Here is a 144,179-nt window from a genome sequence, read left to right as displayed (position 1 = left end):
GTTTTAATAATTGAATTTTTCGTAGCAGTTTTTGTAATAGACGTTCTATTAATTGTGGTTGTTGTTGTTCTTGGCTTATTGATTGAATATTTTGTAGCAGTCGTTGTAATTGTTGAAAATTTTCTTGTTGTTGTTGTTGTTGTTGACCCAATGCTATTATACTGCAATCCTATTAATATATATATATATATATATATATATAAATTAATAAATATTTAATAATAATAATTATTATTATAATTAGTATAATAATTATTCTTAAAATAAAAAATTTGAATAAAATAAAAAGTTTTTAATATATTTTTACATTTTTTAAAAAAAAACTAATTATAAATGATAAAATGATAACTAAATCAATAATTATAAAAATTATTGATTTATTAATAGTTTATTTGAGCATGGTAAATGTCTTCTAATAATAAAATAATAAGCTAAGTAGGTTTTTAACTCACTAAGATAAAATATGTGTATATATATAATGTATTAAAACTTAACAAGGCGTAGCTCACATATTACGTTCGCATTTTTAAGTGGAGGGGGGGGTGGTGGCCAAAGCAAACTTTTGTATGAACGAGGAAGAGGGGATGGAGGAGGGGTTGAACGTTCACATTTAGATAATTATTTTATCTTATAGTGGGGAGAGCGGGGGGGGAGGAGGGCGGCGGTAACTTTTAGGGACATCGTGTGCGAACAATTACAAACATAGGGGAGAAAGAGAGAGAGAGAGGGGGGTGGTGTCTAGATTTCTTTTTTTTATTATTAAAAAAAAAGTGCGAACGTATTATGTGTAAACAGCCATAGAAATTATTATACTTACTATTGATTCATCAATTGATAAATTTTCAATATCTTTTAAAAAAGTTTCATTTGACATTAATAATCTAAACTGTTTATTGTCATCAATAAATTGATCAAATTTTTTACTAATACACTCATTGGCTAATCCCGAGCACGTGGCAGTTATAATAGATATGACTTCCGGATGATTAACCGCATCAACATTGGTATAGGCAGTCAGGTCGACATCGGGTAAACCGTTTTTAGTACATTCGTATTCAAATTCATAATACTATTTGTTTTATTATTTGAAAAAAAAATAATTAATAATTAATAATTAATAAATATATAAATAACAAAATTATTAGAATTATAATAATAATAATAATAATAATAATAATAATAAATATATAGCCAAAAAATATATATTGAACACATTAGCAGTTATATGCATATAGTATATATATATAATTATATATATATAAAAATATATATATATAAATATATATATAAAAATATATATTAAATATACATGTTTAGAATATCTTAAATTTATCTAGTTGATTTTCATAATAAATTAATCCCTGTTTAAGTATTTTAATATTTCAATAATAACACTTTATATACTGTATATAAGGTAGACTTTACAACAACAAAAATTACTAAAAAAGTTTCAATTGATTTATTAAATTATTATAATTAATGGTAAAAAAATATATATAATAAATAGGTAAGCTAGTTTTTTTTTTGTTTCAATATATAAGTTTCAATAACTATTTAATAATAGTTTAATATGAAAAATAAGTATTTATATTAAAAAATATAGTTTTTTTGGGGGGAGAGAGAGAGGATGGGGGGGTAGAGGATAATAATTATATTAATATATACATACTTTTGTCAAATATTGATTTATTCTTTTTGAATTATTGTTTGAAATTATTTGAAATTTGCATTTATTATAATCTATTAGTTGATTATAAGTAACATTAGTAGTAATTAGACAATTATTATATTTTTCAGTCAATTTAGTTTTATCGTCCAAATTGTTGGTCACTTGTTGTTGTGGTTGTTGTTGGGATTGTTGTTTTAATAATTGAATATATTGTAGCAGTTGTTGTAATTGTTGTTCTGATACTTGTTGTAGTGGTTGTAGTGGTTGTAGTGGTTGTAGTGGTTGTAGTGGTTGTAGTGGTTGTAGTGGTTGTAGTGGTTGTTGTGGTTGTTGTGGTTGTAGTGGTTGTTGTGGTTGTTGTGGTTGTTGTGGTTGTTGTGGTTGTTGTGGTTGTTGTGGTTGTAGTGGTTGTTGTGGTTGTTGTGGTTGTTGTGGTTGTTGTGGTTGTTGTTGTGATTGTTGTTTTAATAATTGAATATATTGTAGCAGTTGTTGTAATTGTTGTTCTGATACTTGTTGTAGTGGTTGTAGTGGTTGTGGTTGTTGTGGTTGTTGTGGTTGTTGTGGTTGTTGTGGTTGTTGTGGTTGTTGTGGTTGTTGTGGTTGTAGTGGTTGTTGTGGTTGTTGTGGTTGTTGTTGTGATTTTTGTTTTAATAATTGAATATATTGTAGCAGTTGTTGTAATTGTTTTTCTGATACTTGTTGTAGTGGTTGTAGTGGTTGTGGTTGTTGTGGTTGTTGTGGTTGTTGTTGTTGTTGTTGTATATAACTAATTGCTTTTGCAATGCATTGCTATAAATATAAAAATTAAAAAAAATTAATAATAATAATTATTATTATTCTCAAACAAACAAAATATATTTGTTTTCTATCTTTTTTTACTAAAAAAAACTAATAATAATATTAATAATAATTATCTATAAAAAAAATAATTATTAAAATATATAAAATAAAAATTAATTATTAAAATATATAAAATAAAAATTAATAATTAAAAAAAATGTATTAACATTAACATGGGAAAAAACTAACATAACTAACTAATTATTATAAATATATCAAGATAAATTTTTTTTTTCAATATATATATATATAATATATATATATATATAGAATACAATAGAATATATATATATATACATACAGTTGTTTGATCAGGTGAAAAATTTTTAACTTCATTGATAACATTTTCATTTGTTAATTCTAAACCAAACTGTCTGTTGTCTGCAATGTGTTGTTTCAATTTTTTCAGAATACATGGTTTGGCTAATTCAGAGCACGTGGATGTTATAATCGATCGGACTTCCGGGTCAGTCGTATCAACATTAGTATAGGGGATCAGATAGACATCCGGTCTACCATTTTTAGTACATTCGTATTCAAAATTATAATACTATTATTGTATATAAATAGATAAAAAAAAATTAATTAATTAATTAATAACATAAAATTATAATAATAATAATAATAATAAATATATATATAACCAAACATGTTATACATTAGGCGTGGTTCACATATTACGTTCATACTTGATGGGAGGGGGAGGGGGTTAGCCAAAGCGATCTTTTACAGGTTAGGGGAGGGGGTTAGCCAAAGCGATCTTTTGCGGGGGGAGCCGAGGGGTGGAGACTTTTAGAACGTTCGCATTTAGATAATATTTTATTTTTTGTGGTGGGGTGAGTGGGGGGGGGGGGTAGCGGTTATGGACATTCGAAAATAATTTTTTTTAAATGACTACAATAAACTAACAATTGCGAACATACAGGGGAAGGTGGGGTCTATAAATTTTTTTTAAAGTGCAAACGTAATATGTGAACAACCCCTTAGCATATAACCTCTAGTATATAACCACATTAGCAGTTGTTACACACTATGTATACAGTATATGATATATATATATATATCTATATATATATATTATATGTATTATACTGTATTAAACTTAAATGTTAGAAAATCTATCTAAAAATAATTTATCTAGTTGATTTTCATGATTTTTTTTGAACCCCCTATTTAATTATTTAAAATATAATAATAATAATAATAGAGTAATACATACGTTTACTAAATATTGTTTTAAAATTTTTGACTTTATATTTTGAATCGTATTTAATTTGCATTGATATAAGCCTTTTAGTTGACTATAAGTAACATTAGTAGGTATTAGACAACTATTTTGTTGTTGTTTAGTAGTTTCAATCAATTGATTTTCATCGTCAAAATCGGTGTCTAATTGTGGTTGTAGTGGATGTCGTGGTTGTAGTGGTTGTTGTGGTAGTGGTTGTTGTGGTAGTGGTTGTTGTTGTTGTTGAATACCAAATGCTTTTTCAGCGCATGACTAAATAAATTAAATTAATTTTTAAAAAAATTAAATATATAAATAAATTATTATAAAAAAATTGTTTAAAATTTTCTATAAATTATATATAATAGAATTGACAACTATATTGTATATACAGTATATATATATATATATATTAAATTTATAAATTAGAAAATAAATTTATCTAGTAGATTTTCTAATAAAGTTTAAATGTTTAAATAATTAATATATCAATAACAACTTATACATAAATACATACATACATAGATATATTAATATATTAATGTTATCTAATTATTATTATTATTATTATATTATTATTATTATTATTATTATAGACTTTTATTTATATATATATATATATATTAAACAATTAGCAATTAGTTTATAAACATATATATATATATATAACTATTACTTACATCTATTTCATTAAATGGAATATTTTTAAATTCTTCCATAGCATTAGCAAATTCTAAACCAAATTGTCTATTGTCTGCAGTGTATTGTTTAAATTTTTTCTCAATACACGATTTGGCTAATTTACTGCACGTGGATGTTATAAGCGATTTGACTTCCGGATCAGTTAAATCAACATTTGTATAGGCAGTCAGGTCAACATCAGATAAACCGTTTTTAGTACATTGGTATTCAAATGCATAATACTATTAGTATGAATAATATATAAATGTATTTAAAATAAAATAATAACAAAATTATTAGCAGTTAGCATATGATATATACAGTGTATGTATATATTATATATGATATATTTAAATGTACATATTAGAAAATAAATTTATTTAGTAGATTTTCTAGTAAAAAATTTTTGAATATATAATATATCAATAAAAAACACTATACTTTATATATAAATATTATATGAGATTATAACCCTTAACTAACGAATAGATTTTAATTATAATTATAATTAATTACAATATAATTACAATATAATTATAATTAATTACAAAATAATTATAATTAATTACAAAATAATTATAATTAATTACAATTATATATCTCTAATACTATTCTCTAGGTTTTAATGTTATAATAAGTTATAATTAGTTAAGCTATAATATACATACCAATGATAAATATTTATTTATGATTGGTGAATTTTTGTTTGAAATAATTTTTAATTTGCATTGATAAATATGTTTTAGTTGATTATAAGTAACATTAGTAGGTAGTGGACAACTATTTTGTTGTTTAGTAGTTTTAATCAATAGATTTTCATCATCAAAATCATTGTCAAGTTGTTGTTTTGGTTTTGGTTGTAGTGGTTGTTGTTGAATACCTAATGCTTTTACTATACATAACTACAGTATAAATTAAAAAAAAATTATATAAAAAATTAAATATATAAATCAATTATTATATAATTTTATTTAGAAAATTAGTGTTAAAAAATTTTCTAAAAAAAATTTATATATTTTATAATTTTTGTTAAATAATTTTTTTTATTATTATTATTATTATAGACTTTTATTTTTATATTAATTAAAACAATTAGCAATTAGTTTATTAAACATATATATATAAATATAAACAATTTACTTACACTTGTTTCAACCAATGGAATATTTTTCAATTCGTCGATAGCATTAGCAAATTCTAAACCAAACTGTCTATTGTCTGCAATGTATTGTTTTAATTTAGTCTGAATACACGGTTTGCTTAATTTAGTGCACGTGGATGTTATAAGCGATTTGACTTCCGGATCAGTTAAATCAACATTTGTATAGGCAGTCAGGTCGACATCAGATAAACCGTTTTTAGTACATTGGTATTCAAATGCATAATACTATTTGTGATAATAATATATAAATGTATTTTTTTAAAAAAAACAATAAAATAATAAATAACCGAAAATTAATATTAATAATAAATATATCCAAAAAACCTTCAGTGAACATACATTATTAGTAGCAGTTAGCATATAATATATATACTTTATATACACTGTATATATATATATATATATATAAATATATGATATATTAAAATTACATATTAGAAAATAGTAGATTTTCTAAAAAAAATTTATGATCTTTTAATATATAATATTTCAATAAAAACACTATACTTATACATTATACCTATACATTATATTATATATATATGAGATTATAACACTCAACTATACTAACGAATATATAATAATAATAATAATATTTATAATAATAATAATAATAATAATAATAATAATATACATACTATTGAATAATATTGATTTATTATTTTTGAATTTTTGTTTGAAATCAATTTTAATTTGCATTGATAAAGCTGTTTTAGTTGATTATAAGTAACATTAGTAGGCATTAGACAACTATTTTGTTGTTGTTTAGTAGTTTCAATCAATTGATTTTTATCATCAATATTGGTGTCCAATTGTGGTTGTAGTGGTTGTTGATAACTTAATGCTTTTAGTAGGCATGACTACATTATAAATTGAAATAATTAATATATATATATATATGAATAGATATATATGAATAGATATATATGAATATATATGAATATATATATATATGAATATGTATATATATGAATATGTATATATATGAATATGTATATATATGAATATGAATATATATATATATATATATATATATATGAACATACTTATGAATATCTATATGAATATATATATGAATAGATATAATAATATATATATATATTAATATTATTGTTTAATTAATTGTTATTATTATACATATTTCTAAATTTTTAACTATTGCTAACATATATATATATATACATACATTTGTTTCATCAAATGAATAATTTTTAGTTTCGTTGATAAACTTTTCATTTGCTAATTCTAAACCAAACTGTCTATTGTCTGCAATATATTGTTGCAATTTTTGCTGAACACACGGTTTAAATAATTCAGAGCACGTGGATGTTATAACCGATCGGACTTCCGGATCCAGCAAATTAACATTTGTATAGGCAGTCAGGTCGACATCGGGTAAACCGTTTTTAGTACATTCGTATTCAAATTTATAAAACTATTATTGTAAATATATATATATAAAAATTAATTAATTAATTAATAATAATAATAATAATAAATATCCACAAAAAAACATATTTAATACGTTAGCTATGCTATATGCATACGTTACACAATATAAACTATTATATTCAAAAATTATCTAGTTGATTTTTATAATTTTAAAATTACCCCCTGTAAAAAAAATATTTTTTTTAAATATATCAATAACAACATTATCTCCTATTATACTATTCTCAATATATTTATACCAAAAACAAAATAACTATTATTAGATAAAATTTGATGACAAAAATTAGTAATAAAAAACAAACAAAAAACAAAAAAAAACATCCAATTATTTTATATGAGATACTAACAAAATCCTATAGATTTGTATTGAAATTTCTCTATATATATATTATTTATCTTATTATAATACTGTATATATACATACTATTAATAAATATTCATTTAATTTTCGTGAATTTTTGTTTGAAATCATTTTCAGTTTGCATTGATATAGTTGTTTAAGTTGATTATAGGTAACATTAGTAGGTATTGGACAACTATTTTCCGATTGATTTTTTCCGGTTTCATCCGAATCGTCCAAATTGTTGGCCACATGTTGTGGTTGTAGTGGTTGTTGATAACTTAATGCTTTTAGTAGGCATGACTACAGTATAAATTGAAATAATTAATATATATATATATATATATGTTAGCAATAGTTAAAAATTTAGAAATATGTATAATAACAACAATTAATTAAACAATAATATTAATATATATATATTATTATATCTATTCATATATATATTCATATATATATATATTCATATATATATATATTCATATATATATATATATTCATAAGTATGTTCATATATATATATATTCATATATATACATATTCATATATATACATATTCATATATATATATGAATATATATATATGAATATATATATATATGAATATGTATATATATGAATAGATATAATAATATATATATATATATTAATATTATTGTTTAATTAATTGTTATTATTATACATATTTCTAAATTTTTAACTATTGCTAACATATATATATATATACATACATTTGTTTCATCAAATGAATAATTTTTAGTTTCGTTGATAAACTTTTCATTTGATAATTCTAAACCAAACTGTCTATTGTCTGCAATATATTGTTGCAATTTTTGCTGAACACACGGTTTAAATAATTGAGAGCACGTGGATGTTATAACCGATCGGACTTCCGGATCCAGCAAATTAACATTTGTATAGGCAGTCAGGTCGACATCGGGTAAACCGTTTTTAGTACATTCGTATTCAAATTTATAAAACTATTATTGTAAATTTATATATATAAAAATTAATTAATTAATTAATAATAATAATAATAAATATCCACAAAAAAAACATATTTAATACGTTAGCTATGTTATATGCACACGTTACACAATATAAACTATTATATTCAAATCTAAAAAAAATTATCTAGTTGATTTTTATAATTTTAAAATTAACCCCTGTAAAAAAAATATTTTTTTTTTTTAATATATCAATAACAACATTATCTCCTATTATACTATTCTCAATATATATATACCAAAAACAAAATAACTATTATTAGATAAAATTTGATGACAAAAATTAGTAATAAAAAACAAACAAAAAACATCCAATTATTTTATATGAGATACTAACAAAATCCTATAGATTTGTATTGAAATTTCTCTATATATTATTTATCTTATTATATAATACTGTATATATACATACTATTAATAAATATTCATTTAATTTTTGTGAATTTTTGTTTGAAATCATTTTCAGTTTGCATTGATATAGTTGTTTAAGTTGATTATAGGTAACATTAGTAGGTATTGGACAACTATTTTCCGATTGATTTTTTCCGGTTTCATCCGAATCGTCCAAATTGTTGGCCACTTGTTGTTGTGGTTGTCGTTGTTGTTGTTGTATTAGTAGCTGTTGTTGTTGTAGTAGTAGCTGTTGGTGTAGTAGTAATAGTTGGTGTTGTTGTTGAAGTAGTAGTTGTTGTTGTTTTTGTCGTTGTTGTTGTTGTTGGCGTTGTTGTTGTTTAGTCCATACCTTTTCTCCGCATGCCTAAATAGATACATGGTAAATTTTATTTTATTTTTTTAAAAATAAATGTTTTTATTATATATATATATCAATAAATATATAAAACAAATTAATAATAGATTTAACACATACACACAACAATAATTTATTTTTGAAATTAATAAATTAACCTAATCTTGTTAAAAATTAAAAAATTGTTTTTTTTAATTCAATTAAAATCTAATAATTAATTAATTAATATATATATATATTATTAATATATAACTAGACTATATAAACACACTATTTGATGATATTTTTTATAATTATATACTAAATAAACTGTATGTACACACACACACACACACACACACACACACACACACACATACTCAGATACAAACACATATACACACAATTACACACACATACACACACATACACACACATACACACACACATACACACACATACACACACATACACACACATACACACACATACACACACATACACACACATACACACACATACACACACATACACACACATACACACACATACACACACATACACACACATACACACACATACACACACATACACACACATACACACACATACACACACATACACACACATACACACACATACACACACATACACACACATACACACACATACACACACATACACACACATACACACACATACACACACATACACACACATACACACACATACACACACATACACACACATACACACACATACACACACATACACACACATACACACACATACACACACATACACACACATACACACACATACACACACACACACACACACACACAATTACACAGACATACACACACACACACAATTACACAGACATACACACACACACACAATTACACAGACATACACACACACACACAATTACACAGACATACACACACACACACACAATTACACACACATATACACACATATACACACATTAATAGATACTGTATATACACTATAGTAGTATTACTTATATAAATGATTACTTACCAAATATTTACTGTAAGCTATACTATCATTAATACCGTTTTGAAATTTAATGGCAATCTTTCTGTTATTCAATGAAAATGTTTTAGTCATATCTTGGACACACTTTTCAAACGTTGGCGAACACAGGGGTACTAAAAACGATAGGGTATCCAGGCTAGTTATGTTCACAACATTTGAATACCGAGTCAATGTTGACTGTCCCATATCGCCAGCGCTCGATAGACTACATTCAGTTAATACTTGATTTAACTAAATAAAAAAAATTGATTTTTAATTTTTAATTAGTTAGTGTAAATTAATTTATAAATATAATAATATATATATATTAAAATTTATAAATATAATAATATATAATTTAAAATTTATAAATATAATGATATATAATTTAAAATTTATAAATATAATAATAATAATGTAATTCGAAGTTATCCGAAAAACATATTATTATTATTATTATAATAATTTGATAATTTACTAAAATTTTTTAATATATATATATTTATCATTTATTTAATTTAATTAGTCTAATAAAATATAAATTATATATATATATAGTATATTAATAGTAATCACAACAATCAACTAAATTGATTGATTGATTAAACAAATTTTATCAAGTATATAATGTTTAGTAAAATTTTTTATATATGCTTAATTAATTTAATTATTCAAAATTATTTTTTTTTTAATTTCTATATTATTATTATTTTCATCAAAAATATTGATTTAAAAAAACATATGATGTTATAATATACTTACAAATTTGAAAAATTTTTTAGTTGTTGGATTAGTTTCAAGTTTTAAAAATCGTTTACATTTAGTATATTTTTTGATTAGACTGTTATCAATATTTTCAGGTTTTGGACAATTATTTATAGATTTTATAGTTTTCTTTTCAATTTTAGTTTCAAGTGGTTGTTGTTGTTGTTGTTGTTGTTGTTGTTGTTGTTGTTGTTGGTGTTGTAATAAAACTTTTTGTTGACATTCCTATAGTATTTAAGATTATATTTGTTAATTGTATAGATATTTGTAGATATATAAAAAAAAATAATGTAATACAAACACACTGTAGTAATGATTAATTTAAAAATATAATGTACTGTAGTAGTAGTAGTAGTAATAATAATAATAATAATAGTTTTAGTAGTAGTAGTAGTAGTAGTAGTAGTAATAGTTTTAGTAGTAGTAGTAGTAGTAGTAGTAATAATAATAATAATAATAGTTTTAGTAGTAATAGTAGTAGTAGTAGTAATAGTTTTAGTAGTAGTAGTAGTAGTAGTAGTAGTAATAGTTTTAGTAGTAGTAGTAGTAGTAGTAGTAGTAATAGTAGTAATAGTAGTAGTAGTAGTAGTAGTAGTAATAGTTTTAGTGGTAGTAGTAGTAGTAGTAATAGTAGTAGTAGTAGTAGTAATGATAATAGTTTTAGTAGTAGTAGTAATACTTACATTAATTTCATTTAATGGATATTGTTTGCCAATACCGTCGGGATATTCACTTTCAATCGTTTCAACTAACGATTTGTTTGACGATAAATATGTTTGAATTTTTTGTGCTAAACAGGGCTGATATGTTTGCGAGCACTGGCCTACTATGACTGCCCTAACATCTAAATCATTTGTATCGACATTGGTATAGGTGCTCAAATCGACATCAGGTGCACCATTTTTTGTACATTCCATAATAGATTGAAGTACCTATAATGATTTTTTTTAAAAAAATAAAATAAAATTAATTAAATAATAATTATAATAATATATTTATATATATATATATAAAAAAAATTATATTAACAAAAGTTTGTTGATAATTATTAAATTATTAATTAAATAATTATTTTTAAGCAAAAAATTATTATAAATTAAATAATAAATTATTATATAAGTAAATTAAATTAAATTAAATTAAATTAAATTAAATTAAATTAAATTAAATTAAATTAAATTAAATTAAATTAAATTAAATTAAATTAAATTAAATTAAATTAAATTAAATTAAATTAAATTAAATTAAATTAAATTAAATTAAATTAAATTAAATTAAATTAAATTAAATTAAATTAAATTAAATTAAATTAAATTAAATTAAATTAAATTAAATTAAATTAAATTAAATTAAATTAAATTAAATTAAATTAAATTAAATTAAATTAATTAATTAATTAATTTTATATTCTGTATATAATATCTAGTCTCTACTGTATGATTAAAACTTATCATTTTTTTTTTGGTGTATAAAAACACAAACAAATTCTAATAATGTTATTGAGAAAAAACAAAAATTATTTTATATATATAATCTGTTATTTTAAACTCAATCAAACTTAAAACTTATAATTTAATTATTAAAATTTATATATATATATATATATATAATATTAAATACATATACATACTAATAGATAATATTGATTTAACGATGGTGAATTATCTTGTTTAAATACTTTCAATGTACATGAAGTAAATTGGCTAATAAGTTTAGTATTAACATTAGGATTTAGTGGACAATTATTATTATTATTTTTTTGTATTATATTTTCATTGTCTAAATTGTTATCCTCTTGTTGTTGTTGTTGTTGTTGTTGTTGTCGCTGTCGTTGTTGTTGTTGTTTAGTTAATATTTTTTTCCCGCAAGCCTAAAATTGAGACATGGTAAATTTTTAAAATAAATAAATAAATAATTGTTTTTATCATGTATATACATATATAAATCATATATAAATAGATTTAGCACATTCAATCAACAACAATAATTTATTTATTTTTTTAAATTAATAAGTATTTTATTTAATTAATTATTTAATTAACTAAATCTTGTTAAAAATTATAATTAAAATTTTAAAAAAACTAATAAACTAAAAAATTTTATAATCTATCAATTAATTAATAAAGAAATATATAATTAAATATATTATATAACTATACTAAACAATTTGACGATATTTTATAATTATATGTTAAATAAACTTTATATACTTTATTGTATATATCATACACATACACATACACATACACATACACATACACATACACATACACATACACATACACATACACATACACATACACATACACATACACATACACATACACATACACATACACATACACATACACATACACATACACATACACATACACATACACATACACATACACATACACATACACATACACATACACATACACATACACATACACATACACATACACATACACATACACATACACATACACATACACATACACATACACATACACATACACATACACATACACATACACATACACATACACATACAATAATACTATAACTACTATATCATATTTAAATGATTACTAACCATAAATTTACTGAACGCTAAATTCTTATAAATTCCACCAGGATTTTCATTACGAAAATCAATTGTAAGCTGTCTGTTAGTCAATAATAATGTATTAATCGTATTTTTCAGACACTTTTCAAACGTTGGCGAACAATGGCTAACTATAATCGATAGGGCATCCAGGTTAGTTATGTCCATTACGTTTGAATAGGCCAGCAATGATGGTTGTCCCATATCGCCAGCACTCGATAGACTACAATCACTTAAAGCTTTAAGCATCTAAAAATATTTTTTTAGCATTTAAATAATTAGTTAGTTATATAAATTTATAAATATAAATATATATATAACTAAAGTTAATTATTTAATAAAATAATAATAATTATTATTATTATTATTATTATTATATATATAATTTTAAATTTTAATTGGTCACTAACTAAATTGATTCATTCAATAAATTTTATATTTAATTATGTTTAGTAAAAAACAATCTACTAAATGCTTATTAATTTAATTATTCAAATAGTTTTATTTTTAAATTTTGTATATTATTATTATTATTATCAAAAATAATGTTATTTTTTTTAAAAAAAAACATATGATTTTATAAAATACTTACTAATTTAAAAATTTGTTTATTTAGTGGATCAGTTTCTTGTTGTAAAATTCGTTTACATTTACTAAACTGTTTGATTGCACTGTTATCAATATATTCAGGTTTTGGACAATTATTTTTAGATTTTTTAGTTTTCTTTTTAATTTTAGTTTTAAGTGATGGTTGTTGTTGTTGTTGTTGTTGTTGTTGTTGTTGTTGTAGTAGTTGTGTTAAAACTTGTTGATTGCATTCCTATAATATTAATAAATATATCGTATAATATAAAAGTATATATATATATATTTAATTTGTGTTTAATATTATATACATATTATATCAGTAAATATTGGACACAAATATGTCTTGTTTGGTTATAATATAGTTATGTCTACTAATATGTAGATATATAGTGGTAGTAGTAGTAGTAGTAGTAGTAGTAGTAGTAGTAGTAGTAGTAGTAGTATTAGTATTAGTATTAGTATTAGTATTAGTATTAGTATTAGTATTAGTATTAGTATTAGTATTAGTATTAGTATTAGTATTAGTATTAGTATTAGTATTAGTATTAGTATTAGTATTAGTATTAGTATTAGTATTAGTATTAGTATTAGTATTAGTATTAGTATTAGTATTAGTATTAGTATTAGTATTAGTATTAGTATTAGTATTAGTATTAGTATTAGTATTAGTATTAGTATTAGTATTAGTATTAGTATTAGTATTAGTATTAGTATTAGTATTAGTATTAGTATTAGTATTAGTATTAGTATTAATAATAGTAATAGTATTAGTAATAGTATTAGTAGTATTAGTATTAGTAGTAGTAGTAGTAGTAGTAGTAGTAGTAGTAGTAGTAGTAGTAATAATAATAATACTTACATTAATTTTATTTATTGGATATTCTTTGTCAATACCGTTGGGATATTCAATTGAAATCGTTTTGATTAACGATTTGTTTGACGATATAAATGATTGAAGTTTTTCAGCTAAACAGGGTTTAAATGTTTGCGAGCACTGGCCTACTATGATTGCCCTAACTTCCAAATCATTTGTATCGACATTGGTATAGGTGCTCAAATCGACATCAGGTGCACCATTTTTTGTACATTCAATCATCGATTGAAGTAACTATAATGTGTTTTTTTTATAAAAAAAAAATTAATTAAATAAATAAATAATAATTATTAATTACTTAATTATATTAACAAAAATAATATATAATTATTATTATAAAGTTTAAAGTATATTAATAAATATTTTAAACAAAATTATTATTTTTTAAATTGTTTGTTTTTTTTGTTGACTAAAATATATTATAATATTATCATATATATAACATTAAATATATATATATATATATATAAGGAGTCAGTCAATTAATGTTGCGTCGCGTAAAACTTGAATAACTTTTGAACGGTTAGAGATAATTTATTCTGTAAAATACATTTAAGAATATCATATCGGCCACACTTAATATACACGCAATCACAAAACTAGGATGACCAGATATACAAAATATCGATACCAACGCAAGACACTATGCTCCAGGCAAAACTACAACTGACAAATTTATTTTGACAATGAAATTTTGTAGTCAAGAAATAATAGTTTAATATAAATAAAGAATAATTAAAATCGGATTGGTAGTTTAATTTTTATAGTTTGTTAAGTTTGTCATAAATCTTATTATATAAAATAATCTAAAATAAAAATGACGTAATTTATGACTTGTATATATTTATTAAAATATATTTTTTAATTATATTACTAATTCTGAAAACAAAATTTCAATATGTCGATTAGTTTTTGAAATAATCGAATTACAATATAAATCACACTATTGTAATTTGATATTATAATTTTTATTGAAATTCAATTATTTCGAAAACAAATCGACAAATTTTTAGAATTAGTAATATATTTGAAATGTTTATCTAATAATCATATACAAGTCATAATTAACGTCATTTTTATATTAGACTATTTTATATAATATGATTTATGACAAACTTAATAAACCATAAAAGTAAAACTATCAATCCGATTTTGAAGATTCTTTTTTATATTAAAGTATTATTTCTTGACTACAAAATTTCATTGTCAAAATAAATTTGTCAGTTGTAGTTTTGCTTGGAGCAAAGTGTCCTGCGTTGGTCACGATATTTTGTATATCTGGTCATCCTAGTTTTGTGATTGCGTGTATATTAAGTGTGGTCGATATGATATTCTTAAATGTAATTTACAGAATTAAATTATCTCTAACCGTTCAAAAGTTATACAAGTTTTACGCGACGCAAGATTAATTGACTGCCTATTTATATATATATATATATATACATACCACTAGATAATATTGATTTAACGTTGGTGAATTATCTGGGCTTAACAGTTTCAATGAACATGAAGCTAATTGTTTAATAACATTAGTATCAATATTAGGATTTAGTTGACAATTATTATTATTATTTTCTTGTATTATATTTTCATTGTGTGGTTGTTGTGGTTGTTGTGGTTGTTGTGGTTGTTGTGGTTGTTGTGGTTGTTGTGGTTGTTGTGTAATACCCAATGCCTTATACATACACGCCTATAAATAAATTTAAATATTTATATAATTGTAAATTACTGTTATTAATAATAATTTAACTAGTTAAATAAGTTTTTAAAAAATGTTTAATTAAGTTTTTTTTGTGTAAAGTAAAATAAATATAAAATTATTATTAAACTTAACATCATTGTATATATATATATACTATTGATATAAAAATTATAGTAATTTTTGAATATACTGTATTATATTATTTTTTATGAATATTTTATAATCTATTGATATTGAAAATTTATAGCTTACTATAAATCATTTAAATATATATATATACATACACATACATACACACACATACATACATACACATACATACATACACACACATACACACACATACACACACATACACACACATACACACACATACACACACATACACACACATACACACACATACACACACATACACACACATACACACACATACACACACATACACACACATACACACACATACACACACATACACACACATACACACACATACACACACATACACACACATACACACACATACACACACATACACACACATACACACACATACACACACATACACACACATACACACACATACACACACATACACACACATACACACACATACACACACATACACACACATACACACACACATACACACACACATACACACACATACACACACATACACACACATACACACACATACACACACATACACACACATACACACACATACACACACATACACACACATACACACACATACACACACATACACACACATACACACACATACACACACATACACACACATACACACACATACACACACATACACACACATACACACACATACACACACATACACACACATACACACACATACACACACATACACACACATACACACACATACACACACACATACACACACACATACACACACACACACACAAAAATAAATATATTATTAAAAAATACTTACATTAATTTCATCCTCTGGATAATTGGGAATTTTTCCGCTGGGATATTGTTTATAAACATCAATTGCAAACTGTTTGTTATCAGCTAAATATGATTTTAGTTTATTTAGTACACAGGACTCGTAGGTCGGGGAACAGCTACCAATTATAACCGATTTAACATCCGAATCGCTAACATTGGCATTAGTATATAAGTCCAACTGTACATCATCGGCACCATTAACTGTACATTCGTGATCAAAATGTTGCATCTATTATAATCACATATAGATAATAAATATATTATTAATAAAAATAAATTAAAAATAACAAATAAAAAATTATTTTAGTTAATTATTGTATAATTCTATTATAACTATATATATATATATATTTATTTTGTTGTAACAGTTTATTAACACATTTTTTTTACTAAAAATATAATTTAATTCTATTGTTATTAGAAATTATTATTATTATTATTATTATAAAAAAACTATTTAAATCTAAAACTAGAAATAAAAAAAATCTATAGTTTATTAAAATTAAACTCAGTTATTATAATTTTCATTAAATGTGTTTCAAAAAAAAAAATTAAATTAATAAATTTGTTTGTTTAGTTGTATATATAATGCTAGTACAGTACTAATAATATTTAATGGTATAATAATAATAATTATAATAATAATAAATATTAATACATACTTTTACATAAAATTGGTTTAAAATTAATGTATTTGATTTTGAAAACACTTTATATCTGCATTTACTATAATCTTTTAATACTTTAGTATTAAAATTACTAGGATTTTGACATAATAAATGTTGTTGTTGTTGTTGTTGTTGTTGTATATTAATGCCCAATGCCTTTAAACTACATTCCTGTAAATATATATATAAATAAATAATTATAAAATAAAATATATTGTATTTAAAAAATTATTTACCAAAAAAAAATAATTGATTAAAAAACCCTTATATTATATATATATACAGTATATAAGTATATTATAAATTTTAATACAATTTTAATCACACTTTCATACATACATACATACATGCATATATATATATATATATATGTATTAAAATTTAAACATGGTTAAATTTGAAAGTTTCTAGGAAAATTTCTCATTGAATAAATTTCTATTTGTTATACTATTAGGATATATTAATAATATAATAAATGCGATTGTATGAAAAAAAATAACATGGGATAGAATTTTTTTTTTAATAAAGAAACTTTCTAGAAACTTTCCCATTATTGCCAACACACTAATTATATAATAATTATAATAAAAATTATTTTAATTATTATTATTAAAAAAAAATATTTACATTAATTTCATTTCTTGGAAAATCGGGAACTTTTCCTCCGGGATATTGTCTATAAAATTCTTGAGTAAACTCGTTGTCATTACTAATAAATGATTTTAGTTTATTTAGTACACAGGATGGGTAGGTCGGCGAACAGGTACTAATTATAACCGATTTAACATCCGAATCGTTAACATTGGCATTAGTATATAAGTCCAACTGTACATCATCGGCACCATTAACTGTACATTCATGATCAAATTGTTGCATCTATTATAATCACATATAGATAATAATAAATATATTATTAATAAAAAAAAACTTAAAAATAACAAATAAAAATTAATTAATAAAAATTATTTATTTTTTTGGTTAATTATTGTATAATTCTATTATAACTATATATTTATTTTTATTAACACTCACTATATATCTGATTATATATATATATAGATCTATTTATTACTAAAAATATAATTTAATTCAATTAAATAATAGATATAAAAAATATAATTAATAATTAAAAAAAAATATTTTTGTTTGTTAATTATTGTATAATTCTATAATATTTATTGATTTGTTTATTTTGTTTTAATTGTTTTAGCAATTATATGATATGTTTTTTTAAATAAAATTAAATTAAAACTATATTTCTAATTCATAATTAGTAACAGTTATAATAAATAAATTTCTAATTATTAAATGTTATTTTATTATATTATTTGTTTTTTTAAATTATTGCTAAATTTTTATAAAAGTATTGCTTATTATATAATATAAGTTTTTAAAAAAATATATATTAAACTATTGTATATTTCTTATAAACAAAAATCTATTTCTATATTTACTTAAAAAAAATAATTAATTCAATTAATATTAATAGATATTAATATTATATATTATTATTAGAATAGAAATTATTTAAATCAAAAAAAAATTATTACTATTTAACTTAAATAAACTATTAATTATTATATACTGTATATATATAAATAATTTCAAGTAAATAATTTTGTTTTTGATTAGTTTTTTTTATAAAAAAATTCTAGTACTTCTAGTAAATAAATAAATTAATTAATAATTATTAAAAATAATACATACTTTTACATAATATTGTGTTAAAATTTCTGAATTTGATTTTGAAAATATAATAAATTTGCATTTATTATACTCTTTAAGTGCATTGGTATCAAAATTACTAGGATTTTGACAAATAGGATGTTGTTGTTGTTGTTGTTGATTGTTAACATTGCTAACCAATTGTTGTTGTATTTTAATACCCAGTACCTTTTTTTCGCATGTCTATATTAATAATAAAAAATTTAAAAATTAAAACAAAATAATTGTTATTAATATTATTAGTAGCAACAAAAAGCAATCAATATTTAATACCAATTATTAATAATTATTATATTATACTTAACATCATAACTGTGTGTTTATTATGTGTGTATAATATTTAAATAAATAAAAAAAATTAATTAAATTAATTGTATTAATTGTTGCTATCACTTATTTTTTAAAAAATTAATTAAAAAAATAAGAATATTAAACTAAAATTGTTTCTATATATTACATATTCTATACTATATTTTAAGTTTTTTTTATTAATATAAAAAATTTTGGCTTAAATAACACACACACATACACAATAAACACACATTTTTCAATAAAAATTCAAATTAATATTTGCATAAAAAAATAAAATATTAAAATTTATGAAAAATATTAGTAGTAGTAGTAGTATTAGAGTAGTAGTAATAATAGTAGTAATATTAGTGGTAGTAATAGTAGTAGTAGTAATAGTATTAGTAGTAGTAGTAGTAGTAAAGTATTAGTAATAATAGTAGTAATATTAGTGGTAGTAGTAGTAGTAGTAGTAGTAGTAGTAGTAGTAGTAATAGTATTAGTATTAGTAGTAGTAGTATTATTAGTGGTAGTAGTAGTAGTAGTAGTAGTAGTAGTAGTAGTAGTAGTAATAGTATTAGTATTAGTAGTAGTAGTATTATTAGTGGTAGTAGTAGTAGTAGTAGTAGTAGTAGTAGTAGTAGTAATAGTATTAGTATTAGTAGTAGTAGTATTATTAGTGGTAGTAGTAGTATAGCACAGTTACCTGTAGTTCATCCCATGGTAACGATTTAAATTCATCTTGCTCATTAGCGCTATAAAATTTGATAGCTAAATCCAAATCGTTATCAATAACTTGTTTAAACTGTTTGGTTTGACATTGTTTATAGGATTCCGAGCACAGGCTTATTATCGACTCCCGGATATCCCGATTATCCAGATCTACCCGATCGGCATTGTATAGGCCTAGTATGCTATCGGCATCCGGAGCACTATCAGTACAATTATAGTTAAGTTGTCTCCACTAGTAGTACAACAATATAACCGGGATTTTGATGGGAATAATAGAGAGAGTGATAAAAAATAGATATTAAAAATTAATCAATTAATTAATTATGAAAAAAATATATATATATAAAAAATTTTAGTATCAAAATAAATATATAAAAAAAATTTAGTATCAAAATAAATGTATCAAAATTAGTATCAAAATTAATATATAAAAAAATTTTAGTATCAAAATAAATATATAAAAATTTATATAAAAATAAATGTATAAAAATTTATATAAAAATAAATGTATAAAAATTTATATCTAAATAAATATATATATGATTAAGATTAGTTTCTATTAATTCTAATAGAGATAATATTTATTTTTTTTGGGGAGGGGGGGAGTGGGGTGTGTGGGACAGGCAAATATTACCCATCCTATCACTCACCCCCTCCTCAAAAAAAAAACTATGTTCACCTATTTTGATACTCAACAAATTATTAATTATATATATATAAAAATATTTTTTAAAATTACTTTTTCTAAATATTGTTTAATAATTGTCGATTCAACTTGGTCATCGATTAGATTTTCACATTTTTTATATTTTAACAATATTTTAGTTGTAATTTTTTCCGGTTTTTCACATATTATTTGTTTTTTCAGTTCAATATGTTTATCAGCTAATTGTTCCTCCGGTGATTTTTCTTTAACAATACCCAGTACATTTTTTTCACAATCCTAGTTTTATATAAAAAAAATTAAAAATATTAAATACAAAATAAATAATTTTAAAATAATTTTATTGCTCTTTAAATTGTTTGTTTGTATTTCGATTTCAATTATTTTATTTTTTTTGATAAATTATTTAATCATTAATTAAATTAAAAAAAAAATTTTTTTTGATATTAGACTATATACTACTGTATATAATTTAGTATATATTTAAAAATATTTAAATTAACAATAAACTAAAAATAACTTAAGTAACAAAAATATTATTAATTATATATTAATTTTTTAATTTTTTTTATATATTAATTAACTAAACCTAATAAAACATATAAAAAACAAATAAAGCAAATTAATAAACTAATAAAACAAATAAAAAAAACTAATATAAAACAAATAAAATACTAAATAAAAATTTAAAAAAAACTAATAAATACTATATTTTTAAACTTTATAAACTTATTTTTATACATATATCTCCTAAAACACCCACACAAACACCTACACAAACACACACACACACTTTAACACATACACTCACACACACCCACCCACCTAAACAAACAAACACAAAAAACAAAAATATTAAATTTTTTAATAAAAATACTAAAAAAAACTAAAAAAATCAAAAAAAAACCACTTACTAGTATTTCATTTAATTCAAAGATATTAAATTTGCCCTGGGCAATTTCCTTGGAAAAATCAGTGGCAAATTGTTTGTTGTCCTCTAAATAGGTTTTGAAATTTTTCACAACACACTCGCCATAGAATCGGGAACATTGGCTGACAATAACCGACTTGACATCCCTGTCCTCCGGATTCAGTTTTGTATATAAGGTTAGATCGACATCAGGTGCACCCGATTCAGTACAATCGTAATCAAAATCACTCATCTATTTAATAGATATGATATTATATAATGATATTACAGTATATAATATAATGATATTATTATATTATATAATGATATTATTATATTATTATATTATTATAATATTATTAGAATATTATTAGAATATTATTAGAATATTATTAGAATATTATTAGAATATTATTAGAATATTATTAAAATATTATTATTTATTAGCTTATAATTAGTAATAATATATATTTTAAAAAAATCAATTTTAAATACCTTTTTAAAATAATTTCTAAAAACTTCTGATTTTTGTTTCAAACTAAATATTTCCACACATTTACGCAATTTTTGTACAACAGTTTGATTAAGTTTTCCCGGATTTTTACAAATGATTTGTGTTTTTTGTAAATTGTGTTCAATTTTAAATTGTTGATCCGATTTTTCTGCTTGCTCCAATTGTTGTTCAATTAGTTTAGTTTGTTGACCCAATTGTTTTGATTGTTCAACCAATTGATCATATTGTTGTTTTTCAACTTGTTTAGCGTCCAATACTTTATTTTCGCAACGCTATATATATATATTAATATATAAATTAATTAAAATTATTTTTTTAAATAAAAAAATGTCCTAGCTCTAAAATGTATCAGGTTATGTTAGTTTTGAATTATTATTAATTTTTTTATGTAAACTTATATTATAGGTTTTGAGTAGCTTTTTAACTTAGATTTAAGTTAATTTATCATAGATTTAGAAATTATATTAGATTTACATTTTAAGTTTAGGTTAGTTTTTTTTAGGTAAGTTTTTAAGTTAAGTTTATGAATTTTTTTTAGATATTTTTTTTGGGGTTTTATAAAATAGATTTAGATTAGATAAGTTTAGGTTAGGTTTAAACCTAATGTAATAGATTAAAAGTTATTGTTTAGTTATTAGTTTAAAGTTTATTAGCTTTTTAAAAATAACTCTATAGGTTGAGCTTAGGTTAGCTTTTTAGTAAGTTTATTAAAAAAAATAAAAATATTTGGTAAGTTTAGATTAAATAAGTTTAGGATAACTTAGGTTAGATTATATAAGGAATCTTAGGTTAACTTAGGTATAGATTAGAGGTTTAGGTTAGGTTAGGATGTGGGGTTATATAAATTTATGGGAGGGTTAGATAAGTTTATGGGGGGTTAGATAAGTTTATGGGGGGTTATGATAAGTTTATGGGGGGGGGGTTAGATAAGTAAGTTTATGGGGGGGTTAGATAAGTTTATGGGGGGTTAGATAAGTTTATGGGGGGGGGGTTAGATAAGTAAGTTTATGGGGGGTAAGATAAGTTTATAGGGGGTATGTTTAGCCTAGGTAATCTTAGGTTGCTTGTTTGTTTGCTTAGGGATTAAATAGATTATAAGCTTATATAATATATTAGTGTTTTAATTAAAAAATCATAAAAAAATAAATAAATAATTTTTAAACAAGCACACTTACTAGTACATCATACCAAATTTTAACCCTATTAGATTCATCCTGATTATCCCATTGTAATAAATCTGATTCTAATTTTTCATTTTCAGCCAATAGTTTTTCAACTTTCCGATTAACACAACGGGTAAATGTTGGGCAACAATAGTCCAAAATGGCTAACTTAACATCCGGGTCATCGGTGTCGACAATATTTGAATAGTTTGCCAATAGTTTAACACTTTTACTACTAATACTACATTCCGATTCAAATTGTATTTTCTAATTAAAAAAAATAATTATTAAAAAAAATATTAGATTCTTAATCAAAAACGTTATATATTTAGTTAAAAAAAATTTTTTTAAATTATATAAAAATTAAAATATACATTACCTTATCATTGTATAGTTTAAAATTTTCAATTGATTTATAGTTTGAATTAACTAATTGTTTGCATTGTCTTAACTGTTTAACCAATTCATTGTCAATGATTGTCTTATTTGATAAACAAATTGCTTGTTTGATACGCAAGTTATGCGAATCAAACAAATTGTTTTCCAATTGTTTTTGTTGGTTAGGGTTAGGTAGTTGTGGGTTAGGGTCAGGATTAGGTTGTAATTGATTACTACTATTAGTATTATTAGTATCATTACTATTACTAGTAGTAGTAGTAATACTATTACTAATAGCTAGTAGTAGTTGTAATAAAAATAATATATTACAACTAGGTAACATTATTAATTTATTATCTAGTTAATATTATTAGAAATTGGTACTATATCAATTTTATTTTAATAACAATTTACACTATATATATAAAAAATAATCACTAAATCTACTTTTAACATACAAGTAATTACTTTAATAAAAACTGATTTTTTTTATAATTAACACATCAACAAAAAATCCAGTAAAATGGTTACTAATTTAATTAAAATAAAAAAAATTATGATTCACTTATTAAAAAAAATATGTTATTTTTTAATAATTATTTTCCATTTTATTTTATTTTTTTCTGGTTTTTTTTAATTTAATTTTAATTTCTATTTTTAATAATTTCCGTATTTTATATTATATTACAGGAAATGTAAATGTAATGATCTGGTAATGCTATCTACTAGTCATTATTTGCAAAATAAAAAAAGAAAATACTAGATATAATAGAAATTTTACTTTTTTTAAAATTATTATTTTATTTTTGATTTTAATATTATTAGCGTTCGGACTAAACTTTCAAATAGAGAAAGAAAGAAATTTCCGAATAAATTCATTTCAAAATTTTCTGGAAATTTAGGAAAATATAATTAATTTTCATTCCTTTAATAGTTAAAAAAATAAAGTAAAATATACTTTATATTTATACAAATAAATATTACTCAAAATAAATAAATAAAAATATTTTGCATAAAATTTCATTAAAATACTTTAAAAAAACAATTTTAATCATCACTAAATTTAGTAATACTATTTAATAATAATAATAACAATAATAAAAGTCATTAATAATAAAGTTATAATAAATCTTATATATAATAAACTTTTTTTTAAAGTTTTTTTTTTGAATATATTCCCTGAAAATTTCCAGATTTTGGATAATAGGAAACATTTGGAAACAAAATGAGGGAATTTTGTTCGAACCCTAAATATAATACATATATAGTAAATGTATATGTATTTTATACTATATATATATATTTATATATGATTTACTAAATAATTTATAATTTTAATATTTTTACAATATTTAAAAAAATAAAATAAAATAATTGACACTTAAATATTATAATACAATTTTATCTATAAATTTTATTATTATAATTGATATTTTTTTGTTATTACAGTACTTGAAAAAATTAATAAATGTTATAATTTAATTAAAACAAAACAAAAAAATAGTTAACAATTTTTTGTTTAAAACAAATATAAAAATTTTTAATAATTATATATTTAGTTATTTAAATTGTTATTATTATAATAATATTATTGGTAATTGTTGTGTGTTTGGTGTGTGTGTGTGTGTGTGTGTGTGTGAGTGTGTGTAGGTCTAGTGTTGTTGTTGTCCGATACCCAATGCCTTTAACTCACATGCCTATGAAAATAAAAAATAATTAATTAGCATATAATAGTTTAAATAAAATATTATTATTATTGAAAAACATACATACATATATATACACACACACTCACACACACATATATAGACATACATACACACAAAGACACACACACATACCCACACACATACATACATATACACACATACATACATATACACACATACATACATATACACACATACATACATATATACACATATATATACACACATAGACACACATATACCCACATATACCCACATACACACACATACACACACACACACACACACACATACACACACACATACATAAATATACACACATAAATAAACACATATTCATACACATACATACATCATACCCATACACACATACATAAACACATACCCAAACACACATACATACATATATATAAAATTAAAAACATATTAATAGCCCTTACATAAAATTGATCCGATGATGTTAGATTAATTAAATTTTTTTTAACATTATCGCTACTAAATTCAGCTACTAGTTTGGGATTAGCTTGAAAATATTGTTTAACTTTTAATTGATTACACTGGGTAAACGTATCGGAACAAAAATTCAATATGGCCGCCTTGACATGGGTGTCATTGAGGTCAACACGATTGCCTATACTATAGGTATTTAATACGTGTTTGACAGTTGTATTTTGATTGACATCATTGTTATCATTAGCGCATTCATAGTTAAATTGTTTTACCTTTAAAAAAAAAGTTTTAAAAAATTTAAAAAAAATATATAAAAATAAAAGTTTTTAAAAAAATTGATTTTTTTTACTTTTTTAATAAAATCGGTAATTATCGGCAAATTTTCTTTATTATTTTCATCCAATATTTGCTTACATTTATTGAAATCATTGATTACAGTGGTATTGATTTTATTGTCAACTGTTGAACACAATACGTGTTTAACACGTAATCTATGTTCAATGTGTTGCCTATGTTTGCTATCATTGTTTGTTGTTGGTGGGTGTGTAGGTGTAGGAGTGGGTGTGGGTGTTGTTAGTGGGTCTATAGTTGGGTGTTTAGCTAGTTGATTAGCTGGATCAGCAGTTTGCGATATTATTAGATTAGCATGAACAATTATCGATGTAAAACTAGCTAGTATAAATACAATCACTAATCTACTAGTAATTGTACTAGATAACATTATTATTATTTATTATTAATTAATTAATTAATTATCTCTCTCTCTCTCACTTTCTATACTTAATTATAGTTTAAAATAAATATATAATTTGTTTTTTTTCTGTTAAATCTTTCAAAATTTTTTAATAATAAGATTTTTCTAAAATATGTTTTTTTTAATAAAAATATTTTCTAAAATTTCAAACGTCAATAGTATAGTTTACTACTACTATATACTGTATTATATATACTATTGATACTTAAAACCATTTTTAAAAAAATGTTTTGTGCGTCAATAAAAAAATTTTTTTTTTAATTAAATAAATTAATTCAACATAACATACAGTTTAATGTAATTTAATTAAATTGTTATGAAAAATAACTAACTGTTAGTTATTATTATTATATACACTAGTATTTAATAATAATATTTTTTAAAATCTATATAATATTAAAGATTTATAATAAATATATAATTATTATTTAATAAATTATTGTTATTTTATGTTTTAGTTATTTTTTTTAAACAAAAATATTAATTTAAATACAAATAAAATCTAAATTTTACTATAAATTTAATTAATTAAAAAATTAATACAATTAATTAACAAATTAATATATTTTTATTTTTGTAATTAAAATTTTCATAATATTACATGTTTTGTTGTTTTTGTAATTATTTTTAGCTTAATTTCAAATAACAATTGAATAAATTTAACTATATATATTTAAAGTTATAAATTATTTTAGTATAGTTTAATTTAGTTTAAAAAATTTTGAAAATTAAATAAAAACTACTATATATATATATATATGTTGATATATTTTAATTGTAAATTATTGATCATCAGGGACCATCTATTCAATTAATTTATACCAAGAACCTTTTTCTCGCATGTCTTTAACAAATAAATTTATAAAAAAAATTAAAAAAATTATTATAAATAATAATAATTAACAAATAAAAAATAATAGTAAATAAACTGATGATCTCAATGTGTATGTTAACATAACAACCCCCCCCCCCCACTTAATTTCACACCCACCCACTATAATATACACACATACACTCATACACCTACATATCTCGTTCACACACACACACACACACACACACACACACACACACACACACACACACACACACACAAACATACACATAACCCGTCCACACACATACATAATCCCCAACACATACATAACCCGTCCACACACACACACATACATACACAACCCGTCCACACACACACACACACACACACACAAACATACACATAACCCGTCCACACACATACATAATCCCCAACACATACATAACCGGTCCACACACACACACATACATACACAACCCGTCCACACACACACACACACACACACACACACACACACACACACACACACACATAATCCCCAACACATACATAACCCGTCCACACACACACACACATACATACCCCGTTTATACACAAACACACACACATAACCCCCAACACATACATACCCTGTTCACACACACACACACTTGTTAGTCTCTATATACAATTATTAAGTAAGTTTGTGAACAATTTTTAGTTAACACCCAGCCTAAGTCAACCTAACCCCCCCTACCCCAACTCAACCTAACCACCCCTCCCTTCCTCCCCCGCCCATATACTAACCACAATATCAGTCCATGAAACCGGTTTCTGAAACAAGTTGTAATAACTGGCGGCCTCTTTGTCCAATTCGATGAATGTTTGCTTATTTTCGATGATAAATGTTTCCCATTTTTTCTGTACACATACTAGAAAACTAGGCGAACATAAATCTAGCATGGTCAATTTGATTTGTCTATCTTTTAAATCTAGCTGGCTAAATGCTTCCAATGATTTTTCCTGGCCAATTGAACAATCATTGCGCAATTGTTCACGCTAGTTTAAAAAAATAAAATTAAAATTAAAAATTTAAAAAAATTATCAAATTTAGTTTAATAAAAAAAATATATATTTATTTATTTATGTTTTGAATATTTTCTATATAGTGTTGTAAATTTATTGTAAATTAAACAAGGTTTTTTTGGATCTTAGAGGGAGGGGAAGGGGAGGCTAGGGGAGGGGTAATATAGATTACAAAATATTTTCGCAGATTTCCAATAAATTTCAAATGTAAATCGGAAAGGAATTCCCAGTTAAATAGAAAAATATTATTCCCAATAAATTCCTTTTATATATATATTTTTTGGTAATTTTCTCTTAAAATTAATAAAAAAATCTAATTTTTAGATATTATTCTATATTTATATTAATTAATATATAAACTCTAATTTATATATATATATATATTACTTTTAATACTTTTACTTTTATTGATATTTTAGAGGGGGTGGTAAAATAATATAATTTTCATTTAAAGGGAGGGGGGGTTAAAAAGGCCATACCCTACTCTATCCCATAAATATATAGTAATACATATATATCAGGGTTGCTAAATGCGGGAGGTAGGGGGTAGGAGGGTGCTAAGATATATATTTATTGTAGTCAGCTGTGTATTACGGGTCAGTCTATTACATTATAAATACTATTACAATTTTATTATTTATTTATTATTTTTAACTTACTTATTATTAGTTATTATTATTATTATTATTATCTAGTAAATTAATTAGTAAAAAAGTAAATAAAGCTTGTAGATAATAATAATAATTATTCAATTCAATAATATAATTATTATTATTATTATTATTATTCCTGCAAGTATCTAGTTAATTAATTAACTAGTAAAAAAAGTAAAATAAAGCTTGTAGATAATAATTATTATTATTTCTACTACTATCTAGTTAATTAATTAATTGGTGAAAATTAAATAGCTACTAGATAATAAAAATAATTATTATTAATATTTAATTAATTTAGCTTGGGGTGCTTACTTACTTTTTCATCGTATTTTTTCATGTTGGCCGTCTTTCGTGAATCATCCAATACTGGCCGACATTTATTATATTGATTAACTAATTGAGTGGTAACCTTGCCAGGTGTGCACACTACTTTGAATACTTTATCGACATGCTCTTTCATTTGGACATGCCAGACTGCCGACCCCTGTTGCTGATCAATGCTAGCACCATGGACAGTTAGCATTATCATCATATTACTAGCCATGGCTAGCAAAACAATACCACCAACATAAATTGTACTAGCTAACATTGTTATTGGTTGATTGTATCTAGCTAATTTAGGGTGGTTAACAAATTAAATAGTATACCTAGATAATAGAAAATTAATTAAGCAACAACAATTATAATATCAAAAATTTTATTTTATTTTTTAATAATATTAAATTAATTAAAATTAATAGTTTATACCTATGACTGTACTTAACTAGTAGTGTATACTAAATATACTCGAATATATTGAATAGAAATTTTTAAAAAATGTTTGTTTTTTCATATAAAAAATGGTGTATTTTTTAATTAATTAACAAAACAAATATGTTTTTTATTCATAAAAATAATTATTTAATTTTTAAGTTTTCCATTTTTTTCATATATTCTAAAAAATAAATTTTATTATATATTTTTTATATATTAATATATTATTGTTGTATTTTGTATTATAACAAAAAAAATTAAAAAATTAATATAATTTAACTTTTTTAAAAAAAAACAAATTTTTGTATAAATATTTAGTAAATTATATTTAAAATATAAATACAAACATTTGTTACTTTTAAATTAATAATGTTATTTAAAAACTGTAATTATATAACTAATCTATTGATTAATAGTATTTAGTTTTATTTTAGTTAATAATAATATCATAAAAAATAGCTAGAGTTGTAATAAGCGCTAAATTTAGATTTTTTATTTATTTAATTCAAAAAATATTTTATTAATACTACAACAATAGTTAATTAAAATAAATATAAAAATTATTTCTATGTTTGTGTTGTATTATTACATGTATAGGTATTAATATTTTTATTAGAAAATTTATTAGTCTATGTTTTTGTAATTTTTAAAAACTTTATTTTTGAAATATCATATCATAAAAACTTGTACTCAATATTATTATTTTGTAATATTTAAATAAAATAATAATATTGAGTACAAAATATATAATTATTTCAAAAAAATTATAGTTTTATTGTATTAAATATTTGATTATTATTTCATAAACATTTTTTTGTGTAGTTTATGTCTATTGAGTTATATATATAATTATAATTACAAATTTTGTTTACATATCTATGATATATTTATAATAAAAAAATACATATATTATTATACAATTTATTATATATATATTATATTAATAAATTAATTTAAATAAAAATTATTATACAAATCAATAATAATTCAATTATATAATAGATTAAATTAAATATATAAAAAATTATTTCTATGTTTTAGTAGTTTTATTACATGTATGTTTTTTATTATTATTATGTTTTATTAATGTTTTTCTAATTATTAAAACTTTTTTTTTCTGAAATATCATATCATGAATATGTATTATTTTTTATTATTTTTTTTTATTTTGTAATATTAAATAAAATAATAATATTAGGTACAAAATAAAATTTATTGCAAAAAAAATAATTATACTTTTAATGTATTAAATATTTGAGTATTATTTCATATTTTTTTTGTACTCTATATGTCTATTGAGTTATATATAATTATATTTAAAATTTTGCTTACATTTTGTTTTATTATACTAAATAATATACATATATTAAATTATATACTGTATATAAATTCCCTCCTTTTTTCTGGAAAAATAGTATTATTTTTATGGTGTACTAAATGCTTATTTTATATATTTATAATAATTTTTTCAAATATTATTAATTTATGCACTTATAAAATAATAAAATAATTTGAAAATGATATTTTTTTTATACTGTATATATTATAATAACAATTATTGTTTTGATAATTAGTTTTTTTATATTATTATTATAATTAATTTGTAATATTTAATTATAATAATAAAAATTAAGTACAAAATAAAAAATTTATTGCAAAAAATATAATGTTTTTTTGATTATATTTATAATAAATTTAGTTTATTTTTTTTGTATATACAATATATAATTGTCATATCATTAGCTGATACAGCAGTTATTGTTTTACATCAAAAAATAATATTACAGTTAAACATAACTAATATATATATATAACAGTAATCATACTGTATATGTGTAACTATACCTTAACTATACATTGAAACCTAATTTTTTGATTTAATTAGTGGAAAGAGAGAGAGAGAGAGAGTTATAAGTATTTAAGTTATAAGTATTTAAAACTATAGAACATCTAAAAAAAATAACTTAAAATAAAATTTCATTAAAACAAATTTTTTTTTAAAACTTAGATTATATTAATAATAATGTCTGTATTGAGCCAATTATATTCATTGATTATATCAGATATATGGACAACAATTATTAGACTACTAATTGGTTATGTTGTCTACTATTTGGCTAAATTTTATTACAAACATTATAGTCTACCTCCCGGTCCATTTCCATTACCATTGATCGGCAATTATTTAAGTTTGTATACTAAATAATAATAATAATCAAACTATTTTTTACATAAATATTATTCATATTATTATTTTCAAAAAAAAATCAAAATTATTAATTATATATATATATATTTTTTGAAAAAACTTATAGCTTTTAGAACTAAACATCATTGGGATTACGCTATGAGACAAATGGCCAAAAAATATGGTCCAATATTTACCGTATATTTGGGAAACAGTCCGCAAATAGTGATCACCGATCCGGTCATAGCTAGAGATGTATTCAATAGATCAGAATTTGCGGGAAGAACTCAAACATATTTTGGTAATAATTTCTTTTAATTAAAGAAAAAAAATATATAATTTTATTTTATTTTTTTAAATTTCAAATAATTATTGGAAGCACTGGTAGGTTTTTTTATATATTTATTTATTTTAGAGGGTGGGTGGGGTGCAGGTAGACAACATAGGTAGGCTATCTAACAACAGGGTTGCTATATATTGAGTCATAGAGTGTTAAATTAGGTTTTTATTTTTTATTGTAGTTTTTTTTATTAGAATATGTACCCTTGTGAACCCCGTTTATATTTTTAGTTATATATATATTTTTATTTTATTTTTTTTAAATTAATTAATACCAGTGTTGGCAGAGAAAAACAAAAAGTTTGTATAATACAAAGCGTATTATACTTTATATAATATAATATACATATATTTTGACTTACATAAAAAAATCTAGAGCCTTATATAGAAAATATAGATTTAATATTTCATTAAAATTAATTTATTGTTTTTTACTTATAAATTATTTAATTAATTAATTAATAACAATAATAATGCATTTTCTAGCAATTATATTATTTAACAATAAATAGTTTTTTTAAAGTAATTTTCAAACATAATTTTTTATTTTTATAAAAGTATTTTACTGTATTATACAAAGTATAGTATTACTTCAACCCTAATTAATATTTTTATAATTTTTAAAATTTTACATATTTTAATTTTAGTAAAATTAATGGGTGATGGTGTCATAATGGCTGATTACGGACCCAATTGGGAAACACGTAGAAATGTGGCTCAAGCGGCAGTTAGGTATTGTGTTTTATTTATTAAAATTTTAAAAAGTTTTAAAAAATTTAAAAAAATTTAAAAATTTAAAAATTTTAATTTATTTTTAAATATTAACAACAAATAAATTTTCACAGAAAATATTCAAACAATGAACGATTGGTTAACGTAGTCGTCGATTGTGTGGACAAAACAGTGGAAACAATGTTGAAAACAATTGGTCCAAACAAACCCATTGAACAATCAAATTATATATATCTAACATTTTTAAATATTATGGCTAATAGTGCCTTCAATGAAAAGTATATACAAAAAAAAATTGTTGTCAAATATTTTTTTAAAAATTTTAATTATTTTTTTTTTAAATTTATAAATATAATAGTTATAATTTTGATGATCCAGAGTTTAAAAAATTTAAATATGTTTTAAACGATATAAATTATGAATGGGGAACACGTTTTCTATTATATGAATATTCAAAACTAATTCAATGGATTGATTATAAATGTTTTAATCAAATAACTAAAGTATATGAAGAAATACGTGAAATTATTGTTAAAAAAATTAGAAATCATTATAAAGATTACGATCCAAGTATTGAACGAGATTTTTGCGATACACTGATTGAAGCGAAAAATACGGCGCTCCGGGATGTGGGACAGGGAGATAGCAAACAATCCGTGGCTAACTATCTAACCGATGATAAGCTCGGTATGATTGTGTTGGATATATTTCAAGCCCGTATCGATACATCCTATAATACATTTCAATGGCTACTATTGTTTTTATCAAGCGATTTAGTGGTACAAAAAAAATTACGTAAAGAAATTTCCGATAAAATCGGTGACCGATTGCCAACACTTGACGATAGACAACAATGTCATTATGTAATGGCATTCATATCGGAAACATTAAGATTCAGAAATGTTGTTCCCGTAGCCGTTCCTCGCAAAGCAATGGTCGACAGTAAAATAGGTTTTAGTTTTATTGTTTTTTTACGTTAAATTTGTTTTTTTTAAATATATATATATATATATTTTTAGGTAATTATATGATACCGAAAAATATGTCAATAGCTGTCTTTCAGGGATTTATTTTGCGAAACGACAGCAACAAGTATTGGACAAATCCTAACGACTTTATACCCGAGCGCTTCCTCGACAGTGACAACCATTATATGATAACCCGTTTACAACAGACAGCTTACATACCCTTTGGTATCGGACGTCGTGTATGTTTAGGCGAAAAGTTGGCCACCGCTGACCTGTTCCTAGTTTTGACCCGATTTCTACAGTCGACACAAAACTATGACATTGTTTTGGACAGTCATCCGGGTTTTGATGCCGATCCTTATAATGTCGATTTAGTTAGTCCCTGTAGTTATTCAATTATATTTAAATCTAAATCATAATTACTGTATAATTACTATCCAATTAATAATATATATATTTATATATTATTTTAATAGATTGCTAATAAAAATATAAAAACCCTCCCTTTTTTGTTAACACTAATTTACATATATACTGTATATGTAATTTATAGATAAGAAAATAGAAAGTTTCTAATAAATTTCCTCTGAGAAAGTTTTCATAGAAAATTTCTCAGTAATTAATTTCTATACAGAAAATTAACATAAATTCTTATACTATTTCTATCCCCCATATCTATAGCTATTAGTATATATTAATAATGACATATAAAATACATTATTCATATATAACATTATAGTTTATAATTTAGTAACACTACTATACAAAATGGATACATATATATATATATATATATATATAAGAAAATATAGAAATTTGTTTTTTATATATTACTAGATTTATATATTTATTTAATACTTAAATATAAGGTTTTATACAATTTTTATTACTACAATTACTAACAAAATTAAATAAATAATTAAACATTAGATTATTGTTTTAAATTTTATTTTGTTATTATAACAATTGTAACTTTAATTAAATATAAAAATTGTTGATTTTTTTATTAATAAATTTATTTGTAGTAAACTTTTTTTTGAAATATCATATCATGGAAACTTTTATTATTATTATTTTGTAATATTCAATAAAATAATATTATTAAGTACAAAATAAAATTTATTTGCAAAAAAAAAATAGTTTTATTTCATTAAATATTTGAGTATTATATCATACTTTCATACTTTAGTTTATGTCTATTGATTTATAAAATTATATTTACAATATTGCTTATATCTATTTAGTTATACTAAAAATATTTATTAATATTAAATTATATACTGTATATAAATTCCCTCTTTTTTTTCCTGAAAAATAATGCAAACTTATAGTTTTTTTTTTATAAAGGTACTAAATGCTTATTTTATGTTTTAATTTACTATTAATCTTATAAAAGTTATAGATTAAAACTATTTATTATTTTTTTAATATTAATAATTCATGCATTTAAAAAAAATATTTATATAATGAATATTTTACTAAATTCTCCATTGATTTTATTTAATTGATTCTATATTAATATTAATATTATATTTAAATTATATTAATATTATATTTATGATATTATATAAATTTAATTGATTTTTTTTTAAATATAATGTTTTTGGATTATGTATTTATAATAAATTTAGTTTATTGTATAATTACAGTAAATAATTGTCATATCATTAGCTGATTAAGCAGTTTTTGTTTTCATAAAAAATGATATTACAGTTAAACATAACTAATATATAAAGTTATATACATATATATATATGTGTGTAACTATACCTTAAATACATTGAAAACAGGGGTGCATTAGTGGGGGAGTTATAAGTATTTAAGTAATAAGTATTTAATTAATAAGTATTTAAGTTATAAGTATTTAAGTTATAAGTATTTATGTTATAAATATTTAAGTTATAAGTATTTAAAATTACAGTACATCTAATAAAAAAAAACTTAAAATAAAATTTCATTAAAATTTTCATTTTTAAACTTATGTTAAAATAATATACACAATATGTCTGTATTGAGACAATTATATTCATTGATTATATCAGATATATGGACAACACTAATAAGTCTACTAATTGGTTATTTGGTCTACTATTTGGCAAAATTTTATAACCAATATTATAGTCTACCTCCCGGTCCATTTCCATTACCATTGATCGGCAATTATTTAAGTTTGTATACTAAATAATCAACTATTTTTACATAAATATTATTATTATTATTATTTTTCTGAAATCTAAATTATTAATTATATATATATATATATTGTTTGAAAAATCATTTAGCATTTAGATCTAAACATCATTGGGATTACAATATGAGAAAATTGGCCAAAAAATATGGTCCAATATTTACCGTATATTCGGGAAACAGTCCACAAATTATGATCACCGATCCGGTCATAGCTAGAGATGTATTCAATAAATCAGATTTTGCGGGAAGGGCTCAAAATAGTGTCGGTAATTGTAATATTTTTATTTTATTTCGGGGGGGGGGGTGTTAGATTGACTCATATAGATAGTGTTTGATTATATGTTTTTTTTAAAATTATTTTTTTTGTATATAGTTTTATTGTAATTCAAGTACCCTTAGTATACCAGTTAGTATAGTTATGATTTTTTTTTTTGAAAAATCTTTTTTATATTTTAATTAAAATTTATTAAATCCAGCAATGTTAGCAATTTTCAATCAATGTTTTTGTAATAAATATAGATTTAATATTTTAAAAAAAAAAATTAATTTGTTGTTTTTTTAACTTTAAACTATTTAATTATTGTATCTATGATAACAAAAACAAAAAAATAATAATTATAATTATAATGCATTTTATAGTAATTATTTTAATTTAATAAATATTTTTAAACTATTTTTTCCTAACATTCTATTAGCTTTAAAATTTTAATAACACATATATTTAAAAATATATTATACAAAATTGAATTATATTTTTTCTAAATATTTTTAAAGTAATTTTTTAACATAATATATATTCAGTATATAAAACATTATCAGTATTTTACAGTATTATAAAAAATAAAATAAAATAAAATTCAATACCTTGTATTTCTCTGTAACACTGATTAATACTAATAATAATTTTGATAAAATTTTGTAACAAAATAATTAAATAAAAATTAATTAAATGTTTTTAATTCAAGTAAAATTAATAGGTAATGGTATCATAATGGCTGATTACTGACCCAATTTGGAAACACGTAGAAGCATTGCGCACGCGGCAGTTAAGTACGTGTGTCTATTGATTTTATTTTTAAAATTTTTAAAAAATTTAAAATATTTATTTTTAAATAATAACAATAACAATAACAAAAATAAATTTATAGAAAATATGCAAAAAATGAACGATTGGTTAACGTAGTCGTCGATTGTGTCGATAAAACAGTGGAAACAATGTTGAAAACTATGGGTCCAAACAACAAACCCATTGAACCATCAGATTATATATATCTAACATTTTTAAACATTTTGGCTAATAGTTGTTTCAATGAAAAGTATATATATATATATATATAAAACTAAATTTTTGTTAATATATTTTTTTAATTTTTTTTTTAAAAAACTTTAAGTTATAATATCGATGATCCAGAGTTTAAAAAATTTAAATATGTTTTAAACGATTTAAATTACGAATGGGGATCGCGTTTTGCTTTATGGGATTATTCAATAATAATTCAATGGTTTGATTATAAATTTTATAACAAAATAATTAAATATTTTGATGATTGTCGTGAAATTATTGTTGAAAAACTAAAAAATCATTATTTGGATTACGATCCAAGTATTGAACGAGATTTTTGCGATACATTGATTGCGGCTAAAAATATGGCGCTCAGGGATGGAGTGGGACAGGGAGTAGGAAGTGGTAGCAAACAATCTCTGGCTAACTATCTAACGGATGATAAGCTCGGTTTGATTGTGTTTGACCTAATTTTTGCCGGAATCGATACATCCTATACAACATTTTTATGGCTACTATTGTTTTTATCCAGTGATCTAATGGTGCAAAAAAAATTACGAAATGAAATTTCCGATAAAATCGGTGACCGATTGCCAACACTTGACGATAGACATCGATGTCATTATGTAATGGCATTCATATCGGAAACATTAAGATTCAGAAATGTTGTTCCCGTAGCCGTACCTCATAATGCTATAGTCGACAGTAAAATAGGTTAAGTTTAGTTGTTTTTTTAAGTTTTACTTTATTGTTAAATATTTTTTTTAACAAAAATTATATATATATGTATATATTTAGGTGATTATAAGATACCGAAAAATATGTCAGTTTGTGTCTATCAGGGATTTATTATGAGAAACGACAGCAACAAGTATTGGACAAATCCTAACGACTTTAAACCCGAGCGCTTCCTCGACAGTGACAACCATTATATGAGACCAACCAGTCGTTCGCAACCGGCTTTCATACCCTTTGGTATCGGACGTCGTGTATGTATAGGCGAAAAGTTGGCCATCGCTGACCTGTTCCTAGTTTTGACCCGATTTCTACAGTCGACACAAAACTATGACATAGTTTTGGACAGTCATCAGGGTTTGGATGCCGATCCTAATAATACCGATTCAATTAGTCCCAGTAGTTATACAATTATGTTTAAATCTAAATCATTGTAAATTATTTTAAAATTATTATTATTATTGTTATTTTAAAATCAAAAAAAAACAATGATAACTTTTGAGATGTTTAATTTTTATGAATTAAGTAAATATATATATATATATATATATATATATATATATATATATATATATATATATATATATATATATAGATATTTTAATGAGTACTTTAATTTAATTTTATTTTTTAAAAAAAATTTAAACATATTTATATAACTTTTTTCTATATATATATTTGTTTGTAATTTTTAAATAAAATTTTTTTTTTTATTAATTAATAATTATAATAATATAGTTTGACAAATTTCTATTATATTAATTAATATAAAATGATATATAAAAATAAAAACAACTTATAAGTTAATATTTGTTTATCAATAATATTATTGTTTAATGATTTTAATTTACTTTATTTTTTTTCTTAAATAAAATGTTTAATATTATTAATTTTATCAATAATTGACTTTTTTTTGATATATAAAAAAACAACAATAACTACTCAAATACATAGTCAAACTAAACTAAAAAAAGTTGTTTTTTTGTGGACTAATGTTATATTTCAATAGCAATGGATATATATATATATACAGTATATATATATATATATATATGTTTATAACTGCCGCAAAAAAACCGGTTTATCTAAAAATATTTCTCCTCTCAAAAAAAATAGTATAGTTATTATAGTTTCATATTATTGTTTGTATAGTATATAACTTATAAGTTATATATTTTTTTTTGAAAGTAATGTTTAGATAAACCAGTTTTTTTGTTTTTAGTTTTTACCGGCAGTTATATACAGTACATACAGTATATCCATTGCTATTGAAAACATAACATTAGTTCACAAAAAAAAAACTATTTTAGTTTAGTTTGACTTTGTATTTGTGTAGTTATTGTTGTTTTTTTATGTTAAATAAAAATGGTGTCAATTATTGATAAAATTAATAATATTATAAACATTTTATTTAAATAAAAAAAAATTAAGTGAAACAATAGTATTAGTGATAAACAAACACAAAGTTTATCACTAAATATTAGTAGTGTTTTGTATGAACCGATTGATGGCTTGAATACAATGAATATTATATAATGTTGTTATAATTGCTGTATAAATATTATTATTATTATTATTATTAATATAAATATGGAGTTAATTAATAATAAAATCAATAATATTAAACATTTGTTAATTAAATTAAATGAATTAAAATCCATAAACAATAGTATTAGTGATAAACAAACAAAATGTTTATCAGAAAAAACTATTAGTGTTTTCAATGAACCGATTGATAACTTGAATACAATGAATAATTGCATTTCAATGAAAATTACTGATTATAATGACTGTTATAACATCAACAACAACAACAACAACAACAAAACACGTGTGGATTCAAACAATAACACGCGATTCACGTGCTATTGGCCTAAATGTCGATACAGTACTACAACTAAACTAAATCTAACTGATCATCAATTATTACATTTATCTGATAATCAATACAAATGTGATGTAAATAATTGTAATAAAACATACAAAAGTCGTTCAACATTATATAGGCATAAAAATATTAAACATTTTAATAGGCAATATGTTTGCGATTATAATGATTGTGGCAAATGTTTTACTAGAAATTCATATTTAATTCAACATCAATCAAAAGTTCATGATTATAATAATAATAATATTAGTAATAATAGTAGTAATAATAATAGTAATAGTAATAATAGTAGTAATAATAGTAGTAATAATAGTAATAATAATAGTAGTAATAATAGTAGTAATAATAGTAGTAATAATAGTAGTAATAATAGTAATAATAATAGTAGTAATAATAGTAGTAATAATAAAAGTAGTAATAATAATATTAATAATAATAGTAATAATAGTAGTAATAATAATAATAATAAAAAGTTTAAATGTGTTTATAAAAATTGTAATAAAACTACTCAAAAGTCAATCATTAATACACATATAACTAATAATAATAATAATAATAATCATATGAAACAAAAATCACAATTTAAATGTGATATCGATTATTGTGGAAAAATATTTACATCAAAATCATTGTATAATAAACATAATTCAAGACATTTTTCAAGTAAAAAACAATTCAATTGTTCAATAGATGATTGTTTGAAAACATTTACAACAAATCATTGTTTACTACAACACCAATCCCGGGATCATTCAATTGAACCCCAATTCAAATGTGATTATAATAGTTGTGGTAAAAAATTTTATAATTTACAAAATTTAAATGTTCATCAAAATTATGTACATTTTTCTACTAGTAATACATTATTCAAATGTACAGTCGATAACTGTAACAAACAATTTGTACGTCGATGTCATCTTAGACGACATCATAAACAAAAACATTTTTTTTGAGAAAAAAATAACAATTTAAATGTGATTTTTTTTAATTATATATATAAAATAATAATAATATATATTTATAAGTATTATAATAGTTTATATCACTTTGAATTTTTTAAAAAATAATACAATTATTACGATAATTATAATATTAATAAATTATAATATCGTTATTATAATATAATATTAAATTATAAATTATTATTAATTAAATTAAATAATAATATATTAATATAAATTATAATTATAATATACTGTAATATACAGTGTCAAAATCAATATAATAATTATTATTATTTGTTTATAAAATATTGTATTAAATTATCTAAATAATATTTCAATATTACTATAATGATTTTTATTTTATTTTTTTAAATAAACATAAATACAAAATATTTTTTTAAAAAATTGTAGTAAAATAATTATGTTATTGTTTTATAGTTATAATAATTATCATTATAAATATTAATCATAAAAAGAAAAACACTGATATATAAAACATATATAAAAGAAAAATAATTGTTAATTATTATTATTATTAAATAAAATCATTTTAATCAATAAATTTTTTTAATTAATACAGTTTTAAATAAATATTTTTTTAAATAGATATTTTCTAATTATTTTGAAATAACTAATTGATATAAATTTCAATGATAATAATAATATCTAATTTAGTTCAATAAAATTCTGTAATAATAATATTTAATAAAAAATCTATAATATGTATAATTACTTTTTTTAGCAATTTATTAACATAAATATATATTATAAATTGTATAGTAACTATACAGTAATTATGATTTAGATTTAAACATAATTGTATAACTATTGGGACTAATTGAATGTCTATTATTAGGATCGGCATCAAAACCCTGATGACTGTCCAAAACAATGTCATAGTTTTGTGTCGACTGTAGAAATCGGGTCAAAACTAGGAACAGGTCAGCGATGGCCAACTTTTCGCCTAAACATACACGACGTCCGATACCAAAGGGTATGAAAGCTGGTTGTTGTGAACGGGTTATCATATAATGGTTGTCACTGTCGATGAAGCGCTCGGGTATAAAGTCATTAGGATTTGTCCAATACTTGTTGCTGTCGTTTCTCAAAATAAATCCCTGATAGACATTCAATGTCATATTTTTCGGTATCATATAATTACCTAAAAAATATATATAAATGAAATTTTATTAATAAAATAATAATAATAATAATAAGTGTTTGTTTTTTTCAAAAAAAATAAAAAAAATAAAAACCTATTTTACTGTCGACTATTGCTTTATGATTGACTCCTACGGGAACAACATTTCTGAATCTTAACGTTTCCGATATGAATGCCATTACATAATGACATCGATGTCTATCGTCTAGTGTTGGCAATCGGTCACCGATTTTATCGGAAATATCTTTACGTAATTTTTTCTGTACCACTAAATCATTTGCTAAAAACAATAGCAGCCATTGAAATGTAGTATAGGATGTATCGTTTCCGGCAAAAAATACGTCCAACACAGTCATACCGAGCTTATCATCCGTTAGATACTTAGCCAGCGATTGTTTGCTACCTCCCTCTCCCTGTTCCACATCCCGGAGCGCATTATTTTTAGCCGCAATCAATGTATCGCAAAAATCTCGTTCAATACTCTGGTCGTAATCCAAATAATGATTTTTTAGTTTTTCAATAATTAGTTTAAGAATTTCATCGAAATGTTTAGTTATTTTTTTAATAAATTTATGTCCAATCAATTGAATTAATTTTGAATATTCCCAGAAAGCTAATTGTGATCCCGATTCGTAAATTAAATCAATAAAAGCATATTTAAATTTTTTAAACTCTAGATCATCGATATTATATCTAGTATTTAAAAAAAAATAATAATAAATAATTAAATAAAAATATTGTCAAAATATATATATATATACTTTTCATTGAAAGCACTATTAGCCAAAATATTCAAAAATGTTAGATATATATAATCTGATGGTTGTATGGGTTTGTTTGGACCCACAGTTTTCAACATTGTTTCCACTGTTTTATCGACACAATCGACGACTACGTTAACCAATCGTTCATTTTTTGAATATTTTCTGTGAAAATTGTGAAAGTTGAAAAAAATAAAATATTATAAAATTTTTTATTTTTAATGATTTTATTAAAAACAAAAAAAAATTAATAGACACACGTACTTAACTGCCGCGTGCGCAACAAGTCTACGCGTTTCCCAATTGGGTCCGTAATCAGCCATTATGACACCATCACCAATTAATTTGACTTTAATTTAAAATATTTATTGTTTTTATTGTTTTATTAAATTATCAAAAACTAGTATAATAAGTTAGTTAAATAAAATAGTTAAATATTATAATAAATTAATTAGTGTTGGAAAAATACAATGTATAGAATACAATAAAATGTATGTTATTATAAATTTTTTAAAAATATATATTGTTTTTTTTAAAAAAAATTACTATTTAAAATATTTAGTAAAAATTTAATTGCTAGAAAATGCATTGATTATTATTATTATAATCGTTGTTTTTTATAAGTTATAATAATCTAAATAATTTAAAATAAATAAATAATAATAATAATAATAAATCTATATTTATTTATATCAATGCTTTTTTAGCAATAGGTGACGCTAAATTTTTTTTTGATTTTTTTTCAAATTGGTCATGTATTATACTATACTGTTAAGTATTATACTTAACAATTTATTTTTCTGGATAAACACTGGTATTATTAAATGTAAAAAAATGTAAAATCATATAAAAAAACTAGTCATAACTGGTATATTATTTTTAATAAAAACTACAAATCATAAAATCTAATCCTAATAGTAACATATGTTGTTATACAGCCTCCCTATCGTCTATTTGGTACCAACCCCCCCCCAACCCCCAACCCCCCGTCCTCCCAAAAAATAAAATAAAATCAGAAACCTACCAGTGCTCATAATAATCATATAAAAAAACTTACCAATTAGAAATTACATTATTTATTTTTTAATAAAATATAATTATAATATATATATATTTTTAAAAAATTAAAAACAATAAAAACAATTACCAAGATAAGTTTCAGTCCTTCCCGCAAAATCTGATTTATTGAATACATCTCTAGCTATGACCGGATCGGTAACAATAATTTGTGGACTGTTTCCCAAATATACGGTAAATATTGGACCATATTTTTTGGCCAATTTTCTCATATTGTAATCCCAATGATGTTTACTTCTAAATGCTAAATGATTTTTCATAAAACAAACAAAAAAAATAGATAAATAAATATTTAATAATTTAGATTAAAACAAAATAATAATAATAATAATAATAATAATAATAATAATAATTATTATTATTATTATATAAAATATTAGTTGATTATTATTATAATTATACTAAAAACCTAATAAATTGCCGATCAATGGTAATGGGAATGGACCGGGAGGTAGACTATAATATTGGTAATAAAATTTTGCCAAATAGTAGACCAAATAACCAATTAGTAGACTTGTTATTGTTGTCCATATATCTGGTATAATCAATGTTAATAATTGTATCAATACAGACATTACTGTAAATAATAATAATTATTATTATTATTATTAATTTAAGTTTAAAAATTAAAAAAAAAATTTGATAAAATTATTAATTTTAGTTGTTATCAGTTAACTGTACTTTTTAATACTAAAACAAAAAATTACAAATATCATTTATAAGAATTTTCAAATTTAAAAAATATCAAATAGTCATCAATTTAAAAATAAATATTTAAAAAATTCAAATTATCAAAACAATAGTTGTTTTTAATAATATTTATATTGAAAAAAAACTTAATTTTTTAAAAAAGATTTTATAAATTTACAGGTATTATTAATATTTATTCAAAATAGTTTTAAACAATAACACTTTAATAGTTTTAATTAGTTAAGTATAATATATAAATATATATTTAATATATTATTAATGTTATTAATCGTATAAGTATTTTGAAGAATTTTTTTTTTAATAAAAACTATTTTATGTTTTCTAATATACTGTACTTTAAATATTTAATAAAAACTTTAGCTAGAAAGCATTATCAGAAAAACACTCGTTGTCGATAAAATAAAATCAACTTTGATCATGTAAGGTATCAAATAATTAAGTATTGCATAATAAAATCAACTTTGATCATGTGAGGTATCAAATGACTAAGTGACATCACAGATATTTTATTTATTTTTTTTAAATTATAAAAATTACTTTGTTGCCTGGAAAAAATCTTAAAAAAAATCTCTAAACATTTCATTTATTATATTCTATATGTTCATCTAATATAAACTTTATAAATCTTTTTTTTTTGTTTGTTGAGTTAGAAATAATTTTTTAAATTTTTTAATTCGTATATTTACCTTTTTTTACAATAATATACAGTAAGTTGTCATTATTATTATATTTTCTATTCTATATTATTAGATAGACATTGTAGGAAAGGTTGTTATTTGTGTATCTAAAACAGTTTTTTTAAAAAAGTTATGATTTTATGAATATTTCTCAGTAATTTTCCCAATGTTCCTGATGAGATTGATTATTTTTCCTGAAACATTTCAATACATTATTAGTAGTACTCTAAACGAATCTAAAGTCAGAATTTCAAACATAGCAAACATAAAATGCTTGACAGACAGACAGACAGACAGACAGACAGACAGACAGACAGACAGACAGACAGACAGACAGACAGACAGACAGACAGACAGACAGACAGACAGACAGACAGACAGACAGACAGACAGACAGACAGACAGACAGACAGACAGACAGACAGACAGACAGACAGACAGACAGACAGACAGACAGACAGACAGACAGACAGACAGACAGACAGACAGACAGACAGACAGACAGACAGACAGACAGACAGACAGACAGACAGACAGACAGACAGACAGACAGACCGACTCAAAAGGCTTGTATAGATTTCAGTAAACAAAACTTTTTTTAAAAGTTTTTATTTCGAAAGTTAGAAAAAATAAAAGCTATAAAAAACATAATAAAGTTTCAATTAAAAACATTAATACTTATACATGTAATACTACTACTACTACTAAAACATTGAAATAATTTTTATATTAAATTTACTTTATTATTGTTATAATGAAAATAAATAATTAAATCCAAAACTTAGTTTTAATAAAAATTTGTAAATTTATTATATATATAATAAAATATGTTTTTTATATTGATAGTAAATCTATTATTATTATTATTATTATTATTATTATTATTATTATTATTATTATTATTATTATTATTATTATTATTATTATTATTATTATTATTATTATTATTATTATTATTATTATTATTATTATTATTATTTTTTATATATAAAAATTAACTATATATTATATAAAAACATTAATTAATAAATTTTTTTTAAAAATAAAAATATAATAATTGTATTAATAGAGACATTATTGACTCAATATATAATTAGTAATAGTTTATATGTACATGATGATATTTTTTATAAGTTTTTATTATGTTTAATAAACTACGTCATCAATTTATTTAAAAATTAAGCTAGTAAGCTTTTCCTGCCAGTATCTATTATTGAGTATATTATTATTGTTATTAATCGTAAGTATTTAAAAAAAATTAATTAATTAGTTATGTAATGCAAATTTTTTTTGAAATTTATAATGAGTTCATAAAAATTATTTTATAAACTATTGTGTGTACATAAAGGGATAGTTATAAATGTTTTATTTTATTAATATTTTTTTTTAGTAATTTAAACTATGATATATTTTTTAAAATATATATTTTAGTTAAAAATAGTTTAAAAGTAGTAGTGTTTGTGTGTTTGAGATTGTAATTTACAGTAAATATTTGTATTTTAAATTTAATTTAAAATAATAACAATACTAGACATGTACTATATATTTATATTATATATATATATATATATATATTAATAAATTGTTAATAAAATATCATACAATTAAATAATAGTAAATTTAAAAATGATCATGGTGATTTGATAATATTTTAATGCTTATAGATTACAAACTGATTGTAAATAATTATTTTTTTATTAATAAATAAAAACTGTAAGCAAACAATTAATCTATAGTTTTATAGTATTAATAATAATTAATTTAATTTACTGTATTATTAGTTAATAAAAACAATTAAATTTTTTAATTATCTGATATATTTATAAAATTAAAACTTAATTAACTAAAACATTAGAATATATAGTATAGAATTTTAATTAAAATAACTGATACTAAGATTTTAGATATATTATTATATATTAAATTAGTATAACTATATTATTACTAATAACTTAATAATAATAACGTTTTTAAAATAATTTACAATGATTTAGATTTAAACATAATTGTATAACTACTGGGACTAATTGAATCGCTATTATTAGGATCGGCATCCAAACCCTGATGACTGTCCAAAACTATGTCATAGTTTTGTGTCGACTGTAGAAATCGGGTCAAAACTAGGAACAGGTCAGCGATGGCCATCTTTTCGCCTAAACATACACGACGTCCGATACCAAAGGGTATGAAAGCCGGTTGTTGTGAACGGGTTATCATATAATGGTTGTCACTGTCGATGAAGCGCTCGGGTATAAAGTCGTTAGGATTTGTCCAATACTTGTTGCTGTCGTTTCTCATAATAAATCCCTGATAGACATATGCTGTCATATTTTTCGGTATCCTATAATTACCTGATATATAAATATATATATAGATTTTTAAAAAATATTTTATATATTACATAAAAATTGTTATTTATTAAAAATTAAAAAAAATCAAAAAACCTATTTTACTGTCGACTATAACCTTATGGGCGACGCCTACGGGAACAACATTTCTGAATCTTAATGTTTCCGATATGAATGCCATTACATAATGACATCGTTGTCTATCGTCAAGTGTTGGCAATCGGTCACCGATTTTATCGGAAATTTCATTTCGTAATTTTTTTTGCACATTCAGATCATTGGATAAAAACAATAGTAGCCATTGAAATGTATTATAGGATGTATCGATTCCGGCAAAAAACAGGTCAAACACAGTCATACCGAGCTTATCATCCGTTAGATACTCAGCCACAGATTGTTTGCTACCTATCACTCCCTCCCGGAGCGCATAATTTTTAGCCGCAATCAGTGTATCGCAAAAATCACGTTCAATACCTGAATAGTAATCTTTATAATGATTTTTTAGTTTTTCAATAATAATTTCTCGACAATCATCAAAATGTTTTGCTATATTTTTAATTGATTTATAATCAATCCATTGAATTAGTTTTGAATATTCCCATAAAACAAATCTGATTCCCGATTCGTACATTAAATCATTTAAAACATATTTAAATTTTTTAAACTCTGGATCATCGATATTATATCTAATATTTTTTAAAAAATAAAAAATAAAATAAATATATTAACAAAAATTTAATTTTATATATATATATATGTATATATACTTTTCATTGAAAGCACTGTTAGCCAAAATGTTTAAAAATGTTAGATATATATAATCTGATGGTTCAATGGGTTTGTTTGGACCAATAGTTTTCAACATAGTTTCCACTGTTTTATCGACACAATCGACGACTACGTTAACCAATCGTTCATTTTTTGAATATTTTCTAAAATATATATTTTAATAAAAAAAATTTGTTTATATTTATTTTTTTAAAAATAAAATTTATTCAAATATAAATAAATAGTCGCATACTTAGCGGCCGCGTGCGCAACAAATCTACGCGTTTCCCAATTGGGTCCGTAATCAGCCAGTATTACACCATCACCTATTAATTTGACTTGAATTGAAAAATATTTAATATTAATTTTTTTTTTGAAAATTATTTGTATTAATCAGGGTTGGAAATCTACAAGTTATTGAATATTGACTTTAATATATATATATATATATATAATAATAATACAGTAAAAAATTAAAATTATTACCAAAATAAGTTTGAGTTCTTCCCGAAAAATCTGATTTATTAAATACATCTCTAGCTATGACCGGATCGGTGATCATAATTTGTGGACTGTTTCCCAAATATACGGTAAATATTGGACCATATTTTTTGGCCAATTTTCTCATAATATAATCCCAATGATGTTTAGTTCTAAATGCTAAATGATTTTTACATAAAACAAACAAACAAATAGATAAATAAATATTTAATAATTTTTGATTAAAACAAATTAATAATAATAATATTTAAATGAAATAAATAATTATTATTATACAAACTTAATAAATTGCCGATCAATGGTAATGGAAATGGACCGGGAGGTAGACTATAATATTGGTAATAAAATTTTGCCAAATAGTAGACAACATAACCAATTAGTAGACTAATAATTGTTGTCCATATATCTGGTATAATCAATGAATATAATTGTCTCAATACAGACATATTGTGTATATTTAATTTAACATAAGTTTAAAATAAAAAATTTTAATAAAATTTTATTTTAAGTTGTTTTTTAGATGTACTTTAGTTTTAAAAACTTATAACTCCCACCCCCACTAATTAAATCAAAATTAGATTTCAATGTATAGTTAAGGCATAGTTACACATATACAGTATGATTACTGTTATATATAATATATTAGTTATGTTTAACTGTAATATTATTTTTTGATGAAAAACAATAACTGCTGTATCAGCTAATGATATGACAATTATTATATACTGTATATACAATAAAAAAATAAACTAAATTTATTATAAATATAATCACAAAAAAAGCATTATATTTTTTGCAATAAATTTTATTTTGTACTTAATTTTTATTATGTTTATTAAATATTACAAATTAATAATAATATAAAAAGATAATTATCAAAACAATAATTGGTACTATAATATATACAGTATAAAAAACATCATTTAAAATTATTTTATTATATTATAAGTGCATAAATTAATAATATTTATAAAAAAAATTATTATAAAATATAAAATAAGGATTTATTAATATTTTTTTAAAAAAAATATTTACATATTGTGTATATTATTTTAACATAAGGTTTATAGAAAATTTTAATGAAACTGTAATATCATTTTTTTATGAAAACAAAAACTGCTGTATCATCTAATGATATGACAATTATTATACTGTAATTATACAATAAAAAACTAAATTTATTATAAATATAATCAAAAAAAAACATTATATTTAAAAAAAAATAAATTAAATTTATATAAGATCATATGATAAAATATTAATATAATATTAATATTAATATAAAATCAATTAAATAAAATCAAAGGAGAATTTAGCTAAATATTTTTTTATGTCTATATAATATATTGTTTAATTACTATTTAGCAATAATTTATATATATATATATTTATGAAGTTAAATAAATTGTTTATTATTTCTAATTAAATAATTGTTAATATTTAAAACAATTTTTAAATATTATTTATATTTATATAAAAAGATTTTATTATTTTATCAGAGCACGAATTATTAATAATTAAAAAAAATAATAATTTTAATCTTTAATTGTTAATTGTTAATTAAAACATAAAACAAGCATTTAGTACACTATAAAAACTATATATTAAAATTTGAAATAATACTCAAATATATAATGCAATAAAACTATTAATTTTTTTTGACAACTACTGACATATTTTTCGGTATCATATAATTACATAAAATATATATATATATATATATTTAAAAAAATATTTAACATTAAATAAAAATAAGTTTGAGAATTAAAAAAAATTGTTTTTAGTTTTTAGTAAACATAATTGTATAACTAGTTGGAGTAATTGAATCGCCATTATTAGGATCGGCATCAAAACCCTGATGACTGTCCAAAACAATATCATAGTTTTGTGTCGACTGTAGAAAACGGGTCAACACTAGGAACAGGTCAGCGATGGCCAACTTTTCGCCTAAACATACACGACGTCCGATACCAAAGGGTATGAAAGCCGGTTGTTGTGAACGGGTTATCATATAATGGTTGTCACTGTCGAGGAAGCGCTCGGGTATAAAGTCGTTAGGATTTGTCCAATACTTGTTGCTGTCGTTTCTCATAATAAATCCCTGATAGACAACTACTGACATATTTTTCGGTATCATATAATTACCTTAAAAAATATAATTATAAAAAATACATATTTAATCTAAAAAATAAAAAATAATAAAATAATAATTTTAACTACAAATACCTATTTTACTGTCGACTATAGCCTTATGAGTCAGCCCTACCGGAACATTATTTCTAAATCTTAATGTTTCCGATATGAATGCCATTATATAATGACATCGATGTCTATCGTCAAGTGTTGGCAATCGGTCACCGATTTTATCTAAAAATTTCATTTCGTAATTTTTTTGCACCAATAAATCATTGGATAAAAACAATAGTAGCCATAGGAATGTATTATAGGTGGTATCGATTCCGGCAAAAAACATATCAAACACAGTCATACCGAGCTTATCATCCGTTAGATACTTAGCCACAGATTGTTTGCTATCATCTCCCACTCCCTGTCCCACTCCCTCCCGGAGCAGCGCATCGTTTTTAGCCGCAATCAATGTATCGCAAAAATCTCGTTCAATACACGGATCGTAATGGGAATGGACCGGGAGGTAGACTATAATATTGGTAATAAAATTTTGCCAAATAGTAGACCAAATAACCAATTAGTAGACTTGTTATTGTTGTCCATATATCTGTTATAATCAATGTTAATAATTGTATCAATACAGACATTACTTTAATAATTATTATTATTAATAATTTAAGTTTAAAAAAAAATTATTTTTTGATGAAAGTATATTTTTAGCTGTTTTCAGATACTGTACTTTTTTAATACTAAAACAAAATTAAAAATATCATTTATAAGAAATTTCAAATTTAAAAAAATATATATATTATAGTCATCAATAACCTATTTTACTGTCGACTATTGCTTTATGTGAGACAGCAATGGGCGTAACATTTCTGAATCTTAGGGTTTCCGATATGAATGCCATTATATAATGACATCGATGTCTATCGTCAAGTGTTGGCAATCTGTCACCGATTTTATCTAAAATTTCATTTCGTAATTTTTTTTGCACCAATAAATCATTGGATAAAAACAATAGTAGCCATAGGAATGTATTATAGGTGGTATCGATTCCGGCAAAAAACATATCAAACACAGTCATACCGAGCTTATCATCCGTTAGATACTTAGCCATAGATTGTTTGCTATCATCTCCCACTCCCTGTCCCACTTCCTCCCGGAGCAGTGCATCGTTTTTAGCCGCAATCAATGTATCGCAAAAATCTCGTTCAATACACGGATCGTAATCCAAATAATGATTTTTTAGTTTTTCAATAATAATTTCGCGAATTTCATCGAAATTTGTAGTTATTTTGTTAACAAATTTATAGTCAATCCATTGAATTAGTTTTGAATATTCCCATAAAATTAAACGATATCCTAATTCGTAATTTAAATCGTTTAAAAAATATTTAAATTTTTTAAACTCCGGATCATCGATATTATAACTATTAGTTTTTAAATAAATATTAAAAATATTTTTATATATATTATATACCGTAAATACTATATATATATACTTTTCATTGAAAGCACTGTTAGCCAAAATGTTTAAAAATGTTAGATATATATAATCTGATGGTTCAATGGGTTTGTTTGGACCAATAGTTTTCAACATAGTTTCCACTGTTTTATCGACACAATCGACGACTACGTTAACCAATCGTTCATTGTTTGAATATTTTCTGATAATTTATTTGATTTTGTTATTTAAAAATAAATATTTTTTTTAATTTTTCAAATTTAATAAATAAAAATCAATAAACACGTACTTAACTGCCGCGTGCGCAACAAGTCTACGCGTTTCCCAATTGGGTCCGTAATCAGCCATTATGATACCATTACCTTGTAAATTTACTAAAATTAAAATATTTTAAATATTAGTAATTTGAATTTTTGAATTTTATAATACTGTAAAATTCTGTAATGTTTTTTATATACTTTTTATTTATTATGTTAAAAATTATTTCAAAATTAATTTAGTAAAATAAATAATTGATGCATTTTTTTATTTATCATAAATATAATAATTATGTAGTTTATTAAATTTATTAAAAAAAACAACAACAACAAATTAATTTTAATAAAAATATTAAATCTATATTTATTATAAAACATGGAAAAACATAATTTAATAGATTTTAAAATTTTTATACTTTATAATGTTACTGTCAACACTGGTTTTTTTAAAAAAAATAAATTTTACAAATTTAAAAAAATTTATAAAATAAAATAGACTAGCTGGTATACTAGGGTACTTAATAAAACTATAAAAATAATATTCAAAAATCTCAAATCTAAAACTACTGTCTCTATGACTTAATATAGCATTTAGGTGATCATAATAATCATTTAAAATTTACAAATTAGAAATTTTTAAAAAATAAATAAATTACATTAAATTATATATTTTTTCTTAATTTAAAAATAAAAAATTATTATAATTACCAACATAATTTTAAGTCCTTCCTGAAAATTCTGATTTATTAAATACATCTCTAGCTATGACCGGATCGGTGATCATAATTTGCGGACAGTTTCCCAAATATACGGTAAATATTGGACCATATTTTTTGGCCAATTTTCTCATAGCGTAATCCCAATGATGTTTAGTTCTAAATGCTAAATGATTTTCAACAAAAAAAAATAGATAAATAAATATTTAATAATTTTTTGATTAAAACAAAATAATAATACTAATGTAAAATATTAGTTGATTATTATTATTATTATTATTATTATTATTATTATAAAACCTAATAAATTGCCGATCAATGGTAATGGGAATGGACCGGGAGGTAGACTATAATATTGGTAATAAAATTTTGCCAAATAGTAGACCAAATAACCAATTAGTAGACTTATAATTGTTGTCCATATATCTGGTATAATCAATGTTAATAATTGTATCAATACAGACATTACTGTAATAATAATTATTAATGTTATTAATAATTTAGGTTTAAAAAAATTTATTTTTTTGATGAAATTATATTTTTAGCTGTTTTCAGATACTGTGCATTTTTGATATTAAAACAAAATTACAAATATCATTTATAAGAAATTTCAAATTTAAAATAAATATATTATAGTCATCAATAAAAAATAAAAATTTTAAAAAATTCAAATTATCAAAACAATAGTTGTTATTATAATATTTATATTGAAGAAATAAAAAAACATTTTTTAACTTAACTTAAAACTGTATAAATAGATTATCAATTTGTAATACTGTCAATATTTATATATATAAATTGTTTATTAAGTTTAATTGTGTTAATATTTAAAACAATTTTTTAAACATTATGTAAAAAGATTTTAATTATATTTATAAGTGCATAAATTATTAATATTTAAAATTTAATAAATAGTTTAAAATCTATAACTTAAAGTTTTTTATTGTTAATTAAAACATAAAACAAGCATTTAGTACCCTATATAAACTATATATTATAATTTAAAATAATACTCAAATATTTAATGGAAAAATACTATTAATTTGTTTTTTGTTTGAAATAAAAATTATTTTGTACTTAATATTATTATTTTAGTGAATATTAAATTAAATAATATTGAGTACAAGTATTCATGATATGATATTTCAATAAAAGTTTACTAGAAATAATTTTTTTTTATAAAAACATTAATAATTTTTATATTATTAATTTTAACTTACTAATGTTATAATAACAAAATATAATTTAAATCAAAAAAAAACTATATTTAAAATATAAAGAAAATAATACAATAATCTTATGTTTAATTAATACTTTGTTAGTAATAAAAATTGTAAAAATCTTATATTGTAATCTATATTATTATTATTATTAAATAATAATTATAAAATAAAATATATAAAAAATTATTAAAAAAAACTTGAAAAAATTAACACCATAAATATACCATAAATAACCATAAATAAACAAATTAATAATATAATTAGTACAGTATAAACTAAAATATATAAATCTAGTGATAAACATCAAACAATTGTCTATATTTTCTAATATATATATATATATATAAACTTTATATATAATTAGCATAAATTTCAATAATAATAATAATATCTAATTAGATCAATAAAACTTAAAAAAATAATAATAATAATAATTTATAATGATTTAGATTTAAACATAATTGTATAACTACTGGGACTAATTAAATCGATATTATTAGGATCGGCATCAAAACCCTGATGACTGTCCAAAACAATGTCATAGTTTTGTGTCGACTGTAGAAATCGGGTCAAAATCAGAAACAGTTCAGCGATGGCCAACTTATCGCCTAAACATATACGACGTCCGACACCGAAAGGCATGTAAGCTGTTTGTTGTAAACGGTTTATCATATAATGGTTGTCACTGTCGATGAAGCGCTCGGGTATGAAGTCGTTAGGATTTGTCCAATACTTGTTGCTATCGTTTCGCATAATAAATCCCTGATAGACAACTACTGACATATTTTTCGGTATCATATAATTACCTGAAATATATATATATATATATATATTTAAAATAAAAATATTTAACTTTAAAAAAAACAATAAAACTAAAACCTATTTTACTGTCGACTATTGCTTTATGTGAGACAGCAATGGGCGTAACATTTCTGAATCTTAGGGTTTCCGATATGAATGCCATTACATAATGACATCGATGTCTATCGTCAAGTGTTGGCAATCGGTCACCGATTTTATCGGAAATTTCTTTACGTAATTTTTTCTGTACCACTAAATCGTTGGCCAAAAACAATAGTAGCCATTGAAATGTATTATAGGATGTATCGGTTCGGGCAAGAAATATATCCAACACAATCATACCGAGCTTATCATCTGTTAGATAGTTAGCCACAGATTGTTTGCTACTATCTCCCTGTCTCTGTCCCACATCCCGGAGCGCCGTATTTTTCGCTTCAATCAATGTATCGCATAAATCTCGTTCAATAGACGGATCGTAATCTTTCAAATGATTTCTAATTTTTTTAACTATAATTTCACGAATTTCTTCATAAATTTTAGTTATTTTTTCAAAAGCTTTATAGTCTATCCATTGAATTAGTTTTGAATATTCCCATAAAACAAATCTAGTTTTCCAATCGTAAATTATATCGTTTAAAACATATTTGAATTTTTTAAACTCTGGATCATCGATATTATAACTAGTAGTTTAAAATAAATAATTAAAAATATAGTTAAAATGTTTTTTTTAAATTAGCAAAAATATTTATACTTTTCATTGAAAGCACTGTTAGCCATAATGTTTAAAAATGTTAGATAAATATAATTTGAATGTTCAATGGGTTTGTTTGGACCAATAGTTTTCAACATTGTTTCCACTGTTTTATCGACACAATCGACGATTACGTTAACCAATCGTTCATTGTTTGAATATTTTCTGTGAAAATTTATTTCATTTTTGTTATTATTTTTTTGAAAAAAATAAATATTTTTAAATTTTTTTGAATTAAAAAAATAAAATCAAAATCAATAGACACGTACTTAACTGCCGCGTGCGTAACATTTCTACGCGTTTCCAAATTGGGTCCGTAATCAGCCATTATGATACCATCACCTAATAGTTTTACTAAATTAAAATATTTATAAATTTTTATTTATTTATTTTTTTGAATTTTTGAATTATTATTAGTATTAATCAGTGTTTGAGAAATACAATACTTTATAAAATACAGTTAAAAACTAAAAGATAATATTTTTATTTAAGATTATTATTATTATTATTATTATTATTATTATTATTATTATTATTATTATTATTATTATTATTATTATTATTATTATTATTATTATTATTATTATTATTATTATTATTATTATTATTATTATTATTATTATTATTATTATTATTATTATTATTATTATTATTATTATTATTATTATTATTATTATTATTATTATTATTATTATTATTATTATTAGTACTAGTTTGATCTAGATTTTCTGTTTTGTAAACCAAATTGGTCATGTACTATATATATATATATATTATATTATATACTATATAAACAATTTTATTCTATGCCAACACTGGTATTAATAAATTTTTTTATAAATAAAATAAAATAAAAATTATAACTAGACTAGGGTACTTATTCTAATAAAAAATACCAAAAAAAAATTAACATAATCTAACACTCTATGACCTCATTATAACAACATGTTGTTAGATAGCATCCATATGTAACACCTATGTAATACCTGCACTCATCCCGCCCCCTAAAAAAATAAATAAATGAAATCCTACCAGTGCTTCCAATAATCATTTAAAATTTATCAATTAAAACATTTTTTTTATAAAAAATAGTTATTTTTAAAAAAAAAATTATTACCAAAATAAGTTTGAATCCGTCCCGAAAATTCTGATCTATTAAATACATCTCTAGCTATGACCGGATCGGTGATCACTATTTGAGGACTGTTTCCCAAATATACGGTAAATATTGGACCATATTTTTTGGCCAATTTTCTCATATTGTATTCCCAATGATGTTTAGTTCTAAAATCTATGTTTTTTTATAAAAAAATAAAATAAAAATAGATAAATTATTAATAATTTAGATTTTTAGAAAATACTAATAATAATAATAATAATAATAATAATAATATTTATTGTAAAAAATAGTTGACTATTTAGTATACAAACTTAAATAATTGCCGATAAATGGTAATGGAAATGGACCGGGAGGTAGACTATAATATTGGTAATAAAATTTTGCCAAATAGTAGACCAAATAACCAATTAGTAGACTTATAATTGTTGTCCAGATATCCGATATAATCAATGAATATAATTGTCTCAATACAGACATTATTGTAATATTATTATTATTAACATAAGTTTAAAATAAAAATTTTAATTAAATTTTATTTTACAGATACTGTACTTTAAATACTTAATAAAAATATTATATGAAAATTTACTTTAATCATTTATAATAAAAAATTCAAATTTTAAAATATCCTAGTCATCAATAGACATTAAAATTGAAAAAATACAAAAAATTATTAAAACAATAATTGTTTTTATAATATATATATTAAAAAAACACTGTTTAGTTTAAAAGAAAATTTTTAATTTTTTAATATAATTAGTGAATATAATTGTCTCAATTCAGACATATTTTGTATATTATTATTAAAATAAGTTTTGAAAAAAATTAGTGAAATTTTTTAGTTTAAGTTGTTTTATATACTGTATTATAATATATACTTATAACTTAAAATACTTAATTAATTTAATTACTTAATAACTTATTAATTATTAATAATTTAAATATTTGATAATGATTTGACAATTATATACTGTATATATATATATAAGGATTGGGAAAAAATACCAAGGTTCAATTTGTAGACTACATAACCAATTAGTAGACTTATTATTGTTGTCTATATATATATATATATATATATATATATATATATATATATAATGATATAATGATTATAAAAATAATAGTCTCAATACAGGACTTATTGTGTATATATTATTATTAATTTAAAAGTTTTTAATTTTTTTAAAAATTTTATGCCCTACCCTCGCTTCCCCTCCCCCACTAATGCACCCCTGGTTTCAACATTTTTTTTTTAAATTATTTAGGTATAGTTACACATACTTTATATAATTTATGTTTAGTTTTTAATATTGAATTTGTTTTATTTGGTAAAATAAAATAACTGCTGTATCAGCTAATGATATGACAATTATTATATATGACTGTATAATAGATTACTATTTTTTATTATTACAAAATAAATTATATTTTGTACCCTAAATAATATTAATTTATTATTTTATTGTTTATTACAAAATAATTATAATATTTATATAAAAAAACAACTTTTCATGATATGATATTTGAAAAAAACATTAGAAAAACATAGACACTAATAAATTTTACATCAATAAAATCATTAATACTTCAAAAACATTTAATAATAACATCTAAAAAAACATAGAAATAGTTTTTTTTAAATATTTAATTTAAGTTACTATTTGTTATAATATGACCAAAAAAAATTTAATTTTAAATCAATAAATTATATTTAAAATAATACAATAATAATCTTATATTTAATTTTATATTTAGTTTTTTTTAGTAATAAAAATTGTAAATTTTATTTAACAATTGTTTTTCAGATACTGTACTTTAAATACTTATAAAAATATTATATGAAAATTTACTTTAATCATTTATTAGAAATTAAAATTTTAAAAAATATCCTAGTCATTAAATAAACATTAATATTTAAAATAAATAAAAAATTATTATTATAAACATATATTTAACAAAAAACATTATTTTTAAAAGATTTTATTATTTTATAAGTGCATAAATTATTAATAGTTTTAAAATATACTAAATAGTTTTAAATAATTAATTTAATAGTATTAATAGTTAATTAAAATATAAAATAAGCATTTAGTACCCCATAATATTTTTTTTAAAAATAATTTCCCAGTGAAAAAAGGAGGGAATTTATAGACAGTATATAATTTAATATTTATGTAATAATATTTTAGTATAACTAAATAGATGTAATGAAAATTGTAAATTTTATAACACAATAGACATAAACTTTTTTTTTAAAAAAAATTATGAAATAATAATCAAATATTTAATGCAATAAAAACATTATTATTGCAATAATTTTTACTTTGTAAACAATATTATTATTTTAATAAATATTACAAAATAATAATATTGTGTACAATTTTTCATGATATGATATTTAAAAAAAAAGTTTTAAAATATTAGAAAAACAATAAAAACATTATAATTAATAAAAACATTAATATTTTTAAATCTAATAATACAGTATAATTCATATATAGAAATAATTTTATATTTAATTTAATTTACAATTGTTATAACTTAATGTAATTATTATATATTTAAAATATAAAGCAATTAACATAATAATCTTATATTTAATTAAAAAATTTAATTTAATCAATTATTTAATTGAATAAAACTATTATTTTTTTGGCAATAAATTATATTTTATACTTATTAATATTATTTTATTAAATATTACAAAATAAAAATTTTTAAAAATCAAGTTTTCATGATATGAAAAAAGTTTTAACAATTTAGAAAAACATAGACTTATAAACTTTCTAATAAAAAATATTAATAATTTTTATATCTAATTTAATTTAATATTATTATAATGAAAAAAAATATAATTTTAAACAATAAATTATATTAAAAATATAATGAAAATAACAAAATAATATTATATTTAATTTTTTATTTACTTTTTTTAGTAATAAAAAATTGTTAAATAATTAAAGTATTATACTTAAATTATTATAATTTGAAATTAAAACTGTTAGATGTTAAATGTACAGGATTATTTAATGAGTCATTTTTAAAAACATCATATTGTAATTAATGTTATTATTTTTACTAATTATTATAAAATAAAATATAAAAATTATAATAATTACTAGAAAAAATTAACACAATAAATATATATATATATATACTGTATATCTTTATATATATAATTGATTTTTATTTATTTAGTTGTGTAGTAAAAACTATAAAAAATAATGTAATTATTATAGTATTAAATTAATATATAAATATAGTGATAAACAAAAAACAATTAACTAAATTAATTTTCTAATTTTGTAAATATATAAATATAAATATATATATAATTAGAATAAATTTCAATAATAATAAATATAATAATATTTATAAAAAAAATCTAAAATTTGTATAATATTTTTTTTAGCAATTTATTAATATAATATATAAATTAGATAATAAACTATATATTATAAATTATATAGTAATTATGATTTAGATTTAAACATAATTGTATAACTACTGGGACTAATTGAATCGCTATTATTAGGATCGGCATCAAAACCCTGATGACTGTCCAAAACTATGTCATAGGTTTGTGTCGATTGTAGAAATCGGATCAAAACTAGGAACAGGTCAGCGATGGCCATCTTTTCGCCTATACATACACGACGTCCGACACCAAAGGGTATGAAATCTGGTTGCGAACCACTGGTTGGTGTCATATAATGGTTGTCACTGTCGATGAAGCGCTCGGGTATAAAGTCATTAGGATTTGTTGTCAAATACTTGTTGCTATCGTTTCTCAATATAAACCCCTGATAGACATATACTGACATATTTTTCGGTATCATATAATTACCTAAAAAAAATAATTTGAAAAAATATAATTATAAAATACATAAATTTAATCTAAAAAAATAAAATAATAATTATTGTATACAAAAAACCTATTTTACTGTCGACTATAGCCTTATGTTCGACGCCTACGGGAACAACATTTCTGAATCTTAATGTTTCCGATATGAATGCCATTGAATAATGACATCGTTGTCTATCGTCAAGTGTTGGCAATCGGTCACCGATTTTATCGGAAATTTCATTTCGTAATTTTTTTTGCACATTTAAATCATTTGCTAAAAACAATAGCATCCATTGAAATGTATTATAGGATGTATCGATTCCGGCAAAAAACATATCAAACACAGTCATACCGAGCTTATCATCCGTTAGATACTTAGCCACAGATTGTTTGCTAACTCCCACTCCCTGTCCCACTCCCTCCCGGAGCGCATTATTTTTAGCCGCAATCAATGTATCGCAAAAATCTCGTTCAATATTCTGATCGTAATCTTTATAATGAATTTTTAGTTTTTCAATAATAATTTCACGAATTTCATCGAAATGTTTAAGTATTTTTTTTAAATATTTATAATAAATCCATTGAATTAGTTTTGAATATTCACAGAAACTAATTAGTTGTGCCAATTCGTAAAATAAATCTTTTAAAACAAATTTGAATTTTTTAAATTCTGGATCATCGATACTATATCTAGTATTTAAAAAAAATAATAAATAAAATACTAAATAATTAAAAATATTGTCAATATATATATATATATATATATATATATATATATATATATATACTTTTCATTGAAAGCACTATTAGCCAAAATGTTTAAAAATGTTAGATATATATAATCTGATGGTTCAATGGGTTTGTTTGGACCAATAGTTTTCAACATTGTTTCCACTGTATTGTCCACACAATCGACGACTACGTTAACCAATCGTTCATTGTTTGAATATTTTCTTTAAAAAATTTATTTGTTGTTGTTATTTATATAAAAAATAAATTTTATAAATATTTTTTTTTATTATAAAATAAATAATAAAATCAAAATCTAATAAACACGTACTTAACTGCCGCGTGCGCAACATTTCTACGTGTTTCCCAATTGGGTCCGTAATCAGCCATTATGACACCATCACCCATTAATTTGACTTATAAATTAAAATATTTAATATTAATATTTTTATTTTAAATTTAATCAAATAGTAGAATATATTATGTTTTTAAAAAAAATTGCTTTAAAATATTTAATAAAAATATAATTATTATTATTATTATTATTATAATCGTGTATTTTTAGTTAATTATTATAACATGTTGTTAGACTGTCTTGCTGTTGTCTACCTGCCTCTGCCCTCCCCCCCCCAAAAAAAAATAAATAAATAAAAACCACCTACCAGTGCTTACAATAATCACTTAAAATTTACAAATTAACTAATTTTATAACTTTTTTATTTTTTTAAGCCAAATTTGTAATGTAATATACATTATAATTATTATTTTATATACTGTATAATCTATCTGTCAACACTAGTTTTTAAATAAAAAAATACTAACAAAATAAATTTTTAAAAAAAATCATAACTAGTCTAACTTAATCACAATAAAACTATAAACAATTTTTGTTGTTGTTGTCGAAAAAAAACCTATAATCTAACATTATTTATATGACTCAATATAACAACAAAGTTTCCCCTCCCCCCTCCTCAAAAAAAAACCTACCAGTGCTCACAATAATCATAATCAAATTTACTAATAAGAAATAATATTTTTTTTTTTAAAAATAAAATAAAATTATAATTATTTATTTAATAAAATAAAATAAAAAGTAAAAACAATTACCAAAATAAGTTTGAGTTTTTCCCGAAAAATCCGATTTATTGAATGCTTTTCTAGCTATGACCGGATCGGTGATCATAATTTGCGGACTGTTTCCCAAATATACGGTAAATATTGGACCATATTTTTTGGCCAATTTTCTCATAATATAATCCCAATGATGTCTACTTCTAAATGCTATAAATGATTTTTGCATAAAACAAACAAACAAAATAGATAAATAAATATTTAATAATTTTTTTTGATTAAAACAAATTAATAATAATAATATTTAAATGAAATAAATAATTATTATTATACAAACTTAATAAATTGCCGATCAATGGTAATGGGAATGGACCGGGAGGTAGACTATAATATTGGTAATAAAATTTTGCCAAATAGTAGACAACATAACCAATTAGTAGACTAATAATTGTTGTCCAGATATCCGATATAATCAATGAATATAATTGGCTCAATGCAGACATTATTGTAATAATAATAATAATTTATATTATTATTAAAATAAGTTTAAAATTAGAAAATTTTTAGTTAAATGTTTAATTTTTTTTTAAACTCAAATTTTATTTTAAGTTGTTTTCAAATCTACTGTAGTTTTAAATACTTATAACTCTCTCCTCCACTAATTAAATCAAAATTAGGTTTCAATATATAAGTTAAGGTATAGTCAGACATATATATGATTACTGTTATATTAAATATAAATATAATATTATAATATAAAATCAATACAAACTTTATTGTAATAATAATAATAACAATTACTATTAATCTTAGTTTAATAAATAATTTTAATTTTATGTTGACTATTAGATACTGTATTTTAAATACTATACGCAAATAACAAACGCAAATAATAAACGCAAGTAATTAAAATTTTAAAATATCATAGTCATTAATATTTTGATAATATTAAAATAAAAATTTAAAAAAAAAATCATATTATCAAAACAATAATTATTATTATATTATATATATATATATAAATTAAAAAGATATTATTATTAATATTTATTTATTATTAATTAATAATTATTATATAGTAAATAGTTTTAAACAATAACTTAAAAGTTTTTATAGTTAATTAAAATATAAAATAAGTATTTAGTACCCCATAAAAAACAATATATATTTTTTTAAAAATTATTTTCCAGGAAAAAAAGGAGGGAATTTATATATAGTATATAATATAATATATGTATAAAATATTGTAAATATAATTTTATAACTCAATAGACATAAACTACTACTAAAATAATGAAATAATAGTCAAATATTTAATGCATTAAAACAATTATTTTGTACTTAAATATTATTATTATTTTATTAAATATTTCAAACATAATAATAATCTTTAAAAAGAAACTTAAGTTTTCATGAATGATATTTCAGAAATTTTTTTTTTAAATTAGAAAAACATAGACTAATAATTTTTTTTTATTTTAATTAAAACACTAATACTTATAAATATAATAATACTATAATATTTCTTATTAAAATTATATTAAAATTTTTTCTACATTTAATTCCAGTTACTATTGTTATACTATGACAAAACATAATTTAAAAACAATAAAATATATTTAAAATATAATAGAAAGAAAATAATATAATAATCTTTAATTTTAATTAGTTTTGTTAGTGTAATAAAAATTGTAAATTACTTAAATTTGTATTATTATAAAATTATTAAATACATTACTTAATAATTTAGTCACTTTTTTATAAATACATTATATAGTAATCTATATATTTATATTATTAAATATTATAAAATGAAATTTACTAAAAAAATGTTATCTAATTAAACAAAAAAAAAATAAAAATAAAAAATCATGAATTACATAAAAATAGATTTTTTTTTTTTAAAATAATAGAGAAATTTCTAGAAAGTTTAAAAAAACAAATTTCTATCTATGATATCATCATGGTTAATTTAGTTTTTTTTTATCAATATTTGTTATATATTTTTTTAAACAATAAATTGTCTTTAAATTATAAATAATTAAATTTATTAGTATTTGGATTTTTATTATTAATTAAAGTATCAAATAAATTAATTAAATTGTTTTATTTAATAATAATGTGTATATATATATAATAAAATGATTAGTAAAATTTTACAAAATTGATTAGTATTATTAAATAATTATAATAATTATATATATATATGTATCCTATTTTGTATAGTAGTGTTACTAAAATTATATGCTATAATGTTATATATGAATAATAATGTATTATTAAAACTAGTAAACTATTAAAAATTAATGAAATAATATTCAAATATTTAATGCAATAAAACTATTATTATTTTTTTTTGCAATAATTTTCATTTTGTACTCAATATTATTATTTTAATAAATATTACAAAATAATAATATTGAGTACAATTTTTCATGATATGATATTTTTTAAAATAATTAGAAAACCAATAAAAACATTATATTTCATAAAAACATTAATACTTATAAACGTAATAATATTAATAACAAACATAGAAATAATTTTTGTATTTAATTTAATTTACTATTGGTATAATTTAATATAATTATATTTAAAATATAACGATAATAAAACAATAATCATATATTTAATTATTTAGTTAATTTTTTTAGTAATAAAAATTGTAAATTAATTAAAAATATAATTAATTTATTATTATAATTTGAAATTTAAAACTGTTAAATTTAATTTCATTTCAGTTAAATGTACAGGGTTATCTAATAAGTTATTTTTGCAAAAAATTTATATTGAAATCAATATTATTATTTGCAATTGCATTTAGTAATCATAAAAATATAAGCATATTAATTTATAAACACTATATAATTATATATATATATATATATATATATATATATAATATTACTGTAGTATAACTATAATAAATGTTAATAAAATTGTGATTATAATTATATAACTCTATAGACATAAACTAAAAAAAAATTAATGAAATAATAATCAAATATTTAATGCAATAAAACTATTAGATTTTTGCAATAAATTTTATTTTATACTCAATATTATTATTTTATTGAATATTACAAAATAATAATAAGAAATAAAGTTTACTACAAATAAATTTTTTAATAAAAACATGTTTATATTTAATTAAAGTTTATATAAATATAAATAAATAATTTTATAACTCAATAGACATAAATTTTTATTTTAAATTATGAAATAATAATTAAATATTTAATGCAATATAGCTATTATTTTTTTGCAATAAATTTTATTTTCTACTTATTATTATTTTATTAAATATTAAATAAATACAAATATTGTGTACAAGTTTTCATGGTATGATATTTTTTTGAAAAAGTTTAAAAAACATTTTTATTTAATTAATTTAATTTACTATTGTTATTATTTATAATAATTATTTAAAAAAAAAATCTATAATTTAATTATTTTGAATAACTATGTAATTATATAGATCCGATTGATCTAAAAATTTAATTCAAAATCAAACTATATATTTAAATTATATACATCTATATTAATGTAAACTTTAGAGCTTTACTAAACATAATAAATAATACTAATTGTAATAAACAAGTTTAAGGATTATATATTGAATATATATATCATATATAAAGTGATATCCTATTTCTGGTTTCATGTGATTTCAAATGTATGATCAAAACAAAACACGTGTTTTTAGATTTTAATAATTTTTATTTAATGAAACAGTAATGGAGTTGTTATTGAATAATGTTTTTAATCAGAAATTAAGGAAATTAAATCAATTGAAAAGTTTATCATTAAATTTAAAACAAATTACTAACAATTGCTTTGAATTGTTGGAAACCGTTGATGAAGTAAATATCTCAACAAATGATTACATTTCAATGAAAATCACTGATTATAGTGACTGTTATGACAACAACAACAACAACACACGTGTTTGCGCGTGATGTCAATGATTGCGATAAATGTTTTACAAGAAAAGATGATCTTAATTATCATTTATTCCGATGTCATTAACTATAAGATTTATATATTAAATATTAAATTATATATATTTTTAATATTTAATATATATATATATTAAAAATGATGAATTTAAATATAAATAATTAGTTATAAATCTTTTTTAAAAAAATATTATTTTATTGTTATAAATTTAATCAATATTTATAGAAATATATCTAATATATAAAATAAATTAATGATAATTATATTTATAAATATTAAATTATTGATATATATATATATCAAATTATATATAATATATATATACTGTATATATATATTGATAAATACAATATATTTGACTAGTTTTGTTGTTGTTTGTATTTAATGTTTTTAATGTTTAATATAATTAATGTTTTTTCTTATATAAAACTTTTTTAATTGATATTTATTTATCTAAACAATAATTATCATATAATTAGGATTTCAAATAAAATATAATTATCATTAATTTATTTTATATATTAGATATATTTTTATGTATTTTGATTAAATTTAATAACAATAAAATAATATTTTTTTAAAAAAAAGAAGATTTATAACTAATTATTTATATTTAAATTCATCATTTTTAATATTATTGATACTTAACTTTAAAAAAATCAATTAAAAATTTAAGTATTAATCATTAATTTAATTAAAACATAATTTTAATTAATAAATTAAAATACTAAAAATTAGTTAATTAACGTAATAATAATATATGATAAAAATATTTACTATTGTTTGAAAAATTATTATTGTTTGATTGCATTTAAAAAACTGTAAGAAAATTATTTAGCTATAGTTAAAATAGTATTAATAATTATTTTTTATGATAATTTTATAGAAAGGATACAAATTTCTTAATAATTAATATAAAATAATTGAATCAATAAAAAAATTTTTTAGTAAATATAAGTAGTTGTCATTAATTAATCAAATATAAATCTATATTCATATTAATTAATTAATTTTTTTTGTACAAAATTATAAAAATATTACTAAAGCTGTAATAAAACAATTTAGCTATTGTTTTAAATTATTTATAATTATAGTTATATATAGTTTAATTGAACAAGTGATGGCAAACATTTATATAAAATAAAAATAACTTTTAGCTATTATTATTAATTACTAATTTGATAAAATATAATTAGTTTAAAAATTAAATTTATTTTTAAATAAACATTTTATATTGTTAATCACTATTATATATATATATACGATTATATATAATGATATATATATATATATATATTGTAAATCTATTTAATTTATAATTAAATATATAAATATGTAAGAAAAAATTAAATATACACTAAAAACATAATCTAATTTCGTATCGTAAAAATATTGATATCATTAACTTTAAACTTTAATAACTTTTTTATTTTTTAACTTAAATAAACAAATTTGATATCAAATAATAGAGTAATAAATCACAATTAAATTGATATACTAGATGGTCAAAACAATGGTTTAAATAACAAAATATATCAAGGTAAAGTTATAGGTGTTAATAATTTAGGTACAAAAATTATTTTCGTGTTTTTAAAACGCGCGTGATTTCAGACACATTGTTGGGACCAATTGATTCCAATGCATTGTTATTAATTTGAATACACGTAAATAAACAGTAAATGCAGTGATTATCATAAAAATGGTTAAAATACAAGAATTTTCAGATGCAATTCGCCAACAAATGTATGATATGAGAGTCAGCACCGGAAAGTCATACGCAAAAATAGCGGAACTGTTTACAACAACTGATAATACTGTCCGATCAATTGTAAAGAAAGTCGAAAAGTACGGGACAGTTAGAAATCTCGCAAGAAGTGGTCGAAAAAGATGTACCAGTGCTAAACAGGACAGGATATTGAGTCGAATTGTGGCAAAAAATAAGAAGTTGACCACCGATGAGATTAAGGAAGAGTTGGCCGCCAGAAACATTTTGTGTCACCGAAACACTATTAGACACCGGATTCAAGAAATGGGTTATTACAGTGGTATTGCGCGAAGACGTCCAATGATAAGCCTAACAAATCAGAGAAAACGATTAGACTTTGCACGAAAGTACATCCGGATGCCTATGTCATACTGGAGGAAGGTCTTGTGGTCAGATGAGTCAAAATTTGAGATTATTAGTACTAAACGTCGCCAACGAGTGTTTAAAAAGAGAGGCGAAAGCATTAATCCTGATAATATATGTCCAACTGTGAAGCACTCGAAATCAGTTATGGTATGGGGGTGTATGACAGGCCAGGGAGTTGGCCATTTGGTCGAAATTCCATCAACTATGGACCGCTACATTTACGTTAACGATATTTTGACCCCACATTTGCTTCAGAGTGCCAGAGATCTACAAATAAGCGATGATTTTTTATTTCAAGCGGACAACGACCCAAAGCACACATCAAAATTGGCAAAGAAATGGTTGTCTGACAATCAAATTGAGACACTTGAGTGGCCGCCACAGAGCCCTGACCTCAATATTATTGAACATCTATGGGATGAATTGGACAGACGTGTGCCAAAGAGCGAAAGAAAAAGTTTTTCTGCGTTTAAAGAGTCGTTATTTAATGTCTGGAAAAATATACCTGAAGAAGTCACAGAAAAGCTGATCCAAAGTGTTCCAAGAAGATTGCAGGCTGTGATTGATGCCAACGGAGGCAATACTCGATATTAATATTGTTTTTACTAAATTAATAGCTTTATTTTGTTAATAATATTTAAAGTTTTGATTTCACGAAAATACTTTTTGTACATAACTTTTTTTACCATTTCTTACTTCTTATGCTTTTTTATAGATAATATGATAATTAATGCAATTTTATTTATTGACTTATAAACTTTGAAAAGTGTTCTTTCATTTGATATCAAATTTGTTTATTTAAGTTAAAAAATAAAAAAGTTATTAAAGTTCAAAGTTAATGATATCAATATTTTTGCGATACGAAATTAAATTATGTTTGCAGTGTAGTAATAATTATTATTTTTGTTATTTTTTTGTTTGTTTTAATATACAATAAAAACATTTTAGTTAAAATAAACAGATAAAATCATTTATTAAAAAAAACTGTAATATCATAATTTAGCCATAGTTTTAATTAGCATTAATAATTATTTTTTAAAAAACATTAATAAATATTGTTAATAATAATAACAAAACAGGTTTTAGGATTATAAATATATATACCATATATAAAGTGATAACTTTTTTCTTGTTTTATTTGATTTCAAATGTATGATCAAAACAAAACACGTGTTTTAATATTTTAATATTTATTTTTTGTTTAGTGAAACAGTAATGGAGTTGTTATTGAATAATGATTTTAATCAAAAATTAAAAAAACTAAATCAATTGAAAAAATTATCATTAAATTTACAACAAATTACTAACAATTGCTATAAATTGTTGGAAACCTTTGATGAAGTAAATATCTGTACAAATGATTACATTTCGGTGAAAATCACTGATTATAATGACTATTATGACAATAACAACAACACACGTGTGGATAATAATAACACCCAATTCACGTGCTTTTGGCCCAAATGTCGGTTCAATACTATTACAAAACGGCGTTTAATTAATCATCAATTGATTCATTCATCTGAAAAACCAATTAAATGTAATAATTGTAATAAAACATACAAAACTCAGTCACAATTGTATTCTCATAAAATTGCTAAACATTTAATTAATAAATATGTTTGCAATGTTAACGATTGCGGCAAATATTTTAATACAATTATATATTTAAATCGACATAAATCTAGAGTTCACTTTAATAATGTATTTAAATGTTTATATGAAAATTGCAACAAAACATTTAAACAAAAATGTAATTTAATATATCATCAAAATATGATACATATTAAATCTGAGAGATTTAAATGTAATGTCGAGTATTGCGATAAAACATTTGCAACTAATTGTAATTATCAAAAACACATATTAATTCATTTGAAGAAAAAACAATTTCATTGTTCAGTAAAGGAGTGTTTGAAAACATTTACAACAAATCATTGTTTACGACAACACTTATCCAGAGATCATTCAATTGAACCAAAATTTAAATGCGATTATAATAATTGTGTTAAAATATTTAGTACATCATTTGGTTTATATCTACACAAACGTACAGTTCATTTGGGTATAAAGCCATTCAAATGTGATGTCGACGACAACTGTGACAAACAATTTGCTGGAAAAACTGATCTTTCAAGACATCGACGAACACATTCAGGCATTAAATCATTCAAATGTGATGTCAATGATTGCAATAAATATTTTAACAGAAAAAATAGTCTTAATTATCATATATTTCAATGTCATTAACTTTATATATAATTTTTTTTATATATATATATATATATATATTAATACAATATGATTCATTGATTTGATGTTTGATTAATTTTTTTTTTGGTTTAAAAATCAATATTATTTTCTATATAAAAAATTAAATTTTCTATTTAGTAGTTAATTATATTTATCTAAGATTTTTAATTAAAAAATATTATCGATTAAATTATTAATATTAAAATAAATTGTTTTTAGTTTTAGTAAACTAATTTAAGTTATAACTAAATTTATTATTACTATTATTTAATATTACTTAATTAAGAAAAACAGTTTATACATTTGAACAATAAAATGTGTTATCTATTTGAAAATTATTGTTATTGTTTGGATCGGTTAGCTGGTAGTAGACGTCACCATAATATCTATCAGTATATGACTTAACTATCGATATTTTATCAAATAATGTGTTTTGATAATAGAAAAATAGTTTAGATATTACTGTATAGATAAGCGACACTTTCAATAGATAATCCATTGTTAAACACATCATAAAATAGGATAAGCGTTGGGAAAGTGTTAGCAATTGGATCGGATGTTTGCGAACTCCCAGTGCTTCGTACCAGTACTTCATAAAACCTTCGTAACTGAACAACCATTTAGGCATAACTCCATTGAGTCCTACATAAAAAAAATAAAAAATAAAATAAATAATTAATTAATTTAATAATATTTTTAACAATAAAAAAGATTATTTATCTATAAATACCTATCAATTAAAACTATTTATTTAATATATATTTTTAAGTATATAATATTGTATTATGTTTTTTAAAAAAACACTATATGTTTTCAACTAATGTTTTTAATTTATTGTAATAAATAATTACATTAAAAAATATTTATTTATTAAATTTATTATTATTATTATTATTAAAAATATATTATAGCATTAAATTATATACAGATTTTAAATAAATAAAATAAACAATTAATTTATAACATTATTTTTAACCAAAAAAAAAACATTATTTATCTACCTATCAATTAAAACTTTTTATTATTTTATATATATTTTTAAATATATATGTAAAGTATAAACACTTTATGTTTAAAAATAACTTTAAAATATCTATATTTCACTTAAATATAGCAATTATTTAATTATCAAATAGACTTAAATTTAGCATTTTTGCCATTTATAGAAAGTATTCACTTTCTATATGTTTATTACTTTTCAAATAACTGCCGACTATTTTATGGGTCAAGTATTGCCTAAAATCCCTATATAAGGGTCAGCACTGACCTTACAATTCATGCTTAGATATACCTGTGCTTCACGACTGCAACATATAAACTAAATTGTAATACAATTTCATATCAGAAATAAAATGATTTAATAAAAACACAATTAGTTTTTTAATCTATTGGTGCGTCAAATAAATAAATGCCGTAAAATTCAACTAATATTTTACATATAATATTATATTATATGTTTTTTTTAAAAACACTATCTGTTTTCAACTAATGTTTTTAATTTATTGTAATAAATAATTTTAAAAAATGTATTTACTAAATTTAATATTATTATTATTATTTTTTTTGTTAAAACATTTTCTTATATTTTATTATTTATTATTATTAAAAATATATTATAGCATTAAATTATATACAGATTTTTATTTTGTAAATATAAAGTAAATTATTGACTGATTTGTTTCATTTCATTAATATTATATATATTATGATTATTATGATACAATATTATATACGGTATATATATATATATGTTTAATATGAGAGCACCCATACCTAAAAACACGCCCTCCGTCAGCGCCATTCCCATCAATACTTTCGGACACTGTTCATCCATATGTCTCTTATAGCATCGTTTGAAACATATATCAAAATAGGCTACCGATTCCTCATACGTATTGTCCTGACAAATGTTAAACCTATCCTCAATACCCATACAATAGCCGATAACTTTCCAAAAATACATGTATTCAACAAATTCCTGGCGATTGGTTGAATGAAACCCACACTGTTTAGGTCTAATACCTGGATGATAATGATAATAATAATAATAATAATAACAGTATTAAAGATAATATATTTTTTAGTAGGTATGAGCTCCACACCTAATAAAAATATAGTTTATTATTTATATAAGTTATATTAAAATAATAATAATAATATGCATTTTGTATACATTGAGAGAGAGAGAGAGAGAGAGAGAGAGAGAGAGAGAGAGTAATACTGAAGAAATGTGTTTTAATTGTTTTATTAGTTTTTTTTGTTGTGTTTGTTATTTAAAACAATTAAGTAAATTTAGTTTAGTGGTTAAAACTAATAATGTTTAAAAAAATAAAATTGCTAATTGTATTTATAATATGTTATAAATAGTAAATTAAGTTTAAATTTTTATTATTTTTAAAAAAATATCAATATTTTTATCAACTTTAATAATGATATATAATTTTTTTAATTAAGTAAATAATTTTTATTTTTTTTGTATATATATGTTCACTAATTATTATTTTATCATAATTATAAAAATTGTAATAAATGTTGAGTAAATGTTTTGTATATTTTTCATGAGAGAGAGAAAGAGAGAGAGAGAGAGAGAGAGAGAGAGAGAGAGAGAGAGAGAGAGAGAGAGAGAGAGAGAGAGAGAGTAATACTGAAAAAATGTGTTTTAATTGTTTTATTAGTTTTTTTGTTGTGTTTGTTATTTAAAACAATTAAGTAATTTTTATTTTAGTGGTTAAAACTAACAATGTTTAAAAAAAATTGCTAATTGTATTTATAATATGTTATAAATAGTAAATTAAGTTTAAATTTTTATTTTTTTTAAATATCAATATTTTTATCAACTTTATAATGATATATATAAATTTTTTAATTAAGTAAATAATTTTTATTTTTTTTATATATATATGTTCACTAATTATTATTTTATCATAATTATAAAAATTGTAATAAATGTTGAGTAATGTTGTGTATATTTTTCATGAGAGAGAGAGAGAGAGAGAGAGAGAGAGAGAGAGAGAGAGAGAGAGAGAGAGAGAGAGAGAGAGAGAGAGAGGTTTAAAATTAAAATAAAGTTTTTTTAAAATAAGGAATTGACTTTAAAATTTTTTTTGTCTAAATTTATACTTATATATAAATATAATGTTTAGTTATTTTTTTAGAAAAAAAATCTAAAACTATTATTTTTCAACATTATTATTATTATTGTAATTAACATATACAAGGCCTAACCTACTAGTCCTATCAGCGACCACTGGGTCATAGCCATATCAAACTGATTCAGCCATAGCTGGCCATCCGATTGCGGATATTTCTGGTTCATCAGTCGTGTAACAGCCATATGACACGTGTTGCGCACCTGCATCAGGGACCGGTGCGATCGGCTATTGGGGTCAAACGGGTCGTCCTCATACCATTTCAGGACGTGTACAGTAGTGGATAGTATACGCAAAAATACCATATACGGTGTCGATGAACGGCCAGTGGCCAGTATGGGTACGATTACTTGCGGTAAATGTATGAGCAATATGTTGCCAATAAAATGGGCTAAATTTAAACTAAATTGCAAAAAAATATTAATAATTTATTGATATTTTTTTTGTGTATTCATTTATATATAAATAAATTATCTAATTGTTAAAAAACATTAGTACATAAAAATAATATTAATTAATTAATTATAATGTGTATAAACATTATATACTGTATAAATATTATATAAAATATTTTTATTTCTATTAAAAAATAAAAATTATTTTTGATTTAGAAATATTTTTTTTAATATAAATTATATCAAATTAAAAAAATTATGTTATTATGAAAATTTTTTTATCCTGACTATTACTAAATTAATTTAGTAACTAAATTTTTTTATAGCTAATTAAAACTAATCAGTTATCTAATTACAGTTTATAATAATAATAATAATAATAATAATAATAAATATTTTGTATTTTTTTTGCATTAATTTCTTATACTTTTTTATATTAAAGTTATTTTATACAATATTGTATTTATCAGTATATATATAAAAAAGACAAAATAAATATTTCATACTATTAAATAAAATATTTAATTTATTGATAATAAATTAATATAAATTAAAATATTGTAATTTATGTGATAATATAAAATAGTATTTAATTTATTTTATTATTTAAAAAAATTTAAATATATATTAATATACCGATACTGGTATATATATTATAAATACCTACTAATTAAATTAATTAAGTAAAATTTATTTTATAGCTAATTAAAACTAATCAGTTATCTAATTACAGTTAATAATAATAATAATAATTAATTTCTTATACTTTTTTATACGATAATGTATTTATATATATATATATAAAAAACAAAATAAATATTTCATACTATTAAATAAAATATTTAATTTAATAATAATAAATTAATATAAATGTAATTTAAATATTTGTAATCTATGTGATACTATAAAATACTATTTTATTTATTTTATTGTTTAAAAAATTTAAATATATTTATATATATTTGTTGTTGAAATACCTGAGAAAATATTTGCGCGACAATTGCTGAGCCCTACGATTAGAGATGGGCAAATAGAAAGTTTCTAATAAATTTCCGTGAGAAAGTTTCTAGAAACTTTCTCAGGAATAAATTTCTATAGAAATTTAACTTTATTATTATACAATGGGATCCCCATATCTATAGATATTGTAATAATCAATGAGACATAATACTATACATACTAGATTAGACTCTATACTAATTATACAAAATGGGATACCTATATATAAAATAAAAATAATTATCTAATAATAATCAGTTTTGTAAAATTTTATTATATCATAGTTTAATATAATTAAATAAATAAATTTTTTACTTTAATTAATAATTAAAATACTGATACTTATAATTAATTATTAATTGTAAAAACAATGTACAGTAAAAGCAAGTTAACAAATATCGAGAAAACAAAATTAACATGGGGATCCCATAGATAGAAATTTCTTTTAGAAACTTTCTAGAAATTTCCCTATTATTTTATAAATTTCTCTTTTTTGCCAACACTACCTACGATACCGGTGCCTATCGTACCAATCGGGCGCCGATAGCAACGGGTTTGGCCTATCGTGAGTCACACCGGGAGTCTGGAGGCCAGTAGTGGTCAACTCGTGCCACTGTTTTTCCAGTCTATCCCGTGTTTCGGTGTCCAATGTATTCATATAATCCATAATAATAATAGTAATTATTAATATAATAATAAAACTAGTAATTTATTGCCAATTAGTTGAATAATTTATTTGTATGAAAAAATAGTTTTTAAAAATAAATTATTTATTTTTATTTATTTAATAACACATTTTTTGAGATAATAATAATATTAATAAAATTATGTTTATATTGCTTCACACATATGCAAACACATAGATTTTGTTTGATAAGTAAATAAATAACTAATTTATAAATTATTTTAAAATAAAATATATTATGTATTCAAATAATAATTTGTTCACAAAATAAAAAAACTCATTGATATATAGGTTAACAACATCTCAAACACAATAAACTTTCTGAGAAAAATAATTTTTGATTTTTATTAAATAAACTTTTTATTTTAAAAAATTTAATTTTACATTAGTTTGTATTGAAACTGTTACACACATACAATATATATATATACAGTACTTATATCGATAGTGAAAATGTTTTATTAGTTTAGTTTAGTGAAAGTTAAGGTTAATTAAGCTTTTTTTACTGTACATACCTGTCCCTTATGCCCTATCCACTCAACATAAAGATTATAGTATAGTATAATGTAAACCAGTTTTGAACTCAAAATTTTTTATATACAAATTATTATTGTATAATATGTATTGAAAAATGTATGTCAATCGGCTATACCTATCAACAACAAAATACATATAAAATATAATTTTTAATATAAAACTTAAATTTTAAAAGTAAAAGTTTAGGGACAAGAGTTCAAACATCAAATTGTTTCATATATTGTATTTAAAATATAAATACAATTTTTATTTTTTTAAATAAAATAAAAATAAATGTATAAAATTTATAGAAAGTTAATTCAATCTAAGCAAATATTATAAAATAAAAAATAACTATTTTATTATTTTGAAAAAATATTATTTAGTATTTATAAAACTATTTTGTTTCTAAATAAAATATTTATAGAAATAATTAAAATAATTTTGCAATTTTAATTAATAAAAAATAATATAATAAATTACATAATTTTTTAAAAATAAATACTTTAATAATAAAGTATTAATATTTATTAATATATATCTATGGTAGTAATTATATATATATATTTGTAAATTTTAGATTAACAGTTGATATTAAAAATTAATTATATTTAATATGATTTATAAATTAAATTATTCAAACAAAAAAAATATACAAAAAAATCTTATATTTTTTTGGAAACTTTTCTAAAAATGTTATTATTTCTAAATTTTCCTAATTTTACTACCATTACTATTAATAATATCATTTATTTTATATATATTGTAATAATATTATTATTATCTTATCAATTATTATTATTAATAATGATAAATAATAATTTACAAATAGCTATATATACAGTATATATACGTTAGTACATACAGTATACAGTAATTTATATGAATTATACAGATATTTATTTATTAATTTAGATAAAAATTATATCCAATTAACAATAAGCTATTTTATTACATAATTTTTTTTATTATTATCAACTTTATAATAATAATAATAATTTTGATAACAAAATAAATATATATATTTATTTTGTTGCCAATATAATAATAATAATAATAATAAAAACAAACATGGATGATTTTACTACCAATGAATCAGAGCCAATACTAACTGGTATTAACTATCTATACGATCCAGATAATGATGATGACTATCCTCCCGATCCTACATCATCACCATCAACATCATGGGCACCTACACCTAGTAGACATACACCTACCCCATCATCATCAACAACAACAACTAGACGTACCGGGTATTCATCATCGCTAACCACTGTATCCGTACACAGAGGGGATGATATACTGGTAGAGGTACTGTCCATTGTTGATAACACAGTCGCCGATAGGCCGCCACCCTATGAACAGCCCCCAGCCTACAGGCCCGGTATGGATACCGAGGAAATGCCGTTTATGATCACCTGTCAAGTGTGCGGACATCAAATTGAATTGACTACCGATAATACCGGTGCTCTGTATCAGTGGTTGCCGACAATGATTGGCCAATCATTTACGGGTCAATATCTGGTCAAATGTGGTAATTGTCACGAAAAAAATGTATGTATTTTTTTTAAAAAAATAAACTATTTATTTGAGTATTGAATATGTTATTAATTAAAAATTAATATTTTTAGTACACTTTTTTTAATATACACAGTAATTGTAAATATATTTAATTACTAAAAACTCGTATGTTTTTCATAATTATTTTGATTTTTTTTAATTAAGTTTTTTAAAAAGAAAAAACGAAAAAATTATAATTATTATTATTATTATTAGCATTAAGTATCTGTAATAAGTATTTTTTTATTTAAAAAAAATAGTTTATATTATTAATTATTTTTAATAATTTAGTATAACTTCAATACATAACCAAATTTTAAAATAACTAAAAAAAACTGTAATAAGAAAATAATTTTCAAAAATTATAAGTTTATATTAATAATTATATTATTTATATAATGAGAAACATGTCTTCTCCTTAATCAATGACTATTTAACTAAATTTTTTTTATTAAAATTAATAATTAGTTAATAATTATTATTATTATTATTATTATTAGCATTAAATACTCAATGAAATATTTAATAAACTATTGCTAACTAAAAATATTATAATCATTAAAATACTAATAGTATAATATAATAATAAATTTTAATAATTTAAAAATAAACTAAAAAAGATTTTGAAAAATTATAAGTTTATATTAATAACTATATTATTTATATATTATGAAAAACACGTGTTTTCCGTAATCAATAACTATTTAACTATTTTTTTAAAAAAATAATTAATTATTAATTATTATTATTATTAGCATTAGCATTAGATACTCATTGAATTATTTAATAAACTATTGCTAACTAAAAATATTATGAACATTAAAATACTAATATTATAATATAATAATAAATATATATTAATAATTTATTTTAAAATTAAAAAATAAACTGTAATATGAAAATAATTTGCAAAATTAATAGTTTATATTAATAATTATATTAATAATATTAGTAGTAATTAATATTATCGTTAATCAATAACTATTTAACAATTTTTTTAAAATAATTAATTATTATTATTATTATTATTATCTATTTATTTATCTATCTCTCAATATTAATATATATATATATCCAAATAGCCTATCAAACCGGCACCGGTAGGCAAAAAATTTATACGCTGTTCCTGTAATAATCTACTGGTCTATCGTGAATCCCGACAACAATTATTGAGATGTTCACGCAAAACGTGTCGGCGCCGTATTGACCTATCCATTGGCCTGGATGATATTAATGATCTATATGATCAGGGTGATAATTTATCATTGACATCATCAATTTCATCTAGTACAACAATACGTACTAGGCGTAAAAATTATTGTATCATGGTCATGGCATGTTTTTGTATGCTATGCACTATTGGCGGTATTATTGCCGTATTTGTTATACTATTTAAATTTAAAAAATGATCCATGGTAATATATAAATTTTTTTTATAAAAAATAGTATTAATATATCAAATAATTTACACACATATTATTAGATTTAATTATAATTTTAATTATTAATTTTAAAAATATAGTAAATTAATTTTTATTTTATTTGATATTTAATTGTATAATTTTTTTTTACAAAAAAAATTATTTATAATATTATTTATTGTATTTTAATCAACTTTATAGAAAAATTATAGATAGCAACAATAACATTTTTTGTTGTTGTATATAATATTTAATATATAATTTTATTTAAAAGTATTTAATCTTATAAAAAATATAATATTATTATTATTTATGAAAACATATCATAGATTTTATGATATAACCAAAAAAAATCATAAAACCTTATGACAAATAGCATAATAAAATTAAACTAAAAAATCAACTAAAATATATATACATATATATTTAATATATATATATATATACTGTATCTATGAAATTGATATTAAATATTTAATAATAATAATAATAAAGATAATTAAATAATCAAAACAGAAAAATAATAAATAATTTTATTATTCATGAAATGCATAGTATTATTGTTTTTTTTGATGCAATTATTTTGTTAAATACTTTTTATATCATTTTAAGTTAAAACGTATATAAACTTTTAAAAAAAGTAACTATAAATACATATCATTTATAATATTTAAAAATTATTTTTGCAATAAATTTTTTCCTAACAAAAATGTCCAATATTAATGAACACCGGGAGCTAAATAATAATAATAATAATAATACTGACACACCAACTACTACTACTGGTAGTGGTGGGGGTAGTGATGTTCAACTAACTGAAGGCACAATTATAAGTATTAACCGTTTGATTATGGATTATGGATCACCAATGGACGCACCGCCACCTTATAGTCCCATAAATACTAATAATGTTGTTACTGGTGGTGGACAGGGAGCTAGTGGTGGTAGTGGCGGTGGTATTGGTGATGTTAAATGTCAAGTGTGTTTCAATTTGATATCTATGCCATCCATAAGCAGCCGCCGTCGCCGCGATTATGATGACTGCGACTATCAACCCGTCAATGACCGTACTGTTAGCTGTAACTACTGTAATGAGGAAACGGTATGTAATAATGTTTATTTTTTTTATTAATATTTACTATACTTAACTATTAGCTATATAAATTAATTTACATTTATCTATCCACACACACACACACACACACACCCCATCCAACCCTATATCTATATAGCCCATCAAAGCACCGCCCGTCGGAATGTGTTACTACCGGTGCCCACAGTGTCACTGTCTATTGAAACACTCGGCCCGTGCCCTACGTATACGATGCACCCGTACTACGTGTAAACAATGGCATACCCTTAACAACAATAGTGGTTATCAGCCAAAATCAGCAGCAGCAGCAGCACCTGTACCATCATCATCATCGACACCAACATCAAGCAACTACTATAGTACTAGACCTACCAGATCATCGGCCAGTGATCTAAATAGATGGTTGGCTGAACCATCATCATCATCATCATCGGAACCGGTATCTAAAACATGCACCACAAATAAAAAATTCATATTAATTATATTTATTATTATCTGCAAAATTTTAATAATTTGTTTTTGTTTTTTAACTTAATCATTGATGATGATGATGATGATGATGCTAATTTGATTTAATTATATAATATTTATGAATTTTTTTAAATTATTATTATTTTATACAAGCAATTAAACTATTTTAAAAAAATTAAGATTTTATTTTTATGATATAAATTATAATTAAATACTACTTTTATTGAAAATATATTTATTACTTATAATTCTATGTTTTTTATAAAAAAAATAATTACTATAATTTTTAAATAAATATTATTAATATTAATATTATATAATCAATTAATACTATTGGAAAAAAATTATTATAAACTTTAAAATACTTTTTTTAAAAATTAATTAATTATTTTTTGAACTTTAAAAAATGTAATAATTTTTGTTTGGTTGTAAAAAGTTTATATTATTAATAATTATTATTTTTTTATAAATAATTTATTAGAAATAATTAGTTGGCTTTTATTTATTACAATTTTATTATTTTGTTTTTTTTAAATTAAATATCAATTATTATTAGTGATGTACCGATTGCAAAATGCGCAATTGCATTGCTTGGAAATTGCGTGAAATTGCCGCAATTGCAAAAAGCTCGATTGCGAAAATCGCAATTGTAACATAAAAAAATTTATAATTTTTAAAAAATTTAAATGGCAAAGCAATATGAATAAAAACAAATTAATTATATAAAATTTAATTATTTTATCATAAAATGTTGACATCTAAAAACCATGTAAAAATAATAATAAATTAGTAAACTCTCTTAATCTATTGTAAACAAAATTTTTAACGTTGTCAAAGTTAATTTTTATACATTCCCTCATGCGCGCAATTTCAAGCAATTTCACGCAATTTTCCGCAATTGCGGCAATCGAAAATTGAATTGCGAAAAATTACCAACACTAATTATTATTATTATTATTATTATATTTTCAACTATACATTGTACTTAAACTGTTTATATATACAGTAGTAATTGTAAATCTATTACTATGTTATAATATTTAATGTAAATTTTAACAAAAAAAATTTTTTTTATCTAATTAAAAAAATTATTATTAATATTAATATCTAATAATAGCTAATATTACTTAAAAAAAATATTATTCAATTATTTAAAGTTTAATTAATTAGTTTTCAATACACTATTAATATAGTGTAATAATTGTTAAAATATTTATTACTTTTCAAATTTAATGATTTTTAAAAAAAATAAATTAATGTGATTTTTAATTTAAATTTTTTAAATAAATAATTAATATTAAATATTAAGCCAATAAAAAATATATTAAAACATTAAGATACTAATGTTTTAATAGGTTATAAATATTTAATTTAATTTAAAAAAAACATTAATTTGTTTGTTTTTATTTAAAAATAAAAACTATAATAATAAATTAAATTTAAAAAAAAGTACAAGTTTATATTAATAATTATTTTTATTAATTATTAGATAAAAAGACATTTAATATTTACATTTTTAACATTTTGTTAAAAATTTATTTTTATATTATTTATTTATTTATCATTTAGTCAAGATGATCTTGCTAACTATTATATTTATGATAATTGCATTTTTTTGTTATACAATTTATTTATTTTTTTTTAAAATAACTAATTGGTTAAGATTTAATGATTATAGTATTATTGCATATAACACACACACACACACACACACATACATACATACATACATACATACATACACACACACACACACACACACACACACACACACACACACACATATTAAAAAAAATATTTTATTTATTAATAATTAAATGTGTAATAAAATTTTATTCATTGTATTAATCTATTTATTCAATATTAAATTATAGATAGATTTTTTTTAAAAAAATAATTTTTTAATTAATTTACTAATATTTCATCAACAAAATATAATAATTAGTATTTTTGACATAATAATAATTAAATTAATGGGTAAAAAATATCATAGATTTTTATGATTAAACGTAAAAAAATCATAAAACTAGTGATAAATAGCATAATAAAATTTACCTAAAAAATTATAACTAAATTAAATTTATTGTATCCATAAATTTAATATTAAATAATAATAACAATAATTATAATGAAGATAATTAAATAATTATCACAAATAATAATAAAAATAATTTCAATATTCATGTAATGTACAGTATTGTAATTTTTTTGATGTAATTATTTTATTAAATAATTTATTTTTAATATTTTAAGTTAAACGCATATAAACTAAAGTAGCTATAAATACCTATCATTTATATTATTATTAATTTGTTTTCTGTGTGAAAATTATAAACAAAATGTCCAATATTAATGAGCACCGGGAGCTAAATAATATGGACACATCAACTACTACTACTACCACTACTACAACTAGTGGTAGTGATGTTCAGCTAACTGAAGGCACTATTATAACTATTAGCCGTTTGATTAGGGATTATGGATCACCAATGGACGCACCGCCACCTTATAGTCCCATAGATATTAATAATAGTGTGGTTATTGATGGTGGACAGGGAGCTAGTGGTGATGTTAAATGTCAAGTGTGTTTCAATTTGATATCCATACCATCCATAAGCAGCCGCGATTATGATGACTGCGACTATCAACCCGTTAATGATCGTACTGTTAGCTGTAGCTATTGTAATGAGGAAACGGTATGTAATAATTTGTGAATATTATATCATACTTAACTATATAAGCTATATAAAAATAATTTATACATCCATGCCCATATCCATCACACACCCCATCCCAACCTAAATATATATATATATATATATACGGTATATATATATACAATATATAGCCTATCAAAGCACCGCCACTTGGAATGTGTTACTACCGGTGCTCACAGTGTCACTGTCTATTGAAACACTCGGCCCATGCCTTAAGTATACGATGCACTCGTCCTACTTGTAATAAATGGCATACCCTTAACAACAATGGTGGTCATCAGCCAACATCAGCTGCAGCACCAGCACCTGTACCTTCATCGACAACAACAAGCAACTACTATCATAATATACCCAGATCATCGGCCAGGGAGCTAAATAGATGTTTGGCTGATCCTATTCAATCGGAAACGTTATCACCAATTAAATCTAGATCAATGTGCTCGACAATGGTCAAATTTTTATTGTTAATTATTTCATTGATTATTATGTTTGTATTTATCTTATATTCTATTAATCGATTTTAATAAAAAAAAAAAATTAATAAATATATATTTAAAAATATTTTTTTTATAAAATTTTAATTATTATTATTTTCATACAAACAGTACAATATAGTCAACAAGTTTGTTGTTGTTGTTGTTATTATTATTATTATTAATTGATTTTATTTAAAATTATTTTTTGTAATTTTTTATGTAATTTTTCAATTATTATTATTATTATTATCATTTAGTTAGTTAGTTATGTGATAAATTTTTTTTTTAATTTTTTGTTTTGTTTAATTCAATAATTATTTTAATTATATATTTATATTACTTTTATTACTATTATTTTTTAAAAAAATAATTTTAACTAAATTATTAGTTTTAAACAAAATTATTATTAATTTTTTAATAATAATAATAATAATAATAATTATAATTAAAACTAGATATAGGTATAAGCATTTTTTGTTTTTTTTTGAATATTATTTTATTACTTTATTTGATTTTGTTAGTGTTTTAGTATTTTATTTAAAAATATGTAAATAATTTTTTTAGGTCTCAAATAATATTTATTATATATTTTGTTGTTGTTGTTGTGATATTATATGATATATTTTTAAAATAAATTTTTATTACTTATAATTTTAAGTTATATCTTATTAAATAAGAATTTAATTAAACTAAAAAAATATGATAATAATATTTTATTTATTAATATTTAAAAGTTTAATAAAAATTTTATTTATTATATTAATCTATTTATTCAAAAGAAAATTTAAAAAATAATAAAATATTTGTTATAGTTTTTAAAAAATATATTTCATTAACAAAATATTAGTTAGTTATTTATGATAAAAATAATAATTAATTAATGGGTGAAAAATATCATAGATTTTATTATATAAGTTATATCATAAAACCTGTGACTAATAGTATAATAAAATTTTTAAAAAATCAACTAAATTATATTTATTGTAACTATATATTTGATATTTAATAATAATAATAATAATAATAATAAAGATAATAATTATCAAAATATTAATAATAATTTTATTATTCTTGTAATTTTTTGATGCAATTATTTTTAAAAAAATACTTTTTATATCATATTTTAAGTTAAACGTATATAAACTTTTAAAAATAGCTATAAATAATTATCATTTATATTAAATTTTTTTCTGTATAAATTATAAACAAAATGTCCAATATTAATGAGCACCTGGAGCTAAATAATATGGACACATCAACTACTACTACCACTACTACTACTACTACTACTACTACTACTAGTGGTAGTGATGTTCAACTAACTGAAGGGACAATTATTACTATTAGTCGTTTGATTAGGGATTATGGATCACCAATGGACGCACCGCCACCTTATAGTCCCATAGATACTAATAATAGTGTGGTTATTGATGGTGGACAGGGAGCTAGTGGTGGTGGTAGTGTTAAATGTCAGGTTTGCTTCAATTTGATATCCATACCATCCATAAGCAGCCGCAACGATGATGATGACGACTATCAACCCGTCAACGACCGTACTGTTAGCTGTAACTATTGTAATGAGGAAACGGTATGTAATGTGAATGTTTATTATTTGTGAATATTTACTATACTTAACTATAAGCTATATAAAAATAACTTATAATCTATACCCATCCACACACACACACCTATCCCACCCTAAATATATATATATCAATATACGGTATATATACATATATAGCCCGTCAAAGCACCGCCTGTCGGAATGTGTTACTACCGGTGCCCACAGTGTCACTGTCTATTGAAACACTCGGCCCATGCCTTAGGTGTACGATGCACTCGTCCTACTTGTAATAAATGGCATACCCTTAACAACAACAATAGTGGTCATCAACCAACAACAACAACATCATCAGCAGCACCTGTACCATCATCATCGACAACAAGCAACTACTATAGTAATATACCCAGATCATCGGCCAGGGAACTAAATAGATGGTTAGCTGATCCTCAATCGGCATCACCTAAATCATCATCAATATGCACCACAAGGGCAAAGGTCAAATTGATAACATTTATTTTATCATTGATTATTTCTACCATAATTTTAATAATTTATTTAAATCGATGATGCTAATAATAATAATAATAATAATAATAATAATAATAATAATATTTTTTTTAATATATAAAAGGGCCTTACATTAATCTCGGGCATGGGGTTTTTTGCTATAATTCTTAAACGGAGTGAGATACATTAATTTTGTAAAAAGTGTATTAAAATGTGATTTACGCGTGATACTATAAAATATTTAATTTTTAATTTTAATCACGTGATCATATTTATTCTGAGATGTTTGCAAACCACTATGTCAGAACCTTACCTATAAATGATAGAAAAAATTTTTATCAACAATATTGTAGAGCTTAAATTGGAAATTTATGGGAAGAAAATTTTTTTGAAATTAATCAAAAAATAATTTTTTTATGGTTTTTCAAACTTGTAGAAAAACACATTATATAAAATAGTCGAAAATAAAATGACGTTATTTATTAACAATAGACACTTAATAGATAAAGATTTTATTACTATTACTTATTATGAAAACAAAATTTTTTTATGTCAAATATTTTTTTAGATAATTAAATTATAATAAAAAACGCAATATAGTAATTCGATAATGTAATTTGTAATTAAGTTTGATTATCTAAAAAAATATTTAACATAAAAAAATTTTGTTTTCAAAATAAGTAATAGTATTAAAATCTTTATCTATTAAATGTCTATTGTCCATAAATAACGTCATTTTATTTTCGACTATTTTATATAATGTGTTTTTCTACAAGTTTGAAAAACCATAAAAAAATTATTTTTTGATTAATTTCAAAAAAAATTTCTTCCCATAAATTTCCAATTTAAGCTCTACAATATTGTTGATGAAATTTTTTTCTATCATTTATAGGTAAGGTTCTGACATAGTGGTTTGCAAACATCTCAGAATATATATGATCACGTGATTAAAATTAAAAATTAAATATTTTATAGTATCACGCGTAAATCACATTTTAATACACTTTTTACAAAATTAATGTATCTCACTCCGTTTAAGAATTATAGCAAAAACCCCATGCCCGAGATTAATGTAAGGCCCTTTTATATAAATATTTATAATTTAAAAATAATTATTATTAATATTAGTATTTCATATAATATAAAACAAGTTTTTTACCACAAAAAAAACATTAAAACCTATTAAAATTATTTTAGTTTTTATTCAAGTGTATTAACTATTCAATTAAATAAGATTCATATGTTATTTTTCAATATACTATTAGTTTACTGTACAGTAATTGTAAATATATTTTATTTATTATTATTAATCTATTGATTTAATAGCAAATTATAGACAGATTTTTATTAAAATAAAATATTTATTATAATTTTTTTTTAAAATACATTTTATCAATAAAATATAAAAAATTAGTATTTATGATATAACAAAAAAAAATCATAAAACTAGTGTGACAAATAATATAATAAAATTAAACTAAAAAATCAACTAAATTATATTTATTGTATGTATAAATTTGATATGAAATAATAATAACAATTATAATAAAGATAATTAAATAATTATCAAAAAAAATAATAATAATAATTACATTATTCATAAAATGCATAGTATTTTTAGTTTTGATGCAATTATTTTTAATATATACTTTTTATATCATATTTTAAGTTAAATAGTATATAAACTTAAAAAATAGCTATAAATATCTATTATTTATATTATATTATATTTTTTCTGTATAAATTATAAATGTCCAATATTAATGAGCACCGGGAGCTAAATAATATGGATACACCAACTACTACTACCACTACTACAACTAGTGGTAGTGATGTTCAACTAACTGAAGGCACTATTATTACTATTAGCCGTTTGATTAGGGATTATGGATCACCAATGGACGCACCGCCACCTTATAGTCCTATAGATACTAATAATAGTCTGGTTATTGATGGTGGACAGGGAGCTAGTGGTGGTGGCGGTGGTAGTGTTAAATGTCAAGTTTGCTTCAATTTGATATCCATACCATCCATAAGCAGCCGCGATGATGATGATGACGACTATCAACCCGTCAACGACCGTACTGTTAGATGTAACTATTGTAATGAGGAAACGGTATGCAATAATGTTTATTATTTGTGAATATTTACTATAATTAACTATATAAGCTATATAAAATAACTTACATCTACCGATCCACAAACACACCACATCCCATATATATATATATATTAATATATAGCCCATCAAAGCACCGCCCGTCGGAATGTGTTACTACCGGTGCCCGCAGTGTCACTGTCTATTGAAACACTCGGCCCGTGCCTTACGTTTACGATGCACTCGTCCTACTTGTAATAAATGGCATACCCTTAACAACAACAACAATAGTGGTCATCAGTCAACAACATCAGCTGCAGCACCTGTACCATCATCATCATCGACAACAACAACAACAAGCAATTACTATAGTACTATACCCAGATCATCGGCCAGGGAACTAAATAGATGGTTGGCTGATCCTCAATCGGCGTCACCTAAATCATCATCAATATGCACGACAAGGACCAAGTTCAAATTTTTGACGTTTATTTTATCATTGATTATTTCTACCATAGTTTTAATAATTTATCTTTATTGATGATAATAATAATAATAATAATAATAATTTTTAATATATATAAATATTTATAATTTAAAAATAATTATTATTAGTATTAGTATTTCATATAATATAAAACAAGTTTTTTTACAAAAAAAAACATTAAAACCTATTAAAATTATTTTAGTTTTTATTCAAGTGTATTAAGTATTCATATATAAACAATAATATATTCAACAACAAGTTTTTATTTGTGATTATTATTAATTGATTTAAAACTTATTTTATGTAAAATTTTTCTATTATTATTATTTAGTTAGTTTATTTGATAAATTATTTTTTTTTGTTTGTTTAATTCAATAATTTAAACAAATATATTTTATTTTATTTAAAAATATGTAAATTATTTATAATTTTAATTTAATCTTATTAAATAAGATTTTAATTAAACTAAAAAATTGATAATAATATTTTATTTATTAATATTTAAATGTTTAATAAAAATTTTATTTATTATATTAATCTATTGATTTAATAGCAAATTATAGACAGATTTTTTTTAAAAATAAAATATTTATTATAATTTTTTTTTAAATATATTTCATCAACAAAATATATAAAATTAGTATTTATGATATAACAAAAAAATCATAAAACTTTTGTGACAAATAGTATAATAAAATTAAACTAAAAATTAACTATATTATATTTATTTTATCTATAAATTTGATATAAAATAATGATAACAATTATAATAATAAAGATAATTAAATAATTATCAAATAATAATAATAATTTCCTTATTCATGTAATGATTAATGTATTGTACTTTTTTTAATGCAATTATTTTGTTAAATACTTTTTTTATATCATATTTTAAGTTAAAACGTATATAAACTTTAAAAAATAGCTATAAATACCTATAATTTATATTATGTTATATTTTTTTCTGTGTAAATTATAAACAAAATGTATATTATTAATGAGCACCGGGAGCTAAATAATATGGACACATCAACTACTACTGCTACTACTACTACAACTAGTGGTAGTGATGTTCAACTATCTGAAGATACAATTATTACTATTAGCCGTTTGATTAGGGATTATGGATCACCAATGGACGCACCGCCACCTTATAGTCCCATAGATACTAATACTAATAATGTGGTTATTGATGGTGAACAGGGAGCTAGTGGTGGTGGTAGTGTTAAATGTCAAGTTTGCTTCAATTTGATATCCATACCATCCATAAGCAGCCGCGATGATGATGATGACGACTATCAACCCGTCAATGACCGTACTGTTAGATGTAACTATTGTAATGAGGAAACGGTATGTAAATTATATTATTATTATTTTTTAAAAATAATAACTATATACTTAACTATATAACTATAATATTAATTATCCAACCCATCATCCCACATCATTCCATCACACCTATACTTAACTCAACCCATAACCCCCCCCCCGCCTTAAAAAATATAGCCCATCAAAGCACCGCCGGTCGGAATGTGTTACTACCGGTGCTCACACTGTCACTGTCTATTGAAACACTCTGTCCATGCCTTACGTGTACGATGCACTCGTCCTACTTGTAATAAATGGCATACCCTTAACAACAACAACACTAGTGGTCATCAGTCATCAACAACATTATCAGCAGCACCAGCACCTGTACCATCATCATCATCATCGACAACAACAAGCAACTACTATAGTACTATACCTACCAGATCATCGGCCAGGGAACTAAATAGATGGTTGGCTGATCCTCAATCGGCATCATCACCACCTAAATCGACATCACAGTGCTCCTCAAAAACAATAGTCAAATTGATATTGTTTATTATATCATTGATTATTTTGATAACATTTCTATTATTTTATTTTAATATTTATTACTAAATAAATATATATATATAATATATATATACTGTATATATAAATATTTTTATTATTATTTTTTTAAAATAATAATTATTATTATTATTTCATACAATCAGTCAAAAAGATTTTTGTTGTTGCTGATATTATTAATTGATTTAAAACTTATTTTTTTTGTAAAATTTTATTATTTTTAGAAATTATTTCTATTATTTTTATTATTATAGTAAATAATAATTATATTAGTACTATATTTAGTTATAGTTAATTAGTTAATGTGATAAATTAATATATTTATTGTTTAATTCAACAAATTATTTTAATTATATTTATATTACTATGATTTTTATATATTTTATATTTTAACTAAGTTATAAGTTTTATACAAAAATAATTATTAATTAATTTTTTATTAATAAATACTTTTAACATTATTAATACTATTGAAATTAAAGATTTCTGTATAAAATCATAATATTCATAAACAGTAAATATTTAATTAAATAATATATTGTATATTAATTAATTAAAATATTTAATTTATATTATAATTAAATTATTTTTTTAAAAAAACTTTAATATGAACATAATTTGCAATGTTATATGTTTATATTAAATTAAATATCAATAATTTATTTATTTATTTATTTATAGTTATTAGTTTGTATTATTAACTATCATATTTATAATAGTTTGTCAAAATTAAATGCTATTTATATTTTTTTAATATAATATTTTTTTAAAAGGCAATACAATATATTGAATATAATAACATTAAAGTAATAATAATAATAAAAAAATAAAAATATAAAATTTAATTATTATTGTTATTATTATTATACAATAGAAAATAAAAATGCAAATGTAAATACTATACTCTATATTATTTTTTGTTATTTACTTTTAAAAAAAAGTAAATTAATATCTTTAAAAAAATAATAATTTATAAATTATTTTTAGTATATTATTATACTTTTATTAATATTCTAGTTTACATTGAATGTAACAAATATTTAATTTAATAAATATAAAATAAATGAATAATAAATTATTATTATTATTATTATGAATATTTGTATAATTATTTTTTTTTGTAAATAAAATGTTTATTAATTAAAAATACAATTTATTTATACTATTATTTAAAAATAAATATAAATATTTCAAACAAATAAAAAAAATAGATTAATATATTTATAAAGTAAATACTTTTATAAATAATACTAAAAGTTTTATTAGACTTTTTTTAGACAAAAATTATTTTATTTTAAATGCAAACTCAACTGTAGTTAATAGATATACTGTATATTAATATATCATAATTTATATCCGATTTAATATTTAAAAAAAAAACATTTTAGATTTAATAATATTTTTTTTTTTTGGTTTCAAATAAGTTTTAATTTGTATTTTTATTAATAACAATGTCTAATGAGGAGCACCTGGAGCTAACTGATGTCCTAACTGACAATACTATTACTACTACTACTACTACTACTACTACTATTACAACAACAACAACAACAACAACTACTACTACTACTACTACTACTACTACTACTACTACTACTGCTAGCCATCAATTATTTTTACCCTATGGACCACTGGAGGCTCCGCCACCATATACTCCATCATCAGATAATTATAACAATAATCTAGTTAACAGTGGACAGGGAGGAGGAGGAGGAGGAGGACAGGTCAAATGTCAGGTTTGCTTCAATTTGATATCCATACCATCTATAAGCAGCCGCGATGATGATGATGATGACGACTATCAACCCGTCAATGACCGTACAGTTAGCTGTAACTATTGTAATGAGGAAACGGTATGTAATAATGTTTATTATTTGTGTGAATATAATCACTATACTTAACTATATAAGCTATATAAATTAATTTATATCTACCCATCCATGCACAAACACACCATCTAATCCTAAATATATATTATATATATATATATATATATATATAGCCCATCAAAGCACCGCCAGTTGGATGGTGTTACTACCGTTGCCCACAGTGTCACTGTCTATTGAAACACTTGGCCCGTGCCCTACGTGTACAATGTACCCGTCCTATGTGTAATAAATGGTATACCCTAAACAACAACAACAACAACTACAATAGTAGTCATCAGCCAATATCAACATCATCAGCACCTGGATCACTATCATCATCGACAATAACAACAACAAGGACAATTACTATACCCAGATCATCGGCCAATAGGTATCTAAATAGATGGTTGGCTGAACCGGTAGCACCATTACCATCATCATGGACAACAACTACAACAACAAGGACAATTACTATACCCAGATCATCGGCCAATAGGTATCTAAATAGATGGTTGGGTGGATCGGTAGCACCATTACCATCATCATCATCATCGACAACAACAACAACAAGGACAATTACTATACCCAGATCATCGGCCTATGGCGGCCTAAATAGATGGTTGACTGAACCGGTAGCACTACCACCACCATCACCATCTAAAACACGACTGTCCACAACAATTTTTAAATATCTTATATATATATTGTTAGTTGGCTCATGTATTATAGCTTTCATAGTACTAATAATTAAGGACACAGATTTTAGTAAGGCCCAATTTCCTAAATCCCAGGGTGTTAGCAGGGGGCGGGGACGGACGGGGAATATTGATTTAATGCGCGGTTGATGGGGTGCGGGGGGGGGGGGGGGGGTTGGCTAACAGGTTTTTATTATGGGGAACGTATTTTTATTTTTTTTGGTACACACACATACATTAAATGAAAATTATATACGATTAAAAAAATAAATAATATAAACTCTCAACCACCCCCCACCCCCATTTAATTTATTTAGGTTTCTATATATATATATATATATATATACTGATTTAAAACTGATGATGATAATGCTATTATTTTTCATATATACAGTATACAGTATATATAAATATTTATTAGCTAAATAACATTAGTATTATTATTATTATTATTATTATTATTTCAAACGCAAACAAATATCAAACATTAGATTTTTGTTTATTTTTGATTAAAAAAAATATAAATAAATAATTTTTTTTAATAACTACTCATATATAATATAAAATATTCAAATTATTTTTTTTAAAATTTGTTTATTTTAATAAAATTTAATTTTTATTTTTTAATTCAATAATATTAATAATTACTTATTATATTTAGTTAAATATATTTATAATATAAATAATTTCTAAGTTTCTATTGATATTTATTATATACATTATATATATACTGTATATTTTATTATATTTTATTTGATAATATTTCATATGATATACTAAAAACTATTTATCGTTTTTATTTATGATTTAAGTTTTTAAATACTATATAATGAATATACTTATAAAATATTAAAGTAATAAAAATATAAATGTATTTTATTATTATTATTATTATACTATATTATCTATATAATATAATTTAAATTATAAATATATTTATTTTATTATTTACTTAAAATGTTAAAAATTAAAAATCAAAAAAAAATTAATAGTTATAGTAATTAACTATTATTACTAATTAGTGAGCACCTGGAGTCAATATAAAAATTCAAATTAGATCTGAAAAAAAATTATTTATATTTTTTTTTGTATAATATAAATATTTATTGAAAAAAATTATTTATTTTAATATTTAATATTCTGTATTAATATTATAGTTTTTACTGTAGATGTAATAAATATTTATATTTTATAATACTGTATAATAAATAATTATGATTATTTTGTATAATTTAATTTGTTTTAATAAAATATTTATTATTTAAAATAATTTATTATTATATATTATTTATCAATTATTATTTCAACAAAAAAAAATAAGATATTATTATTATTAATATTAATATAATATAAATACTTTTATAATTTACCAAAAAAAAAATATTGATAATTTTTATCAAATATTTAAACAAATATAATAATAATAAATAAATTTTATTTTATTTTATTAGGGGTTGTAATATATAAATTTATTATTTTTTAAATACTAATGTAATCAATTTGGGGTATATAATAAATATTTTTTTTTTAAATCCTTATTTAATATTTATAATTATAATAATTTTATAATATTTTTTGGTTTTTTTAAAAAAAATAATTAATTTTTATAACAATACTATGTCTATGGTTAACAACAATGAGCACCTGGATCTAAATAATTTTGATGATAATGATGATCCTGGTGTCCTAACTGACACTACTATTACTAATCAAATATTTTTAGCTTACGGACCACTGGAGGCTCCGCCACCCTATAGTCCATCAGATAATTATAATACTACTATTAATAATAATAATAATAATGTAGATAACAGTGGACAGGGAGTAGTAGTAGGAGGACAGGTCAAATGTCAGGTGTGTTTCAATTTGATATCCATAAGCCACCACCAAAACAACAACAACAACAAAACAGTTAGCTGTATGTACTGTATGGAGGAAACGGTATGTAGACCCTCCGCCCCCCCCCCCAAAAAAAACAATAATTTATTGTATATAATTGTTTTATACTATACTATATAATTTTTTTTGTACATCAACACAAAAAAATTAAAGCCCATTAAATCACCGCCCAGTGGACAGTATTACTACCGGTGCCCCCGCAATGTCATTGTCTACTACTAACACCGGTGGCTAACTCCCGACCGGTTAGACGATGTACCCGACAATCGTGTACTCAGTGGCACACTGTCGACAATACCTATACACTATCATCCATACCACTACCATCACCAGCACCACAATCACTACTAGCTATTAGTAGTAAACAGGTAGCTAAAAGACAACTGTGCTGCTATTGTTCAATGTCTACATTATGTGTAACAATAGTTTGCATTTGTTCCCTATTAGTTGGATTTATATTAATTTTTGCATATAAATTTTAAATTTATATATATATATTGTTACATTAATTTAATTAAATTAAATTAAATTTTTACACTATTGATGAATTACACTATCTATAATTGCTATATGTATAACCAAATAAATAAATAATTATTATATAGTTAATAATTAATTCAAAATAAAGTATGCATTTTTGTGTATATGTTTGTGTGTGTGTGTGTGTGTGTGTGTGTGTGTGTGTGTWTGTATGTATGTATGTATGTATGTATGTATGTATGTATGTATGTATGTATGTATGTATGTATGTATGTATGTATGTATGTATGTATGTATGTATGTATGTATGTATGTATGTATGTATGTATGTATGTATGTGTGTGTGTGTGTGTGTGTGTATTATTATACACATTAAAAAATATATATTTTATTTTATAAGATATGTATAAAATTTTTAAAATTTAATTTAATATTAAGTTTCTCTATAAAATAATAATAACTAATAAAATTGTAGATTATATTCATAATAATTTCTATAATTTTATTTCCTATAATATATTTATTAAATACTTTTTTGTTGTTGATATAAATATATTAAATATATGTAATAAAATTTATATACAATAAATATATTATAATTTTTGTAATAAAATTTAAAAAATTTATATATTGTATTTTATTATTGTATAATATATATACAGGTATAATTTATTTATTATACTATTTACCAATGTTAAAATGTGAATATTTTAGTAATAATAACAAAAAAAATTAGATAATATTAACATTATTTTTATGCAATTGTTTTATAGTTTTAAATAAATGATAATTTTATTTTATGTAATTTTTTTATCAACATTCCTAATAATAATAATAATAATAATAATAATAATAATTTACATCCTATTTAAAGATTATTTTAAGATATATATATATAGAAAAATTATTTACTTAATTAAAAAAAAATTTATATATCATTATAAAGTTCATAAAAATATTGATATTTTTTGAAAAAAAATAATAATTTAAACTTAATTTACTATTTATAACATATTATATTTTTAAAAAACATTGTTAGTTTTAACCACTAAATAAAAATTACTTAATTGTTTTTTAAATAATAAACACAAAAAAACTAATAAAACAATTAAAACACATTTTTCAGTATTACTCTCTTTCTCTCTCTCTCTCTATTTGTTATAATAATAATTATATTATATTTTTTAAAAAAACATTTTTATTTTTAATATTAATTTTTTTTAAATGTTATGTATGTGTAATAATTAGCCAACAATAGAGGGGATGTATAAATAGATTTGAAAACAAATTTTTTCGACTCATTTGATTACATTATAGTCAGTCAATCGGTGATATACTAACAGTTAATATATCTATTAATAATAATTTTTAATAATAATAATAATTAATAATTTATTTTTGTTTTTTGGTTAGATATCGGATAATCACATATCAATACAACACAACACAACACATACATACATACCTACACAATGTCGTTGAAATTGTTGCTATCAATTAGCTTACTAATAGCTTCTCATATTTTGATGGTCAGCAGCTCCTATGGCGGTGGCCATGGCGGTTCATGGGGTCCTGGAGGCCCTGGTAAGCCTATTATATATATATATATATATGCTAAATTTAATTGTGTCCCGGTATCAATTAATTAAATAAATAGGAAGTCCCGGACAACCAGGAGGACCTGGTGGACCTGGTGGCCCATATGGACCTGGCGGTCCAGGAGGACCGGGAGGTATGTATTAACAAATATATATATATTTATTTAAAAATTAATTTTTTATTTAACATATTTAATTAATCAAATTTATTTTTCAAATTAATTTAATCAAATTTTAGGTCCTGGAGGACCATTTGGTATATATTTTTTTATTTATTAATTACTATTAAATAATTACTAATTAATTATAAAAAAAATTATTTGCTAATTGTTATTATTATTATTATTATATAGGTCCAGGTGGTCCAGGAGGACCTGGAGGCCCGGGAGGTAATGTATATAACAGTTTACATCCTAATATATTATTTTTAATGATTAACTAACCATATATATATTATCCAAATTATCTAGGTCCAAATTCACCAGGTAATATAAATATTAATTTTTTATCAATTATAATACTTATTATTAATATATTTATGATGACAACAACCAACCGCCCACCCGTCCAGGTGTTTGTCCGACTCCAGGCAATAACCAGTGCAAGTGTCCGTGCGATTGTTCGGGCGGTGGCGGCAACACACCGGGCGGTAATACACCGGGTACTGGACTCCCTGGCCAACAGTGTCCAATGTGTCCAGATATGCCAACGTAATGTCTAACCAAATAGATATATATATATATATATAGCTAACCTAACCATAACCTATACTATCTAATCCCAATCTAGACCACCACCCGGTACACCACCGGGCAATATGACCGGCATACCCGGCCAATGTGTACAACAGGTACAAATGGCTGCCATGACGTTCAAGGATGTCGGTAGCATCCTGGGTGCCATCCTCCAAACTGTACTGTCCCAGTTGACTGCACCCATCCTGCTAACCGTCCTGTCGGGTAATAACTCGGTTCCCGGTTCCGTATTACCGTTGACCAATACCCTGTGCTACATACTGGGCCTGGTACTACTCCTACTGCAAAATCTCAAACTACTGGGCCTATTGGGACCGGGAGGTCTATTGGGCAATCTGTTGGGCGGTATAACCGGTTAACCCCGGCCGATCGCTTTGAACATCCAGGAATCGGATCGTTGATTGGATACCTATGGATACCCCCCCTCACTACTAGTCATTAATATCTGATTTTAAATTATTTACAATTTTTAAATTTATAAACCAAACAAAAAAATTATTGTTTTAACCGGTTTATTGTCTAACACTCTAATCTATTGTTGTGTTAATGTTGTTAATGTTTTTTTAAAATTTTTATTAATTGTTTGTTTGACTGTATTGTACATATAAAGTAGCAAAACTTAAGTTATTTTTTTACAAATTTTAACCACAAAAAAACTAAATTAAAACTAAATAATAATAAATACTGCAAAACTGTATATATATATTTATAATGAAATATTTAAAATAATATATTTAGTTATAAGTTTTAAAAAAAATTATTTGTGTGTATTTATTTATTTATTTATTTATATTTTTGGGGGATATTATTAATTAATTAATATATTTATATTGAAAATTATTAATAATAAATATATAGTTTATATTTAGAAAGTTAATAATTTCTAAATTTTTTAGTTATTATTTTATAGTAGTTTTTATTTAATAAATATTATTTATTTGCAATTATAAATGTTTTTTATTTTTATATAAATATATTGAAAATTATATCAATAATAAATTGAAAACAATACAAAAATCTAAACAACAATTTGTTTTTATTTAATATAAACTAATAGACTATTATTTTTTTAATAAAACAATATTTCACAAAGATTTTTCGCTATATATTTAATTGATTAAAATAATACTAAAAAAATAATAATACTGTATCTATTGATATATATTTTATTAGTTTTAATAATACAATATAAATTTTATCTGTGTAATTTATTTTTTATTAAATAAATATTATATTAAATTATTGTATAAATAAAAATAAAATTTATTATATTATAGATATTGTTTGTAATAACATTTTTATTTAAATATATAAAATAATCATAATATATCTCTTTTTTTTGCTTTAAAATTACTTTAATATTATTAATAATTATATTAAATATATTATATATAAATTTAACTTATTTTATGCTAATATAAATAAATTATGACTTACTAAATGAAATTATAAATTTAAATAAAAAATTATTTTTACTATAAATTTTGTTAAATATTTAATATAAGTTATTCGCAAATATTTTTTTTAATTTATTTAATAATTTAGTAATATATAAAATTATTTTTTAAAAAACATATGTTTAATACAAACAAATATAACATATTATATAATATATATTAAACACTTTTATTTTTTTAATTGTCTATTAAAACAAAAAACATAACAAAATATATAGCAATACTATTATCATATGTTTAATAACAAAAAAATAATAATTATGTTTTAAGATTAAAATGAATTTTTTTATATATACATTATTTTTTTTATTGTATAGTAATTTTTTTATATAAAAAATTTAGTCAAATAATTACATATAAATATATAGTAAAAAACATAATACATCCCTAAAACTAAAACAATTGCCAAAAATTAACAAAAAAAATATAATAATAATAATATTTCCACATATTTATAGATCAATAACTTTAATATATAGTATATATTGTTTGCAACAAAAAAAAGGGTGGGATTTATATGAGCTAAACATTAAATGTAATTTAATTTCAATTTGTGAAAAATTTTTACTATAAAAGTGGCTAAACCTATGGTTTTTAAAAAATCATTAATAGATTGTATTGTTTTTCTTTATATATATATTTAGTTTTTTTTTATATATAAAATCATGTCTCGAAAAACGTTACTATTTATTAGTATTTTTGTCGCATTCATTGTAAACACATGGGCTGAGGAGGAAGCGGACAAGGATACCAAATTTGGTGGCGGTGGCGGTGATTGGGGACATGGAGGTCCCGGAGGTCCAGGAGCACCACCGGGTACACCAGGTGGACCGGGAGGTCCAGGTAATCAATTGATAACTAATCAACAACAAAAAAACTAAATAAATTAAAAAAATTATATTTAAAATTATTATTATTATTTTAATTCAAATTTTATTTTTGTTGATAGGTGGACCTGGAGGACCTGGTATTTTATTTTATTTTTTAAATTAAACTTATTTTCAAAAATTTTATTTTATTAATTTACTTATTTTTAATTAGGTGGACCAGGAGGCCCTGGTGGACCAGGTACTTTATTTATTTATTTATATTTAATTCAAATAATTAATTAAATTAATATGTCTATTTTTATTTTAATAGGAGGACCAAATGGACCAGGTTAATTTTTTTAATACTAATAATATTTATACATATTTAATAAACAACACAATTAACATATAAAATTTTTATTTTATTTAAATCAATAATTAATTTAGGAGGTCCAGGTGGTCCAGGTTAGTTTTGTTTATAATTATTATTATCTACATATACTAAATATATATATATATTAATTATTTATAGGAGGTCCTGGTGGACCCACTGGCCCACAAACATGTACTGCTGGGTAATATAAACAAAAACAAAATCATTTACTTTATTATTATAATTATTATTATTTTAATATATTTATTATACATAAAAAAATAGCTGCGACTGCCAGTGCAACTGTCCGCCCGGCGGCGGCCCAACACCCGGACCTGGCCAACCAACCACCGGACCGGGTACTATGTGTCCGACATGTCCGCCACCCGGTACCGGTCCCGGTATGAACGGTACTGGTCCCGGTCAAAATACGGCCATGTGCGATCAGATGATCCTGGCCGCATCGATGGCCTTCAAAGATATCGGTTCAATACTCGGGGAACTCCTCAAATCCCTACTCTCGCAACTGGCTATGCCCATCCTGATGATTGTCCTATCGGGTAACAATTCAGTGGACGGTGCTATCATACCCCTGGTCAACGTTTTGTGCTATATTGTCGGTATACTGCTATTGTTATTGCAAAATATCGGTGCACTCGGACTGTTGGGACCGGGAGGCCTATTGGGCAACCTGTTGGGCGGTCTAACTGGTGGACGATAAGCTAACCCACCGACACTCCCCCTCCACCACTACCTCATAGGGGGGGAGAAACGTCTATTATGGATTGGAACCGATTGATCGACTATATAATCAATTTAATTTAATTTATTTATATTACAGTTTTTGCAGTTATTATATTATTAGTATTATTATTATTATTATATAATTTTTTTAGTGTTATTTATATGTAATTTTTTTTAATTTATTTTATTTTTATTATTGACTTAAGGTTTTGCTACTTTATTGTTGTATTTATTGTAAATAATTTATTACTGATTTTGTTTTTTTTAATATCTTTTTTTTTGATATTCAATTTATTTATTAATGTATTTTATGTTTTTATTTTACTAATTAAATATATTTTGGGTATTATTTTCACAATAAAGCATTGGATTTAAAAAATAAAAATTGTATTATATTTTACTATATTTTATATTATAAAAATAATAATTTATTACAACAACAACAATAACAGCAACAAAATTATTTATTAGTATAATTAAAATTAGTATAATTAATTTAAAAAAAATTATATTAAAATTAACTAATATTAGGATTTATAATTATTTATTATTATATTAGTTTATATTTTTATTTACAAATTACAAACTGTAAATATATAATTATAATATAGTTATTTAAGTAAAATTATAACTATTTATGATTTATATTGATTACTTTTTATGATTATAATTTTTATTTTTTTAAAATGTAAACTAAATTTGTTATAATTCATATTTTTTAATTCAATAAAAACATAATTAATTTTTTTTAAAAATGTTATTTAATATATCATATACATAAATTAATTATATTTAATTTTAAAATAAAAACTATTTATATACTGTTATTATAATATATTTTACTATTTATACAGTATTTATATAATTATATTAAGTTTGATTTTTAAAATATATTTTTAAATAAATTTATATAAAAAACTGTAATTTTTTTTAATTAATGCTAATATAAATAATTTTATTGCTTACAAATAGATGACAAATATTATTAATTAATTTTTTTAATAATAAAAAAATTGCATATTTGCACATATTTTTGTAAATATTTAATTGAATAAAAAATAATTATTGTATTTTTTAAAAAATTAAAACAATAAGTTTTTTTTTTAAAAAAACATTTGTTATGATCACACAATAATATTTATAATATTACAGATAATAATAATAATAATAATAATATGTATTGTATTTTCTATAACATTGTATTTTAAAACATATTATATATAATATACTGTATTTACAAAAAACATTTAATAATAATAACAATAATAATAATACTATCAATTTATAGCCAAACAAACATTTATATAATAACAAATAAAAAATAATTTTATATAATATATAAAAAGTAAATTCAATTAATTAGAAAACTTTTTTAATCATTATTTTTAGTTTTTAATTTTATTTTCTAGTATTTTTCATAACTAATAATAATAATAATGATTACTATAAAGACATCATTAAGTTTATCATTAAGTTTATTAATAGGTTTGTATTATTTATTTATTTATTTAAAAACTTAAAAATTTTAATAAAATAAATCTTTTAGCATAAAGTCTGAACCCTATATCTATATATATATATATTACTGACCTCTAACCCCTACCTAACCCTACATAGTTTATAGCCATATAATAATAATAATAATTTATACATTAATATAATAATAATAATAATGTTTGCTTAATTGCTTAACTGTTCACTATATATATATAATTAACTAATAATTATTTTTTTTTATAAAAAAATATTTTAATAATTTATTAACTATTTTTTTATTTTTTATTTATTGATTATACAGTCTATAGTGGACAGGGATATGCCAACTATGGTGGCGGAGGTGGCGGTAGCCACTGGAACGGTGCCGGTTGGGGAGCAGGTGGTGGTGGTGGCGGTGGCGGCCATTACGGTAGTGGTGGTGGCGGTGGCGGCGGCGGTGGTGGTCACGGTATTGGACTGTCGCCAAATGCACCATGGGATTGGGTAGGCATACCGGGTGCACCCGGCTATCCTGGTGGACCTGGAGGACCAGGTATTATTTATATAACTAACTAACTATGCATGTATTAACTAATAATTATCAATAATAATCAAGGTGGTCCAGGTGGCCCGGGAGGTCCTGGCGGTCCTGGTGGACCACCGACAACGGTTGCACCGCCCAAACCGATCAACGTTACCGGTATGTGTACACCGGAAAACAATACCTGTGCCTGTCCATGTGCCCAGGCTTGTCTAGGGTTGCCAACCAATGGATCAACACCTGCACCTGGAGACACAACACCGCCGCCCGGTGCTTGTCCTACCTGTCCGATGATGCCCAGCGGTGCACCGCCCGGTCCCGGTATGAACACTACACTACCGGAAAAATGCGTACCACAGGTATGTATAGATAGGAGGTTGGGATAGGGGTTTGCATTTGTTTTTTTTAAATAACTAATTAATTAATAATTTAATATTTATTTATTTATATATATATATATATGGGATATATAATTGTGTAAAAATAATTTTAGTTTAATTAGTTTTATATTTAGATATATATTTTGTTTGTTTTTTTATTTAACAAAAAATATACTAGTTACATTTTCTAACAAAAAATATTATTAATTATTATTATTGATTTAATTTAATTTTTTTATACATTAGTTACAAAATTTAAATAATAAATAAATAAATTATAATTATTATATAATTATTATATAGTTATTATATAGTTATTATAATTATTATATAGTTATTATAATTATTATATAGTTATTATAATTATAGTTATAATTTATAATTATAAGTTATAAATTTAGTATTTAATTATTATAAGTATTGTAATAAATATATACTGTATATATAAACAGGTTCAAATGGCGGCCATGATGTTCAAGGATGTCGGTAGCATATTGGGTGCCATCCTGATGACCGTACTGTCCCAGTTGACTTCACCCATATTGCAAACAGTACTGGGCGGTACTAATTCAGTACCCGGTGATGTCATCCCGCTGACCAATACCCTATGCTACGTACTGGGACTTGTACTACTACTGCTACAAAATCTCAAACTACTGGGCCTGTTGGGACCGGGTGGTCTATTGGGCAATCTGTTAGGCGGTATAACTGGTTAAGAGGGTAGTAGGGGGTGGGGAACTGGTAGTACCTAATTTTCTAGTGTGCAGTTGGGTTATGGGTGATGGGGACTGTCAACTGTTAAAATAAAAACAACAACAAAAATCTAGTCTTAAATTATTTACAATTTATATATAATTTATATAAAATATTTTTTTTATTTTTGAATATTTGTTATGGTTTAACATATAAAGTAGCAAAACCTATATATATAAAGAAAAATCAATATATATTTTTGTATATATAAAAAATATATTAATATTTTTAATCAATAATAATAATAATAATAAAAATAATTTGCAAAAACTGTAAATATTTATAAATATTTAGTTTTTTATTTCATTAAATATCTAATACATTAAATTTAATTGAAAAATTAAAATACTATTTAATTAACTAATATTTTAATTTATTATTTTAAAAAACAATTTTATAATACTATTGTATTTCAAAATAAAAAACTATAATTTAGTTATTAATAAACATTTAATATAATTAATTTAAACAATTGATTATATTTTGTATATAAATATAATCTAGGATATTATTATAAATATTTTTTTTTTAGTTTTTATACATACAGTAGTGTTATATATATTTTTAAAAAATAATAATAATAAATAAAATAAACATTATATTGTTTTATAGACAAAAATACAGTAATAAAATTTTAATAATAAGTTTATTATTATTATTATTTTTTGGTTTTTACAACATTGACTATGACTATTTTTTTTATAAATAAATAAAATAAATTATCTATAATTTTAAATATTTAATATAAATTATATTATTTTTTGTTATAATAATTGTTTACTGCATAATGGTTTATGATGGTTGTTTTTATTAATTAATTAATTAAGATTATAATTTTAAAAAAATATAATATTAAAATACTATCATGATCAATATAAATAATTATTAAAATATTTTTTTTAAAAATATAAATTGATTTATTGTAGTGGTTGAATACTATCTAAAGTTTAATTTATCTTAAAAATATAGATATAGATAACAAATTTATCGCTAATAATAAATTACAGTTTTATTTTATAGTTATTTTTTTTTAAAAAAAACTTAAAAAACAATAGTATATTTATATATTAATATCAAAAAATAATATTAAAAAATAAACAATATTTTTTTGTCGTTATATTAAAAACTATTAATCATTTTTATATATGTAATAAATTTTTTGCTAATTGTAAAAACTAGTAATACTAATCATTTTTTATTAAATAATATTTTAAATAAAGTTTTAAAATTTATTACTATCTATAATTACATTTTAAAAAAATATTTTAGCTATTATTTTTAATGATTATTTAATTAATTATTTTATAGTTAACTAAACATTTATTTATTTTTGAAAAAAATTAAATAAATAAAAAACAATTAATTTTTTAATTTAATTAAAAAAAAATTATTACAATTGTCATATTAAATTAGTAACTATTTATTTATAAAATCTATTTGTTATTAATCTGGAATAATTTAGTATTTATTTAATTAAATTTTTTTTTATAAAAAACTATAATTAATTAATTAATAAAATTTATTTATATATATTATAAATACTAATTAGTTATTTGTATAGATATATGGTATGTCCTCTTTTAAGCAAATTTATAACATAGTTTTAAATTTTTATATTTATAAAAAATTATTTAATTAAGTAATAATATTTTAAACAAACAAATAAACAAAATAATTTATTATTATAATAATTATATAAATGTAATCTAGGTTATAAATATTTTAATGTATTAGATAATTTTTGAAAATAAAAAAAAAATAACAATTACAATATCAACGGGTAGGGACTTAAAACAAAACAAAAATTGATTGATATAAATGTATAATATTTTTTTTAATAAAAAAAATTAATTACTTTTGTTTAAAAAATAAATAAATAAAAATGTTTTAATTAAAATATTAATTTTACATAATTATTACAAACCATTTTCTATTGAGATTTTAAATTTATTAGTTTTAATTAATATTATAAAATTACCGTAAATATCTAAACTGTAAATTATTATTGAAAAAAAATTATATAATTTATAGTATTATTATTGTTATAATAACTAACTTAATTATAAAGTTGAATTATTAAAAAAAATACAAACAATTAATATAAATATATTTACAAATTTTTATATAATATTTTTTTTTTGTATAATATTTTAAACTATAATTTATTAATTAATGACAATTTTATTAAGTTAATATAAACAATAGTTTGAATTACTATTAGAAAAAAATGACATAATGAATAATTTTTAATAAATTAATATTTTATATATATATATCATATTTCCAAAAAACGTTTTTTTTTATTTTATTTTATCTAATATATATATATATACTGTATATATATTATTAACAAAAGTGAAATAAAACATTTTTATAATAAAATAGATTTTACAAAAAAAAAATTATAATAGTTATCTTAATTTAATATGTATAAATAAATTTTTTTTATTAATATTTTATACTATTAATAATTTTGAATTGGGTTTTTTTTTGGTTTAAGTTTTTTTTTAATTATTAAAAATTCAAGTTATTTTAATTTGTTTATAAAAAAAAACTATAATATTAGTAATTATTTCATTACTTAAAAAAAACATAATTAATAAAAACAAAATATAATTACCAATTTGTTGAAATTAATTTTAGTCAAATTAATTGATCATATTTATAAAACTATTAATTTAGATTAATTTAGATTTATTTTATAATTTTAAACTAATTTATAACTAATAATTATTTTAACAAAACTGTAATTTATTAATTAATAAACATTTTTATTTTAAAAAAATAAATATTATATTGATTTAATAAATAAAAAATACATTAATTAAAACTTTAATAGTTAATTAATTAATTAATTTTTTGTTTGTTTGATTTGCATAATATTAGCATGAATATTTTTGTTTGTTTTTTTTTTAAAATAATATCTATTAATTAATTATATTATTTTATTTTATCTATATTATAACATAATTATTAGGTTGGAAAGCCCTATCAGATTTTTTTTTTTGATGGTCATCCCCGGATCAGCTGAGCCCCTTGGCATTACCATTGGTCTAATTAATTGTTAATAATTTATTTGATACTTATTTATTAATAAATTTAAATATATAAATATTATAGATTTAAAACATTTAAAATAGATCATATGAAATATAGGCCATATAATTTATTTGATTAGTATAACTAGTATATAAATTTAATCTAGGTTATTAATTTTAAATATACTGTATATATATAACTTATATTTATTTTTTATTTTAATACATATACAGTAGTGTTATATAATACAATAATAAAAACTCTATATATTTTTTAAAAAAAACTGTTAATATTTTATTTGGGATAAACTTATTATCTTTATATATATGTAAACTATTTATTAACTATTAGTCTATAATATCCCACTCTATTATTACAATTAATATAATATTAGATATTTTAAATTTTTATATATATATACTTTATATATTTAAATAATATTAGTATTATTTCAATAATAATTATTATAATAAAACTAATTTACAAAAAAATAGTTATTTTTCAAATATATTTATTTTAGTTGCATTTATTACACAATAATATAAAAAAACTATAGTTTATAAAATTTATATTACTATTTATTAATTATATTATAAAATTATAATTATCAAGTTAAGTTTAATCTGAAATTAATTATTTAAAAAAAATATTCAAGTTAATATTTTTTTAAAAACTTATTAATTTATTATTAAGTTATTAAAAATTTGATTTTTTATTTTTATAGATAATATAAATAAATAGTTGAATATTTTTTGATAATAAATTAAATAAATAAAATATTAATTAAAAAAAATTAATTTAGTATTACTTTACATTAGTAATGATTTTATTTATTTTTAAAAATATATATATAATAATTGTTTTATTAGTCTAGTATGACATAATCAGAGGGAGGGGTGGGACAGCCCTATAAGATTTTTGATGGTCATCCCGGATCAGCTGCGACCCGTATTCGCCAATCATAGCCGTCGGTGCATTGGTATTACCATTGGTTATATCGGGATAAATGGATGCGTCGACTACGCGCAAGCCTCGGACACCGCGCACACGTAGTCGCTCATCGACTACACTATCGGTACTACCGGTGCCGCCGCCGCCGCCCATCTTACAGGTGCCCACTTGATGGCCGACAGTCATTGTCAACGATCGGGCATAACATTCAAGATATTGGTCGCACAGGTGTATAGCCTGAACAGCATCGGTGCATAGTTGACAACCGGGTATCGGGTGCTGCCACGGTCGTACATATTGGCTAAACTGGCCAGTATTAGCCCAGATCATAGCCTGTCGTATGGCGGCTACCAGTGCCCGAATGTCGTAACCGTCGCCCCGATAGTCCAGATAGTTAGTATCCAATAGTGGCTGATCGTGCGGATCGGCTGTGGCCAGCCGTAGACGGCCGACACTGTGCGGCCGATAGTGAAAACATAGTATACCCAGTCGGGTATTATCGCCCAAATGTGGCCTATAGTAGTCCTCCCATTGTTGCCGATGGACGGCTTTGTTGGCTACCAGTGCTGTCAGATTATTACCTACTGGTGCAACATTCAAATCGATTTGCAGATCAGGCCAATCGGTTTCGTTATTCATCGGACTATTCAGATACTGGTAGACTAGCGGATACTGTGCCAGTGGACCGCCAGCCCCGACATAATAGTCGTACATGTTTTCGACGGTCAAATCGTTACGGGAGTTGACCAACGATTTGTTAAGGACCTGGTAGTCCAACTGGACGTATACATGATCTTTTAGATTGTAGCCAACAGGTAGGTCTACCAGAACCGGTATGTTTAGCTCCTGTAGGTGTTGTCTGGGGCCTATACCCGATAACATTAGCAATTGTGGTGAATTGATTGAACCTGGATGATAAATTTGGATTTATTATTATTATTTGTTTTTTTTTGTAAAAAAAACTAATTATAATTATATTATATAATTTTTTTCAGTGATAATTTTTATTTGTTTTTTTATAATAATAAAAAAAATCTATTAATTTGAAAAATCTAATAATTATTTTTAATTAATATCGATTACATTTTATAATTTTTTTAAAATAAATTTTTATAAATTTTTTGAATTAATTAATTAAAACTAATTGATAATTATTTTACTATTTGTATATTAAAAAATAATTATTAATTAATTAAACATTTTATAATAATTAATAGAAACAATAGTTAAATAATTGAAAAATTATAACTGACTATAAAATTAATTATTTGTATTTTTTATAATTTAGGTTTACCGTATAACTGTTTTATTTGTAAAAATTTTAATGTTTTTTTTTTAAAAATAGACTAAATAAAGTTTGAACCTGGGTGATAATTTTCTATAAAAAATAACTAATAATAATAATTATATTATATTATTAGTGATAATTTGTTTGTTTGTTTTGTTTTATTATAATAAAAAAGTTTATTAACTTTAAAATCTAATAATTTTTTAATTAATTAAAAAATAAAAAATATTATTATTATTAAAATTTTACAAGACGCTTATACTATCAAAAGTATAAAAATTATTATTAATTTATATTAATAATAAATTTAGTATTATTAAAAATTTACAGTTTATTAATTTATCTATAATTAATATAAAAACTGTAATTTTTCAATATGTGATATAAATTTATTTATCTATATAAACAAACTTAGATTTATTTATTAGATTAATTATAAATTGTTTAAACTAAAAGATTTATAAATAATTATAAATTAATGCAATTATTTTTTTTAGTATTATTATTATTATTATTATTATAGTAAAGTTCATCTAATATATATATATATATAGTTTTGTGAATATTTCAAGTTGACCCTGATAACACACTTAACATAAAAAAATCAATATCACTGTAAAGTAATAATAATAATAATAATTACTGTAATATCATATCAATATATATAGTTTATGAAAAGTAAATTGCAGTAAATTATATGTATAAATAATTGTGTAATAATAATAATAATAATTAAAGTTAAATAAAACATACCGGCGCTGAGCACCACTTCTCGTCGGGCGTATACCGTATGCTCGCGACCGTTATGCTCGTAGTGGACACCCGCTGCCCGTACACCACCACCACCACCACCACTACTACCACCCGTGTTATCGGTAGTCATCACTAGTCTCGTAACAAACGCACGTGTCAGCACCTGTAGATTAGGACGTATGGTACCGCCGCCGCGTGCGTACGGCTCCAGATAGGCACTGGCCGTTGTCGATCGGGTAGCGTTTGACTGATAGTAGATGGTCTGCTGAAACCAATTGATACCTAACTGTCCCGGACCGTTCTGGTCGACTATGGGTATACCGTTTTGTTGGACTTGTATGTCCATCCATTTCTGGAGTATAGGATCAACCGATGGTGGTGTCGCTACAACCATACGACCCGCGGTTGAGTGATAACCGGCATTCGCTGACAATATTTCCCGATCGGTTTGATTTTCCGATCGTAGAAAATAGGGCAACACTTCCCAATAGCTCCAACCGCTGGCACCGAAACGCTGAGACCAACTATCAAAATCGCGGCGATTGCCGCGCGAATAGACCATAAAGTTTAGGTTATGCGAACCGCCGACTACCCGGCCACGCGGTATCGGTACTCGGCCACCGAATGCCCAGCCGGCACCCGCTTGACGGGTTGTCCGATAGGACCAGTCGACATCCGAACCGATTAGTCGGCGTTCCATAGCCGGCATATCTGTTAGTACGGTTTGCGGACCGCCAGCTTCGAGCACCAGTACACTGGCACCGGGATCTTCCGACAGGCGTGAACCGACTATCGAACCGGCCGTACCCGAACCGACCACAATGTAGTCGTAGGTGTCGGCAATCGGCCGATTGGTATCGATTGAGTTGTGATCTCTGGTTCGTTGTAATGTGATTATAGATATTGTTATCAATTGTAAGGTCAGACTGGGCGCCGATGATGACAGCATAGTGTTGGCGGCGGCGGCGGTACTGGTGGTCACTGGTAGTAGTAGTAGTAGTAGTGTCGGTGCTATTACTGTACACACACACATACAGGTTTGTAGCCAACAAATAACTGTTTGTTTTGCAATTAATTATCTATTAGTAATTTAATGATTAATTTATTTTAATAGTTTTTACACTATTATGTGTGTGTGTGTGTGTTGTCTATGATTTTTTTTTGACTGATAATTATTAATACACAGTATTTTTTCAGATTATAGTTAATACTGTAGTGTTTTTTTGTGTCTAATATTTTATTGAATATATTAAATAAAATTAATTTTTTGTTTTATTATTATTATTTAACTATTTAGTTTCTAATACAGTAGATCCCGCATATTATGTGTTTGTTTTTTAAAAATAATTAAATATGATAATGAATATATATATATATATATATATACTGTATATATATATATATATTAGTAAAAAGTAATATTTTTTTTAATATCTAAAAAGTTAGTGAACTTTAAAAAAAAGTTTTTTTAAAATACCGTTTATTTTATAGACTTAATAATTTTATTAAAAAACATTTATAAAATTAATTTAATAGTTTAATAAGTTTAATAAATTTTTTTATCTATTTAATACTAATTATGTTTATGTTTTTATATATGATTTTTGCAAAATATTTTTTTTATAGCTCAGGTATGCTATTTAATACTACATATCCCGTGACTATGGCTATTGGCGTCAATAGCTATATATATATATATCTCACATATTTTTATCATCAATCGATAGCTAGATTTTAATTGTATAAATCATAACTTATAAATCTAATAACAATTTTTTAATTTTTAAACTATCGATTTATTTCAGGTGCAAAAATAATTTTAAAAATCTAAAAACACAAAAATATGATTTAATTAAAATCATAAATTTAATTTGTTTATTTTAACAAATTAAATAATAATAATAATAATAATAATAATTATTATTATTATTATTATTATTATTACTTTTAATATAAAAAATATCAATATCTAATTTACCATGACCTATTTTTAAATAATTTAATTTTACATATTTATTAACATTGAACTTAAAACAATATTATATTAAAACAATATATTTATAAAATCTACATATATTTATCTATTATTGAAAATAATAATAATTGTTTAAAAAAAAAACTTGAACCACTTGATAGAGCAAAACAAATATATATATATAAATATAATTGTATTTTTTAAAAATAGTTACGGTTTTGATTATATTAGAGAGAGAGAGAGAGAGAGAGAGAGAGAGAGAGAGAGAGAGTATTACGTAAACATGAGATATAAATATCTATATTATAATATATTTTTTTCATATATTATTTTGTGTCAAATATTTTTTTTTATTTTTTACTATTATTTCCGTGATTTACATAAGATATATATATATGAATAAAAATAATTATAATTTAGCAAAAAAAAAAAGTTATACCACAAACAACAAAAAAGTTTTTTTTTATTAAATTAGCGATCATTTTTCAAATTAATATCATTAGCAGCACAGGTAGCCAACTGGTGAAGATCTTCATTGCATACCTAAGCCTCTAAAGCTAAGCATATCTAGCAATTGATTGATTGAGTGGGTGTCTCATCAACAAAAAAAACTAATAGTTTTTTTTTTACAAAAATTGTTATTATTATATGTAATATTTGATTTGTCTAAAAATTGTTTGTCTAAAAAAATAGTGATCTATTAGTAGTAAAATATTTTTTTAAAACTATAAATTGTTTTTTTGACGTAAAATTTCTATTATTTAATGAAATATTTTTGTTTATTTTAATTGAAGTATTATTAAGTGGAAAAATATATATATATATATTTTTTAATATTTAAGTATTGATTTTTTTTGATTGTTTGTTTGTTTATTAATCAAAAATTTAAATACAAAATTGTAAGTATTGATTGTCAAAAAAAAAATTTTTTTATATAAAGTATTACATTATAATTGTTTAATTTTTTTTAAATATATATATTTAATTAATAAATTACAAAAATATTATATACACTATTATAACTTATTAAAAAAAAAATTATTAATATTAAATAATTTCCGATATAAGCCCTTATAATTAGATATTAATTATTTATTTTAAAAAAAAAACTTATTTCCTATTTATTTATTTTTAAAAAAAATATTGCTATTAAAGTAATTACAAATAATAATAAATAATCTTAAATATTATTATCTATATATATATATATATATATATATATATCATTAAATTCACATATATTTAGTAATATTATTATTATAATTATAAAAATATTATATATAATTATTATTAAATTCATACAATTTTTTAATTATTAATTATAAATATTATATAACTTTTTAATTATATCTAAAAAAAACAGATAATTAATATATATTTTTTTTAATAAAAAAAAAAGTTTCTAAACCATGGCATCCAATTCAAGCACCGGTAGCTCCAAGTTTAGGCTAAATCTATGCGATGAAGACATTGTCATCAGCGGTATTAGCGGCCGATTCCCCGAATCGGACTCAATGGACGAATTTCGGGACAATCTCTACAACAATGTCGACATGATTTCGGGTGACGACCGACGCTGGCCTACAGGTATGTCTGTCTGTCTATCTGTCTGTCCTCTGAATAAATTAACTGAAGAGGAACTGTAGCTGAAAATGTGTGGCTTATGTATCTATTTGTATGGTCTAACTCACTAGATCTGTACGGTATGAGCCCGCGTATGGGCAAACTAAAGGAACTGGACAAATTGGATTCGGCATTTTTCGGTATAGTTCCCAAAGTGGCCGACGAAGTGGATCCGGCCGGTCGTATACTATTGGAGACAACCTACGAGGCTATCTGTGACGCCGGTTAGTTGGCGCCTATAGGCTATATATGTGTGGCCTATCATAACATATATACCGTATTATTAATAACTATGAATATGTATGACTACTAAACAACAAAACATATTTTTTTTTTTTTTTTTAGGTATAAATCCTCAGTCACTGCGCGGCAGTAATACCGGTGTCTATGTTGGCTATACTTCGGTAACAATGCCCGACGGTATACCCCAGGAGGTTCAGGAGGACATACAGGCATCGAAAACCGAGTCCCTGTTCTGGTTTCAAGGTTCAAGTAAAGCATTTTATGCAAACCGTTTATCGTTTATGTTTGACTTTCACGGGCCCAGTATGTCCATCGATGTTGCCTGTGCTGCATCAATGGTTGCACTGGACTATGCCGTCAGCGATATCCGACTGGGCAAATGTGACCAAGCTATTGTAGCTGGGTGTAGTGTCAATTTGCAGCCGTTTACCAATCATATCTATCAGGTTAATGGGATCGGATCCAGACAGGGTTAGTTAGCTTTTTTTGTTTGTTTGGTTTGTTTTTAATAGACTTTAATTATGTCTATTATTTATTACTCTCTCTCTCTCTCTCTCTGTCTCTCTCTCTCTCTCTCTCTCTCTCTCTCTCTCTCTCTCTCTCTCTCTCTCTCTGTCTCTCTCTTTCATTCACTCACTCACTCATACTCACACACTATGCATACATATGATATCTAAGTGTGTGTGTATTTGTGAGTGTGTGTGTGTGAGTGTGTGTGAGTGTGTGTGAGTGTGTGTGAGTGTGTGTGAGTGTGTGTGAGTGTGTGTGTGTATGAGTGTCTGTGAGTGAGTGAGTAAGTGTGTGAGATAGTGAGTGAGTGTCTATGTGTGTGTATGTATGTATGTGTTTGTCTAATAAATATAACCAGAAAAAAATAGTTATATAATTTTTACAATATATATATATATATATATCGCACAGGTATGTCCAGGGTATGGGACCAGGACGCCAATGGCTACGTACGGGGCGAAACTGTAGCCTCGCTGTTCCTGCAAAAATCGCCCGGTGCCAAACGTATATACGCTACCGTTTTACATAGTCGTACCAATATTGATGGCTACAAAATATCGGGTATGTTCTATCCGTCATCGGAAAGTCAATACGATTTGATGGTCACTACCTATACTGAGGCCGGTGTCAATCCCCATGATGTCAACTATTTTGAAGGTCACGGCACCGGTACTAAAGTTGGCGACCCGCAAGAGGCTAAAGCCATATTGGAGGCCTACTGTCGCGATCGGCAAACGGAACTACCGGTCGGTTTGTTAAAGTCCAATATTGGTCACGGCGAGGGTGCGTCGGGTGTAGCATCGTTGGCCAAACTGTTGATTGTCTACGAAAATCGTCGGATACCGGCCAACCTTAATATGCGTACATTGAAATCAGATATCGTACCAATGTGTCCACCCCTGGTACCGGTTACCGAAAACCGTGACTACCAACCGGGTATTGCCGGTGTCAACTCGTTCGGTATCGGAGGTGTCAATTGTCATGCATTGTTTAGGCCAAACATTGACCGACCGGAACCGTCGGCGGCTGATGATAACCAATTGATTTGTACCGATCAGATGCCCCGATTGGTTACCCTATGTGGCCGTACCCTGGAATCGGTTAACTCGATCTATGATTTTATTGAACAAAACCCCGAACGAGTGACCCGCGATTTTCTGGCCTTATTAGGCGAAATTGTTAACCCGTCGGCGGCCATATATTCGGCTGGTTTTCCCTACAGAGGGTCAATGATGATCAAACGTACCGCCGGTGCCGCTGGCGGTGGTCTACACTATAGCCGACAGGTAACCAAACTGGACAATCAAACACGTCGGCCGGTTTGCTTTTTTTTCTCCGGTATGGGCAGCCAATGGACAGCTATGGGCAAATCGCTTATGGAGATCGATGTGTTTGCACAGTCAGTCAGGCGATCGGCCGATATTTTGAAACAATTTTCCATTGACTTACTCTATGTCCTACTATCCGATGATCCGAAATCGTTGAACGAAAAAATACATCATTTTGTTGCCATAACATCGATGCAGGTATGGGTTCACTGAACTAACTGTCCATTCAATTGTATTGTATTGTATCAAACAAACACAGGTAGCTTTGGTCGATGTTTTTACAGCACTGGGCGTACGGCCGGACTACGTAATTGGCCACTCGTTTGGCGAAATTGCTTGCGGCTATGCGGACGGTTGCCTAACACTGGAACAGGCTATCATAACAAGCTATTGGCGGGGAAAGGCCATCAAAGATGCACAGGTAGAACACGGTATGATGGCTGCCGTAGGTCTAACCTGGGAGGAAACCCGACGTCGTTGTCCACCGCGGGTCTACCGTGCGTGTCATAACTCTGAGGATTCGGTAACCATATCGGGTGCCTACGCGGATGTCGACCAATGTGTCCGACAGTTGTCCGCTGACGGTATATTTGCCCGGGAAGTCCAGTGCGCAAACATACCGTTTCATTCGCCACTACTCCAGCCGGCCACCGACGGTATGACTCGGGCCTTGAAACTAGTGCTAACCGATCCCAGACCACGATCGTCGAAATGGATCTCAACATCGGTTGCCGAATCCGAATGGTTGACCAGTCCATCGGCACGGTTAGCATCGGCCGACTATTTTGTCAACAATTTGATTAGTCCGGTATTGTTTCACGAATCACTGACCAAACATATACCCGCGGATGCTATAGTCCTGGAGCTGGCACCCCATCACTTGTTTCAAGCTATATTCAAACGTTCAATGCCCGGTGCTAACTATCTGGGCCTATTGAAACGTTCAAATAATCAACAAAATCTGGACATGTTTCTACAATCGATTGGCCAGTTGTATCAGTTGGGCATATCGGTTGATACCGGAGCACTGTATCCGCCGGTCCAGTGGCCAGTAGCCAGGGATACCCAATCGATATCATCGTTGATCCGTTGGGATCATTCAAAATCATATCTAGTTAAACGTTACCCGGACTACCATAATCAGTCGACTAGTGCCGATTTTGTCCAACGTTTTTCATTGGGTAACCCCGACTACCAGTTCCTCAAAGATCATTCGTTCGACGGAAAGTGTGTATTTCCGGCCAGCGGCTACTTGTTGATTGTTTGGCGACGATTGGCCGCCCAATATGGTCGCCAATGGTATCAACTACCCGTACAGTTTGATAATGTCCAGTTCAAACGATTGACACCATTGGCGGAGGACTCGGAGGTTAAGCTAACGGTACGGCTGTTGCAGCCGACCGGCGAGTTTGTTTTATTGGATGGACAACATGTTGCCGTTACCGGACGGGTGTCCACAGTGGACGACCCGGAGTCGTGGACTGGTAGCAGCCGAGCCATTGGTGACAATGATATCTCGATTATTGATGATATTTGGTATGTAATTATTATTATTATTATTAGTCATAATCTGTCAATAAATTTCAATACATTACACACCCACACACCCATACACACATACACACTTAATCCCAAAATTTTAATCTCATAATTAATCCTAATCTCAGATCATATAACACACAATCAGTCACATACATACACACACACACACACACACACACACACACACAKACACACACACACATACACACACATACACATAAACATACACATACACATACACATACACATACACATACACATACACATACACATACACATACACATACACATACACATACACATACACATACACATACACATACACATACACATACACATACACATACACATACACATACACATACACATACACATACACATACATACATACATACACATACATACATACACATACATACATACACATACATACACATACATACACATACATACACATACATACATACACACACACACACACACATACACATACACATAGTATATCAATAATAGTTGAAACAATAAATCATTTTTCATTAACTTATTAACGATAAAAAAATTATTTAATTTTCATATAAGGGGCTGTTCACATATTACGTTCGCACTTTTTAGGAAATCTAGACCCCTCCCCCCTATGTTTTCAAATTGTTCGCATGTAGTCATTTAAAAAAATTACGTTCGCATGACCCTAACGGCTACCCCCCCCCTCCACCACAAGAAATAAAAATAATATCTAAATTAACAACCGTTATTAAAGTCTCTACCCCTCCCATCCCTCTCGTTTGCAAAAGTTCGCTTTGGCTAACCCCCCTTCCCTCAAGTGCGAACGTAATATGTGAACCACGCCTAACTAAAAAATATTTTTTTTTAAATACTAAATACTGTATTATTGAAACAATTTAATTAACTTAAACAAACAAAAAATGATTACATTGATGATAATCTTAAATAATTATTAATTATAATTATTGTAATTTTTTTTTAAAAAAAACAGTCTATACTGTAGATTAAAATTTTAGTTAATATGAAAAAAATAATAAAATTAAAACTAAAGTTTGGATCAAATGTTTATTTTTTGGAGGTTTGGGGGGGGGGGTTTAATAGATTTTATGACATTTTTATTATAACAAAAATAAAACCCATTATTATTATTATTATTATTAAAAAAATGTGATTATAGGAAAGGTCACAAATTGGATGCCAATGACTACTATACGGAGCTAAACGTCCGGGGCTTTGATTACGGGCCAGTATTCAGACAAATACAAGAAATACAATACGATAGCCTATCCAAGTCGTGGTCAAAGGTACGACTGTCGACTACCGGTGCTATCGGTGCCAATTGGATATCGTTTGTCGAATCGATGATCCAGTTGTTTATAACTCATACAACCAGTCGCGGTGTATACGTATGCCAACAAATGCCGTCACTTAAGTGCAATCCTATTGAACTGTTTGGTATGGATGATGTTGATGGAGGACAGGGAGCTGATGCCAAATTGATGACTGTGCTGACCAATGCCAAAACAAAATCAGTGGTTACTAACGGTCTGTCTCTCTCTCTCTCTCTCTCCCTCTTTCTCTCTCTCTCTCTCTCTGTCTCTCTCTGTCTCTCTCTGTCTCTCTCTGTCTCTCTCTGTCTCTCTCTGTCTCTCTCTGTCTCTCTCTGTCTCTCTCTGTCTCTCTCTGTCTCTCTCTGTCTCTCTGTCTCTCTCTGTCTCTCTATGTCTAACTGTCGATCGTCTATAGGTCTGGAGCTCAGGCGTCTGACATTTGCTAACATACCGTTGAGGAATGTCATGCACGACGTCCAGATGGAAAAGTATCAATGGGTGGCCAACGACGAGGACAGGGCTATTGAAGAAGTCGATCGCCGACGTCTGACCCAATATATTGACGATTGTAATGTATTTGTACGTAAAATTGCCGAATGTTTGGGCAACGATATGGTGGTCAACGTAGCCGAATCCGATGCCGACAACAACAACGACCAGTTGGCTAAACTATTGAACCGTTTGAACGGTACGACAGATAATACCGGTGCCGCCGCTGACAATAATAATAGTGAAGTACTATTGAGGACATTGAACGGTCTTTACCGGACAGTATACGATGTAAACGGTAATCCCGTTACCGATGATCTGAAACAAAGACGTCAACTATTGAAACAATATCTATCATCAACTAACCAGTCAGTGGATAGTTGTCTTCAGGTTGAGGAGGACCTACTGGACAGCGCTGGCCATACAAACATGCGACTCATGCGTTCAATGTTGGACATTGTCAACGAAAACAATCAAAGACAGATCAGTATAGCCGAGTTGAACACTGGTAGCGGCACCGGTATTATGGCTGCCGATGTCCTGCACAGTATGGGCTACTTTTTTCACTATCCATTGGTTGTCGACTATACAGTGGCCACACCCGACCCGAAATCATTGCCCGATGACGTCCAATCTAAAGGCTATCGTTTAGTTGACTGGGATGTCAGCAGCAGCAGCAGCGGTGCCGGCGCTAAACTTGGTTGTCCTACACTTGAAGCACCCGTAGATTTGCTCATCTATCGTGACAGTTATACGGCTATTGCGGACACTGCGGCCATTGAGTCGTTGGTGGCCGATATGAGTCGTTCGGCTGCCGTCAAAGATAACGGGTTTTTGTTTGCCCTGTTTAGGCAACAGCTGTCACCGGCCGACCAATTGATCAATCAGTTAACAGGTATAATGAGATTAGGACATACCTCTGCTTACAAAACTACATAAGCTTTACAGATATTAATATTATTATATAATAGATGTCCAAATCAATGACCAGTTACTGGCCAATCGTATCCAGACGTTTGCCAACAGTGCAGCCAATAGTGGCTTTCAATTGATTGGCCGTAAATCGGATTCAGTGGCCAATGCTGGACTATTGTTTCGCCGATGCGGTCGACAAGTATCGCCCGACGGCCAAGCGGTAGTTGAGGTCAAGTTTGGCAAATATGATGAATGGGTTGAGGAATTGAAACAACGATTTCGCGATTATAAGGATCGGCCGAAAAATGAAAACGTATGGCTGTTTGCCAACGATAGCGATCTCAACGGTATTATTGGTAAGTCAGATACACACACACACACACACACACACACACAGCACCTGTAGTTAGGAAGGGGAACAGTAGTTTTTTTTGATTAAAAAATTATTATAATTATCACCAATAGGTCTGGTAAACTGTTTGCGACAGGAACCGGGAGGCGATCGGTTCCGATGTATTGTTACCGATGGCGACAGCGGATCAGCAGCACCGGTAGCCAAACCCATTGACTTTCATAGTGAACCGTATAAGACAATATTGCGATCGGATCTGGTTATGAATATCCAGAGCACTGGTGGTAAATGGGGTACATATAGGCTATTGAATTTGGAGTCCGATTATAATAAGTGCCGATCCAGTGATGCCTATCTGGATGTCGGCAAAAAGGGTGACCTAAATAGCTTGCAATGGTTTGATAAGTCATCTACAAGTAATGGTAGTTTGGAGACTACCGGTGCCAACAACAACACTGTCAACGTTGAAGTCTACTATTCGGGTGTCGATAGTGCCGATGTAGCTCTAGCTTTAGGTATGAGTGCGCTATTATAATATACCGGTAGTTAATAAATAGTATTGTATTGATTGATGGGTTGGTTGGCTTTTTATTTTTATTTTAAGGTCAAACCGGCTCCGAGTTTGTGGACAAATCGGTTGGATTTGAGTTTGTCGGCCGCCGATCGGATACTGGTTCGCGTGTTATGGGCAAATCAACTGGCGGTAAAGCTATCGCTACATCAGTGGCCATTGACGACGGTTTGTTGTTGCCCGTGCCCGACAAGTGGTCACTGGAGGACGCCGGGTCGGCTTTCGGTGCCTATTTTGCCGTCTGGTATGGCCTAATCAATAGGGCCGGGCTAGCAAAAGGTGAAACCGTATTGATTAATTCCGGGTGCGATTCGGTAGGTTTGGCCGCCATTCAAGTGGCCAAATCAATGTCGTGTCGTGTGTTGGCCACTGTTAGTACCGACGCTAAACGCCAGTTCCTCCGCAACCAGTTGTCCGACGAGTGTATACTCGATGCAAACGACCCGAACATTGGCGATACGATACTCGCGGCTACCGATGGTCGCGGTGTAGATGTCGTATTGAATCCACTGTCCAGTGATCAGCAATCGGGCGGCGGCGGCCACGAAGTACTCGCACCGTACGGTCGATGGATCGATTTGGACAACTATGACCAGAGTCAAGTGGCGGCCGCAAATCGGGCACTGTTGGCCCGCAATATGGTCTACCATAACATTACATCACTGATACCGGAGCGCAGCGCTGGTAGTAGTAGTGGTGACACATCATTACTCCACCCATTGATTCAATCGTATGGCAAATGGTTGGCCACCGGTGTCAGCAGCGGTATCGTCCAGCCGATTGTCCGTACAAACTATCGGTGCGATTCAACTGGACAACAAGCGGCTGCTGATAAAGCATTCAAATCGGTGGCCAGTGGCCAGACAATCGGTAAAGTGTTGATCAAATTACGTGACGAAGAACCGTTCGATATGGTCACTACCGATATCAAACCTGTCGAGCTGGTGGCCAATACCCGTAGTTGGTTTGCGGCCGATAAAGTGTATATACTGGTCGGCGGACTGGGCGGTCTCGGCTTGGAAGTGGCCTATTGGATGGCCGAACGCGGCGCCCGTAAACTGATACTCGTTTCGCGCAGTGGCATCAAAAACGACTACCAATATGTGTTTGTCAAACGTATTGAACAGGAGACGACCTCCCGATGCGGTGGCCAACCGCCGGTTAAGGTCCGTATATCTACATCCGATCCGTCATCGGTGGCCGGTGCCGAACGATTGGTCAGCGAAGCCCTCCAATGGGGACCACTGGGCGGTATCTTTCATTTTGCTACCGTACTGAACGATGCATTCATCGGCGACCAGACGGCGGCCACTTTCCGCAAAGTTTGCGCACCAAAAGTGGACGCCTTGGGACACTTGGATGCCGTCACCCGTAAACACTGTCCGTCCGTCGACTATTTTGTTGCCTTTAGCTCCCAATCGTCGGGTCGCGGTTTTGTTGGCCAAAATAACTATGGTTACGCCAACTCTGTTATGGAACATATATGCGAACGTCGGGTCAGACATGGCCTGAGCGGACTGGCCATACAGTACGGACCGATTGGTGATGTCGGGTTGTGGGCGGCCAACGATAATATCGATCTGACCAGTATCGGTATGGTTATCAATACGCAACGTATACCGTCGTGTCTGGAAGTTATGGACCGATTCCTTCACTGTCGACACCCGATTGTGTCGACTATTGTCCGCCGGGAAGGTGCCGAACAATCCGGTTAGTTATATATAGTTTTAGTTATAGGGTGTTCCCCAACCACTCAATCTAAACAATGTATTTATTTTTTTTTTTTTGATTATAAATAGGATCGTCGGGTTCGGGTAGCGGTAAGTCTAGTATATGGCAGGGAATCGGTATCGATATGTCCTCATTGCCCGATGATCTGACACTCGGTGAAGTCGGTATGGAGTCTATACTGGCCGTCGAAATGCAACAACGCATTGAACGTGAATACGATGTCAGTTTGACCACCGATGACATCAAACAGATAACTGTCCGACAGATTAGAGACTATCAGAATAGTAAGCCATTTGACTGATTGATTGATTGATTGATTGACTGATTGTTTGTTGCAATTGTTGTAATCATTTAATTGTTTTGTTTGTTTGTTTAGGTGACACACAATCGGTAAAGACAAAGATGGCTGAGTTTAAAAAGTCATTGAAAAAATAAATTGACAAAAAAATAAATTGAAAAAAATAAAATAATTGTTTATTTTTAATTATAAATTTTTTATGCCTATTGTTTTGTACGATTTTTTTTTATTGTTTTTGAATTTGAAAAAAATATACAACATATAATAAATATATTATTTTCTAATTTATGTGTAATTTATTAATTATTATAATTATTAAAATATATATTAATTTGAAAGTAAAAAAAATGCATTTTATTTATAACATTAAATAATTATTATATAATATTAAATAATAGTTATATAACATTAAATTATTATTATATAATATAAAATAATAGTTATATAACATTAAATAATTATTATATAGTTATATAACATTAAATAATTATTATATAACATAATATATAAATTATAAAAATTAAATTTTTTTTGTAATATTTAAAGAAAAAGTGCATTTTATTTAAAAATTTTATTAAATATTACATAATACTATAACTTATAGTTATATAATATTAAATAATAGTTATATAATATTAAATAATAGTTATATAATATTAAATAATAGTTATATAATATTAAATAATAGTTATATAATATTAAATAATAGTTATATAATATTAAATAATAGTTATATAATATTAAATAATAGTTATATAATATTAAATAATAGTTATATAATATTAAATAATAGTTATATAATATTAAATAATAGTTATATAATATTAAATAATAGTTATATAATATTAAATAATTATTATATAATAGTGAAAACTAAATAAATAGCTAAAAAATTATAATAATTTTCTCTAAATTGCTGTTAAATTTATGATAATTTTTATTTCAAACTTTTATTAAATAAATGATATTCATATATAAAATTTAATAATAATAATTATTATTATTTATTGTCATTACAAATATTATGATAAATTTAATTAAATGAATTACAAAAAAAAATTTATATTAATTTCGATTTAGTTGAAACATGAGTTGAAAATATTAAAACTAAAAATTGGTATACAATGGACACATAAATACATGATTATTATAAATATTTTTTTTAAAAATAATTATTAATATAGTAATAATTAATAATTAAAAAAAAATCATAAATATCTAATGCAATCTAAGTCTAATGATTATTAAGATTATCTTTTTTTTTGGTAAAACATTTTATTGCAATTATTGACATCACATATGTATATTGTTTTTGACTTTTATTTGTTTTTGTATAATTTTTGTCACAATTGTTGTAATCGCATCTTAAAACTGTGGTTCAATTAAATGATCAATTGATTTGTGTTGTTGTTGTCGTAAACAATGATTTGTTTTGTAAAAATGTTGTGTTTATTAAAAAAAAATAATTTCTTTAAATTAATTAATTAATTAATGTGTTTTATGTTATGACATTGAAATTTATGATAATTAAGATAATCATTTCTGGTAAACAATTTATTACAATCATTGACATCACATTTGAATGGTTTAATCAATGAATGTGTTTGCCGTCGATGTCGTAATTGATTACATTTTTGAGTAAATTGTTTGTTACAGTTATCGACATCACATTTAAATTGTTTTAAACACAAATGATTAGTACGTTTGTGTTGATTTAAACCACTTAAAGATCTTAATATTTTGTCACAGTTTTTATAATTGCATTTGAATTTCGGTTCAATTGAATGATCAATGGATTTGTGTCGAAGTAAACAATGATTTGTTGTAAATGTTTTCAAACATTTGTTGTTTACTGAACATTGAAATCGGTTTTTCTTCAAATGAATTAATTTGTGTTTTTTGATAATCACTATTAGTTGCAAATGTTTTATCGCAATACTCGACATCACAACTAAATGTTTTAGATTTTAAATGTATGATATTTTGATGATTAATTAAGCGTTTAGTTTGTTTGCAAATGTTTTATTACAATTATCATAAACACATTTCATAAACTTTTTTTCATTATTAATAAAATGAACGCTTGATTTATGTTGATTTAAATGTGATTTTCTATTATAACTTTTGCCACAATCATTGACATCACAAACATATTTATAATTTAAATGTTCAACATTTTTATGATAATTAAAATATGATTGACTTTTGAATAATTTATTACAATTATTAACATTACATTTAATTGGTTTTTCAGATGAATGAATCAATTGATGATTAATTAAACGCTGTTTTGCAATAGTATTGAACCGACATTTAGGCCAAAAACACGCGAAACGCGTGTTATTGCTGTTATCCACACGTGTGTTGTTGTTGTTGTTGTCATAACAGTCACTATAATCAGTGATTTTCATAGAAATGTAATCATTTGTTGATATATTTACTTTATCAACGGTTTTCAACAATTCAAAGTAATTGTTAGTAATTTGTTGTAAATTTAATGATAAAATTTTCAATTGATTTAATTTAATTAATTTTTGATTAAAAACATTATTTAATAACAACTCCATTACTGTTTCATTAAACAAAAATTATTAAAATATTAAAACACGTGTTTTGTTTTGATCAGACATTTGAAATCACATGAAACCAGAAAAATGATATCATTTTATATATGATTTTTGTGTTAAGGCGTTGTTCACATATTACGTTCGCACTTGAGGGGAGGGGGGGTTAGCCAAAGCGAACTTTTGCGAACGAGGGGAAGGGAGGGGTAGAGACTTTAAGAACGTTCGCATTTAGATAATATCTTATTTCTTGTGGTGGTGGGGGGGGGGTAGCGGTTAGGGATAAGCGAACGTAATTATTTTAAATGACTACATGCGAACAATTGCGAACATAGGGGAGGGAGGGGGTCTAGATTTCTTAAAAAGTGCGAACGTAATATGTGAACCACGCCTTAAACACTTTTAAAAACCTGTTTATTATTAATATTATTGACTTTATTTATTAATACTTTATTGTAGGGTATATTTAAAGCATTTTAAAGTATAACTATATATATATATAATATATATCTGTAATTTAAAATATATAATTATTGTTAGTTTATATTTAAAAATAATAATAATAATAATGCTTAATCTATATATATATATATATATAATAATTTTAATAAAATAATAAATAATAAGATATAACAATAAAACAATTAAAAAAAATTAGTAATTAATAAATTAAATAAAAATTAATTACTACTTATTTTTGAGTCAATTATTTTATATAAATTATTACATGATTGATGATCCTTTATATAAGTTTATTATAAAAATAATTATTAATACTATTAAACTATAGCTAAATAATTTAGTTACAGTTTTTAATATGCTTTTATCTAAATATCATTTATATATATATATATATATATTTAGTATAAAAAATGTTAAATAAATATTTTTAACATATATTATATTACACTAATTAACTAATTTTAGTAGTTTTTTGATTAATTTTAATTATGTTTTTTAATTAAATTAAAATTAATGATTCTTATTATATTTAAAAAAAAAATTAATCAAAATATATTATTTTAAACATCAAAACCCTAAAAAATTATTTTATTATTGATAGATAATTTTTTTTTAGAGTTTAATTTATTAAATTATAAATTATATATAAATTATATATAGACTAACTTAATAGATTTTAAATATAATTTAATTAGCAAATAAATCATATTTACATAAATATTAAGTTATAATAAGATAACATTTAATGACATCGAAATTTATGATAATTAAGATAATAATCTTTTCTGATAAAAAAAAATTATTACAATCATTGACATCACATTTGAATGGTTTAATCACTGAATGTGTTTGTCGTCGATGGCGTAAAAGTCCAGATTTTTGAGCAAATAGTTTATCACAGTTGTCGTCGACATCACATTTGAATGGCTTTAAAATCCCAAATGAATGGTACGTTTGTGTAGATATAAACCGCGTGAAGTAAAAAAATATTTTCAGACAATTTTTATAATCACATTTGAATTTATGGTCAATTGAATGATCATTGGATTTGTGTTTTAGTAAACAATAATTTGTTGTAAATGTTTTCAAACATTTGTTGTTTACTGAACAATGAAATCGGTTTTTCTTCAAATGAATTAATTTGTGTTTTTTTGATAATCATTATTAGTTGCAAATGTTTTATCGCAATACTCGACATCACATCTAAATGTATGATATTTTGATGATTAATTAAGCGTTTAGTTTGTTTGCAAATGTTTTATTACAATTATCATAAACACATTTCATAAACTTTTTTTCATTATTAATAAAATGAACGCTTGATTTATGTTGATTTAAATGTGATTTTCTAATATAACTTTTACAGCAATAATTGTTGTCGACATCGCAAACATATTTAATATTTAAATGTTTAGCATTTTTATGATAAACCAATTGTGATTGAGTTTTGAATCAAGATAACACTTTAAGATAATAGTCTCTGTCTGTATGTTTGTATGTATGCACATTTCATCAACAACCATTTTTTAATTCAAATGTAAAAATGTATTGTTATATTTTCAATTTTTATTTAAAGCAATGTTATTTCTATGAGAAATTTTAAATGATTATTGAGCTCAGGTAGCTTTTAGGGTCAAGTAGTCAGGTGCTGTGTAATAACATATTGCTATATTGTATGAGTCTCGGCACCAGGAGGTTAGTTACCTGTGATGTTTTTTTTAATTTTCTCAAATGCAAAAATTTTCAATTTTTATTGAAAGCAATGTAATTTCTATGAGAAATTTTAAATTTTTGTTGAGCTCAGGTAGATTTTATTTTTATAAAATTTTCTCAAATGCAAAAATTTTCAATTTGTGTTAAAATTTTCAATTTTTATTTAAAGCAATGCTATTTCTACGGGAAATTTTAAATGTTTATTGAGCACTGGTAGGTTTTAGGGACAGGTAGGCAGGTGCTGTGTTATTACATTTTGCTATATAATATGAATTACAGGGCACCGGGAGGTTAGTTAAAAGCGAAAAATTTTGTAAATTTTTTTCAAATGCAAATTTTTTTCACAAAAATTATTAAACTTAAATTTTTATAAAATTATTTAAATATAAATAAAAATCTAAAATTCTCAAAAGTTTAGACGTATTATTGTGTATTGATTATAAAGTTTTGTTACATTAGGTTAAGTAGTTTGTTATATAAAACAAATTAGGCAATCATTCGAATTACTTATAAGTATTTTAAAATTAGCAAAAGAATTGCACGGTTATACATGTTGCGCGGGTAAAACTAGTAATTTATTACAATTATTACATTTAATTGGTTTTTCAGATGAATGAATCAATTGATGATTAATTAAACGCTGTTTTGTAATAGTATTGAACCGACATTTAGGCCAAAAACACGTAAAACGCGTGTTTTTGTTATCATAACAGTCACTATAATCAATGATTTTCACCGAAATGTAATCATTTGTAATGATATTTACTTTATCAATGGTTTTCTAACAATTTATAGCAATTGTTAGTAATTTGTTGTAAATTTAATGATAAATTTTTCAATTGATTTAATTAACTAAAAACATTATTTAATAACAACTCCATTACTGTTTCATTAAACAAAATTATTATTAAAAATATATTAAAACACGTGTTTTGTTTTTGATCATACATTTGAAATCACATTAAATAAGTAGTTAAATGAACTTTATATATGATTTTTATGTTAATTTGTCGCCCAATCTATACAGTAATATCTCAACTGTTTTTTTTCTACTATAGAAAAACACATTTGTTTGCAATAAAATTTTATTGTAATTTAATGTTTTATTTAATTAAGTAATATTAAATAATTAATTTAGATATAACTAATTAGTTTACTAAAACTAAAAACAATTTATTTTAATACTCAAAATTTAATCAAATTTAAAAAAAAATAGATAATAATAATTAGCTATTGAATAGAAAATTTAATTTTTTATATACAAAAAAATATTGATTTTTAAACCAAAAAAAAAATAATTAATCAAACATATATATTGTATTAATATATATATATATATATATATATATATATATATATATATATATATATATATATATTTATATAAAGTTAATGACATCGAAATATATGATAATTAAGACTATTTTTTCTGTTAAAATATTTATTGCAATCATTGACATCACATTTGAATGATTTAATGCCTGAATGTGTTTGTCGTCGATGTCTTGAAAGATCAGCTTTTCCATCAAATTGTTTGTCACAGTTGTCGACATCACATTTGAATGGCTTTATACCCAAATGAACTGTACGTTTGTGTAGATATAAACCAAATGATGTACTAAATATTTTAACACAATTATTATAATCGCATTTAAATTTTGGTTCAATTAAATGATCTCTGGATAAGTGTTGTCGTAAACAATGATTTGTTGTAAATGTTTTCAAACATTGGTTTACTGAACAATGAAATTGTTTTCTTCAAATGAATTAATATGTGTTTTTGATAATTACAATTAGTTGCAAATGTTTTATCGCAATACTCGACATTACATTTAAATCTATCAGATTTAATATGTATAAGATTTTGATGATTTATTAAATTATATTTTTGTGTAAATGTTTTGTTGCAATTTTCATACAAACATTTAAACACTTTATTTAAATGAACTCTAGATTTATGTCGATTTAAATAAAACTTTCTATTAAAATATTTGCCGCAATCGTTAACATTGCAAACATATTTATTAGTTAAATGTTTAACAGTTTTATGATTTGATAAACTTGTTATATTGTTGAATGTTTTATTACAATTATTACATTTAATTGGTTTTTCAGATGAATGAATCAATTGATGATTAATTAAACGATGTTTTGTAATAGTATTGAACCGACATTTGGGCCAAAAGCACGTGAATTGGGTGTTATTGTTATCCACACGTGTGTTGTTATTATTATCATAACAGTCACTATAATCAGTGATTTTCACGGAAATGTAATCATTAGTAATGATATTTACTTCATCAATGGTTTCCAACAATTTATAACAATTGTTAGTAATTTGTTGTAAATTTAATGATAAATTTTTTAATTGATTTAGTTTTTTTAATTTTTGATTAAAAACATTATTTAATAACAACTCCATTACTGTTTCATTCAATAAAAACTATTAAAATATTAAAACACGTGTTTTGTTTTGATCATACATTTGAAATCTCATGAAACATGAAATAGGATATCATTTTATATATGATTTTATGTATTAAACCATTTTTAAAAACCTGTTTATTATTAATATTTAATATAATTATTAACATTAATGCGAACGTTCTTAAAGTCTCTACCCCTCCCCTCCCCATCGTTCGCAAAAGTTCGCTTTGGCTAACCCCCCCCCTCCCCTCAAGTGCGAACGTAATATGTGAACCACGCCATATCACTTTATATATGATTTTATGTATTAAACCATTTTTAAAAACCTGTTTATTATTGTTATTAACATTATTTATTAATACTGTATTGTACAGAATATTTAACGCTAATTAAAGTTTACATATAATTTCCTATATAATACATAAATATAATAAATAAAAAATTTTATATAAATATATATATATATATAATTTAAGTATAAAATAATTATTTATAACTATAATATTTAATGAAAAAAAAACTTCTATCAAAATTATAGTTAATATTTTTATTTTTAAATTAAATAATTTTTACAAATAATTAAAATTTATTTATATAGTTAAATTTAGAAACTTTAATATAAGTAATTGAATAGTGAATGTTATTTTACTTAAAAATATTTTTTTTTAATTTTAGAAATCAATGCCTAAATGATTATAAATTACTAATGAATTAATGGTTCAAACATGCGATTCAATTGCTAACATATTTATGGATCGCTCATCATATTTATGATAATTAAGATTATATTTACTAGAAAAACATTTTATAAATATTTTTAACACAATTTTTTATAATTGAATTTAAATTTCGGATTCAATGACATCGGAATATATGGTAATTTAGATGAACTTTTCTGGTAAAAGATTTATTACAATCATTGACATCACATTTGAATGGTTTAATGTCTGAATGTATTCGTCGATGTCGAAATAAATTAGATTTATTAGCAAATTGTTTGTCACAGTTATCGACATCACATTTGAATGGCTTTATAAACAAATGTTTAATAAGTTTGTGTTTATGTAAACCACGAGAAGTATAAAATATTTTAACACAGTTTTTATAATCGCATCGAAATTTGGGTTCAATTGAATGATCTATTGATTTGTGTTTTAGTAAACAATAATTTGTTGTAAAACTTTTCAAACACTCATTTACTGAACAATGAAATCGTTTTTTCTGTAAATGAATAAATTTATGTATATTATAATGACTTTTAATTGTAAATGTTTTATAACAATAATCGACATCACATTTATAATGTATTTGATTTAAATGTTTAGCTTTTTTATGATAAATCAATTGTGACTGAGTTTTCAATAATTTATTACAATTATAACATTTAATAGGTTTTTTAGATGAATGAATCAATTGATGTCTATGTAATTGTTTTTTAATGTTTGTTTTATATCGACATTTAGGCCAAAAACACTTGAATCGCGTGTTATTGTTGTTATCCACACGTGTGTTGATGTTGTTGTTGTTGTCATAACAGTCACTATAATCAGTGATTTTCATAGAAATGCAATCATTTGTTGTTTGGATATTCATTGCATTCAAGCCATCAATTGTTTCGCACAAAACAACACTATTTTCTGATAAACTATTTGTTTTAATATCAATAATATTATTGTGTAATGATTTCAATTTATTAAATTTATTTAACAAATATTTAATATTAGATATTTTATTATTAATTAACTCCATATATATTTATTTTTTGTAATAATATTAATAATTAATTATATAATAATTAAAATAACCGAAATGTTAATAAACATTTAATATCTAATAAAATACAGAAAATTAAACTTTTTTGATAGTTTTTTTTATTTTGAGGATAATTATATAATGTATGTATCAATAGCTATATATACTGTATCTATCTGTTTATCTGTTAATTTTTAGTATAAACTAAATATATATATATATATATATAATTGATATCATTGATCAAAATATATGACTGATAACTAAAAATAAAAAACATTTTCAGTTTCAATTTATATTATATGTAAATATTTATATAAAATTTATTTATAAAAAAAACATATATTACAAAACAGTATAATACAGTATATTAAATTAATATAATATTTAATCAGTAAATATATATATATATATATATATATATATATATATATATATATATATATATATATATATATTTGTTGATATTATATCCTGATAACATTAATAATAATATTAAACATTAAATAATTTTTTTTGTTAATTTAATTATTTATAAGTAAATATTTTTATTTTATTTTTTAATATTATTTGATATTATTAACAATACTGTACTGTAAAGTATATCTAAAGCTATAAATTTACATTAATATACATGTATATAATTTAAATATACAATAGTTTTTAATAACAAATAAATTTATATATAAATAATAATTTATAATTTTTAAAATAATATTTTCAATTTTTTTTATAAAAAGTTAAAACTTAATTTGTTTGTTATTATTACTATTTTCTAATGATCTTAATTGACTTAAATTATTTATCATATTTATAATATTAGCTGTTTATTTATTTATTAATTAATTATCTAAAAAATAAATGACTAAAATATATATATTTTTTTATTGTTGTAAACTAATATATATATATATATTAAAAGACATGGATTTATAAAAAATAGAGTTTAAAATAATATTTTATTAGCAAATAAATTACATTTACATAAATTTTAAGTAATATAACATTTAGTTACATTGAAGTTTATGATAATTAAAACTATATTTAGTCACATTAGCCAAAAACACGTGAATCGCGTGTTATTGTTAGCCTACACGCGTGTTGTTGTTATTATTATCATAACAATCACTATAATCAGTGATTTTCACAGAAATGTAATTATTTGTAATGATATTTTCAATTCATCAACGGTTTCCAACAATTTATAGCAATTGTTAGTAATTTGTTTAAAATTTAATGATAATTTTTTCAATTTTTATTTAATTTTCATAATTTTTGATTAAAATCAGTATTTAATATCAACTCCATTACTGTTTCATTAAACAAAAACAAAAATTATTAAAATATAAAAAACACGTGTTTTGTTTTGATCATACATTTGAAATCACATGAAACCAGAAATAGGATATCATTTTATATATGATTTTTGTGTTAAACCTTTTTTAAAACCTGTTTTGTTATTATATTATTATTATTATTATTATTAAAATTATTTATTAATACTTTATTTTAAGGGTATCTATAAATTAAATATACAATAATTTTACAATTGACACTTTATCATTGAAATGTATAAACAATTTTATTATTATTTTTAAATAAATAATTAATTAATTTGATAAATGTTTTTAATTAAGTAATATTAAATAATTTAGAAAATATTTAGAAAAATGTTTGTTTTTTTTGAGTTAATTATGCTATAATTTATAAGATTTTTAAGCAAAAAAAAATCATGAATTTTTATGTTATAAAAGCGATTTTTGTACAGAAAAAGTGCATTTTATTTACAAAATAATTATAAATAGTTAAATAAATAATTAAATATAAGATTATTGTATTATTTTCTTTATATTTTATATATATTTTATTGTTTTAAATTATATTTTTCTCATTATAATAATAGTAAATTAAATTAAATATAATAAAAAAAATATTTCTATGTTTTAGTATTATATTATGTATTTAATTATTAATGCTTTTGTAGAAACATATTTCTACATAAAATTAATTACTTAAATGTAATTTTATTATTTGAAAATTTATTAGTCTATTTTTTACAATTTTTTTAAAAATTTTTTTATTGAAATATTCTATAATGAAAACTTGATTTTTTTTAAATATTATTATTTTGTAATATTTCTATAAAAATAATAATTTTAAGTATAAAAAATATATTGTATATACAGTACAGTACATAATAATTGTCATATCATTAGCTGTTTTAGTATTATATTATGTATAATAATTATTAATGCTTTTATTATTAGAAAATTTATTAGTTTATGTTTTTAATAAAATTTTTTAAATTTTTTTTTATTGAAATATTCTATAATAAAAACTTGATTTAAAAAAATAATATTATTATTTTGTAATATTTCTATAAAAATAATAATTTTAAGTATAAAAAATATATTGTATATACAGTCATATAATATTAATTGTCATATCATTAGCTGATACAGCAATTATTTTTCCAACAAATAAAACACTAAAAAATTCAATATTAAAGTAATAAACATAACTTAGTATATAAACTATGTGTAAGTTATACAGTGTAACTATACCTTTAAAAAAAAAAATTGAAACCAAGGGTGCATTAGTGGGGAGTAAGGGTGGGTTGGGTGGGAGCGGGTTGGGTAGGAATAAACTGGAAACATAAACTATAATTTAAACTTAGCTAATTAATAATAATAATAATAATAATAATATGCACAATATGTCTGTATTGATACAATTATTTTTTTTTATTGATTATATACGATATATATGGGACAACAATAATAAGTCTACTACTAATAAGGTTATGTGGTCTACAAATTTTTTGCACAATTTTATTAACAAAAATATTATTAGTCTACCTCCCGGTCCTTATTTTTTTCCCCATTAATACCATTGATAAATAAAAAACTAACTAACAGCGTATCATACAGTATAAATAAATATATATATATATATAATATTATATAATAATATAATATATATATAATACATGACCAATTTGGCCATACAGTGCTAAAAGAATTAATATAAGTAAAGTAAACCATTTTTTTTAATAATAAATATAGATTTTAATTATTATTATTAATTTTTTCTATTATTGAATTTTATTTTATTTTTTTAATTAAAATTATTTTATTATTTTAACTTTGATAAACAACGCAAATAATAATAATAATGCATTTTCTAGTAATTATATTTTTACTAAATATTTTATGGTAGTTTTTAAAAATAAAAAAAAACATAATATATAATAGTTTTAAAATTTCTATAACATATAAAGTACATTTTATTTTACTGGATTATACAAAGTCATAATTAAATACTATGTATTTTTCCTATTTTATATATATAATATATGTATAATGTTAATAACATGTTTTTTTTATAAATTTTTTTTATTAATCTACGTTTTTTGAATTTTTTTACTAACTTTTTTACAAATATCATATCATGATAAGTTGGTTTTTTTTTAAAAAAAAATAATACTATGTATTTTTCCTATTTTATATATATATATAATATATGTATAATGTTAATAACATGTTTTTTTATATATTTTATTTATTAATCTACGTTTTTTGAATTTTTTTACTAACTTTTTTACAAATATCATATCATGATAAATTGGTTTTTTAAAAAAAAAAATAATACTATGTATATAATATATGTATAATGTTAATAACATGTTTTTTTTGTCTTGCAATGCCATTGTTTAAAAAATACAAATAAATTTCTATTGAAATTTATACAAAAAAAAAAAGAAAATTTCTAGAAACTTTCTATTTGATCATCTATTTGCCTCAAATACATTGAAACTATGGGTGCATATTTTTTTGGGGGGAGGGGTGGGGGAGCGAGTGTAAGAGACTTTAAGCCGGTTACTTTAGAAAAAATTTTTATTAATGACTATTATTTTTTAATAAATTTAATATCTAATAAACAATATATAAGTATTTAAAGTATTTATAAAATTTTAATAATAATCAAGTATTATTAAAAACAACTTTCATAATAATAATAAAAAAAAAATTTATCAAAAAAATTATTTTAAACTTAATACAGTGTTAATAATAATATACACAATAAATATGTCTGTATTGAGACAATTATTTTTATTGATTTTTATATCAGATATATGGACAACAATTATAAGTCTACTAATTGGTTATTTGGTCTACTATTTGGCAAAATTTTATTACCAATATTATAGTCTACCTTCCGGTCCATTTCCATTACCATTGATCGGCAATTTATTAGGTTTTAGTAAAAATAATATTTTTCACTTATTATTATTTTAATCTAAATTTAAAAAAAAAAATTTATTTGATCTATTTGTCAATTTTTTGTTGCTGTTTTGTTTAAAAACAAAAATTGTTAGATTTTAAAACTAAACATCATTGGGATTATACTATGAGAAAATTGGCCAAAAAATATGGTCCAATATTTACCGTATATTTGGGAAACAGTCCGCAAATAGTGATCACCGATCCGGTCATAGCTAGAGATGTATTCAATAAATCAGATTTTGCGGGAAGGACTCAATCATATTTAGGTATTAATAATAATTACTACTAATTACTACTAATTAATATTAATTACTACTAATTACTACTAATTACTACTAATTACTACTAATTACTACTAATTAATATTAATTAATATTAATTACTACTAATTACTACTAATTACTACTAATTAATATTAATTACTACTAATTAATTAATAATAATTAATTAATAATAAATATTTAAATTTAGTTAGTATAATAGGTGATGGTGTCATAATGGCTGATTGCGGACCCAATTGGCAAACGCGTAGACTTGTTGCGCACGCGGCAGTTAAGTACGTGTTTATTAATTTTTTCGTATAGTTTTTTAAATTTCTCTTAAATAACATAACTTTTATAAAACATATATTATTTTTAAAAAATAAATTATCAGAAAATATTCAAACAATGAACGATTGGTTAACGTAGTCGTCGATTGTGTCGATAAAACAGTGGAAACAATGTTGAAAACTATTGGTCCAAACAAACCCATTGAACCATCAAATTATATATATCTAACATTTTTAAATATTATGGCTAATAGTGCTTTCAATGAAAAGTATGAAAAATATTTTTATTAACTTAATAATTAGTTGTTTTATCAATTTAAAAAAAAATATGTTAGTTATAATATAGATAATCCAGAATTTAAAAAATTCAAATACGTTTTGAATGATATGTTAACTGAATCGGGAATTCAATTATTTTTCTGGGAATATCCAAAACTAATTCAATGGATTTACTATAAAATGTTTCGTAACTTAACTAAACATTTCGATGAAATTCATGAACTAATGATTAAAAAACTAAAAAATCATTATAAAGATTACGATCCGAGTATTGAACGAGATTTTTGCGATACACTGATTGCGGCTAAAAATAATGCACTGCTCCGGGAGGTGGGAGGGAAAGGTAGCAAACAATCGTTGGCTAAGTATCTAACGGATGATAAGCTCGGTTTGGCTGTGTTTGACATATTTTTTGCGGGAATCGATACCACATATAATACATTTCAATGGCTACTATTGTTTTTAGCCAATGATTTAAATGTGCAAAAAAAATTACGTAAAGAAATTTCCGATAAAATCGGTGACCGATTGCCAACACTTGACGATAGACATCGATGTCATTATGTAATGGCATTCATATCGGAAACATTAAGATTCAGAAATATTGGTCCAATAGGTTTGGCTCATAAGGCTATAGTCGATAGTAAAATAGGTTATTATAAATTTTAAAAATTAACAAATTTTTTTAATATAAAATATATTTTAGGTGATTATACGATACCGAAAAATATGTCAGTATTTGTTTATCAGGGATTTGTATTGAGAAACGATAGCAACAAGTATTGGACAAATCCTAATGACTTTATACCCGAGCGCTTCCTCGACAGTGACAACCATTATATGATAACCCGTTCACAACAAACAGCTTTCATACCTTTCGGTGTCGGACGTCGTGTATGTTTAGGCGAAAAGTTGGCCATCGCTGACCTGTTTCTGGTTTTGATCCGATTTCTACAGTCGACACAAAACTATGACATTGTTTTGGACAGTCATCCGGGTTTTGATGCCGATCCTTGTAATAGTGATTCAATTACACCCAATAGTTATACAATTATGTTTAAATCTAAATCATAATTCATTGTATAATTACTATACAATTTATAATATAAATAATTTTGTTTAAATAGAAATTTTTTTATATTATTATAATTATTATTATTAAAGATTTTTTTTTGTTAAACTAATTGATAGATATTTGAAATCACATGAAACAAGTAAATGGTTATCACTTTATTTATGATTTTAGTTTTAAACCCTTTCAAAACCTGTTTTGTTATTATTATTATTAAAATAATTTATTAATACCTGTATGTTGTTGTAAAAGTAATGCACTAGCCCAACCACTCAAATAATATGTAATGCTTTGACCGAACAATTTTTTTTAAAAAATCAAAAAAAAAATTAAAAAAAAATTTTAAAAAATTAAAAAAAAATTAAAAAAAATTTAAAAAAAAAATAAAAAAAAATATATTTTTTTTAAAATTTTTTTTTCTAAAAAATCAAAAAAATTAAGTTTATAAAAAAGTAGTTGAAAGTTAAAAAAAGTGATGTTTAAAAAAGTTAGCCTTTAGTATTAAATTTATATACCACTTTTAAGCTATCATTTATTATGATCCACTATTGTATAGTGGTGATGGTCTTGGAGTTATTTTCTACTTCTAGTAGGTAGGTAGTAGCTTCGAGTCCCCCCAGAGAAAGTAGAGAAAATACTTTGTTAGTTTTCAAAAACTCGTACTGAAGAGTATAAACGGTCAATACCAACTACTCACGTCACAGAGTATAACGTGATACTCGTATCAGAGAGTATAAACTGCTGAATACAAAGCCGAAGACAGTGGGAAAAGCAATATGCTTTTGCTAAAATTAATTAAAAAAGGTTATTAACTTTATTTAATCTATAGTTTTCTATTAAAATAATAAATTATATTAAAAATAATTAAACAAATATAAAAACATTGCATATTTGTTGTAAACTACAATATTTAAAAAATACAAGATAAAAGAAGGTTTATTTAAAATAAATAATTGTATGCAATAATTGTTGTTTACAAAATATAAAATAAAATATATTTAACATTGAACACTTAACAAAATCTTTAATTTAATAAAAAATCTAATTATTGTGTTTACTATAAAACAAGTTTAATATATATTTGAAGGTTTAAAAACATATAATAGTAATAAATGTAAATTTTATAATAATTGTTATTTATTAATACATTTAAAAAAACCAGTTTATAACATTGACAAGTGCATTCTAAACAAATAGTAAACAAGTTGTTAACAAAAACATATAGTAAACATATTTATTAATATCCAGTAATAACACTTTAAATTCAAGGTGACATGAAAATAAAAGTATATAAAGATGAGCTTTAAAGTAAAACATTAAAAGTTGAATGAAAAGTTATAAATTGTTAGCTCTTCTAATAGTTAAAACTACTAACGACACCTAACGTTAATAATGGACATTAACGCATTATCCGACATTTTTAATTTAACTTCATTGAGCAGTTCATCCAATAATAACGTTGATGAACAAATTCGTGTACGTGAAAATGTCCTCAACTTTGAAAAAGCAATTGAAGAACAACGTGGATGGGACGGTCTTCGCGAACAAAAGGATTATATAAAGAGTGCAGCCTTATTACACGCTCTTAACAACAACAAAGTTTTATGTCCAAAATGCAGGACTGAGAATTTGAAGTCCTCATCTAATGGACTTATTATTTGTGGCTTCTGTGGTGTGTATTTTCATACCTACCTTACTATTGGGCATATTATTAGTAAAATGCAGGCATTGATAAATTATCATATGTTGACGCCTTGCGCCGACCCACTTGTGCAATTTGATATGTTTATGGGAAACTTGTGGATTAATTGCGACTGTGGCTTTCATCATTCTCTTCTGTAATGGCCTGCAATTTAATTATATAATATATATTTTTACTTTTGTATTATTATATTTGAATTATATAAATAAAATTTTTTTAATTTCAATTGTTTTTAATTTATTTATTTTATACTAATATAACATTTTTTACTTGTTTGTTATAAATGATTATTACATTATATCACAACAAATAATTTTGTTAACAAACTTTTATTAATTTCATATATTTAATAATAAATTTTAAAAAATAAATAACATTGTTTACACACTTATAGCAATCAATAATTACATCATATTACCAATAATTCATTACATTTATTTTAATCATAAATTAAAAAATATAATTTTTTTTACAATAATGTTAGTATATTTAATAAAATTATAATTATTCAATATAACCTTGTTTATAGAATTAAAATTATTAGTAATTACAACATAAATATAATTAATGTAGTGCAATTTAAACAAAAAAACTGTCATCTATAACTTTGTTTACAATAATGTTAGTATATTTAATACAATTATACATATGCAATATAACCTTGTTTACAGAATTAAAATTATTAGTAATTACAACATTAAATATAATTAATGTTAGTACAATTTTTAAAAAAATTTCATCTATAACCTTGTTTACAATATTGTTAGTATATTTAATACAATTATAAATATGCAATATAACCTTGTTTACAAAATTAAAATTATTATTAATTACAACATTAAATATAATTAATGTTAGTGCAATTTAAACAAAAAAACTGACATCTATAACCTTGTTTACATTAATGTTAGTATATTTAATGCAATTATAAATATGCAATATAACCTTGTTTATAGAATTAAAATTATTAGTTTTTTCAACATTAAATATAATTAATGTTAGTGCAATTTAAAAAATAAATGTTATCTATAACCTTGTTTACATTAATGTTAGTATATTTAATACAATTATAAATGTGCAATATAACCTTGTTTACAGAATTAAAATTATTAGTAATTACAACATTAAATATAATTAATGTTAGTGCAATTTAAACAAAAAAAATGTCATCAATAACCTTGTTTACATTAATGCTAGTGTATTTAAAAGTAATTTAAATATACAATATAACCTTGTTTTACACATTTGCATAATTTTAAGAACTATTTTAATGTAATGACAAGTTAACCTTGTTTATTTAATTATAATTGTTATTTAATTTTTAACTGTAAATATAATAACAGATATTGCATTTAAAACAAAAATAACTAATAAATGACATTTGTTATCTTGTTTACTCATAATATATATTTGTATTTTAACTAATATAAATTAAAAAAATGTAAAACCTTGTAAAACCAATAACAAATATTTATTATATCCTTGAAATTTAGTATAAAAATAAATGCAGTTTCATTTGTAGTTATCATTCAATTTTCTGAGTTGAATGATATAAGTTATAATCAAAGTTTTACTCAAAGTTTTACTCAAAGTTTTACTCAAAGTTTTACTCAAAGTTATTGAAAATTCATACAATGGCTAATGAAAAAAGATCTTTAAATTTATTGGAGTCTATTGGATTGGATGAGTCCTCGACAGATTCTGATGTTGAAGAGGTCCCAAAAGCTGGTCCATCAAACGTAATGGAACCAATTGCTGACACCTCTGATGATGAGTCAAAGAAGCGCAAAGGAAAAGGAAAATCAGGTCCGTCATCGAAACGATTAAAAACAATTAAAGGTATAAAATATGCAATGTATGAAAAAAGTACTCCATCTGGAAGCGATAATAGTGAGATTAAAGAAAAAGTCTTTAGAAGAGGTAATTTTACATAATAATCAT

The 144,179-nt window shown here is 23.0% G+C and overlaps 18 protein-coding genes across 21 annotated transcripts in view; 8 read left to right on the top strand and 10 right to left on the bottom strand.

Moving 5' to 3' along the window:
* The window catches only part of LOC128953219 (uncharacterized), a 34,354-nt gene extending 9,124 nt beyond the window's left edge, over positions 1-25,230 (bottom strand). Inside the window, exons 1-31 of the mRNA XM_054298693.1 lie at positions 24,712-25,230; positions 24,345-24,599; positions 23,151-23,441; positions 22,660-22,908; positions 21,821-22,024; positions 21,056-21,313; positions 20,044-20,244; positions 18,964-19,212; positions 18,331-18,507; positions 17,649-17,897; positions 16,415-16,657; positions 14,953-15,201; positions 14,098-14,325; positions 13,494-13,754; positions 12,546-12,785; positions 11,599-11,847; positions 10,913-11,140; positions 10,154-10,402; positions 8,792-9,136; positions 8,104-8,352; positions 7,457-7,675; positions 6,767-7,015; positions 6,219-6,440; positions 5,563-5,805; positions 5,087-5,320; positions 4,418-4,660; positions 3,732-4,010; positions 2,814-3,062; positions 1,670-2,461; positions 818-1,069; positions 1-169 (exon numbers count right to left, since the gene is read on the bottom strand). The exon at positions 1-169 is cut by the window's left edge and continues 386 nt beyond it. Of these exons, the coding sequence (XP_054154668.1) occupies positions 1-169; positions 818-1,069; positions 1,670-2,461; positions 2,814-3,062; positions 3,732-4,010; positions 4,418-4,660; positions 5,087-5,320; positions 5,563-5,805; positions 6,219-6,440; positions 6,767-7,015; positions 7,457-7,675; positions 8,104-8,352; positions 8,792-9,136; positions 10,154-10,402; positions 10,913-11,140; positions 11,599-11,847; positions 12,546-12,785; positions 13,494-13,754; positions 14,098-14,325; positions 14,953-15,201; positions 16,415-16,657; positions 17,649-17,897; positions 18,331-18,507; positions 18,964-19,212; positions 20,044-20,244; positions 21,056-21,313; positions 21,821-22,024; positions 22,660-22,908; positions 23,151-23,441; positions 24,345-24,599; positions 24,712-25,053 (8,167 nt within the window). The 5' untranslated portion in view covers positions 25,054-25,230. The remainder of the gene's footprint in view (positions 170-817; positions 1,070-1,669; positions 2,462-2,813; positions 3,063-3,731; positions 4,011-4,417; positions 4,661-5,086; positions 5,321-5,562; positions 5,806-6,218; positions 6,441-6,766; positions 7,016-7,456; positions 7,676-8,103; positions 8,353-8,791; positions 9,137-10,153; positions 10,403-10,912; positions 11,141-11,598; positions 11,848-12,545; positions 12,786-13,493; positions 13,755-14,097; positions 14,326-14,952; positions 15,202-16,414; positions 16,658-17,648; positions 17,898-18,330; positions 18,508-18,963; positions 19,213-20,043; positions 20,245-21,055; positions 21,314-21,820; positions 22,025-22,659; positions 22,909-23,150; positions 23,442-24,344; positions 24,600-24,711) is intronic.
* Positions 25,231-26,265: 1,035 nt separating this feature from the next.
* LOC128953190 (uncharacterized) lies at positions 26,266-27,704 on the bottom strand. The gene is made up of 3 exons (XM_054298663.1): positions 27,219-27,704; positions 26,860-27,141; positions 26,266-26,407 (listed from the first exon to the last, which is right to left on the bottom strand). Exons 1-3 carry the CDS (start codon positions 27,588-27,590, stop codon positions 26,363-26,365), a joined length of 699 nt encoding a protein of 232 aa, XP_054154638.1. The 5' UTR covers positions 27,591-27,704; the 3' UTR covers positions 26,266-26,362.
* Positions 27,705-28,367: 663 nt separating this feature from the next.
* Positions 28,368-30,982, bottom strand: LOC128953185 (uncharacterized). Its single transcript, XM_054298658.1, has 4 exons — positions 30,909-30,982; positions 30,478-30,808; positions 29,227-29,478; positions 28,368-28,467 (listed from the first exon to the last, which is right to left on the bottom strand). Exons 2-4 carry the CDS (start codon positions 30,748-30,750, stop codon positions 28,435-28,437), a joined length of 558 nt encoding a protein of 185 aa, XP_054154633.1. The 5' UTR covers positions 30,751-30,808; positions 30,909-30,982; the 3' UTR covers positions 28,368-28,434.
* A 1,775-nt stretch (positions 30,983-32,757) lies between these two features.
* Positions 32,758-35,593, top strand: LOC128953175 (steroid 17-alpha-hydroxylase/17,20 lyase-like). The gene is made up of 6 exons (XM_054298648.1): positions 32,758-33,103; positions 33,230-33,403; positions 34,089-34,173; positions 34,287-34,451; positions 34,532-35,124; positions 35,193-35,593. Exons 1-6 carry the CDS (start codon positions 32,938-32,940, stop codon positions 35,558-35,560), a joined length of 1,551 nt encoding a protein of 516 aa, XP_054154623.1. The 5' UTR covers positions 32,758-32,937; the 3' UTR covers positions 35,561-35,593.
* A 3,385-nt stretch (positions 35,594-38,978) lies between these two features.
* LOC128953159 (steroid 17-alpha-hydroxylase/17,20 lyase-like) lies at positions 38,979-41,762 on the top strand. Its single transcript, XM_054298633.1, has 3 exons — positions 38,979-39,327; positions 39,412-39,747; positions 41,752-41,762. Exons 1-3 carry the CDS (start codon positions 38,979-38,981, stop codon positions 41,760-41,762), a joined length of 696 nt encoding a protein of 231 aa, XP_054154608.1.
* A 1,710-nt stretch (positions 41,763-43,472) lies between these two features.
* Positions 43,473-45,603, bottom strand: LOC128953157 (steroid 17-alpha-hydroxylase/17,20 lyase-like). The gene is made up of 6 exons (XM_054298632.1): positions 45,590-45,603; positions 45,251-45,424; positions 44,368-44,452; positions 44,190-44,268; positions 43,533-43,824; positions 43,473-43,495 (listed from the first exon to the last, which is right to left on the bottom strand). Exons 2-6 carry the CDS (start codon positions 45,390-45,392, stop codon positions 43,473-43,475), a joined length of 621 nt encoding a protein of 206 aa, XP_054154607.1. The 5' UTR covers positions 45,393-45,424; positions 45,590-45,603.
* Positions 45,604-48,293: 2,690 nt separating this feature from the next.
* LOC128953156 (farnesoate epoxidase-like) lies at positions 48,294-50,631 on the bottom strand. The gene is made up of 7 exons (XM_054298631.1): positions 50,466-50,631; positions 50,171-50,344; positions 49,938-50,022; positions 49,684-49,848; positions 49,013-49,602; positions 48,587-48,919; positions 48,294-48,298 (listed from the first exon to the last, which is right to left on the bottom strand). Exons 1-7 carry the CDS (start codon positions 50,629-50,631, stop codon positions 48,294-48,296), a joined length of 1,518 nt encoding a protein of 505 aa, XP_054154606.1.
* Positions 50,632-51,965: 1,334 nt separating this feature from the next.
* On the bottom strand, positions 51,966-55,219 carry LOC128953155 (steroid 17-alpha-hydroxylase/17,20 lyase-like). Its single transcript, XM_054298630.1, has 5 exons — positions 55,214-55,219; positions 55,015-55,100; positions 54,438-54,474; positions 53,138-53,723; positions 51,966-52,330 (listed from the first exon to the last, which is right to left on the bottom strand). Exons 1-5 carry the CDS (start codon positions 55,217-55,219, stop codon positions 51,966-51,968), a joined length of 1,080 nt encoding a protein of 359 aa, XP_054154605.1.
* Positions 55,220-55,294: 75 nt separating this feature from the next.
* Positions 55,295-59,125, bottom strand: LOC128953154 (steroid 17-alpha-hydroxylase/17,20 lyase-like). The gene is made up of 7 exons (XM_054298629.1): positions 58,960-59,125; positions 58,646-58,819; positions 57,798-57,882; positions 57,529-57,693; positions 56,856-57,457; positions 56,450-56,782; positions 55,295-55,311 (listed from the first exon to the last, which is right to left on the bottom strand). The coding sequence occupies exons 1-7, from the start codon at positions 59,123-59,125 to the stop codon at positions 55,295-55,297; spliced, it is 1,542 nt and encodes a 513-aa protein (XP_054154604.1).
* A 2,999-nt stretch (positions 59,126-62,124) lies between these two features.
* On the bottom strand, positions 62,125-64,801 carry LOC128953153 (cytochrome P450 2E1-like). Its single transcript, XM_054298628.1, has 6 exons — positions 64,636-64,801; positions 64,335-64,508; positions 63,559-63,643; positions 63,287-63,451; positions 62,587-63,188; positions 62,125-62,498 (listed from the first exon to the last, which is right to left on the bottom strand). The coding sequence occupies exons 1-6, from the start codon at positions 64,799-64,801 to the stop codon at positions 62,125-62,127; spliced, it is 1,566 nt and encodes a 521-aa protein (XP_054154603.1).
* Positions 64,802-71,907: 7,106 nt separating this feature from the next.
* LOC128953152 (uncharacterized) lies at positions 71,908-77,843 on the bottom strand. The gene is made up of 6 exons (XM_054298627.1): positions 77,692-77,843; positions 77,164-77,196; positions 75,868-76,193; positions 74,416-74,664; positions 73,005-73,284; positions 71,908-71,911 (listed from the first exon to the last, which is right to left on the bottom strand). Exons 1-6 carry the CDS (start codon positions 77,841-77,843, stop codon positions 71,908-71,910), a joined length of 1,044 nt encoding a protein of 347 aa, XP_054154602.1.
* A 1,614-nt stretch (positions 77,844-79,457) lies between these two features.
* On the top strand, positions 79,458-81,751 carry LOC128953151 (uncharacterized). The gene is made up of 3 exons (XM_054298625.1): positions 79,458-79,943; positions 81,032-81,257; positions 81,747-81,751. The coding sequence occupies exons 1-3, from the start codon at positions 79,458-79,460 to the stop codon at positions 81,749-81,751; spliced, it is 717 nt and encodes a 238-aa protein (XP_054154600.1).
* A 316-nt stretch (positions 81,752-82,067) lies between these two features.
* LOC128953196 (uncharacterized) lies at positions 82,068-83,006 on the top strand. The gene is made up of 2 exons (XM_054298670.1): positions 82,068-82,472; positions 82,603-83,006. Exons 1-2 carry the CDS (start codon positions 82,080-82,082, stop codon positions 82,996-82,998), a joined length of 789 nt encoding a protein of 262 aa, XP_054154645.1. The 5' UTR covers positions 82,068-82,079; the 3' UTR covers positions 82,999-83,006.
* Positions 83,007-85,273: 2,267 nt separating this feature from the next.
* LOC128953150 (uncharacterized) lies at positions 85,274-88,118 on the top strand. Its single transcript, XM_054298624.1, has 4 exons — positions 85,274-85,630; positions 85,783-86,114; positions 87,475-87,715; positions 87,954-88,118. Exons 1-4 carry the CDS (start codon positions 85,274-85,276, stop codon positions 88,116-88,118), a joined length of 1,095 nt encoding a protein of 364 aa, XP_054154599.1.
* Positions 88,119-89,948: 1,830 nt separating this feature from the next.
* On the top strand, positions 89,949-91,489 carry LOC128953149 (uncharacterized). The gene is made up of 3 exons (XM_054298623.1): positions 89,949-90,314; positions 90,442-90,767; positions 91,471-91,489. The coding sequence occupies exons 1-3, from the start codon at positions 89,949-89,951 to the stop codon at positions 91,487-91,489; spliced, it is 711 nt and encodes a 236-aa protein (XP_054154598.1).
* Positions 91,490-110,398: 18,909 nt separating this feature from the next.
* LOC128953147 (uncharacterized GMC-type oxidoreductase Mb1310-like) lies at positions 110,399-113,485 on the bottom strand. Its single transcript, XM_054298622.1, has 2 exons — positions 112,521-113,485; positions 110,399-111,387 (listed from the first exon to the last, which is right to left on the bottom strand). The coding sequence occupies exons 1-2, from the start codon at positions 113,467-113,469 to the stop codon at positions 110,399-110,401; spliced, it is 1,938 nt and encodes a 645-aa protein (XP_054154597.1). The 5' UTR covers positions 113,470-113,485.
* Positions 113,486-113,508: 23 nt separating this feature from the next.
* On the top strand, positions 113,509-125,572 carry LOC128953220 (fatty acid synthase-like). 4 transcript variants are annotated; one of them, XM_054298694.1, is made up of 13 exons: positions 113,509-113,557; positions 115,895-116,082; positions 116,190-116,342; positions 116,464-116,832; positions 117,283-118,397; positions 118,459-119,735; positions 120,922-121,289; positions 121,491-122,459; positions 122,536-122,835; positions 122,945-123,346; positions 123,436-125,112; positions 125,202-125,417; positions 125,510-125,572. In XM_054298694.1, exons 2-13 carry the CDS (start codon positions 115,905-115,907, stop codon positions 125,566-125,568), a joined length of 7,083 nt encoding a protein of 2,360 aa, XP_054154669.1. In that variant the 5' UTR covers positions 113,509-113,557; positions 115,895-115,904; the 3' UTR covers positions 125,569-125,572. The 4 variants fall into 4 exon arrangements, with proteins under 4 accessions (XP_054154669.1, XP_054154670.1, XP_054154672.1 ...); XM_054298695.1 differs by lacking the exon at positions 113,509-113,557 and adding an exon at positions 115,363-115,394; XM_054298697.1 differs by lacking the exons at positions 113,509-113,557; positions 115,895-116,082; positions 116,190-116,342; positions 116,464-116,832 and adding an exon at positions 117,149-117,174.
* A 13,187-nt stretch (positions 125,573-138,759) lies between these two features.
* On the top strand, positions 138,760-140,538 carry LOC128953146 (steroid 17-alpha-hydroxylase/17,20 lyase-like). The gene is made up of 3 exons (XM_054298621.1): positions 138,760-138,901; positions 139,721-140,116; positions 140,171-140,538. The coding sequence occupies exons 1-3, from the start codon at positions 138,760-138,762 to the stop codon at positions 140,536-140,538; spliced, it is 906 nt and encodes a 301-aa protein (XP_054154596.1).
* Positions 140,539-144,179: the final 3,641 nt, after the last annotated feature.

This window comes from Oppia nitens, unplaced genomic scaffold (genome assembly GCF_028296485.1).
Source record: "Oppia nitens isolate AA-2021 unplaced genomic scaffold, nextdenovo-longstitch-racon4-pilon3 scaffold20_pilon_pilon_pilon, whole genome shotgun sequence".
NCBI classification, from domain to species: domain Eukaryota; kingdom Metazoa; phylum Arthropoda; class Arachnida; order Sarcoptiformes; family Oppiidae; genus Oppia; species Oppia nitens.
The sequence above is the reverse complement of the archived record's forward strand: the minus strand, read 5'-3'. Positions and strand labels throughout refer to the sequence as shown.

What these genes read in the sequence shown, in the direction of transcription:
- LOC128953190 (XM_054298663.1), bottom strand. Translation starts at nt 27,590, where the DNA reads ATGTTATCTAGTACAATTACTAGTAGATTAGTGATTGTATTTATACTA. An exon ending in TTACCGATTTTATTAAAAAA is followed by an intron (nt 27,142 to 27,218) that starts GTAAAAAAAATC and finishes TTTTTTTTAAAG; the next exon opens with GTAAAACAATTTAACTATGA. An exon ending in CATCATCGGATCAATTTTAT is followed by an intron (nt 26,408 to 26,859) that starts GTAAGGGCTATT and finishes TTATTTTCATAG; the next exon opens with GCATGTGAGTTAAAGGCATT.
- LOC128953185 (XM_054298658.1), bottom strand. Translation starts at nt 30,750, where the DNA reads ATGTTAGCTAGTACAATTTATGTTGGTGGTATTGTTTTGCTAGCCATG. An exon ending in TGAAAAAATACGATGAAAAA is followed by an intron (nt 29,479 to 30,477) that starts GTAAGTAAGCAC and finishes TTTTTAAACTAG; the next exon opens with CGTGAACAATTGCGCAATGA. An exon ending in TTTCATGGACTGATATTGTG is followed by an intron (nt 28,468 to 29,226) that starts GTTAGTATATGG and finishes TATTTGTTAAAG; the next exon opens with ACATGCGAGAAAAAGGTTCT.
- LOC128953175 (XM_054298648.1), top strand. Translation starts at nt 32,938, where the DNA reads ATGTCTGTATTGAGCCAATTATATTCATTGATTATATCAGATATATGG. An exon ending in AAGAACTCAAACATATTTTG is followed by an intron (nt 33,404 to 34,088) that starts GTAATAATTTCT and finishes TTTTAATTTTAG; the next exon opens with TAAAATTAATGGGTGATGGT. An exon ending in AATGGTCGACAGTAAAATAG is followed by an intron (nt 35,125 to 35,192) that starts GTTTTAGTTTTA and finishes ATATATTTTTAG; the next exon opens with GTAATTATATGATACCGAAA.
- LOC128953159 (XM_054298633.1), top strand. Translation starts at nt 38,979, where the DNA reads ATGGCGCTCAGGGATGGAGTGGGACAGGGAGTAGGAAGTGGTAGCAAA. An exon ending in TATAGTCGACAGTAAAATAG is followed by an intron (nt 39,328 to 39,411) that starts GTTAAGTTTAGT and finishes GTATATATTTAG; the next exon opens with GTGATTATAAGATACCGAAA.
- LOC128953157 (XM_054298632.1), bottom strand. Translation starts at nt 45,392, where the DNA reads ATGAGAAAATTGGCCAAAAAATATGGTCCAATATTTACCGTATATTTG. An exon ending in TGGAAACAATGTTGAAAACT is followed by an intron (nt 43,825 to 44,189) that starts GTGGGTCCAAAC and finishes GATTACGACCAG; the next exon opens with AGTATTGAACGAGATTTTTG. An exon ending in ACTAGACGATAGACATCGAT is followed by an intron (nt 43,496 to 43,532) that starts GTCATTATGTAA and finishes GGAAACGTTAAG; the next exon opens with ATTCAGAAATGTTGTTCCCG.
- LOC128953156 (XM_054298631.1), bottom strand. Translation starts at nt 50,631, where the DNA reads ATGTCTGTATTGAGACAATTATATTCATTGATTATACCAGATATATGG. An exon ending in AAGAACTCAAACTTATTTTG is followed by an intron (nt 50,023 to 50,170) that starts GTAATAATTTTA and finishes TTTCAATTCAAG; the next exon opens with TCAAATTAATAGGTGATGGT. An exon ending in GTTGCGCACGCGGCCGCTAA is followed by an intron (nt 49,849 to 49,937) that starts GTATGCGACTAT and finishes TATATATTTTAG; the next exon opens with AAAATATTCAAAAAATGAAC.
- LOC128953155 (XM_054298630.1), bottom strand. An exon ending in TAAAGTATAAAAATTTTAAA is followed by an intron (nt 53,724 to 54,437) that starts ATCTATTAAATT and finishes GATGATCCGGAG; the next exon opens with TTTAAAAAATTTAAATATTT. An exon ending in AATAGTCGACAGTAAAATAG is followed by an intron (nt 52,331 to 53,137) that starts GTTATTGATGAC and finishes ATATTTTTTAAG; the next exon opens with GTAATTATATGATACCGAAA.
- LOC128953154 (XM_054298629.1), bottom strand. Translation starts at nt 59,125, where the DNA reads ATGTCTGTATTGAGACAATTATATTCATTGATTATATCGGATATCTGG. An exon ending in GTTACGCACGCGGCAGTTAA is followed by an intron (nt 57,694 to 57,797) that starts GTACGTGTCTAT and finishes AAATTTTCACAG; the next exon opens with AAAATATTCAAACAATGAAC. An exon ending in AACAGTGCTTTCAATGAAAA is followed by an intron (nt 57,458 to 57,528) that starts GTATAAATATTT and finishes TTAAACTACTAG; the next exon opens with TTATAATATCGATGATCCAG.
- LOC128953153 (XM_054298628.1), bottom strand. Translation starts at nt 64,801, where the DNA reads ATGTCTGCATTGAGCCAATTATATTCATTGATTATATCGGATATCTGG. An exon ending in ATTGATCGGCAATTTATTAA is followed by an intron (nt 64,509 to 64,635) that starts GTTTGTATAATA and finishes AATCATTTATAG; the next exon opens with CATTTAGAAGTAGACATCAT. An exon ending in TATAGTCGACAGTAAAATAG is followed by an intron (nt 62,499 to 62,586) that starts GTTTTTTGTATA and finishes TATTTTTTTTAG; the next exon opens with GTAATTATATGATACCGAAA.
- LOC128953152 (XM_054298627.1), bottom strand. Translation starts at nt 77,843, where the DNA reads ATGAATACATTGGACACCGAAACACGGGATAGACTGGAAAAACAGTGG. An exon ending in GTCGCTGATAGGACTAGTAG is followed by an intron (nt 74,665 to 75,867) that starts GTTAGGCCTTGT and finishes ATTATCATCCAG; the next exon opens with GTATTAGACCTAAACAGTGT. An exon ending in GACGGAGGGCGTGTTTTTAG is followed by an intron (nt 73,285 to 74,415) that starts GTATGGGTGCTC and finishes TTTTTTATGTAG; the next exon opens with GACTCAATGGAGTTATGCCT.
- LOC128953151 (XM_054298625.1), top strand. Translation starts at nt 79,458, where the DNA reads ATGGATGATTTTACTACCAATGAATCAGAGCCAATACTAACTGGTATT. An exon ending in GTAATTGTCACGAAAAAAAT is followed by an intron (nt 79,944 to 81,031) that starts GTATGTATTTTT and finishes ATATCCAAATAG; the next exon opens with CCTATCAAACCGGCACCGGT.
- LOC128953196 (XM_054298670.1), top strand. Translation starts at nt 82,080, where the DNA reads ATGTCCAATATTAATGAACACCGGGAGCTAAATAATAATAATAATAAT. An exon ending in ACTACTGTAATGAGGAAACG is followed by an intron (nt 82,473 to 82,602) that starts GTATGTAATAAT and finishes ATATCTATATAG; the next exon opens with CCCATCAAAGCACCGCCCGT.
- LOC128953150 (XM_054298624.1), top strand. Translation starts at nt 85,274, where the DNA reads ATGTCCAATATTAATGAGCACCGGGAGCTAAATAATATGGACACATCA. An exon ending in GCTATTGTAATGAGGAAACG is followed by an intron (nt 85,631 to 85,782) that starts GTATGTAATAAT and finishes TACAATATATAG; the next exon opens with CCTATCAAAGCACCGCCACT. An exon ending in ACTATTGTAATGAGGAAACG is followed by an intron (nt 87,716 to 87,953) that starts GTATGTAATGTG and finishes CCCATGCCTTAG; the next exon opens with GTGTACGATGCACTCGTCCT.
- LOC128953149 (XM_054298623.1), top strand. Translation starts at nt 89,949, where the DNA reads ATGTCCAATATTAATGAGCACCGGGAGCTAAATAATATGGATACACCA. An exon ending in ACTATTGTAATGAGGAAACG is followed by an intron (nt 90,315 to 90,441) that starts GTATGCAATAAT and finishes ATTAATATATAG; the next exon opens with CCCATCAAAGCACCGCCCGT.
- LOC128953147 (XM_054298622.1), bottom strand. Translation starts at nt 113,469, where the DNA reads ATGCTGTCATCATCGGCGCCCAGTCTGACCTTACAATTGATAACAATA. An exon ending in AGAAGTGGTGCTCAGCGCCG is followed by an intron (nt 111,388 to 112,520) that starts GTATGTTTTATT and finishes TTTATCATCCAG; the next exon opens with GTTCAATCAATTCACCACAA.
- LOC128953220 (XM_054298694.1), top strand. Translation starts at nt 115,905, where the DNA reads ATGGCATCCAATTCAAGCACCGGTAGCTCCAAGTTTAGGCTAAATCTA. An exon ending in TTGCCATAACATCGATGCAG is followed by an intron (nt 118,398 to 118,458) that starts GTATGGGTTCAC and finishes AAACAAACACAG; the next exon opens with GTAGCTTTGGTCGATGTTTT. An exon ending in GGAAGGTGCCGAACAATCCG is followed by an intron (nt 125,113 to 125,201) that starts GTTAGTTATATA and finishes GATTATAAATAG; the next exon opens with GATCGTCGGGTTCGGGTAGC.
- LOC128953146 (XM_054298621.1), top strand. Translation starts at nt 138,760, where the DNA reads ATGAGAAAATTGGCCAAAAAATATGGTCCAATATTTACCGTATATTTG. An exon ending in AAGGACTCAATCATATTTAG is followed by an intron (nt 138,902 to 139,720) that starts GTATTAATAATA and finishes ATCATTATAAAG; the next exon opens with ATTACGATCCGAGTATTGAA. An exon ending in TATAGTCGATAGTAAAATAG is followed by an intron (nt 140,117 to 140,170) that starts GTTATTATAAAT and finishes AATATATTTTAG; the next exon opens with GTGATTATACGATACCGAAA.